The sequence below is a fragment of the Indicator indicator genome, chromosome 18 (genome assembly GCF_027791375.1).
Source record: "Indicator indicator isolate 239-I01 chromosome 18, UM_Iind_1.1, whole genome shotgun sequence".
Classification (NCBI taxonomy): domain Eukaryota; kingdom Metazoa; phylum Chordata; class Aves; order Piciformes; family Indicatoridae; genus Indicator; species Indicator indicator.
Window position 1 is genome coordinate 4,828,579 of NC_072027.1, and position 141,602 is coordinate 4,970,180.

At 45.1% G+C, this 141,602-nt stretch overlaps 3 protein-coding genes and 1 non-coding gene across 9 annotated transcripts; 3 read left to right on the forward strand and 1 right to left on the reverse strand.

The window, feature by feature from the left end:
• The first annotated feature begins 16,611 nt into the window (after positions 1-16,611).
• GALNT10 (polypeptide N-acetylgalactosaminyltransferase 10) lies at positions 16,612-96,566 on the forward strand. Of its 4 annotated transcripts, XM_054389142.1 has the most exons (16): positions 16,612-16,715; positions 22,304-22,332; positions 34,166-34,180; positions 34,718-34,730; positions 49,034-49,051; positions 56,421-56,488; positions 57,341-57,479; positions 61,605-61,771; positions 79,048-79,233; positions 80,814-80,997; positions 81,897-82,014; positions 90,545-90,652; positions 92,764-92,985; positions 93,705-93,821; positions 95,488-95,637; positions 96,399-96,566. In XM_054389142.1, the coding sequence occupies exons 1-16, from the start codon at positions 16,612-16,614 to the stop codon at positions 96,564-96,566; spliced, it is 1,806 nt and encodes a 601-aa protein (XP_054245117.1). The 4 variants fall into 4 exon arrangements, with proteins under 4 accessions (XP_054245117.1, XP_054245118.1, XP_054245114.1 ...); XM_054389143.1 differs by lacking the exons at positions 22,304-22,332; positions 34,166-34,180 and adding an exon at positions 20,305-20,331 and having other exon boundaries at positions 16,612-16,723; positions 34,709-34,730; XM_054389139.1 differs by lacking the exons at positions 22,304-22,332; positions 34,166-34,180; positions 34,718-34,730; positions 49,034-49,051 and having other exon boundaries at positions 16,612-16,788; positions 56,389-56,488.
• Positions 61,964-62,045, forward strand: TRNAL-AAG (transfer RNA leucine (anticodon AAG)). Its single transcript has one exon. It is a non-coding gene; the product is annotated as a tRNA-Leu (tRNA).
• Positions 96,567-107,241: 10,675 nt separating the features above from the next.
• Positions 107,242-113,378, forward strand: SAP30L (SAP30 like). Of its 3 annotated transcripts, XM_054389147.1 has the most exons (4): positions 107,242-107,427; positions 109,282-109,404; positions 111,097-111,195; positions 113,149-113,378. In XM_054389147.1, exons 1-4 carry the CDS (start codon positions 107,242-107,244, stop codon positions 113,275-113,277), a joined length of 537 nt encoding a protein of 178 aa, XP_054245122.1. In that variant the 3' UTR covers positions 113,278-113,378. The 3 variants fall into 3 exon arrangements, with proteins under 3 accessions (XP_054245122.1, XP_054245123.1, XP_054245124.1); XM_054389148.1 differs by lacking the exon at positions 109,282-109,404; XM_054389149.1 differs by lacking the exon at positions 109,282-109,404 and having other exon boundaries at positions 111,112-111,195.
• A 14,817-nt stretch (positions 113,379-128,195) lies between these two features.
• HAND1 (heart and neural crest derivatives expressed 1) lies at positions 128,196-129,349 on the reverse strand. The gene is made up of 2 exons (XM_054389282.1): positions 128,843-129,349; positions 128,196-128,297 (listed from the first exon to the last, which is right to left on the reverse strand). Exons 1-2 carry the CDS (start codon positions 129,347-129,349, stop codon positions 128,196-128,198), a joined length of 609 nt encoding a protein of 202 aa, XP_054245257.1.
• Positions 129,350-141,602: the final 12,253 nt, after the last annotated feature.

The window sequence follows — 141,602 nt, forward strand, 5'->3', positions numbered from 1 at the left end:
TAGGCAAAATAAAAGAGAAGCTGATGTAAGATTCAATTAATAAAGAATTAAAGGATAGAAATCTAATTAATGCCAGTCCATGTGCTTTATGGAAAATAATGTCTTGTCAAACAAAGCTGGTTGGTTTCATGAGGGGGTGTCAAGCTAGCTTAGTGGAGGTGACCATGTGCTGCACCAGCACATGCTTTGTGGGGCCCCAGCTCTGAACTGGAGGGTGTCCTGGTCCCCCAAAACTGATGCAATGCCCATTAGCAAAGGGATGAAATCTGGGCTCCAAGCAGGCAACACATTGCTGGGACATCACCCTGCACAGTCCCAGCTCACCTGGGCTCCTGGCCCCACTGACATCCTGTGGTTGTGGCATGGACATGGTGACACACAGAGCGATCTGACAGTCCATGAGCTCTTAAGAATTGGTGTTCCCTGTGTTGATTGAGACAGAAGACCCTCAGCAGCTGCCTCTCCCAGCAGGAGGTGTGCTTGCTCTCCCCTTTGACAATGTGTGAGCCAAAATGACCTCTGCTCAGCTCCTGCACTTTGCACAGCCACCCCACCAGCTTCCTTGACTGTTTTTCTTTTTCTCATGATTCCATGTTGTTTTCACTTCTTTTCTCCTCTTAGGTTTAATCAGCAGCAAATTGGAGTCAGATTTTGGAGGCAAACTAAATCCCACAGGTGCCTGTTGCAGGGGAAGGGGCTGCCTGCTTTTTGAGGCTTCCTCTGCACTCACAGGGGTGCACAGGAGGATTTGGGGGGCTGGAGGGGACTGCTCCCTCTCTGCATGCCAAGCTGATGTGCAAATGGTGCTGTCTGCAGGTGTGTAGGCTGTGACACTGGTGGCAGAGGACGTCTGTCAGCGAGCAGCAGTTGGGCACTGTGCTCTCTTTGCCACATGGGCACACTTACAGCTCTTTGCCAGGGACTGCACCTTTCTGGCATGCTGCACATCTCTCTGCTTCCAGTCCAAAGGAGGAACTGTCCTTACAGAAAACACAAAGATGGTGGTTCTGCTGGGCATCACCTTGTGGTGAAGCACTGGAGGGGGACTGTGAGAGCTGTTTGCAGGGCAGTACAGGCAGTCCCTTCGTCAATCAGAAAGGAATGGTAAGGACAGCTTTTGTTCAAGGCACATGATTGGAAGGGAAGCAGAAAGCATCACAGCAGTCCCAGCACATGTGGGAACACTCTGGTGCCATGAGCCCCTGCAAGGCCCCATCCCCACACAGCTGTCTCCTCCCTGAGGGACACGTCCCCAGGTGTGGAGCACAGAGGGACATCTGCATTGCTTGTCTCTGCGTGTTGGGGCTCGTCCTGTTTCAGCCTCATTGCGATTCCACGTCCTCGTGGTGTCTCCTGACACTGGATCATTTACAATGCCCAGGAGGCAAATACAATGACTCATTATTATTAGTTAATGAAGCATCCAAGCACTAAACCCACAGTCTGCAGAAGGGATAAAGAGCTCAGGCTGAATTCGATTTACCACGCATCTCACTGGCTCTTCTGGCAGCAATGGAGCTGCTGCCTGCTGCAGCCCCTTGGCCCCTTCCCCACCACTGCAGATACAGGCAGTAGCCAGCCACTGGCAGGGAGTGGGATTGGGAGCATCCACCCTGCTGCCAGAGACAGTGAGTGGTTCTGTCTGTCCCCACTGTGTCTCCCCACAGACCAGATGTCACTGGTAAGCCACCAATATCTCCCCTCCCTGACACAGTGCTGGCTTCAAAGCACCAGTCCCAGAGGACAAGGAACCCCAGGAGACAAGGGCCCCTGCTATGCACTTTCAGCCTGCACCTTGCAAGGGGGCTGGGGGCAGCAGAACCAAGGCACGGGAGGGCATGAAGGACACAGCACGTCCTTGGCTGGCAGCATGGATAACACAGAATCTCTCAGGCTACATCTCCCTCCCCAGAAGGATAAATATTTGATAACAAATAACTTTGAAGATAATCCACTTAATCCTTTGCCATGTCTCCAGGTTTCACTGTAATTAAAGTGTGATTAATTTTCTGAAGAAAAGCTAAAACCCCATGCCTTTTCTTGCCCCCTCTCCCCAGGGTGCAAGGGATGGGTTCAGCCCTGTGACATGGACAACGAGGTCCTGCCAAGCCTGCTGCTGGTGGCCAAACAAAGCCCAGATTTGGATCAGAACACATCCTGCACAGCTCAAATCACCAATCTTGGAGCAAGAGCATGAAAGACAGATGTGCTTCTGGCACTGAGAGTGGCTGACACAGGCATGCAGCCTCCAAGATATATGTCTCTGGACTGGGAAAGGGCTTTTCAACTCCTCAGCTCCTACCAGTCCTGTCCCAGCCCCTCCCCTTTAGCCATTATTCCCTGCACGAAGAAGCTGATGTCCCACTGGGGTCTGCAGAGCTGGTAGGGTACTCACTCCATGCTCTTCTGCATCTCCCAAGAGCTGATGCAGCTCCACACTGGAGGTTTCAGATGCTCAGCCCTTTAACCCCAACCTTCACTGAAGCAAAAATGTGTTGTAGTGGCTGTACTGGTGGTGGGAGCTGCTGGTGCAGGGCCAGCGTGGGCTGGGGAGCAGTGTGGAAGGGAGGTATGTGGGCTGTGCCCCACTGATGGAGCAGAATCACCTTTCTACTCCTCAAGTGCCAAGCCCAGGGTTGACTCAGCTGATCAAAAATAGAGAGTGAGGGGAGGTGTGAAAGCCAGAAAGAAAAAAAAATGGAGAAAAGGAAAGAAAATACAACCAACCTGACTAAGACAATCTGCACCCACTTCCCCCAAGGTCCTGGAGCCCAGGGAAGGGGGACTTGGCTCATGCTGGGGTATTTCAGAGCTGAGCAATAGCTTCAGGGAGCCACGCTGACACCTCCCCAATGACCCCAGATATAGCAGCTCTGACATGATGTCACATCATGGGAACATTAGTTTGCTCTGCCCACATCTCATGAGGGCATGAATCCTGGCTAAAATTAACTCCATGCCTTCACTGCACCAGTCCTAGCAGGGCTTTCCTTATTATCTGGCCCAGGATAGTTGTGTCTTCAGGTCAACCCTGTTAAGAGAAACTCTGGAGCTTTGTCATAGAGTAAAACTCCCCTGAGTACAGCAAGCGTGGGAGAGCAGCGAGGAGCCATCAGGTGGTTCAGCCCAGGCTCAGCTCTGAGGACACAAATGAAGCTGCATTATTCAGAATATTGGGTTTTGCTATTGAATCCCAATAGCTGCCCAGTGCTTTTGAAGCAGCAAACAGAGCAGACACCTCGGTGCACGTCAGGATGCTGCCCTGGAGCTGCTTCTGCAAGCAGGCACGTGTGCACGGGTGTGAAAATATGCTGAAGAGAAGGAGCCAGTTGGTGAAGGCTGCCAAATTGTCGATGGGAAAAGAGTTAACGCTGCTGGAGGATCAGTTATTCAACAGAGATGGCAGCTTCATTGCTGCAATCAAGGAGCTGTGTCAGCCCATGGCAGAGGGACTCTCTGCCCACACAGCCAGTGGGGTGTGTGCTGCTGGAAGTGGTCAGTGTGGTGCTCTGAGCTCTCAGAGCACAGAGGTTTTTCCAATAAAATACCACTAGCTTCTACATCAGAAGGTCCAAGTTTTCCATTCAATTATAATGATAAGGAATAAAACTCAGCACATTCCTGGTTTTGTTGTTTTTTGGTTTTTTTTCTCTTGTAGGTACTCAGCACAGTGCAGTCTGCAAGGTAAGTGAGCCCTGCTCTGCATACTTTGCTTTACTGTACCCCAAGGTAGCCCTGAGGAAGGGAAGAAACAGTTCCTTTCATAAGTCTCCTTCCCTTCCTTTTTCCTCCCCCTTTTCCTCCCATTGAATTCAGACTCTCAGGCAAAAAACAAAAAATCAAACAAACCATGATGATCACTGACTGAGCCCACACCCCTCACCTGACTGCAGCAAGGAGCTGGGTTTTTTGGAGCATCCTACTGGGCTTTCTGCACTTCTCTCTCCTCTTACGGCACCTGGATGAGACATACTGAAAAGACCAGGAGTAAGGGGGCTGAAATCACCATCTTGCCTCAAACAGCCCCTCCAAAAGCTGCCTGGCAGTGCAGGAACCTCTAAACCACCTGTCTCTGTATTCTGGCTGGTAGTGACATGCAGGGGACAGGCTGAGCATCCTCGCTGTCCCTTGAGCCCCCAGATGCCCCTAAGAGCTGTGCCCACACAGAAGCCAGTTGAGGTCCACCTGAGGCAATGCCAGAAGGCAAGGTTTGTATTTATTTCCCTTGAAAACACCTCCTTAACGGGCACTTAACATTATGCTTAAGTGACAAGAAATTGCACATCTTATTTAAGAGCAGGCACAAGGAACAGCGTAATTCCCTATAGACTAATGGTGCATTGCTCCTCACAGACAGCCAATTAAATATTTAATCAGCACAATAGCCAGTTAAGTATTGTATATGGGCATAAATACGACCCAATACATTTCCACGCCACATTAAGCTGAAGCTTGTAGACACTTGTCTCCCCGGCATCAGGCACGACAGCTCGGTCAATGCATCCTTCGAAAGCAGATTCAATTTATTTTCTGTCATATTAAGCAGGCATCATTTCTACCCTGTCCCAGCCAAGTATATTAACTCTTCAGCAGCACCCTCTGAATAATCTGCATCAAATTGTGGATTAGGGGAAGATTGTCACCTTCCTGGCAGCAGCTGCCTTTGAGCTGACTGCAAATTTCCATGAATAATTTCTCTCTGGGTCACATCCTGGAGCTGCAGCAGCAGCTGAAGGGCCGTTGCTCTCTGTGCTTTAGAAGAGGCAGAAGCTTCAGCAATTAAGAGACACGAGAGAGAGGAAAAGGGGAAAGAAAAAGCTTGTAGACACTTGTCTCCCTGGCATCAGGCACGACAGCTCGGTCAATGCATCCTTCGAAAGCAGATCCGATTTATTTTCTGTCATATTAAGCAGGCATCATTTCTACCCTGTCCCAGCCAAGTATATTAACTCTTCAGCAGCACCTTCTGAATAATCTGCATCAAATTGTGGATTAGGGGAAGACTGTCGCCTTCCTGGCAGCAGCTGCCTGTGAGCTGACTGCAAATTTCCATGAATAATTTCTCTCTGGGTCACATCCTGGAGCTGCAGCAGCAGCTGAAGGGCCGTTGCTCTCTACGCTTTAGCAGAAGCTTCAGCAATTAAGAGACACGAGAGAGAGGAAAAGGGGAAAGAAAAAGAATTCTGCTTATTTTCATTCAGTGGAGAGGGTTGAGGTTAAAAAGACATAAAAAATCAGGTTTTCAGACGGAGAGGGAGGGATGGGGCTTGTGGCACCCTCCTGAGACACACTGGAGCACTCAGATGGGGCTCTTGGTAGAGGCACAGCACAGGCTGTGGCTTTGGGGTTTCCTGAGGGCAAGTAAAGCCAGTCCTAGGGAAAGCAGTGAAGGATTCAGGCCCGGTGTGGTGTATAGAGAAACATTCTTTCCATTTTCCCACCACCTAGGAGATGTATTCATTCCACAAGGGTCTTCTTTCCAGCTTGTTTTCTATTCAGCTTTCTTTCAGCCTCCATTTCCCAAGCTCTCATCAGCTCGATTATAACTGTAAGAATAAATCTATTTATGGTGCATTGTTGCAAAATGAATCAATAAACCTGAAGCAAACACAAGGCCAAATCCTCAACAACCCAAGCAGGTGACTTTCTGTTGGCTGCAGCAGGTGCTGCCTCCCTGCAATTCTCAGGTAAGTGCTGTTTGCAGACATAAGGATCATTCCCAGTACAGAAAGTTAAGAAGGATGGATTATTGACAGCTGATTTTCTTTTCTGGCTTCTGGAAAACTTCAGGTAAGAGTCTCAGTTCTGCAAGCCATGGTGATCAGTGCTGGTAAAGTAACAAGAGAAATATGAGTCCCTGCTTGTGGAGATAAGCTAGTCTTGGAAAACGGATCTATGCTAGATTTCAAAACAAGCACAAAACACAGGGCATGCTGTGACACAGCTCCTAAACATGGCCAGAGGCTGAGCAAGATGCTGTGTACAGCATCTCCCCTCCTCATGTCCTGTCCAGGACTTTGCAAAGCACCAAGCTAGCAGAACGCTGGCAGAGGAACCAGGATGGAACACTAGGATGGAGCTTCCAAACATTAGGGACCATTTAGCTAGAGAGGCCCCAGGGGTAAGACCTGCAAAATGCCACTGTTAGAAGGCTTTCCAAGGTTTGTGAGTCCAGCTCTAGCTCACTCATTGCCGAGCTAGAAATTGTGAAAGGGGAGTGTGTAAAGAAAGATCAAACTATGGCCAGGCTCAGAGGGTTCATACCTTTCCAGTGAGCTGTGGTGATCAGTCAGGGCTGTGAAAAGGGGCTTCATAATCTCACAGTGTTTTAACCTGACATGTTATCCCATCCACAGTCAGGCTATGAGCACGCTTGTGTCAATTACCTCATCCCAGCTGAAGCACAGAAAGGCTTCAAGCCAGAAGAATGCCCTTGGTTCTGCACCCTTTGTCTTAATTACAACCTGGTATTCATCAAAGGTTAATTTGATCCTAGACATGGGGAGCAACAGAGCTGGGAATCTGCCCTCAAGTACCCTCAGCCACCCCCACTGGCTTCCTACTAGTAAGTTTCCTTCCATCAGAAAAAAACCCAAAACAAACAGGCAAGAGCTAAGGGTGCTTTCTACTTTTCTGTCTCTGCTGCTCTTAGTTCAACCTCTGCAACAGCTGCCAGGAGCCATAAATCATCAAGCACAGTCCTGGAGCTGGGGATCGCTGTCCTGTAAAACAAATATCTTCCAGATTTCATAGCACCTAATGCTGGTTACAAACTGTTGGTTGTCGAGTTCTTCCTCTTTCCTTCCATTTATTTCCCAGCCCTGCATCTCTGCTATTCCTCGTCTGCTATATATCTCCGATTTATTGTTATTTCTTTCCCCGCTTTGTTTTAATAACTCTTTTACTGTGAATTCTTGTAAAAACAGCTGCTCTAGCCAGTAAAAAAAAAATAAGAAAGAAAGAAAGAATATCTGGAAACAGATGCCCTGGCATTGCTTCAGCTGTAATCTGCTAGATTTATAATTCCTCTTCGGTTCAATATTGATTCAGAATAAAGCAACTCGAAACACACTGGCAGCTCGCAGATTTTGTAGTCTTCTTCTATCTTTCTTCTCTACCATGACATTTATTTTCTCTTCATCTGCACAACTAAAATAGGCAGAGGAACAAACCAATGCAAGTTGATGAGACAGCCAGGTGTCCGTGGAGCAGAGGGTTTATGTCTGCAGAAGCTCAAAGGAATGTTGTCAGCTCATTTTTTATTGTTTATGTTTCTTTCCTCATGCCCAGCATTATCTACCTCCTCTCAGCATCACCCTTTAAGTCACTCCCCTCCAGTTCAGGGACTTACAGGGTCCCCAAGGCTCACAGAGAGGGAATGACAGCACAGCAGCCCCAGGCCAGGGCATGGTACCTGCTATAGGATGCATTTGTGGCAGGGACCAGGCACTGGGGCTCCTTCTCAGCCCTTCTGACACTGAATGGCTACACAGGGCTTAGCGAGTCCCTTAACACCACACTGAAATGGAAACCCTGGCATTTCCCTTACATAAAATGTCTTGAGAGCCCTCAGAGAAGGAAAAGAGAAAGCTATTAGCACACTTCTTTCAGGTCTATAAAGAAAAGTCAGACACACACACATGGGTTCATGACATAAATTCATTAGGCTTGTTGCATAGTCTGTTAGACACAGTTGTGAGAGCAAGTGGCTCTGACACAGCTCTCTAGTAAGATATGCACTCCTCCTGCTCTGCATTCATCCATCTTCATGTATTTCTGGGAGGAAGGGGGAGCTGGACATGATGGTGGCTGGAGAAACAGCCCATATAAGTTCCCAGGACAGTCCATCCTTCTGCAGTCCCTGTGTAAGGAGCAGGGAAATGTGATTTCCTAGTTGAAAGTATCTCTTCTCCAGTGCTGGACACCATTACTGTATGCTCACAAGGTCCTGCTTTGTCAGCAGTGGGTAAAACACCCTCCAGAGGAAGGAAGGAAGGGTTGATCTCTCTGGCTCTGTGTTGGCAGGAGCGTGCAGTGCTGGGGCTCTGCCAAGAGCTGGCACGAACCCAAGGTGGCTCTTGAACCTTGGTAAATCACAGTAACTCTTCTCCCTTCTCAGACAGCCCAGCAGCAAAGCAAGGCACTGCTCTCTGAACTCTGGTTCATCCAGTTCCTCCTTTGCTCACTCTTCCAGGCAAACCCATTTGTCAGCTCCAGGCTGAAATCCAAGAGTCCCAGAACTAACCTTTTATTTTGTTTTTCCCAGTTTCCAACAAATTAAACAAGCAAACACCAAATTTGCAGCTGGGCATGCTGGGGCATAGCAGACCACAAACAAACACCTCCCTTTTGCCTCTTCTTTAGTAATAAGAGGCCCCTAGTAGCACTTCTCTGACCCTGACCCTCCATGACATTGACCACACAGCTCAGACCAAGGGACTTTTGTGTCTCTTGTTTCCCCTCTGCTGCTTCTCCATGATACAGACAGGGCTCAGCCTCAGGTGTCCCTGGAAGGATGAATTTTCCTGACTCCTCTGAAGCTTTTAGGTGGTTTTCCCAGGATGGAGAGTCTGGGGGAACCCCATGGGAAATGCTGTGTCTTGCAGTGCTATGTAGTGCAAGATGATGGTTATTAGCAGACTTGAAGAAGCTGCCAGTTATCTTTCATCCTGCTGTATCCCCTGGGAGTAAGTCAGACACCAGTGCACAGCACCTTCTTCAATAGGCTCAAGTCTTAACCATAGGGCTGCTGATCCTCAGCAACAGTTAACAGCAATGTGATAAACCAACCACAGCCTAGGCTGTCTCTGGTGTTTTGTCAGCCCTGCAGACTCACCTTCTAAGCAAAACAGGTACAGAAGACGTTCCAAAGGCAACATCATTCCTCCTCCCTTCCAACACCTACCCCAGCCCAACACTGATGCTTCCATGTCCTCTTCCCTGCAGGAGGAGCATTGGGAGCACAGGCATATCACCAGCACTAAGAGCTACTCACAGTGAGTTCTTCTGGTGGTCCCAGGTTAATCACCACCTCTCACGCACACACCAAATTCAGGTTGTTCTTCAGTGCTCCAGGATACTCGTGACCAGATGGGCTGCCTCACAGGGCAGGAGGAGAGGAAGAAGGAGGATGGGAGAGATGGACTGCAGACTGCAGAGGGAGGAGAAGGAAAGATGACTGGGGCCTTCAGGATGAAGGCAGCACTTTTTGCACTGAGCTCCAGCTGTGCACGTGCAAACATCTGGTCCAAGTGAGTCACTGTAGCATTTTCTGTAGTTGAAGATGGAAAAAACACCTCCAAAGGAGCATTTGCCTGTTAGAAATGCCTGTTGGGACAGGACCTTCCAGAGAGATGATTGCCTCTTCATTGACCTCCAGATAGTCTGTATGTACTTACATTTATTAGAGTCAGGGAATAATGAGGTTTTGGTCAAAGTGCAAGGGAGGGGAGCTGCACAATTCCTTACACAATGTCTTTGTGTGTCTCAGAGGCCAGAAGTGTTAGCAGACTGTGAAGCAATAGAAAGAATGAGTGCAACCCTAGGGGCACTGAGCCAAAGAAAGGAAATGGGAGGGTATCCAGACCTCTGGCTTTATGATGTGAGTTCATCTTGGAAAGATAAAAAGACTGAGGGAACACACCATGTGTCTAAAGAACTCCATCACTGACTGATGGTTACCTGGAGCTACACAACACTCTGGAAGTGTGAAGTGGAGGACAATGTCTTTGAGGCACAACAGAAGTGCTGACCTGCCCTGATATAATTCATCTCATGGGGCTGCACTGCAAGTTCCCAGTGGCACAGAGCTCTCAGCTCTCCCAGTGCTTCACCACAGGTCAGCACCACAACTCCAGTGGTGCATCTGACCTCCCAAACTCATCCTCTTGTCCCATTCTGCACAGTGTCTGCCTTGCTTTTCTGATTCTCAAAGTGTTTTTTTTTCTGCCTTTCTTTTTAGAGACATAAAATAAAGGACAAAGGACCTGGTTTCCTTCTGGCTCTTGAACACAAGAGTCCTTGGAGAGGACCTATTTTAAGAAAGGAGAACCTTCCCCCCACTGGAAAAGTGGCTGAGCAAGGGCAGGCTCAGCACTGTGCCCTCCAGTTGGGCACTTCAGACACCTGCTAGCAGCCACTTCAGCCACCAAATGCTTGTCCAGCAGTGGCAAAAATCACTGTCTGCAAGACATGCTCCAGCAGGACTCATGAGAAAGGTGGAGAGGTTTGTGCCTGCAGCGAAGTCCCTGCCACGCAAACCCTGTTCTAACTCACTGCTCAGGTGGCAGCAATGCCACCTTCTCCCTGGGGTGGGCACTCCATGGGCAAGAGACATGGCCACCTGCTGGGTGGTTCAGATTCCCTCCAAGGCTGAACATCTCACACTTTCAATCCATGTGGCTAAGGAAGCAGGAGATTCCCATGAAAAGAGCTGCCCAAGCTCCCCTTGCTGATGGCAGTCACTTTGTTTTCAGTAAGAAAAATCCCGAAGCTGATTTTATGCCAGATGCAGAAGGTAGGGCAGGATCCCATGGAGGCCATTTGGCACATTTCATTCTGTGTTTAGCCCTAGGCTAGTGCTTTACAGACGCATCTCACCTGGGAAGGCCCCGGTGTGTCTGCTCCAGCCCTGCCTGGCAGGTCATTCCTTGCTTTTTTTTTAATTCTCCACTTGGGAAGGTGCTTCTTGACATCTGTTCTGAATTTGATTCTGCTCTATTTATGTTTTATAGCCCTTGCTCCTCTCCCTTTGGTGGGGCTGAGTGCAATAACTCCAAATGATATTATCCGTATCACTTAAGTTTTTATGCACTTCACTTAAATTTGCTCATAACCACCTTTATTTTTCCCTTTCTCCTGGCTATCTTCAGCACTAGATATTTTAGTGCTGGGTTAAGCATCTTTATCCTTCTTTCCCCTTTCCATAAGGTTATTCTCAATGGTGTGAGCGGATTTTATCATGCTTAGCAAAATGACCTGTTAAAGGAGAGCTTGAACACATAAGTGTTCTTGATCCACTGCAGTGCCACCCTGAAGAAGACCTCACATCCAAATGATGCTCCTCTCACACCAGAGCGCATCCAGAGAGCTAGAAGGGCAGACCTCTCCTCTAGGTTCACCTCAGTGATGCACAGTGATACTCAGGGTCATAGGAAAGCTGCATACCTCCCTTGAAATCATCTGTATATTGCCCTTATTGATGCACTGGAGAATCCCTTCAAGTTCCTCCTTGCTAAAACCATTCAAGCCTGTGACGAGCACATTTCAAAACCCAGCACCTGTTCCAAGCACTAACGACTGCTGTGGGAAACAGGCAGAAAAGTGTGGCTGAAGGCTAAGATCTTCAAAGCTACCTTAATTATTAGAGCATGAGCTTCCAAATACCTTGAGGAGCACAGAAAATGTTGGCCTCAAAATTCACGGTGTGTTCAGAGAGGTGGGAGCCAGCGAGTTTTGAGGACATCTTGACTGCAGTCTGCCTGGCTGGCTCTGCTGGCCTTGGAATCTGTCCGATTCATTGCAGCAGCTCTGAATTCAGAGCAGAGGGAGCAGACAAGGCTCATTGCCCATTCCAGCCAGAAAGACTGCAACAACAGTTGCTGTTTTCTTTTCTTTTCTTTTTTTTTTTTTTTAAACAAGGTTACTTGAGTAGACAGCTAGGAATAGCTCTGCCTCCTCATCCTCAAACTGACCCCCACTGATAATTATGCACAAACTGTCAGGGCTGCTTTGAGTAAGCAATTCTAGAAGTAAAGCATTCTGATGTGGTTTTGTGCAAGGCTTTGCCTGGAGCAGTGGGGTCCTCACAGACCACCAAAGCCCAGAGGGGAGAGCAGCAACTGTTCAGTCCCTGCAAAGGGAAGCAAGGACTTTTTCTCCTCAGTCACTAATGGTCCTGCCAGTGGGACAGCCTAGCTCAGAGGTGGGCAATGCATTCAGGTTACTCCTGGGCAAGAGCACATTCCCATGCAAATCAAAACTCTGGATATGTTGGTGCATCCGTTTGCAATGTGGAATGCACCAAGCTCACATCCCTCCCTGCTTCACTCTCTGCTCCAGTGTTTATCCTCCCAGCAAGCCATCACCACCTCATCCTCCAGGACTGTGCTTTAACTTAGACATCAGCAATTTCCCCTGCCACAGGCTATCACTGAAATTACCCACCTGATTTAAGGCCAAGGGAGTTAAAAGACTGTTCCACTCCGAGAAACTCTTCCAATAGCTTGGTTTGCACCTCTCCGGGCTGCAGGCAGAACCAGCCACTCCCTTCCCTTTGCACCAGGCTGGAGGAGCAGCTGCAGGCGATGTCACCACTTCTCCATCCAAGACCCTGAGAATCCTACATGAGCATCCAGCTTCAGCCACCTTTTCCTGCCCCCCACTGCAGAGCTCTGTTTGTCCAAAGTAAATGCAGGCAGATTTCCCTGTTGACCATGGGGATTTTGCTTGCTCAGGTAGATCCACTGGGAATATCAGCATTTTTATTCTATTTACTTTTCTGCTAAAAAGCTGTGCATAGGCCTGTCCTATGCAGATAAACACCCCAGTCTGTCACACCACAGATAAGCTCCCTAACTTGCTTCCTAGCCAGGGGACAAGGATTCATGGATGGTGGTGCTGTCTCTCCATCCCTGGTAGAGGGATGAGGGTTGGATGCCCTCCTGCAGTGCCAGGGCTTGCAATTTCTTTTTAAAAGCCTGTAATCATCTCCACTTCTCTGAGCTATTCAAGAATTTGCATTGTTTCACAGCATCTCCAGCGCTGGCTGGAAGCAGACCCAGGTTTTAGGAGAGCCCAGGAGGATGGCTGTGGGGTGCCACGTTGGCAGGCAACCCCCACAGAGCAGCAGAGGAGGGTTGTGCTCCTGCCAACCAGTGAGTCGGTGCCTGAGCATTGCCTTTAATCAAAAGAAAAAGGGGAACAAATCAATCCTGTTCACATGAGATTTGAGCTGAACTTCAACCAATAACCACTGAAGTATAAAAAAATGCCATGGAAAAAAGAAAAACCACCCTGTTGTGACACAGCCATGACTGAGCTTCATCCATTTTTAATTTTTTTTCCTTTTCTTCTCCTGATTAAATTTTTCAGAAAACTTTTCAGAGATTTTTCAGAAAAGAGAAAGCATCACCGGCGTGCAAACATCTAGTCAAAATCCTACCCACAGGACAAGTGGAGGAGCTGACTTTCCCTGTGGGTGCAACCATATGATACAGGGCAGAGCATGACCATGGAGAACTGGACCAAGGTTTCCCACTCCATCCCCCATAGTGGCAGCATCTATCTGCAGCATCTGTGAACCCCAGAGGAAACCTTAACAGGCTCTTGGGTGGTATTTTGCTGCCCATTTCTCCCTTCCTATTAGAGGCAGATATGCCATCCCTCCATTAGTATTTTCTCCCTCTAATCCATGCCATTAAGCTGGCACAGCAGCAGGGGACATAGAAAGCCAGGTCTTGCCCCACTTCCAACTTAGGGTGGGAATGCCATAATCATTCAACTCTCTTGCAGGGATGGAAAGGACCAAGTACTTTTCATTGCCTACCCCTGCAGGAGTCCCAAGGTCAGAATCTGGCCCTGCACACAAGCCAGTCTTGGCCCTGAGGAGCTGCAGCCAGAGAAGACCAGAAGGCAGGAGAGCACTGATTCCCTACGTCTTTGCCATCTTATTTCCATGCTGTCATGCCATCTGCGGGCTTCATCCTGGGAACTCCGGTCTCATTCCCATTAGCACTTTGCAATGCACTCTTGCCCTTTGCTAGCATCCCCTGACCAAGTTCCTTGGGTCACCCCTGCTCCACATCCTTCATCAATGGCTTCATGATGCTGCTACCCATTTTTGCTGCACTCTGCCCTGCAGCATCTCAAGGCATGAGCTGCAAACTGGCAACCCAGCTCGCTAGCAAAGAGAGCTTTCAAACGGGGATTGAGCCGCTATTAATTTATCCTATATTTGTTTTGAAAAGATGCCTGGGGAAGGCACACCATTTCCCTTTCCAGTTACAGGCTTAACAGCCACAGGCTTTCTTCTTTCTCAGAAACATAAACCCATGTTTATTTTGCGTGTACCAAATTAATCCCCAAGGCCAGAATCAGAGCTCTGTCTCCACCAAAACACTTCAGGAGAAAGAAAAGAGAGAAGAATGCTGGACCTTTGGTAGAAGAAACACATCTGTTTCTCTGGGACTGAGGCATTTGCATGTGGTATAAATGATTTTATTTGCTAACCCAAACAGAAGTCACTGTCGTAAAGCGAGAAGAGCCAGAGCATCCATTTCCAGTGTGATCACTGAGGAGCAGCCAGACTCCAATTCCTGTGAGGTTCTTCAGAGGGTTTGATCAATCAGGATGCTGTCATGTACAAAACACTGATCTACCTGCAGCACCCATCAAATTCTGTTCCCAGTTAAAACTCGTGCAACTCTACTGAAGTCAATTTACGAGGCAAACATTTAATTTAGCAACCAGGCTCACGAGCCTAAATTTAAACATATGTCAAGCCAGCTAGTAGCTTTGTTTTAATTAACTCTCAAACTTCGTGGCTGTCATTTCTTTATATAAATGAGGATGTTCTGCCAAGGGCAGATTGTAATCCTATGTGCATACCTACGAAACCGCCTGCTATTTCACAACCACTTTTCGAGGAGCTCTTGCAGAGGCAAGGGGATGTGGATGTTATTCTAAGGGTCCATATGGCAGTACACTGGCACTGCAGTATTAAATCAGAGGTACTGTAGCTTTCCAGCCTAGATTCTCACAGTATCAGGTAATGTACATGTAGCTTTATTGTTGTACAATTTTACTAGCTATGCATTATTCAACAGTGGCCAAAGTCTCCGAGCTGCTGGAGGTGATTCAGTGATGATAAAGGGAATACATTTTGCTCTGAAGGCAGAAGCAAAGGGATTTCACAGGTCGGTACCTTCTCTGCCCGTGGAGGAACACTGGAAGCATTAACATTTCTAATAAAAAAATCAGCTGGCAACAAATTCTCATTGATAATTAAAATGAAAGTACAAGCTGCCTTACTATGTAGTTAGACTTAGGAACTGTAACCTGCTCCCTAAATTAAATTTTTTCCTTGATAACTCGGCTCTCCCGGCAGGCGTCGAAATCTGCTGGAAGATGCCATCTAGTGGGTTATGGAAGTTTATTTAAGTTTAACAGCACTTGCTGGTGTGGGTGGCAAGAACTGCGAATGCCGAGGCATGAAATGGTTTTCTGTTGTTGTTGTTGTTGTTGCTGTTCTAGGAAATAAAAAATTTCCCTGGGGGAGTTTACATTGGAAAAGACCTAATATTTGTTTTAGTGGTCCCCACAGCAGGGTAGTGCATGTCACAGCTTTGTTGTTGACATTAGCCAAGCTGCACGGCAGCACCGCTGGCAGGGCATCTCCCCAATCGCGAGGGCTATTTGCTCTTCATTTAAGAAATGAATCGACTCTTCATTCTTGGAAAAGCTGTTTTCTTCTTAAAAAACCCCACATCCTGTGCCTACATAAATGATCTAGTTCATGGTATAGTAGAAGTTACTTAATTTGTACCCAAATAAACAGCATTTCGGTTTAATAGGAGCCATTTATGGCTGGATTCAATGATCTTAAAAGGTTTTTTTCAACCTAATGATTCTGTGATTACCAGGGAATTGATCAGGCACAATCCTGCGTGTTGGTAAGGCTGGGTGATGGCCAACTTTATTTCTGTCCATGGAACACTGTCAACAGCAGCCTGTCCCAAACTGTCCCCCAAACTGTCCGTGGGGCAAAATGCAACTCTCTGGGAACCTGTACCACCCTGGGCAGAACCTGTAGCCATTTGAGCCGCACCTGCACACCTTGGTAGGAAATTGCAACCCTTAAGGAGCACCTGCAGCCCTTTGAGGAACACCTGTAACCCTTAGGGAGCACCTGTAGCCCTTTGAGAGCATCTGTACTCCTTGAAGAGAACCTGCACACCTTCATTCCCACAGGCTGCTCTACCTTCCCCTCAGAGCCAGTCTCTGGGTTCCATCGAACCCCGGGGGTCGATCCCTTCTCGCCGTTCCCCCTGGTGCTGACCCCTTGCACCCCTCACCCCAGCGCGTTCCATGCCTCGCAATTCACTATTTACGCAGGGCGAGCGTTGCCGAGCACCCGCTCACCACACAGCGCCCGGCCAGCCTCTGCTGCAGGGGCCGTCGCTTAATGGCCGCGGTTAACGCCGGCTGGCTGCTAATTGCGGAGCAATTAGCCACCGCGGATTTTCCCCACCGAGGGCCCGTTGCGAGCCCTCTCCGCGTCCGTTCCCGAGGCGCTCACCCATGCCGGTGCCGGGGCACCCCTGGGGAGCCGTTACTCGGGAGTCATTAGGTCAGCATCATTAGCAGGGAGCGGAGGAGCGCGGGGCGGGACGGAGGAGCTGCCGGAGTGAGGCGGGGCCACTTTCGGCGGCGGGGGGCGGGGCAGCCAGGGCCACGCCTCCCCCGCGCGCGGAGCGGAAGTGCCGGAGTTGCCGCCCGCCGCTGCCGCCGGGCGCGCGGGGGAAAGTTGGGCTCCCTGAGGGCGGCGGCGGGGGCGGCCGGGCCGCGCTCCCTCCTCCTTCTCCGTTCTTCTCCTCCCCGCCGGCGGCTCCGATGCGGCGGAAGCAGAAGCGGCTGCTCCAGGCAGTGGGGTTGGCGCTGGCCGCCCTCGTCTTCTTGCCCAACGTGGGGCTCTGGTCCCTTTACCGAGAGCGGCAGCTGGAGGGCGGTGGGGCGGCTGGCGGGGAGGGGGCCGCCGCCGCGGGGCCACCGGGGGCAGCGGCCGGCGAAGCGCCGGTGAGTGGCGGCGGGGAGCGGGGGTGAGAGCATGGGGTGTGTGTGCTGAGCGGTCCCCCGTGTGCATGGGGTGGGGAGGTGGGAGCTGCGGGGCGGGAGTTGGCCCCCGTGGGAACAACTGGCTTCGCATGAGCTGAGGGCAGAGGGGGTTGTGGTTCCCTTGTCACAAGAGGACCTCGGGGAGAGAAGCAGCAGTCGCCCCTTAGAGAGGAGGGAGAGAGGGAGAGGAGTGGAGGGGATGGGCTGCTGTGTCCCTAAGGAAGGAGCTGCTTTCCTGTAGCCTGTGTCTCGGTTGGGGGATAACGCGAGTACTTTCTCGGTAATTCTGAGATGGGAGGACCGGAGGAACTGCCTGCATTTTTTGGCTGGTAAGGGAATAAATCAAGGTCTTTGCTCCTTGCTCCAGGTAATAAGGAAGAGGGGCTTGTCCCATGCTTGCATGGAAAAGGACAGTAATTCTGTCTCCTATGCGTGCCCCTCTGTGCCCTTTCTCTTTTTCTGCCTTGGAAAGGTACAAGGAGAAACGTCACCCGTTTTCTCTGGGTCCCCGCAGAGCTTAAGGCATGGGCTAGCAGAAAGTACCAGGTAGAGCTTGAAGATTAGTCTGTGTATTGATCCTCCTTTGGGAAAAGAGGAGCAGATAATCCTCCCTGAGAGGGGCTGAGGATGCCTGATGCATACGTGGCCTGATGATATTGCAGTACATGACTGCATTCCTTCTTTGTCCCGCTGGTGTAGTAGTAAGTTTAACAGACAAACCATTCTGCTTAGTGTGTGAGACAGGAAGGCTAGATCACCCAAATTAGACGTTTGAAAGCTCAGTTTAGCTGCATTTACTTTTGGCTGTGTAATTGCTTTATCCCCTTCTGGATTTGGCTTTGTACCATTAAGAATGATTGGGACTTGAAAGCTTGAAATGTCTGTGTGTAACTATCTGTTCAACTGCCACTCTACAAGGCTCTGCTTGTTCAAAACCACTTAAAACTCTTAGTTGTCTAAATCTTTCCCTCCTTGGAGACTTGCCGCTATGACTGCACTGTAAAGGCTGGAGAAACCTACTGTGGCAATTTCTGCTCTGAGGGAGAGAAGGCTTTCAGAAAGAGGTGTAGTCAAACTGGGACCAAGCTCTTCCTTCCCAGAAGAAACATCTTTCAAATTCAAGCATTTAGTGCAAGTCTAGGTATAATCATGAGCATATCCTTGTAACGTCCCATGCTGGTAGGGAAAGGGATCAGTTCTTACCTGCCATAAAACATAAATTTGTAGCTGATTCTCAACCTTACACAGAAATCCCTCTGACACAGAGAATGATCATTATGTGCTTGGAGTTCTTGATGTTACTGACCTATGCTGGTATTTCTGCTGGATGCAGGGAATCTTATTTTGCATCACTGTAGTTCATTGTTTCACATGGCAAAATGAAGACCATTATAAAATTGCATGTCTTCCAGAGGTTATGAAGAGAAAGCTGGTAATTATTCTTAGAAGACTTCAAAGTTCCATGTTGGAAAAAGCTGCTAATTCTGATTAAATCTATAAGGGACAAAAACCACAATGACACTGGGGGTTTTGGGTAGCTATAAGCCAGGCAGTTCCTACAATGCACTACATCACTGCTGATTTCTGTGTATGTACAGTGTTCTGGATATTTAGATCTACTCTGTTGCCTGTCTTGTATAGAATGCTGACTCTGTTTTTCTTTATGTCTGTTTAAAGTATGGCAGCTGTCAGTAAATTGAGATCTGCTTTTGTTTTGATGATGTGTTGAGCTGGGCAGGAAGCGCCTGTGCAGCTCACAGGAGAATTTGCAATAAAACCTCTCTGCACTTGTGTAAATCACAGTTACTGGGTTTTAGGCTGAAGGCTTCATCTTCCAGTCTAATTATCAGGGAATTATGGGCTGCAGTGGGTCTATGAGTGAAAATATACATGTGTTAAATGCATTTTTTTTTTTTCAAGGATCAGGCTCTGAAATGATAGCTTTTGTACACTGAGCAAGGGAAAATGTGCCCTAAAGGACAACTGTCTCCTCTTGTAAAAATAGTTTCAGATGAAACAGAATAAAGACAAACCAAACAGTGGTGGTTTTGGTGTTTGTGTTTGGGTTGGGTTTTTGTTTGTGGGGTTTTGGTTTTTTTCACTGTTGTCACAGAGGTATCTCCCAGCTGACTGCAGAGAGGTTTTTTGAGCATCCCCAGATTCAGTGGTTCCAGCCTCTCTTCCTTGGTCCTGACAAGCATTCATAGGTTTTGTCCTTACTAATCAACTTCCAGCTTGTAAATGAGTGTGCTGTTTGCTCGTTCATGAAGCCATTCAGAAGAGCTGTCTTAATGCTAAAACTGTAGATGATAGGAGGCTGCATTGTAAAAAATTATATTCATAGCAGTTAGAAAAGATTTCCTTCTATTTCTGCCCTTAATTTGCCTGTTTTGCAGGCTAATCTTTGAACTGAGGACATTTTGGATGTGATACAGAATTGAGCTTTTCAATGAAATATCTGTCCAGGTTCATTCTTTCTCTTTAAATGGTGTCTGCTGTTTCAGGCAGTAGTTTTGTCTTTCAGAGTAGCAACAAGAGCAAGGAGAAGGTTTTAAGAAGCAGCTGAATTAAAGCTATGAAGCAGTTCCTAGGGCATAGAATTGTGGTGTTAAATATTTCAGGTTTAAAACCTGCTAGAAGTTTTTGTTGTCAGACTTTTGCTGCATGTTACCTTCCAAATGGCCATATATCAGCGTAGGCGATTTTGCCTTATTTAATCTTTTCAGTGCCTGAAACAAACATGTCAGAAAATTAAGCAATCAGGAGCTATGTAAATATATTCTAGGAAAGATTATGCTAAATGGTTCCTGCAGAAGTGTCTAGGCAGCTAATTGCTTCTGTATTTACATGTTTAGAGGAAACATTATGGTGGCTGAAAATAATGTATAGCTTTAATAAGGTGGATTAGGTCTATGGTCTTTCCTTCTGCCTTTGGGTTTGTTCTTCTGCAGCTCTGTTGGGTGCTTCAGGTTCCGTGGAGAGGTGATAGCCTTAAATCATCAAGGTCTTGGCCTCAAGGTCATGCTGCACATCTCTTTAGAAAAGCTGATGAATTGAGTTACTCTTCCCTGCAGCTGCATGCTCAGGAGTGTCCTTTATCAGTGCGTATGTACAGTTGCCCTGTAGATGATAAGAACTGGGAATTCTTTTTTTCATGGTATGTGTAACAGGTTGGGCTAGTGTCACACCTTTAAATAGGAACCATGGTATCAAGGTACTGAAGTGTTTCTTCTGACAGTGAGAGTATGAGCTCAGAAGCATCTTAGACTTCATGATTGTACCATTTTTCTCACCAATACACGTGTATTGGTGTGCTCATGTAATGCAGATTGACTTGTGTGTAGTTTTGTCTTTTTTTAACATAGCAAGTATCCAAAAAGTCAAAGCATATGATCTGTAGGTGGGGATAGGAAGAGGCAAGGGAAATGCGGCTATTCCTTTTGTCTGTTGAATCTCTGCTGTCTTCCTCAGAGCCTGCTGAGCATCCTCAGCCAAAATGTTTAATTGATGTGTAGTCCTGCACTACGTAAAACACAGATGAGTTAGTCTGGGGGCTTGTCATTTCTGCTTGGACTAATGCAAGTATTTATGGGACTTCTAATGCTCTGCAGAGATAACTGCACTCTGCCTGTGTGGTCAGGCTGGAGATGGCACTTGGCATGGTACCTGCTGTTAGGGAAATGTGGCATTTGAACTCAGAGGAGCTATGCTTGAATATCTCATTCTTTGAATTGCTGGCTAAAAGCACTGTAACACATTAGCTGCCTTTCACTGCAGGCATTTTTATCTGATACGATGCATGCTTTGTGGAGTCTCCCTATAGCTTGTAGCAGTAGTAATTTGTGCTCTATAAATTAACTCGCCAGCATGATGGAAGTGTATAAATCACATCGGTGATTGTGTGGTGCCCTCTGCTGCCAGCCTGCTGAACTGGGATGCACCTGCCTGCTGGTACGTTGTGAGTGAGAAACCAGCTGCACACTTCTGGTTGACAAATGGTTTGTGAGAATGGTCCTCTTGGAACGTCTGGGGTCGTAAACTTTGGCTTTAGTGAAATTAAGCTCCAAGCTTCCAGCTGATATTGCTGAAAATGTAGCCCTAATGGTGAACTGAGTGGGGAGCAGCACTGTGCTGCCTTCCAGACTGCTGCTGCTTATGTCCTCCTCAGCAGAGGAAGAAGATAGACTTTGCCATTCTGACCTGGGGGCAGCTATGAGGCTGTCAAGGATTGTCAGCTTCACATTACGGTTGGCAAAAGCTAATAAGGAAGAGGGTGGCTTAGCAGACTCTGCTGCCAAGACTGGGGAGGGGCTTGGGAAAAATGAGAGGAAAACCTCTCTGCTCTCTGACAGCCAGAGGGAAATACCAACAGCCAGAGGTAAACAACCAACTTGCAATACTTCCTAGGCAGATTTCTTTGGTAGTTACACTGGCCATGCCCTAGACCTTGATGCTGCTGCTGCTGCTGCTGAACTCTGGGGTCTGGTTCCTCGCAGACCTCTTGGAGACTGGAGTTTGCAGTTGTGTTTGCTGGTTACTTCTCAGCTGATATAAAAGCAAACTTTGAAAAGCTTGTTTTGGTAAGCATAGTGTAAAACAATGGGTATCTGTGGACTGGTGTGTAAGAGCTGTACAAGCCTGTTTAAGAGAGACTAATTTCCAGTATGGGCTACTCTAGCGTTGGTCACTTCAGCATACTTACGAAATGAGCAGGTTTTCCTGTACTAGGTAAGTGTGGATCACACTTCTGATTAGCTAAGTGAGCTGAAGTGAACGTGAAAGGGCTAAACCAGCTCACAGCAGTGAAGTACAAAGTAAAATTTGGAAAATATTAAGAAAGTGGAGCTTTTAGTGGTCTTCATTTAGTCTCATTGTTCCCTCTGGTGACCTTCACTGTAGCAGCAACACAGAGCTGAAATGAACAAATGGGCTGTATTTGAGGTCAATCAAAGGTTTATTATACTTGTAGTTCTTCAGGGGAGGTTATCTTTGTCGTGGAGCAGGTGCTTCTGTTATCAGACAAGTGGTTCTGTTTTGCCGTTCAAAGGTGCTCTGTGTGTAGTTTTTAATACCTGCAGTAGTTACCTTTCTTCAAGGAAGGAAGATCTCAGCAGGAAAACTTTGTCTCCTGACATCTAGACTGCTTTTTAGGTCACTAGTGAAAACCGTCATCATATAGTGGTCGCCAGAGCTGTGTTTTCTTGCATGAATATGGATGAAATCGTGAGAGACAAAGATTTAAGAGCATTTATGGTTACAAATTTCCCAGCAGACAACTGCCATGTCTTTTACTAAAGTGAACTTGAGAAATTATTGGAAAAATTCTTAGCACCAGTGAGGAGTTCTGGTGAAATTAGGCGGAAAAATGCTATCAACCAGATGTTCAGTTACATGATGATCATCTTCTGCTCCTTGTTTAAATACAGTTACAGGCATTGCTATGAAAAGAGAAAGGACTGCAGTTAACCTTCCTGGTCAAACCACCCACTTGCTGCTTCCGTTCGCAGTCTTTGCCAATACCAGGTGACACAGGCAGGTAGCCCTCAGCTTCCTTCTGGAAAGTAAAGAGGTGATAGCATGCATTAGAAGTTTGTAGGAGGTATTCCACAGTGTGCTTGAAATAGAACTAGAAGTGGGGGGGAAAGAACAAAAAGGTGCTGCAGAAATTTGTTTTGATCCAGCATGAAAGGTGCTGTTTTGACCTGCTCGCCTGGTATCCTGTTGATGTTTAGCAGAGCTGCCATTGGCAGGCTTTTGTGAAATGCACCTTAATTGGAGTGCACTGTGCTGAGTTTCATGGTTCTTCAGCATGGTGTGAATGCTTCTGTAAGCAAAGCTGCTGTGATAGTTACCATCAGAGGACAGTCTCTCTCTAGTGTCCACCATACCTCACGTTTTCCACTGTGTTAATTCTGTGGAATCACTTCTGTCGCTTTAAATTCTTTGGTAGTAGCATGGATAATGCATGATACTCTCTAGATATGGGGGGAGAGGTAGCTTCAGGGACTGTGCAAGCAGACATTAATGAGTATTTAAATAGTTGTTAAATGAAATGTTACTTCGGTCAGACTGAGGTAGTTTGGGTTAAAGCTGAACAGTTACTTTTGTTAACCTTGTATCTATCTGTTCCTCTTCTGGAATCAAGTCAAAATAGCCTTTCTGGCATAAAATTGTATGTAGTCTTCACCTGAGCTGATGTCCCTGGACAGAATGGTTTCAGTCAGTCCAAGTGCAGCTTGGCTATTCCTTCTAGAAACAGCTTGCTCTGGGATTCCTCTGCTTCTAGAGAGAAGTATAAAAGACATTATGACTTGACTTCAGGTCCTAGATTGTTCACAAAACTGATTGTTTGCAAAACTGATTGCTGCCAGTGGGGACTTTTAGCAGTTAACAGGAAGTATGAATCTGTTTATCAGATTTCACAGCCTCCTGAACAAATCCTGATGCTCAAGTCACTCTCAGGAATAGAACAGTGAGATGCTTTATTTCCAAATCTATGGATAATAGCCTCCCCTTTCTAATTTTAATTTTTGTGTTCCCCTTTTGGGCTGCCTTTCATCTTGTTTGTGATGAATAAACTTTCAAATTCTCTATTATCTCTTTAAGAGTCCACTAGCGATTTTTACCTTCAGATCTGGCATGCTGCTTATGACTTCCTGCAAGCCAGGGAGGTAGGATGTGTTACTGGTCCTGCTTTATTCACCATGAAGGCTGACCCCTCAGTGGTAGTAGTATCTTCTATCAGTGTAACTGACACTCGTGGTGGTGTTTCCTGCACTTTGTGTTAGCCTGGCTAGATGATGGATGACTAAGAAGGAAGGGAGTGTTTATGCAGCTTTGTTAAGAATATAAGTAGTACTGGATATCAAATTATGGCTGACTTGTCACACCGTGCCTCTTTTGTTAGATTTAAAGAGTCTGGCAAACGATTGGAGACAGCTACAGATAAGTAAATCGATATGGAGCACAATAAGTTGCCAGGCAGCCCTCCTTTTCAAATGCCTGGGTAGAAGTGACTTCTTCTGTGACTGAGACCTGCTGGCAACTCTGCATCCAAAGTCCTCTGCACCCTCTAAAAGATAAGAAATATGTCACTTGACATGTCTCCTTATTGTTCATAAACTTGCTAAGGCTTTAAATTGCAGCTTCAAAGAAGGGAGATCTACCATTTCTTGGTCCTTACGTTTGCTTTTCTTTCTACATAATTAGCTCTTTTCTCTGCCCTTTTGCAATTCCTCTATTTTCTCTAATCTTAGCTCCAGGGTTAAAAGGGAGCTCTCTAGAGCATATATCTATAATTAAGGCTTTTAAACCACAGTTACATTGGAGTATGAGCAGTGCTCTGGAGTAGCTGATACTCAAGGAAGAATCTTGCTTCAGTAGACAAGTTGGTGATGTTACTATAGCTGAGCTCTCTCCTGGCCCAGTCATGGAGTTCCCTCTGGTACTGCCTCATGTCTTCCCACCTTGACAAGTTAGCTTTCTAAGGGTGATGACCAATAATGGCTTATCTTCTGTAGCTGACAAGAATTAAAAAAAAAATATTCTGCCTGTCATTTTCTGGAGAACAGAGACTGCTAGGTATTGCACACATGAACATGTGCCACCAGTGTGAGTCAGGGATGAAATTCCTCACTTGGTCTGGGTGCTCTTGGGGGTCTTACAACTGCAGTGAACAAGAGCACACTTAGAGGCAATTACTAAACAATAGTTAATGGTTTCAAATTTGCACCCTATAAAACTTGGTTTCTATTACTATATCATTTGCTTTTCTCTACTACTGAGTCAAACTGAAATTCTAAGCAGTTTAATAATAAAGGTTTAAAATGGAAACCCTATTTTAAGTGAGTTGGTGTAACTCCTGTGGGTATTGTGATTCTTTCCTTGTCCAGAAATAGAAAGCAACGGAAGGGGAGGAGGATGGAGTCAGCAAAGGTTTGCCTGCATACTGCTGCCCAGCCTGCTTGAGAAGTTCACTCTTAATGTTTATTTGGTGTCTGTCTTTCAGTCTCATTTTTCATCTGCAATACTTTTTTCTTCCCAATTAGCACAAGTAGCAGAAAGCAGTTTCCAAAACCTGTCTTTCAAAGCAGTGAATGTTGGTATTCTTCCTTGTTAACTTGAGTGTTGCCTCTGCAGCAAGGTAACTTGACTTCTGCTCAGAGTATCTCCCCTCAACATTAATGTTTATTTCTCTCCTGTATGTGATGTGTAGCTGGTGTAGCTGATGTAGCAGTGACCTGACACCTTTCCCTGGTGTACCTTTCTGGGTGGATGCAGTTCACAAGGTGACTGCTAAAGTGAAATTTCCAAAAAACATTTCAGAATATTTTAAATGCACAGAAGCTGCAACTGTTTGCTGAAATAATGAGCAGCCAAGGGGTTAAACTTCAAACAAACGTTGAAGGGTGTTTTCCCAGGTACAAATATTTGAACTTCTGTCTTAAACTTGGATGAAGTGAACTCTCACTTCCTGCTTTGGAGCTATTTGGTCATAAAAAGAAAGGATTTGCACAATGATCAATATGACTGCTGCAAGAACTTTTTTGGATGCATAAAATCTTCCTTCTTGTTTGACTGCTCTCCCTTTCCAAAAATCTGATGAGAATGACATTTTAGACTTTGTTAGTCAAAGTCTTGTGATGTTTCAGGGCTCTACCAGATCTTCTCTGGAAACACTGTCAGCTGTCCCTCCTACACGCATCTTTGCTTCTGCCCTCCTGAACAAACGTTTTTATAAGATGAAGTTGTTATGAAAAGTTCTGCTCTGCTTGCTCTTTGAAGCCTGTAATCCATTGCTTGCAGTTGTGTGCAGGCTAAGGTGACTTTTCACAGAGAAGTCATCCTCCTCTCTATTTTTGCTTATGGTTATTCAGAAGATCTAACATTTAAACCCTCTAGTAGACAGTCTTGTTTTTCTTCCATGGAAGATCACGTAGGCTTGTCTGTATAAATTACCTTTACTTGTGTTCAAATTCATTTGGGAAATTACTTTTACCTAGTTCATGACACTAGCAAGGAGCCAATTTTTCTCCATGATGGAAAAGAGATTTTGGTGTGTTGTGTTTTGTTTTTTCTTGAGCTTACCTAACATTTCTCAGCCTTCAGATGAAATCCAAAGAGAAGATTTTCCCAGGGACTGGTAAGCAAGAGCTGTTGCTTAATAAATAAAACAGGTGAAACAGAGTTTGAGTGTTCTTCCTGCTTAGACCAAAGTTTTCAAGGATGTCTTAAAGTGTGATGTTCCTTTGAAAAATAAGAGTCTTGGTAACTTTGATCTAGAGTATGATACAAAAATAACCACATAACCAGGTCTGGCATCCCATAAGATTTTTTGTTTGTGTTCTCCTTTTTGTATTATTATTTTTAAAAGAGTTAGCAACTCCATCACTTCTGCTCAGACTGACTTTAATCTTAACTCTACTTCCTTGGAAGTGGTTCTGTTTAGAGAATGTATTTTCAGCTCATGCATGTGAAAGCAAGATGTATTCCTTCAGGAAAGAAAATCAGAACCCCAAAAGCTAGATAAATGCAGACAGAACGCTGTTGTAAAGGGCTTCACTTAGGCAAGTAAGATATTTTCTGTAACATTACAGAAGGTCGTTTAAATTTAGCCTGACTGTCAGTTCATGTTAGCCACTATGTAACAGGCTTATTCTGGATCTCAAAAAGAAGTGAACCCTGTGATTACCTTCTCTCTTCTCATTTATCTTCCAGGTGGCCTGTTGCCAGGGTTTAGTGTGTGATAGCCAAGTAATAAGGAATAACTCTTTTCTCCAACTCCTGTGTATGTTAGTTTTGCTGATCCACCAAATACACTCTGGACTGTCTCTTCCCTTTGATTCTTAGACTGCAGCTTACTGAGTTGGAAATACCTAAATCTCCTATTGATGTTTTGCTGTTGCATGCTGCCCAGCTGTGGGGGTTTTTTGTGGCCATTCTGGAGACTGATTCAAGGTGCTAATCTATCCTGAAAAAAAAATTCTCTTCAGAAAGCTAGCATCTGTTCACAGGTCTTGTTCAGAGCAGCAAAACTATATTGGTACAATTACAGTGTTTGGAATGAAGCTTCTCAAAATTATTTTGCTTGCCTGATTCTGAGAACATGGAATCAAGCTGCAAAAACATCTGCAGCGTTGGAAGACCTGGGATTTTGGCATAGAAGCTGGCAGAGGTGTATCTGGTTTTATGTACAAGACCAGAGGACTATCCAAGTTATCGTTGTTTCCATTTTCCTGCTGTTGCTGCTTGGTGCTTTTTGCAAGTGTGGTTCTATCCTTCTTTTACCCCAGGCTCTTTCTGATCACCAGATGTGGGTTGTGTGCTCCGTGAATCCCCGTTCGTGTGGCAGATTGGAAGAGTCAAACCTGCAGCGTGTGAATGTCCTTTATGCATTGTCCTTGATTTTTGATTGCTGCAGAGTCTCTGTGTATAAAAGAAAACAGGTTTTCTCTCACCAAATTTATATATTTCCTGCAAATGGGAACTTGGGCCAACTGATTACTGAAGAGGAGTCCTTGGCAAAGCAATTACAAGCTAACAAGAAAGAGCCTCAAACCTCAGTCTGTGCCAAGACCCTTTCTTTTCCTTAAGTTTTGGCCAAAGCTCTCATCAATGTAAACTAATACTGGTTACCATGGGTGAAAGGCCTGAGCTCAGGAAACAAGTGATGCCTTGTGGCATTCCAAGTGCTGATATTTTTATAATAAGAGGCTACTCATAGTAGAATGAGAAGCTGTGAACTGATGCACATGAGCAGAGAGCACTGGCATTGCCAATAGATTAGTTGGGAATTGTCAGTTGTGTAAATGAACTCAAACATTGGCTTAACCTGAAAATGTTAAGTGAAATGTAAAACTACATGTTTTCTTTCTGGATATTTGAAAACAATAACAAGTCATCTGAAGAGTTGTTTTTAAAAATTATTTCTAGAGGCTATGAGTTATCAAGCCTAATGCAGTGAAGTCTATTTTTATAGTCCTTGAAAACAAAACCTGACAGTCCATATTTGCCAGCACTTACATTGCTCTGGTGACAGTGCTTCTTTTTAAAGCATGCCAGAGGAAATGCTCTGTGTTGGAGCATATGTCAGTGATTAGTGGGGCCAGTGCTGCAGGATGAAGTGAGAGAAATATGATTCTGTGTAGCAAAAGCTGAACGGACAGAACATGAGAAATGTGGTGGTTTATGGTTTGGTTTTACAGTAGGACTGGAGGATGGTTATTTTTAGGGTTATCTGTGTGTAAATGACATGCTGCCTTCCAAACCAGTGGAAGTATTGCTGAGAGAGCCTGGTGCCTTTCTCTGTATGTTTCCCTTCAGTTAGGAAACTATTAGCCCTTTGAATCTATCATAGTTTATGCAGTAAAGGTATTTGCACACTCTGTTTATGCCAGAGTGAACTGAAAGCCCTGGGAAAGCCCTTTGTTACCCAGCTCTTGGTGTGGATTTAGGCTGAAGTGCATTTGAGGGGTCCAGTAGAGAGTGCTCCTCAGCAGCCAGCCCATCCCTGTGGGTCCAGGATTCTTGCTAGACAAGCCCCTTAAGTGCATTGCTCATGTTTTGCTTCTGAGTAGTTCTAGCCACCTCGTCCTCCTCCCTGCAGCCCAGCAGCTATTCCTGGGATTGACCATCTCTTGTCAACAGCATTGAGTTCAGACTCAAACTCTGCATGAGCCATGTGAGACTTCAGGTACTTGGCTTTGAAAGCCCTGGAGTGGAGGGGAAAGGGAGGTGGTGCCATGCTACTCTACCACAAGGATCCTTGACAGCTTCAATTCAAGAGCGGCAGTGCAGTAGCTACAGCACTCTGTTAACTTTGCTACCCTGCTTTTAACCCCCCCAAAAACAACACCCCAAACAAATAAGCCCTGATCCATGTAAGAGAAACAGCTCAGGCACAAAAGCATGTAAAGGGGTGTGAGTGTTTGATTCTTACACAATATAGAGGCCACCTTCTATGTAAGGGCTCTGTGTCCAAGACCTGGAGCAGACAGAGGTCAAAAGCCAGTTGTTACCCATCTGTTTTGTGTTTGATCCTGAAGGTCCCTACAGACCTTACTTAAGGATGTAGACCCCACTGTGGGAATCACAAAGCTGGAAGTTCTGCTGCAAGATGCATGGCATTGCAATATCCAAGTGTCTTGCAGATTTAGCCCTTGACTTCAGTCATCACTCCAGTGCTGTAAAAGATGGTCCCCTGCCTTAGCCCATTCTTTATATCCTGTCAGTTATGTTGGAGTATGCCAAAAATTTTGTGTTCAACGTAAGCGGGAGGAAAATGAAAATGTCCTGCTCCCTTTATCACAATTGATGTCTGTATTTGAACTTTGCCAGTATTTGCTTATGAAAATTGCTTGTTTTCCCCTCTGAAATCATTTTGTCAGAGTAGCTCAATACAGCTTGGATTAAGGGAGGGCACAAGAGATTAGAGAATCCCTGAAAACTAGAAAAAGAATGAATTAGGCTTCTGTATAGCATTACCTGGCTGATATCAAAATTAGACTGCTACTTTTTGTTGAGTAGACATTTGACTATTAATATTTAAAGAAATAAGGCAAGAAGACAATTTACTTTCAATTAAAACTAATTAAGTTGCAAAATAATTGTCTTGAACTCACTACAGCTGTGACTTACCTGTCTTGCCCTTTTGTGTAGATTTTTTCCTTCACTTTAAAGAATTTTTAAAGCTGTTTTAGGTCTGGGGTTTTATTTTTTTTTTTTTTTTTTTTTTGGTTGGTTGGTTGGTTTTTTGCTAGCCTGTAAACTTCTTGCTTTTGAGTAACTCTTGAGACAATTAGAAAAAAAGAATTAAATTCTTTGAGCCCTTCAGGGAAAAGCAATGGCTTCATGAGGATTGATTTGTGTTTCTATAGCATGCAGGATGCCCAGTCAGTAATCTACAAGGAGAAAGTAAAACACCCAAAGGAGGACTGCTTCCCATAAAGTAATATCATCTGAAAGTATATTTATCTTCCTTCTCTAAAGTTGCTCTATGGAAAATGCCTTAAAAATTAGATTGTTTGGTGGTACTTGTACTGAAAAAAAAGCAGCTAAGCAGCTTCTCAGCAGTGCAATAATTCGATTTTTCTACTGTCACAAGTACTGCACAGCTTTCTGAAAGGGACAGTTGGATTTTCACCAGTGACTGAATCCAGTGTCTTAAGATCTTGGGCGTTTTCAGTCTTCTGATGTGTGGTGTCTCTCTAGGTTTTGTAATTGCTTCACACTTAAATCTGTTGGGCCAGGTATGAGATTTCTGGATTTCCAGTTTCTTCTTCCTTTGTTTGTCAGAGCTGTGAAAGGTTCTGATTTTGAACCTTATTTTTCATCTGATTCTTTACGATTGCTACAGGTCTAAACATTTAAGAGGAGCACCAGCTTACCTCAGTTGTGAGTCACACCTTCACAATAACAGGATGTCTTCAGCATCACTGAGGCTGGATCCGTTAGTAATGGGTTCACGTGGGGTTTCGGCTCTATCTGCAGATACAGTCTTGGTTATTTTAGCAGAAATATGTGTACAAGTGGCTCTTTGAAAGGCTGTTGTTCCTGAGTAGCAAAGCAAAGGCAGTGGCTCTGGATAATCAGCAGTGAGGCACGGTGTTCATCCTTCCTCTTCTGATGGAAGGCTGTTGGAAAACTAGCTGTGTCTCTTGCTTGTGAAGTATTAGGACACGCAGTTATGTAGACTTGTTCATCGACTCCAGTGGTCTCCTCTGTTCAGGAGGTGGAAAAGAATACCAAAGAAAACTTTCTTTCATCCTATTTATAAACCTTGTCAGCTTAACATGAATGATTTTGGGCATGTGTTCAGTGCTGCTGGATTATGCAGTTAGGATCCTGTTCTGGCTGCAAGAGCAATGTGTAGCACATCACCATTGAGTGTGTGTGCAATCTGTTCTTGGTTCTGCACTGTGTGCAGTCAGCAAGAAGGGTCAAGAACTAAAAGAGATGAGTTTGTGCACCTGGATCTTGTTTGAAATCACAGGGTACAAAGCTTCTAAAGCCTCTAAAAACTCTCAGCAGCTCCTTAAAAGAAGCAGCTGTTTGGCACAGAAGACCCTGAAAGCTGCTTGGTTATGGAGTACTCTTAAAATTTAATGAAATATAATCCAACATTTTAATTGCATGTCTGGATTTATGAATTTAATGTCAACTTCAGCAATTATGCTTAGTACCTAATGGGGCTAAACTGTGTGAAAATGAATCTCCTCCAAAAACTCTAACCTTAAGTCATACTAATACTTGAAAAAGCAAGAAGGGAGAGGCAGCAGTTGGAAAGATATCCCCTGGTTTCTTGAAGCTCCTCAAGTTTTAAGTTACTTCTATGGTTCAGAGCAAACTTGACTTTAGCTTACATTATGAAAATTTCCTGCTTACTAGTCTGCAGAATATTTTGGACAACCTATATAGGAGATCTCCTACAGCCTATGTAGGAGATTACCATGATCTGTAGCAAAGTGGTGGATGTGTTAGCTCTCTTAAGCAAAAGAACTGCAGAGCTGCTTCACAAAGGGATTTATTGTACCACAACTAGTAGCCACAAATGCTGACTTGGGTCCCTGGAACACTGAATGTTTGAGATGTGGAGATGTGGTAGAGTTTGCAGCAGGAGTTAGTCTAGGGTTAGTTTAGCCACATCCCTGTCATGTAATCCTGTACCATCACTTCAGTCAGTGTCAATGTTTGTGGGTTTGCTGTTGGCAGCTTCTTACCAATGCTGCCTTTGAGAGGTGACAATAAAAGAACAGGAGGAATGCTGCTTTTATCCTCTAACTGCTGCACATGAGATTGTTTGCTGTTGAAAGGGTAGGCAAGGACAGTCATGTTATTCCTTGGATAGTCAAACTGTTACAGTTTGTCTCTTGCACTTCGAGTGTATAGCTGTGTGTCCAGTCTGAAATGGGTTGCTACTTCAGTGATTCTTGCTCTTCATGGTGGTTTCCATTCAAGCCCAGCATAGCATAGTGAGAGAATTGATGTAGTTCTTGCCAGTTGCATATTCACTGATCTTGGCAGAGTCACTGACTGCTCCCCTTTCCAACTGCATAGTGGGAATGAGACCGAATGCGCTTCTCTGACGCACTGGACTTCAAAAAGAGGAAATAAAATCCATTTCTTCACCTTGTCCTCAGTCAACGTGCCAAACCCAGCTGGTAGAATGGGCAGCATTAGGCAAAACACTTGGCACTCCCTGACTATAGTAAGGCTGGCAGTTTTGTTGCATGAGACAGCTGGCATCCTGTGGATCTGACACAGTGTTTGACATAACTATTAATCTGTGTTAATGGATTGCCTGAGTGGCCTTAATTTTTCATTGTGAAGTCAGCAAGGTGGATGTTTTAAGTCTGTGAAATGTGTGTTGCCAAGGCACCCACCCAGCTCAAAGGTGGGAACCACATTTTGGTGCAGCAGGTTAATGCACAGTTGATGCTGGAAGTGCTTGCACTAAAGCAGAGGCCTCGGAGGTGATGGATTGCACATCCTCTCCTGCTTTCATGAGTCAAAATAGCTCTGGTTTCTGTAGTGGTGTGCAGATTGAGATTGAAGGAAAGTATCTATTGTGCAATTAATTTTCTTTAGTGTATATATGACAGAAACTAAGTGTTAAGGTGTTTTGGTATCTTGCAATGCAAGGTACTATCTAGACAGAGTGGCATCATTTGGATGGGCAGCCTTCATAAAGAAAGAAAGGTGTCTCTGCTGTGGCTTTTGCTGCTCCATCGTTGAGTTTCTATTGCTAGAAGGAGACCTGTTGTACTTTGTGAAGGTTAGAGTTGAAAGAAGTTACAAACCAGCATTTCAGCAGGGTTTAATCTCCTCAAAATAGTCTCTTGGGAACTGCATGTACTTGATAGGCCTTTCAAGACATAAGCCTTCTCTAAAGAGTAAAGGAAAGTTCATTGGTATCCAGACAAAGACCCTTTGGCCACCTGGACTTAGATGTCTGCTCCTGGCTTGTGGGTGGTGCTGTCTGAGCTGTGGATATAAGGTGCTATGCAACATATTTTAGTAGGACTTAAGCTCCCCTGACCTAATTTCCTTACTTTTTTTTTACTGGAGCATGGATTACCAGTGGCTTGCTAGTGTAAAAGCAAGCAGCAGTTAATTCTTGTAAGTCAACTCCTATATGACTGCCATTTGGGTGATGCAATCTTTTTGGAGAAAAAGGAGCAAATTCCTCAAATGAAGATGATAACAGACAGGGATGGGTGATCCTGGTGCCAAATACTGACATGACAAGCAAACTGCATGTTAAGACTTGGATGGAGCTGGTCACTTCTAACTGCTGCTTTCCTTCTCTAAGTCAGGACTGATCTCAGCTTTTAGCCAGAGCAGGCTTCCTTGGAGGCCTTAACACATTCCACAGGATTCCAGATTGTTCTGAAAATGCTTTCTAAATGCTGTCTTAATTAAAGATTTCTTTAAGTTAGAATTAAGTTATTAAAATGTTCCAGGCATTTTGTAGAAGTCTTTGAAAGCTGACTGTACATTCCTTTCAAAGTTGATCTACTGCCTATTGTGGGTTACAAAGTAATATTGTGCTGCTTGTGGGCTAGATAAGTTCAAATAAATGTATGAAATCTTTTTTTTTTTCATTCTCTTTTCTTGCAGCTTGCCTTTTTTGTGAACTGACACTGTCATTGAGTCACTCTTCAGGATTTTGCAATTGTGCAGTTGTGGTTCCTTAACTGTAATAGATAAAAATGTCTAATGTTCCTGAGAGGGAACAAAATCTCTGGGTATGTCAGCCTAGATAGTGCTGCCTGAGACTTAACAGTCATCTAAAATGGTTTGGTTTGGTTTGGTTTGGTTTGCAGAACCTGCAGACACTTGGAAATGTTGGATGATCATACGTAATGGGTTTTGGACTTCACAGAAAAATTGTGTTATGTGGAGTTGTTGGCAGCTCACATCACTGTGGTGCTGCAAGTATTTCGTTCACTGCTTAGGTGATTTGAAGCTCACAAGTGTTTAAGAGATGTGTCTTTAAAGCCAGATTACACTATTCCATGTCTGTCCCTCCCAAGGTCTATGAGAAGAGGTTGTTCTCTGCCATCAAAGTAGTGCCTTAAACTCAAGTTGTGCAGTGAGTTTTGTAGATACTCCTACTGACATGGATTGAGTGCTGTTGTTTTGGGGGTCTAATTAGGGTTTTAGGATTTTAAAGGCACTCTACAACTAGCTATGTTCTGTGTGCCATAACTGAAAGGCTGGGTATTGGAGGGAAGTGTGTTTCTGTAACAATAAAGCAGAGCTTTTGTCTTAGAAGATGTGTTTGCAAGAGAGCTCTGTCTCTGTTCTCTTTCCAAATCCATGATCTGCATAGCTTATGTTCTGCCTTGTGTTTTGCAGGTAGTTTGGAGGAGGTAGTGGCTTCAGCAGAGCTGTCACCTTTTCCTGGTGAGAGCAGAGTTAACTTGTGCAGGAGATGATACTCAACCTCTCCTCTTCTCAGCCAGAGTCAGGAAACTTGGCTGCTTATTCAAAGATGAAGTCAGTGCAGGGATGCATTTCTGAGCTTACAGTTTGTCTTTGACATTTTGCTGCTCAGTTCTATAAAGTTGCATAAGATAAAGATAAAAAATATTAAAAAAAAACCCAGAACCTTGTCAGTTTATCTTGCTTCTGCTGGGACCCATGAGCAGCTGTGAAACTGCTTACCAAGTTGATGTTCAGGTTCTGACTGGAAATTGCAGGAGCACGTTGGCTTAGAACTCAGCTCCAAAACAAATGTGTGGTTATAGAGAGCACTATTATCATGTACATCATCCAAGATTTTTTTACACTAAGTGAAATGTCAATTGTTTTCTATTTGCTTTGTAATCTTCTGATGTATCAAAAGCCCTGTAATTACCTATCCTTATTAAAGCTTCTGCAGTAGGAATGGGTGAGTGTCTCTCTATTTGCTGTGCAATTACTGTTAAGTAATAGGAAAGCCTGGTAAGTGGTCAGTCAGCAAAAGCATTACTGGGAAACTACAGGGCTATTGAGCACTTAAAAGCTGAAGACAAATTTTGAAGTGTCTTTGTGTTCTGAAAGAAGGAGGGGAGGCAATTCTTAGGCACTTTGCACTGAGATCAGAGACTAAGCAGTGATGACAATAAGTGAGGGACATAATATGTGGGTCTGAGGAAAAAGAACATTTCTTTCCTAAAAGAACAAAGTATGACAGGGCTGTTTATCTCCTTGAAGTTTCCCAGGAGATATGAACCCTAAATATGTTGTGCTTGGCCTCTTCTATCATTGTACTAGATGATTTCTTTGTGAAACATCTTACCCAGAGAGGTCAGTTTTCTGGTACAAGCCTTGCTCCTCTTTTCCTGCTCTGTTCTTAAAAATGTTTTGCAGATTTGCCTTGTTTGTGAGAGGTGGCTCCTCCAGAGCAGCATAGATAAGAGGAGGTTTATTGCTGCTTGCATTAAAAAGACAAGGCAATAAGTAGGTATGTGACAGTTGCTTCTCTCTGAGCCACAAAATGACATGGTTAGACAACCATATTGGTTGGACTCTGATCTTGAAGGTCTTTTCCAACCAAAAGAGTTCTACCATATATTGGGGAAGGTTTACATAATTTTTGGACCATTTCTGAAGCACGTTGTATATTTATTCAGAGGATTTCCTCTGTGTTCACTCTCTGAGTTTGTTCTCTCACCCTGGATCTGGATTGTGGTCTGTCCTTGGGGATCGTGAAGCTCTTTGCTCATAGACCACAATAATTTGCTATTTGTTTTGAGATGGAAGCACTTGCATGCCTGTTGGTCAAGTTCCACTTGGTTTCAACCTTTCCATGCAGGAATGCCTGTTTGGGCCATAGGCATAGCTGAAATAGCTGCTTTTCCAGAATGCTTGCTTGAGTTGTCTGTGAAGCCAAAGCTGTGGGAGGTTTTTTAGACAGTAATTTAGCCTGAACAAATGCAAAGTTAGACAAAGCATGTTGAGCTGGTGGCAGCTGAAGGTATGTGTAGAAGCACTCCCTAAAGGAAGGGAGAGGCTTTCCAGAGTGCCCTGTCAGCAGCTGGTTGTACGCACAGCAATGAAACTTTGCCCCTATCGTATTGCTGGAGTGAGTCCACAGCTCTGTAAGTCTCAGCTATACCCTGTGAGGTTTGTATACCTTCTATCTTTGCTCAAAAACCTTTGGAACAGGAAAATGCTATCACTTTGTTTGAATGACTTTTGTTCACAGGGGAACGGAAGACCTGGGTCAACACCGAGTCCCTGGTTCAATTAAAGCTCTGCTGTCATTCACTTCATTTGAAGCATGAAGCCACTATTTATTTCAGGTAGAGATAAATTTTAAACCCAACAAACTGAATTACTCAGAAACAGATGTCATTGCGTGCACCTGTAATGCTGATTACCTGACAAAACAATTGCAGGAAACTTATTTCTGGGGTAGAAGTGAAGGGATGTATTCTGGGCGTGCACTTTATGATGCCTTCTGGAGGCTGACATCTTTTACTAGAAAGATTTTGGGTGTTTGACTGGTATAGTCAAAACCAGCTGGATTGTGGGAGTTTTAAGGGTGGGGTTTTTTTAAAAGCCTAATAAGTCCAATTAGTAGAATTCAGTTCATAGGAGTTTAAAAATTAATAGTAAGTTACCTTGTAAAATATAGATCACTTGAGACTGAACTAAGAGTAGGCATATGGGTTTGATTTTATGTTTCCCATCAAATGCTGGCACAGTACTGAGGCCAGACAACTTTTATTTTCCTGATGCATTAGAACCAGCTGCAGATGTTTTAGACATTATCGCTTCTAAAAGGGATTTGACAAATGTCTCCTGGAAGCCAGCAGCTCTGTAAATATTACATGCAGTGTATTCTGAGGAAATGCTGAAAATAAAGTTTCAGGAATTAAATGTTCAGTGTCTGAGTCAAGAAAACTTACTTTCTGCCCTTGCTGGGGGATTTGCTAGCTGAGAACATTCTTCTGTGAGGCAGACACAGATGTGAGTTGGGACACACTTAAGAGACTGGAACAAATACTGCCATAGATGGCCTTGCCTAGGATGTTATCTACTGGCCCTCTATTGCTAATACTGAAAGGTGGACACTTGCCTGAAAAGGTACTTCAAGATATATCTAAAGGCTGAACTGAAATTTGTAACAGGTATGCAGCTTTTTAGCATTGAGAGGGGGGGAAAAAAGATATGTTTTTATGTATGGAAACATTGTTTTGTGCATCAGTGGAAACAGCATGGCCCCCTGCTGCAGAAAGTACAGTGATATTTCAATTACTCTGTTCAGGATTAATGTAAAGAACTTTAAGAATCTTTTTGTGCTTTTTGTCTTTGCTGTAGAACTTTCAATTGAATACTCACCCAGAAGAGCATCTTCATACATACATGGGATACAAAATGCTGCTTGCCTGTTGAGATGTATGGCTTTGGGGTAGAAAAGGACTATGTGATTGTTGACATGGGAACTGCATCACATGTCCCTTATTTCCAGAATTCAGACAGCTTCATCCATCACTACATAAACCATTCACTCATTTCTCAGTACCCTGAGAGAAGCTGGAAAAATATCTGTGCTTCACTGTAGACATCTCATTAAAATGTGAATCAGTACTCAGCAACCCAAGCTCTCAGTCAGGTCAGTACAGGAGGAGAGAAAGGTGAGGCAGGAGCCATCCTGCAAGGACAGGCTGAGTGCATGAAGGCTGAATGCTCACAGTTAGGTAGTGGAAACATCCCCTTAGACAGGGCTGTGCCAAACAGGCAGTAGATGGGATAAGGATTGGGTATATGTTAGCAGTCCATCAAGTAATAGTTGTCCTAATTGTTTGAAGTTGTTGTGGGTTTTGCCAAAAATCTATAGAGAGTTTTAAAGGGAAATGAGGATTGCTTAAGTGTTACCAGCAACTTTTTGTGCGCTCATTTTATTCTAAATAAAAAGGTGTTTCAGAATAAGGGATATACCTTTATATATAAAAGGTTAACAATGCATCTAATTAGTACCACCCAGGGTAACCAAAGGGAATCTCCTGGCCTGTCTGTGTTACCCCTAAAGAGCCTACCTCCAGCTTCAGACCATTTTAAATCTAAGCCATCTTGTGCTCTTTGAAATCCCTGGAGTCTGCCTGGCACTGGGGAGCAATTCCAAGAGAAGATTAGAGATGGCAAGCATCAATGGGTAACTACTTGAGCAGGGACCTGCATGCTTTGCTTGAAGGGACATGGCAGAGTGCCCTGCAGCGGGGAGCCGAATCAAGCAAATGCAAGTCTAATGATTTGGATTTTGCTACTTCACATTAGTGTTTAAAACTGCTTAGATATAATCCTCCTAGCAAATCTCTCCCTGCTTTGAGGTGGTGAACATTCACTGCTGCACGCTGATTTTTTAAGTATGAACTAGTTATACTGAATTCTTGTGCAGCTGAACAAAGGCTCTCACTGACGCCTGGCAAAGAGAAGTTTTCATGTTTGATTCTGTTTGTACGGGAGCATAAAATGGTTCTTTGTATCAGTAAACATTCAGCCAAAGGTTTGGGTTTGATACTTGCCAGTTGTGCAGTGACTCTGGAAAACATGTACATCAAATACTTGTTGTGGGGTGTGTGGAGGGATGTGTAGTTCTATTGAGTTGCTGTAGAGCTGTTTTTTGCACGTGTTTTATTGGACTTGTTTTCTTGTCTTACAAATTACTGTTAAGAAAATTCACGGTGGAGGTTGCTGTTCATAAGAGGAATCTTTATGGTTGCTCAAGCAACAATAAAATGTTGGGGTTTGGTGAATTTTTTTTTCCCCTTCAGTCACCCAGGATATTTCCACTATCTCTAGAGCTTACTCTGGTTTCATGCCATGACTTCATCAAAAAAAAAAAAATCTCAGAAGATAATATGTACCCCTCAGCTACAGCTGTCTTAACATACTTATGCTCAGAGGTCCCTTCTCTCTACTGTGTATGGAGCCCAAAGCCCTCACATTTCTGATTAAAAGACAAGCCACATCCCATTTTCTGAAACATCAGTCAAAAGCAAGGCAGTATTTTATGCAGCACTTGGAAGATTGATCTGAGTATTTTGAAATCTGTAGTAGCTATGAACTTTGGCTTGCATCTTCTTACAGGGAAAGGAAAATGATCCCGCCTCTAATGGAAACTAGCAGAAAGTTGGCTTCTATTTAAGTCGAAGGAATTTGAGGTGGTTTCTTGTCCCTGTGGTTTAAGTGGAATATCTTGGCTTGTCCAAAACAACTGCTGCTTTTGGAAAATGCAGTTAAAAGAATTTTGGAGGTTAAAGTATTTGATTTTTCCCACATCACCACCATGTACTATAGTTTCTTCATACTTTCCCTTCTCGGATGAAATGCTTAGACTATATTGAGAGCTGCTGTGTAAATTGTTACAGACAGTTGTTACTGAGGATGGAGGATTAAGTGATGAAGGCTTTTAACTACATCAGTATTGGGGTTTGGGGAGGGGGGGTGTTATTTGGTATGCAGTGATCTTTCTGAAGCTTGCAAAGAAGATGACTTAAATAGAACAATGTTGCTCTGGAGTCATTTAATCAGGATCTTCCTTAACTGTCACTGAGATTAAAATGTTAACATAGGCTTGATGCAGATGCAGTTCTGAAAGCTAAAGTAAATGCCTTTTAAAGATTTTAGACAGAGAAAGTGGTTTAAATTGTAGCAACCAATTAGTTTCAATGTTTGGTGGTAACTTTCACATGTTGCATTTTCAGAAGGCAGTTGCCTTGTTTTTATAATTCCTTACAAATGTAGCTTGTGTCCCAATGATCTTGCATGTGCCCACTTCCAAAACTGGAGCTGTGTGTCTCTAATGGGTTTAGTTTGGGATTCAAATTCTTGGGGGGAAAAAAAAAGGCTTGCCACATGGAATCATGTTCCGTGATCTCGTGGGGAGAGACTGCTTACAGGTTTACATGTGGTTGACTTTGCTTTGGGCTAAAGAATCTGCCTACTTATTACAATTACTTTTGACAGATAGTGTGGTGCTTGGTTGGTTTTCTTTTCCCTGAATTTTCACAACCAGCCTTCCTCTTGCAGTTCCACTTGTGCTTAAAAAGCCATCTTTCATACCACAGCCTTTATCTCCCACATCTGTCCTTTACTTAAGACTAGCACTGCAGAGATGATGTTTTCCACAACAGGTTAGTTGATTGAATACTATGACAAATTATTACAGCTACTTGAAAGCAGTTGCTGCTGTCTTTGATTTTACAGTGCCAAGTTCCTCTGTCTTATGTAAGTGCCAAAACTCTCCAGCTCCCTTTTGTTGAGGTCATTATGTGTGACTCACCTGTAAATATGTCATCCCCATCTGTCCTCTCCTTTACAGAGAGGAGAACAGATGTTTCTACCTGTGCTTCAGGCACTTGCTGCAGGAGATGGTGACCAGGCTGTCAAAAGCAATCTTTATGGGCAGGCTGGTCTTTCACAAGGAGATGTGTTTACAGAGCATGAAATTAACATTTTTGCACAGAGGCAAATAATTGCTTACAATGGAGACTTTAGTAGCAGATTTGAAGCTTGAATGATTATTAGTAAGGTCAGGTGGAGCACATAGTGCTGTCCACCTCCTGAGCAAAGTCATTCAGAACTTTTTAGCCATTCATTTGTGCTGAAAGATTTTGAGATGTTGTGATGTTCATGCCTTGAGCTTGTCACTTTTGATAAAAGCTTGTAATAGGCTGTGTTGCTATATCTGGTATGGTTCCTTCAAAATCATTCTGGAATGGAAAACTGGGGGTTTGATCTGCAGAAAAAGGAGGGAACCCCCATTACCATTATCTTTGTCTTGAATTATTATCTGGTAGTACTCTAGTAATGGCAGGGTTGAGGGTTTATATCAAGTGTCTGTGAAACAGGCTGTTGTCATGAACAGAAGGGTTCTCTGTGAAAGCTTTCTGTGCTCAGGAGATGGGTCTAAAGGGCCAGGAGGTTTTGGGTAGCATTGGCTGCCCTAAGCTGCTCTGGTTAATGCCCTCATTCATTCAGGTCAGGCCTTTTTCTTGAGCAGTGATGAAAAACTGTTTCCAAAGAATGGATATTGGCAAAATTAATTAGATTGATTCTTCACTTATGACACAGATCAAGTCTTGAACTTCAGTATTCTATGGTAATAAGACCGGTTCATCATCACTAATTGCATCTCTTCATTCCCAGTTTCCTCAGCCTGCTTACTCCTTCAAGGTGACTTCCCCACTCAACAGATGCATGTGTCTAGCAGAACATTTAAAAACCACAGAGCCTGAAGCAGATGAAGTTTTTGTAAAAGAAATTATTCCTTTGCAGTTAACCACATCATGGAACGCAGTAAGCCTGACTGACCAAGTGTCCAGTCAAACTTCACAGGGCAGGTGGCTTTTCCTCTCTGCACACCACAGCTGTAAATGGTGTTTGAGGCTCAGAGCACTCCATTTTCAAGATGCCCGTGCTTTTTTGGGGAGTTGGAGGAAGTAACCAACATCACAAAGGCTGTTCTGGAAAGCTTTATAAAACACTGTGTGATACACACCCATGATCTTCCCATTGCTTTTCTGTAGGACATCATTCTGCAGAGGCGCTGGGACTTACAGCTTAGTTTTCGTTTTCATTTCGTTTCAAGAATGTTGGAAGAGACCTCAAAGATCGAGTCCAACCTGTCACCCTAAACCTTATGACTATCTAAACCATGGCACCAAGTGCCACGTCCAATCCCCTCTTGAACACCTTCAGGGATGGTTCACATTGTTAGTGACAGTTGTGGAAGTTAGTGTTAGTTGTGGCACTTCAGAGGTGCTGGGACTTCTAGCTTAGTTCATTGTTAGTTCTAATATAGTGTCCTCAGCTGTACTGAAAGGCAGTGAATGTGACTCTTAAAAGGAATATCCAAACATCACCTGACTACTCCCTGGAACAGCTGTCCTCATGTTCTGGGAACACCCAACATCTGGACTGTGGGCTATATCTCACTCCCTGCTCCCATTAAAAGAAGGCTTTAAAATAGTTTAAGCTATTTCTATACAAAACTGAACAGGGATTCACCTTCAGATTCCTGCAAAGAGGTGAAGTGGAGCTCAGTGTTGTAAGCTGTGTTTTGCCAGTGCTGTTTTTGCCATGAGGCATTAGACCATAAATTTTCAGAGGACACAAGAGAGATCATGCGCACAATGAATTGCTCGGATGCTCTGTAACAAGGCTTGCTAATAGCCTGCCCTCTTGGAAACAGTCCTAGCAATGTCAACTTTTATTGTTTTTCCTCTTTAATAAGACTTGGTAGAACAAACAGCAAAGCAAATCTTGAGGAGTTTGTCTCTGTCGTGCTTTGCTGTATTTTATGTACAACTGTGCGTTTTATTTCTTTATTGATTTTTTTGGGGGGTTTTGTCGATCCTTAAGCAGTATTATTTCAGTCTGAAGTGAGACTCATAAAAATAGTAGCTAGAACTTGTTTGAATCAAATTGGGTACTTCTTTATGCTGGTATGACAAGCTGCAGAAATCTCTGTTTCAGAGAATGTCCTGCTATGCAACATTTTTTTTCCTCAGTCCCATGGTGCTTCATTATAGCAAGGTTAGACTGTGCCATAGAGAAAAGAATTTATATTTTATCATAGGGCTAATTGCTATGCTCTTGTAATGACCCTGAAGGACACTAAAAGCTCCAAATAATTCAGTTTCTCTGGAATATAATCTCTCCTGTGCTAGTGGAGCTACAGCAGATCTAAGAAAACAGCAAATACTGTGGTATATGATCCCTACCAGATGCTCGTGAGACTGTTGGGCTGCCATAATCCTGTCCAGAAAGCAAAGTTTTTTGGAATTTGATGTTTTCAGTGTATTCTCTCTCAAGAAAGAGACCTCTTTTAAGGCCCTGTGGTAAAATCATGGACTCATAGAATTGTTTCAGTTGGAAGAGACAGCTAAGATCATTGAGTCTGACCTTCAACGTAAGACTGCCATGTCCAGAAGTGCTGTGTCAAGACTCCTCAAAGACCAATTGTTTCTTGATCCAAGATGGAACATACTAATTTCTCATATAGTTGAAAAGCCTCTTCCATAGCTCCATGTGTTGTGCTTTTAATTTAATGTCTTCCCATTTTCTTCTTTGCAGCAGCTTGGAAAAGTGAGGGCTAGTTGTAATGCCTGCCCTTCCTTTCTGCCCAGTCATCTCTGCTCTTGTCAGCACCCATTATTTTGCATTTTTTCTATCTGTGATGTTTATGCAACATATCTCAGGATGAATCTTGCATTTTCTCAAACATTAGGTGTCAGATTCATGCAGTCTGTGATGTGTCAGCACCCAGAAATGATGATAAACCAGCTGCTGAAAAGTTGCATCACAAGTCATGCGAGCCATGCATTTGTACAGTTAATGCCTTCTTTACTTTAAATTTTTGGATGAGTTCTCCTGTTGTCAGCACCACTGCTGAATGTTAATCCTGTTCTCTACTGAGCTGGCAACATCAGCAGATTTAACAAGTGTGCTTTTCATTCTGGTATTGAAATCAATAGATAATTTTACAGGGTCTGAAAAGAGATTCTGGCAAAGGTCATTTTGGCACACGACCTGAACGTTTGCATCAAAATGTGTAAGTTTGGATCAGATCTGAGTGAATTCCAATGTGGATATTAACAATAGCAGGGCTTGGGATACTGGGGGCTGCATCCCTGAGCCAAGTGATGCATCTTTCCTCTCTCCTGTTTGTCCAGTTGTCACCCAGAAAGAAGCTTCTTGTTTCTTACCGTTTCCTGACACTGCGGTGGTAGTGGCTGTTTGTCATACTTAAGGTGACATCCAAAGTGATTTTTAGGCATGTACAGTGTTTGGGTATCTGCTTCCCCAGCTCTGCTCTTCTTCAGTTCTCCAGTTGTGTTCATTATCTTTCAGTTACTGGAAATCTCATCTGCCTTCCACAAGTACCCTGAGGCTGTCAACCAGCCTCTTCTCAGGTCCAACCAATTTATTTGCCAGTTTCTATTTTTTTTCCTGTTGTACCCTAGCCAGGTTTAGCATGCCTACTTGCCACACTGGCACTATGAGCAATCAGGTAGTTTCTTGCCACATTGCGAGTTGCAGCTGCCCTTGCCAATGGTGAGCATCTCTAGGAGGGCCTGGTGCACCTATGCAGGATCTAGCCTCTAGATTCAGCATTTCAGTGTAGTCTCCTTGATCCTTTCCTGGCCTTGGGTGAGCCTCATTTCAGCCCAGGGTGGATACATGCAGATTTAAAAGCCTTGGGATGGTGCAGAGATGTGATGCCCATAATTTCATGATGTATTCAAAAGGGATAGTCAGACCTCTTAAGCAGCTTGCTGAGGAGAGAAGTTTTAAACCTGGGAAGTGTGAGCAGATGGCACATGCAGTACACGTGAGTGCTGCAGGGACTTCTGGCAATGCTTCCTTGTGGAGGGAGGAGTGGTGAAAGGGTGGTAGACACTCTCTTGCTGGGTATATATACTTGGTACTTCAACTTTTAACTGGTGAGAAGTCTCAATCCGTTACTGTAAATGCAGTTTATTTTTAAGGTGACCAGAACTTTCCATGGGATGAGCTTCCCCATGTGGTTCATGGTGGGGCTTTAGTCCTTAGCTCTGTGACGTGCATGTTCTGCAAGTCATCTTTGCAATACATCTGTCATGGCTTGGTTTCTTAAAAGAGGTTGAACATTGAAGTTGGGATTTTTGTGCTTGGCTTTTTGTTCCAAATGGGGTAATGCAGCTTGTGCCTGGTCTCAAGGGGTGACCTGTTCTTCCTGATGAGAACTGCTTGCGGGAGTACCATGGTGGCATGAGAGTCTTCTACAGCAACTGCCCAGCTGCTCTGCACCACAGTGTACCTCAGGACTTCTCCTCACAGTAATTCTCTTTCTGTACTAAGAGAATCTGGAGATGCAAGCAAAGCACAAGGACAGCAAATGAACTGACAACATAAAGGGGGGGATTGGTGGTAGCATGGCTCTGATTTCTTGAGTAACTGGGGTAACAGCAATGAGTCTGATTCTGAGGGAAGTGTGACTGATCCTGGTGTCGATCTATGTGTTTGCCATTGCTGGGTGCAGTGCATTATTTGTCTGAGCAGCAGTTAACTTCTGGGGAGGAAGAGGCACATTGAATATTACTTTTTAGTGCTGATGTTTTCAGTTGTAACATAACACTGTCAAGAAGCATCAAGTCTGCCAGGAAGTTGGTAGAGAATTCACTTTAAGATCTTTAAAACAGCTAAATGGAAAAGAGTGGTATTCTGTTGCTGGAAACCAGAAAAATATGGGCTTGCTGCATTGCTGCTAACAAGAAGCTGTGCTGAGACTGATGCTAACAGTATGAATCAGGATGCAAAGCAAAACGTGGGCTCCTTCAAAGCACTACCAGAAGAGTAAATATTTAGTAGAATACAATGATTGGGGGGGGGGGGGGCGGCAGGGGGAATGTGTGTGTTCCTAAACCAAAGCTCTCACAGTGGTTGTTACAGGTACTGTTGGTTTCCAAGTGACTGGAAGGCAAGGGAGCAATGTCAGCACTGAAGGTACTGCATGGAGAGTGTGGGAAATAAAAGAGAAAAATGCTTGTGATTTTCTTTGCTTTATTGGAGTTTGCTGGAACTATTTTGTTCAAGTGATGTTTAAGTGCTGCTGGTAGGTGATTTGACATCTTCTGGTTTTGGGTCTGATTCTTCAGCAATGATGTTGTCATTCTCACTCTGTGTGCCTCCTTTTGAATTTGTGATAGGAGGCATTTCTGTAATTTTATGTGTAACTCCTAATGATGGGTAAAGGCTTGAGAAAAAAGCTAAAATACAGACTTTCCCCCCAGTATCTTTCAAAATTCATTAGGGAAAAAGCAATTTCTAAGCTTGATATGCAGCTTGCTATGGGAAGCACTCCTATCTGCTGACATAAAACACAAATCTCAGTACCTTGCACACAACTAAATGGGAATTACAGTTCTTATTCCAGTTTTTGAGTCATATCTGTCACATAGCTGTAAATATTGGTGAGGTTTTTTACCTTTTTGGAGCATTTCAGAACAGTGATGTTAACCTTCCTGAAGCCAGTGTACCCTGCATGCTGATAAATCTTTGCCCCTCACCAGGGCATCAAGCTTCTGTTATGTGTCCTTGAATTAGTTTGGCATCAGCCCAATTTCTGTGAAGAAAGGTAAATACCTGTTGTAGGCTGTCAGCCATTGCAAAGCCTGCTGCAGCTCTCCAAGGCTTATGGATAACTCACAGTGCTCTGCCTGCCTTTTGGAGCAAAATCCAGATCGTTTCTATTGACTTTTATGAAGTAAAACTGTTGGCAAGCTTCCAGACTGCCTTGCTCATCTTACCTCAGTAAACACTTTATAATGCAATCTCTTGTCTTACTCTTGCCTTTCTCTATTCCAAAGTGCAAGGCATCCTGGTAGTATAGTTTCCATGTTGGTATGTTCCAAAATGGAGTGGTTTTCTCTTGATTTCTCTGTGTCTATGGAAAATATTTAAACTTCTCCTTTTGGGTGCCTAGCCAGGTGGGTTTTATCCTGCCCTCACATCCAGGATTTTTTGGAAGCGTTAGCAGCCATCTCTTTCTCTTTGTACTGATTATCCCAGCTTATACCAGGAGTTATACCATAAAGGTAGATTCCATTTTATGATAGCCACAAATTGACATAGTTCTTTCATCATTGCAACAGGTACAAATGCTGGGATTTTAAATATTATTTTTATTTAGTTCGGGGGTTTTTGTAAACTAAAAGTCAAATGTTCAGTCACACATCATCCAGGTCCCCCTTCATGCAGCACCAAGCCTGAATGTAATTGTGGATTGGTTGTCTGAGTGCTGTGAATTCCACTCTTGTGTAGTATTTGTGCATTGAGCACATAAAGGATGTTTGTTGTGGTGTGTCTTTAATGAGATTTCTGCTGGGACGATATGGTTTTGCTTCTCTGCTAGTATTCAGAATACTTGGAAGTTGTGTTTGTCTCAGCAGTCCGTGATTGGTTTACCATTCCTATAATCTGATCAGGAGTTTATAGCTCGAGTACAGGGAATTCATGGAAATGCTGGAATTAATAGGGTTTGTATTCTGCATTGTTATTCTTGCTGCAGATTATTCAAGTGGTTCTGCATATGCAGCTAAATCAGTGAATCTAACTGGTAAATCAGATTTCAGAAACAGTTCTCCAAAGTGTGTCCTTATAGGAAGCCTCTCCAGCCTGTGTGCCATTTGCTGCTGTTAAATGGAGCATGGCTATATCCAGACATCTGGAGGGTTCTGCTTCAGATGTCCTCTTCTCAAATTGATCTCCATGCCAGCTTGTTCACTCTTCCTTCTGCTTCTGACTTGCTGTGTTTAAGGCAGGTGCAGATAGGCACTTAATGCTGTGGAAAGCAAAGTGCAAACCTTAGGATTTCATACCCATAGCCTCTGCCAGGAGCTGGGGTCAGAAAACAGCACTTGGATACATGATGCAATGCTGCATGGATGCTATGTGTCTATTTTGTTTCCAGAAAGAATGTAAAGCAGAACGGGAAAGTGGGAGGGGTAGGAAGTTTCTAATCTCATTTGAAATGACAGGTCAGAGATTACTTTTGTCTACATCTTCACACTTCATATATTTGCTGCCAAAGCCCCTCCTGGCTCTTATACCTCAGGCAAGGTGACTGGATGGATTGTGTCTCCCATCTTGTCTGCAGGGTAGCCCAGGGAGTGATGTCTTGTTTGGGAATTCTATAATCTGTTGCTGTACCTTAGGCAAGGTCAAAGAAATGTGCTTACCACTGGAGGGGGAAAACAAGTTTTCTGCTGCAACTAAATGCCTGCAGGAGCTTATTCCACAGTTAGGAGCAGATCCCTGAGACACACTACTGTATGGGGAATGGAGCATTTCTGTAGATGGGAAGGGCTGTAAACGTTTTAGTGAGCAGAAAAGATGAGGAAGCTGTTGCAGGCAAATGATAACAGAGGGTTGTCTTCTGAAGTCTAAAGTAGGCCAGCTGGGTTTTTAACAACTGAGAGAAAACTGAGACTGAAACTGCTGTGCTGTCACAAGGTGTGCTAAAACCCTAGGGAAGAACTGGGAGCTTGGTGCTCTGTGATGACTTTGGAAAAGCACTGTGTGTTTGGAGGCCTGGATTGAATTAGTCAAACAGTAAGTATAGAACAGCAAACACTGCAAGACCATAATACCATTTCTAAAGGTGAATGAAGAACAAAATGTAAGGTGTTTGGTAGAGATAGAGGACCAAGCTGGATGTCCTATTGCTGTCCTCAGCAGAATTTAATGGGCTGATGAACCAGGGCTTTTTGCTAGATAAAATTTTGTTTGTGCTAAGGGGTTTTTAGCAATTGGGATTGAACCAAACTTAATTGAAGGAATTTAAGGGGGGAGGGGGTAGTAGTTTCAGTTCAAGCAAGTATTGTTCTAGCACTTGATAGAGAAAGCTTTCTGCACTAAAAAATAGAGAGTCAGCTGGAGTTAGGGGAATGCTTAAGCATTCCTGTCCAGCCCACCAAGGAGCCGTGTGCCTGGCATTCAGCAGGGAACATGTTTCTTTAATAGCTCTATGAGCAACGACCAAGTGTCCCTGGATGTCTTGCAGAAAAGGTTCTGATTTGCCTGGATGTGCTGGTTTGTTCATCTGGTTCTGTTGGAGCTGTGGTTGAATTAACTGACACGGGGTAAGAAGTGATCCAGGAGTGCCTGTGGTATTTGTGGCGCTCTTTGGTGAAGGAATCAGGCAGTTTTCGTACCCTAAGGGGTGGCTTTCTCAAAGAGAACAAATCTGAACATGGAGATTGCAGTGTTACAGGTGGGAAAGAGCAGCATGATAGCCACATGGTAGCATCATTGAGGAAACCCTGAGGTCTGGTTTGAACCTGTCACTTGGATTTGAGATGCAACACAGCTGTGAAGACGTGCTTGGCTTTTTTGTCTTTGATAGCACTTAATCATTCCACATGATGTGCTGCCATTTAGTCCTGCCTTGCCTTTTAATAGTTCCTGAAATGTTGAAGGTATGGATTATGTTAATGAAGCTTTTAAATTTTCAGTGGACTGAAATAGCTCCAAAAATTAACCTTTTGAAAACACTTGGGTAGATTGCATGACAGGCTTTTAGCAGTTTGCTTTTTCTAGCAGAATGCTGCCTCCTGTTCCAGTAAATGAAGAGCTTTGACTGACCAAAGTTATGTTCAGCTTCCTGACCTAGAACGAATGCCTCCAGCTGCTGGTGGAGATATTTTTCATTAGATCATCTGAGTGCTCAGCTGTTTTCATGCCAGTACAAAGGATGGAGGCTGTTTGTGCTGCATGGGTGTTGCATCAATTTCTTGTGCAACATACATTAATAAATATAAATAATATAAATGAAATAAGTTGATTTCTTCATGGTGCAATAAGACTTGATATCTGTGTGTTTGTGAAAGGATTACCTACATTTAACATGGGTGGTCTCATAGTCATTAAAACCTCAGCTTCCCACTCAATGGTGAGAAGGGAGGATTCTTCCTGTTATTTGCCAGACCTGGCTTCTTTCCTGTTTCCTGCCTTCTGAAACCCCTTGGGTGCTCTAGGTTTTGGAAGAATGGAGAGAATCTGCCTATAGATGTTTCTTATTTCTGCTTTGCCATGGCATGAATCATGACAATAAGGGTTACACCCAAAATGCATGCTCTTGAGTCTTCCACTGAGTCCACCTCAGGCTGCAGCTTCCTTTAATAGAGAAATGGTTTCTGTTTGCTCTCCCTTTCCCAGCTGTTTTTCTGGACTGTTTTGGCATCTTGTTGTAGGATATAAATGCAAGACACACTTGCTGTGGTGTTGGGATAAATAGAGAGACCTACAAGGAACAGATGTTTCTTGGGTCTGATCACAGCTCCCTGGTTTAAAGAAAAAAAAAAATCAGCAGAACAACTGAACAGGCTTTGAGATCCGTGCTGCGTTGTGATTAGTGTGTGCGCTTCAGCAGATCTTTTTCCTCTCCTGTAGGAAGCTCTTGGCTTCCGTCTCCCTCCACCCTTCTTTTATTCTGGCTGGAGATAGTCACATTAAACAGTGATTAAACAAAAAATTAAAATGCCATTTTTTGTGCATTTGGCGTTTGAACGCTGATCAATTGCTCTGGCGGCGTGTTAGGCACCAGCCTGGTAGACAGCAGAAGGAGCTTATTTACAGCAATCTGTCTAAATCCATTTTCAGTGTGTTGCTTAATATGCCTTTTTACTTCAATTCATTTTCAGTTTTTAAAAAAACAAAGGATGGAAACAGGCAGGAGATTAGTTTAAGATACTGCTGGAGAAGTAATCACTCCTTAGTGGTAAACAACTTCCAGTGCTTAAGGAAAAGAAAATGTGCTTGAGCTGAAATAGAACTTCTGGGCTTGCTGTGGGAGTTGACGGATAAAATTCAGCAGCTTGTGCACTTACATGGCTTGACTAGAGGATCATAATGAACCCTTCATGCTCTGAAATCTGCTTTTTGTGTGGCTGTTTACAGCTGACCACTTCAAAAACTAAGAGATTTTTTGCAAAATGAGAAGCCAAGGTAGAGCAAAGCAGAAAGCTGCAAAGGCTATAAAGCTTTGCTGACCTGTTTCATGGGGACAGAAATCCATGTCTGTAATGCTGGTTTATCCTAACCCTGCAGCACTGGTAACTGCCATGTTCAATGGTCACTGTTTTCCACAGCTAAAATGCAGATGAGCTCAGGGGTGTGTGCTGGTGGAGCTTGGACACCTGCTAAGGACTTAGAATTGATGAGGAATTAAAGTAAGAGTGAAATTTGAGATAAAATACAGCATTTTACATAAGACAAAGCTCCCTGCAAATGAGATGCTTGTTTAATAGTTGAAGCACAAGTCAGTCCTGGGAAAGTTGCTGTGTTTTGCAGATTGCTGAGATCTCACAGTCTAGAGCGTCTGTTGAAGGGGTATCATCAAGTTATGTAATTTGCATAATTGAGTCAAATCCCATGCAGCATCCCTGAAGGAAACCACTAAAAAAAGCAACACTCTGGTCCCTGTGTGCTGTGTCTGGATTTCTAGAGCTCAGACATCTTTGACAAAGAGAAAAAGAAGGCGGGGAGGGGAAAAGGGGAGCTTCCAAGATAACACCAATGTCAGCAACCTGCCTATTTTCCCAATGAGAGAGTCTTTGGGTGTGGATAAGCACATCTTCCCTCTGCCCATGATGGCATGGTGCCCACAACTTTATGCACTGCTTTACTAATAGTGATGACATGAGCATAAAAATTGCAGTTGAGAAGGGGGAAGGCAATGTTTTATCATTCACACTGGCTTTTTTTTTGGTAGCCTGCTGAAATTAAGTTGATCTTTAAACTGTGATTCTTAACAAGAAATGCAATGCTGATCAGCCTGCTGTAGCTACACCTTCCCTTCAGGGCTATGTGAGCGGTGGGTGCTGGCAAGGTCACTGAAGCAGAGACACTGACAGTCATTTTCTATCACTGGAAGTTACTTCAGAGTTAATGCTCAGACATTGTTGACAGAACTTGTCAGTGACTCACAGCAGACTTTTCAGATCTGTTGTTCTAATAGTGACCTGCAAAACCAACAGAAATATTCTATGTTTGCTTGCAGGGCATGCAGTTAGGAATATTCTGACCTCTTAACATTTACTTAAGCTGAATTAAATTTAATGGAGCATTTCTGAGTTGAATTGACTAACGTTAACTTCTTTGCCCAAGACCAAAAAAGCTCCAGAGTGCAGCATGCCTGTCATGACCGTCTGCAGCTATGTCTACCTTTGGAGATTTTAAAAGCCACTTAGGTGGTATGTCCTTCCCACAGAGATTAATGATGTGTTTATCTTGTGTGAATCTTGTTTGGCTTTAGTCATGCAGTGCAGTAACATCAGGAGCACTGCAGGCAGAGGAGCAGGTAATGAGTCACACTACCCCATCTTCGTTTTACTTTGTTGGTGCTGACATGAATAAATCAGTCCTTGTATGTCTCCGAGACTGAGACCTATACAGAGCCTGTTCCTCAGGATCAATAACTCTTGCTCCATGTGCCTCCAAAGTCCAGCACTACACTTCAGAAAGGTCTGAATAACTGATTCATGTACTTCTTGTTCAGTTCAAAATGTACAAATTACTGAAGTTTTTCTCTTGACATATGTGACCTTGGCAGGGTTCAGCTTAGCCAGCCTCAAAGATGCTTGTGTGCTTAAAGTTATTTGGGACTGAGAGAAGTAATACAGAAAATCTACTAGATTTTCTGCTGTCTAACTGCTCATTTGGGTTCTGTACATAATGCAGTGGCAGTGTCTGTGATTTCTTCTTTTCCTCAGCAGTGCAGGAGGATGGTGTGCTGCTGCCTGCTTGCACTTGCTGTTGCAGTGCTTAAATTTCTTGTGTCAGGTTATTGCTTGCTCTGAGGGTATTGTAATACACATTGATGACCTCTTTGAAGAATGGCTTGGAGCTGTGCAGAAAATTTACTTCCCTGTTCACATTATCCCATATTAAAGTGCACAAACAGAAAGGAAACTCTGGCCTAGAGCCTGGGGGTGCTCACCCTGAGCCACAGTGGCTGGAACTGCTTTTTAATGGCTTTTAGGTCACTGTTTGGCCTGATGAGCATTGGCTGCATTGGTGGTAAAGCTTTGTGATGGCCTGAGATGACCCTCCTGAAACTGCTGATAGCCCAGTGGTGTGGTTTTCCCCTGGAGGATGCTGGAGATGTTGGTGTGAATCCTTTAGGGTATACTTGGAACTTGCCTCCCATCTCCTGAGAGCTGTTGTGGAGGGCAGTTCCTGATCCATGTCATTAGTGTATTTTGAAGGCAGAGCAATCCACACAGCTACCTGCAGTGGTGCATAGGTATCTTCTAAGGGACACTTTCAGGCTAGAGTTCAGAGGGAAGGGGGATGTTTCTGCAATTTTAGTTTGTTGTTAGAGTTCCAAGAAGAGGTAGGATTTTAAAACACTCTTACCAGTGCCCTCTTAGGTGACTTGGATTTTGTTTTGCTGGTGGGTCTCTTTTTTTTTTTTTTTTTTTTTTTGTTGTTCTCCAGGGTACCTGATTTCTCTGGTTGCTTCACAGGGCCTTGGCAGAGAGTGGTTGGTTAGCTTGTGCACAGGGGGTGGTGTGAGGCTCAGACTTACACTGTGTGTTTCTCCTTCTAGACCTAGTCCCTAGATATTCACTCTCCTATTCAGCAGTGGGTGGGGAGAACTGCTGGTAGGAGGTTTACACGTGTCAAATCACTGCAAACAGCAACAGGGATATTGGCATTGTGAAAGATTCTCCTGGTGTGCTCATTCAGCCCAGAGTGCTATAAACAAGAGACAAAAGAAACTTAAAATATTGAGGTTTCAGACTTGCCAGTTGTTCCTGTGCCCAGTATGACACTTGTGCACAAGCCCAGCACTCAGAAATTTGGCAAAACTCTCCTGGCAAGGAGGTGTTTTGGTCTATGAGAGCTTTCCAGGACTTTTCCTGGCAGGGGAGTGTCCTGGAGAGGAAACTGTCCAGTGAGCAGTCCTGGCAAAGCAGAAGCAGAAATCTCACAGAACTGTAGCGTGCTCTGTGGATTGTTTAGTGGGGGTGATCAGAGGGGGGTGACATGCTTGGAAAATTGGAAACCACCGTGGTGGTCAGGGAAGTAGACTTACTGAACTGTTGCAGTAGCCCAGGATGGCTGCTTCAGGATGTGGAAAATTTGAGCCATTTTACACCAAAACCACTCAAGCTGCCAGTTCTTCTCTTTCTGTCACACAGCTCTCATCCAGAGCTGCTCACATCAGCTGGCACAAGTAACAAAAGTCAGGTAGAGTGCATAAATTATTCATGTGAAAGTTAGGCCAGACAAAGCCATGGATAGATGCCTATGTCTATGCCATGCCTGGCTCACCACATCTTGAGGAAATAGCTCAGACCACTTCTGCTTGCACCCAACATGTAAAACCAGTGGCAGCCTCCTGCGGTTTAGCAGACCATGAGGTTTCTGTCTGCTGCTGGCATGGGCTCTGTGATTGCCTTGCTGGCACCAGCCTCAGACTGACCCAGGGACTAGCTTCATGCTTCATTTTTCCCTAGAAGTGCTGTTATCAGATTGCCCTCCCAGTGCTCTCTTACGTGTCTTGTGCCTGGCTCACACATTCATCTTGACACTTAGTACCTTTTTCATTATCAGCAAGTAGAAATTTACATAAGAACAGTGGTGTTTAATGGGATGGCTAGAAACCCACAAGGCAGGTTAAGCAATTTAGTTTGATACTGATATCTGGAGAGTTCAGGAGTGGTCAGGAGCCCTTCCAGATAAGGGGAGAGTGGTTCATCACCACAGCTCTGCTGCTCTGAAGCTGCACTTGACCATCTTCTGTGTGATGGGAATTGGTGAGGCTTTTGCAGTGCCTCTTGTAAAACCTCTTTCCCTCAATAAATGTAGGCCTTCAACGTGTGCAGTCAGAAGTGAACTGAAGACATTGTATTGCTGCTGATCTTCATTTTATGTCCTGATAGGTGCTGAGTGAAATTCAGGGAGAACTGCCAGTTTCTGTATTTGAACAAGTAGGGATTTAGTAGAGTTCATGTGCTAAAGCAACAGTAATTAACAACATAAAAACAAGTTACTGCTTTTGATTCGTAGAACTTCTTCAGAATGAAAAATAACAAATAATGAAGATGAAGAAAATTAAGGAGCTGTGGATTAAATGAAATAAATCAAATACACCATCTAAATATAGCCCTCCTGGTTTTTTTTCATAAAGTGGACACTTTTCTTCTTGGTGTAGCTGTCCTTTCCTTCTACCCAGCCTGTCTTGTTTCCACCACTATTAATTGCATCCCATAGTGTGGTCCTTCTCTTCTTATGCTGCCCTGAGAGTTTCTTGCCCTCGATCTTCCTGCATCAGAAGTATTTTTTGGAGAATATCCTTGTTAGCTCCAGGTGGCACAAGTGGAAGTTCCTTAATAGTTGTCCACGTTACGAACTAGCTTTGTAAGTCTATCCTACTCTCCTTTAGTGAAAATAAAACTAAATTGCACGGAGCAGGATGGGGAATGTTCCACATACTGGTGTCAGTCAATTGAAATGTGTAGCTGAGTATCTGGTTTCATGGATGAAACTTGGCTTCTGCCAAGTGCATTACCATCTGCAAAATGTCGAGAAGCTGAGTGTAAATCATTTTATGATCTGTGAAAGGATAGAGATTGATTTAAAATCTCTTATGTGAGGGGAAAAAAAAAAACTTCTAATAGTTCACCACCCAGCTTTTAATCAGATCAATCTCCCTTTCTTTTAGGCCACTTTTTTACTCTTTGGCATGGTAATCCAAACAGCACAGCCCAACATACAGTTCCTTTGTTATACTACCCATAACAGAGCATGTGCCTGCACTGGACATCTTAGTTGAGACCTGTCTTCACTGATAGACACACAGGGCTCTCTTCCTGCTGACTGCTGTGGAGGAGGGGTGATTCAGTGGGGATTATCTGCAAATCCTTCACTCCAAGGTTCACCAGAGCTTCATCTGTCAGACTGCAGTGAGGTGAACTGCATCAGACTGAAGTCTGGTGCCTTGGAGTAAGAAAGATGTCCAAATGCCCTCTTTTCCCAAGACAAATCTAGGCATGAAAATGAGGAGTTTGTAATTCAACTAGTCAGGTAAATGACAACTGTGTCCCAAATGGCAAAGATGCCTGATAACCCTGCAAGGTTACTATGCCAACTGTTGCTTTTTGGTGGTTGTTTGGTTTGATTGACCCATTAGTGAGAACTTAAACCTCTAGCTGTCCAAGGAGGGAAGGTTCTTTTCTTTCTAGGAAGTTCTAGCCTGTGGATTTAGCTCTGCAGGTCATGAGAAATTAACAGACCTCTTTGTTTAAATGTTTTTGCAGTAATGATAGTAAAAACGGCTTGTATTTATATTCTACTAGCATATTACAACATAATTGAAAACTCATTCCTACAGATGTTATTCTTTTTTTCACCCTAAAACGTACTTATGTGGCTTTGGGGGATGCCAGTATTCGAGCTGCATCATGGGTTTAGTTCCCCACACCATAGTCTCTTTGATTCTGAATTCACCTCATCTTTCCTTTGCTAGCTTGTTTCCAAAGCACCCTTTACTTCTGAATTTCAGGAACAACATCATGAGGAGAGGAGCTCTAATTGGGTCCAGTGCAGGCTCATGCCTTGTGTAAAATTTACTTTTAAGCTGAACAGCAAGAGCCTTAATAAAGGACCTTTTAAGTCTTATTTAGATTTTATTCAGGTATAGTATTGTGCTCATTAATAACGATCCTACAGTAGATCTCCCATTACAGCTTTTTTGTTAATTAAATGGCATGTAAGATGTATTGGATGTTTTCAAAATGAAAATGGGAAATTTTAATAGATTCTCTGATTAAAAAGACTGGTCTGCATACATGATGGTACCCTGGAAAAAAAAAAAATCACTTAACAGCTATTGATAAAGTACTGTTCCAAGGCAAGCAAAATTTGCCTCCTCTTTCAGGCTAAAAACTATTTGCTTGTGATGGTCTTACTGTAAGGAAGATGTTTAATTGCCTCTTACAAGAAGGGGAAACTGTTAAGGAAATGTTTTGCGTGTGGTATATTTAATATATCCAATCCTTTATTTAAAAGGCATATGTGAGGCAAAAGAAAGACCCCTACTTGGGTGATGGACAAAGGAAAAAGGACTGGCACAACAAAGAAGCTATAAGGAGGGACTCTGAGCGTGTAGGTATGTAAGACTGCTATAAACGTGTCTGAATACAGATTGCAATTTAGTTTGGTTTTATTTGGTAAGCTGAACAGAATTTTCACCTTCAAGGTTAAGATGATGTTCTCGACATCATGCAACAGCTATTGTGTGTTAATCCTATTAAAAATCTTCTCCCTCAACTCCACAACAACCATTTATTACCATTTTGGTATTTTTAAGGTAGGTGCAGTATTGATTTTTTTATTTTTTTTTTTAAACTTACAAAAAAACCCCCACATGTGCCTGTACCTTTCCCCAAAATGGGAGATGCAGAAAGAAAGAAGAGGGGTAAGAAAAATGTTCTAGATGCTAACACTCATGCATTATTTCGTAGTCCTGGGTTTTGTCGTGCATCTCATAAAAAGGGCCCAGTTGGAACGTCACAGCTTTGCACTGGTAGGTCTGTGAGGGCTCTGCCTCCTCTGTGCAGGAGCTCAGGTTGTTAAATATACATATCCATCTGTGCTGAAAAAAGCAGCACTGATGAGGTGTTCAAACCATATGTATTCTTCCTGCAGTGTAACAGAAAACATTCTATAGATCCTCCACAGCACTGCCATAGCCCCTTCATCTGTTTCTGGTGTTTCAAGGAAGACTTCTCTCCTGTGGTTGGCACAGCTGAGTGGTTTGTAGCAAAACTGCTTATCAAATAAAATTGTTAGGTTGACACGGTTGACCCAGTGCTAAATATGACATTGAGCACAAAAATAATGAAGGAATTTTCTAAGGGCTGCAAGATGACTGCTATTCTCTTGATATATAGATTAGTTTCTGGTCAGTTAAGCACCAATTAGTAGTAATGATGCATGTTTACTTTCTGTCCTTCTCTAGGAAATGGAGAACAGGGAAAACCTTACCCAATGACTGATGCAGAGCGAGTGGACCAGGCATACAGGGAAAATGGTTTCAATATCTTTGTGAGTGATAAAATTTCTCTGAATCGTTCCCTTCCAGACATCAGACATCCCAAGTAAGTATGTTGTTTGCATTTCTTCCACTGAAAGCTTACAGGTCCCAAATTAGCACAGCTGCAGGAGCATGCTCTTTTTTGTGATGGGTTCTTGTGCCTTTGTTCATCAAATAAAATCCTTTCACAGGTGGGTTCTGCTGTCTCCTTCATAAAAGGCAGTGTATAGTAATTGCAATAGGAAATAAAGGAGACCAAATCTGGGGGAAAAAAATCCCCTTTTGATTCCAAAGGACTTAAAATTACCAAAAACTTGCAGCCCTGTGCAGAAAAGATCTTGAACTTAATTCAGAGATGGCTACTTCTTGCACCTCTCAAACCTGACAGTTGAGTTCCTGAGCCCACTGCTGTAGCCAACAGCTCTTAGCAAGTAATAAGGTGGAGTTATTTCTGTAGTGGAAACTGTTGTAAATGTCTGACACGGTAGACAAAGTGCCCTAGTTGTAGACAGGTGATGAATTTGTCATTTAACAATATGTCCAGTTCTTATGTTGGCCACTAGCTAGAAATGTCCATGAAATGCTCAGGAGCAGAACAAGACCCAAGTAGCTGCCCTCAGTTATGTATGAAGAGTGTTATCAGAAATCAGTCTCATTTATGGATTAGTTTCTAAGGCATCTTTCCCCATAAAAACCTCATCAGGGTTTACGAGTAGAAACTAGTTCCAACTGAAGGCTGGCTTTTGAGTTCATTTATTTTTCATTCCCTAGTCGTTCCCTTAGGATGGTGTCAACTGGATTTTGTGCAAGCCAGAAAGAGTTTTTTCATTAGCAAAAGTGCTTCAGTTAGGACTTAACCCTTGTTTGTACAACAGTGAGAGGTTTTTAAATGCTTTGTGCTGTTCTCAGTCTGAAAGCATTGTTAGACATTTGAATGGAAGCTTGTTTTGTGCCAAGCTGTTTTTGTCACAGCTTAATGAATCTGAATTCAAAATTTGCTTTATTCATAAGATATAATTTCTAGAAGTCAGGTTTCATAATTTGTTCGCTGCATATTTGAGAGATTACCTCTTCAGCTGTCACAGCAAACTAATCAAATGCTCTAGCTTGACACCCTTTCTCAATATATACTCATAAACCAAGAGTAGTGAGTGTAGCTCCATAAATATTTTAGGCATGCAGCTGAAATGTTTAAACATAGAGATAAATCAGGTAACCGAAGATGCTTGTTGATCAGCCCATACTCAAGTTCTAAGAAATACAGTTTGAGTTTCCTGATGTAAATTATGCCTGGCCTCCATTTACAGGGGCTGCCATAGGCTCTGAGAATTTAAACATCTAAACACTGCCAGTATTTTCTCCTCTGAGGATTTAATATATTACATCACATTCCCCATTGTTTCCCAAAGTTGCTGTTCTCCTATTTAGAGTTCTTTAAAATGCACAAATTCTACCTCCTGTCCCCAGCTAGAATTAGTAAGTGAAGTGTCTGGGTCACCAACAACTTCAGCTGTAAATAATGATGCTATTGCAGCTGGTTTGCTTGTTGCTTGACACATCCTTTCCCCCACTGCAGTGAGTTGTAATTATGGAGGCCTCAAGGAGAGGATAAGCAGGGTGTGTCTAATGGATGCTAGGATTAGCTGGGCAGGGAGTGGGGTTACCTGTAATGGAGATTTGCAGTAAAGGAATTCACAGCTGAAAAGGTCTGTTGTGCATTGCCTTTGCACATTAAAAGGATACCCTTGAAATTATACAGTTTGTGTTATTTGGGAGGTTCATGAGGGCAATTTATAATAGGGGCTGACATGAAGTTCATAAAGATCATTGTAGGTAAAGAAAAAAAGGGGAGCTGTAGTTCAGAGCATTTACTTTTCATAGCCTTTTACATACAGTAAGAGATAATAGAGACTGCTTGGAGGTGTGCCTGTGGACAGCAAGGAGAGTAAGGAGAAGGTGAACTGGGGAAAAAAGCAACATTGGTCCTGTCCTAAGCTTTGGGGCCACAGTTGGGATTCCTTTCAAAAGCTGGCCTGGATAGGGAAGAACAAAGAAGCAGACAATGTGTTTGCTCACTTCTGAGATGGTTTGTGTGGACCTTTATACACCAAATATTGTGTCACCTCTGCTTTCTGTTAACCGTGGGGATTGAGAGGCTGGGGGCAGGTGTGTACTGGACCTACCTGCTGCACACATAAAATTGTTTGCTTCAACAGTCATGTCTTCCCCTGCTAACGTTTCCTTTAAGTGCTTTTGGGGTTTCTAATATTAAATACTAATTTTGCAGGTGTTGTAAAGCAATTGTAGTTGTGGTAGCTGCAGGGAAACAATTTCTCTCTGTGTTTAATGGTTAAACTTAATAGCTAAAGTTTCCCATTTCTTAAAGTTACTCAGAAAATGAGAATTGTAGTTTAAGAAGAGTTAGAAGAGATCTGAGGGCTCTTGTTTCATATTGGAAACAGAATTGTAGCTAGTAGCTATCTCAGAAGGTCAAGATTGCAATGGCAAGAGCTGGATGAAAGCAGTCCATGCAGCTTTATTCTGCATCTTGCATCTGTGCATTGCAGCCGTAGCCTGCAGGCTCTTGGCAGCACCCCAAGACAATTCATTAGACCCAGAATAAGCTACTGTCCTTTCACACAGGCACCAGAGTAACTTCCTGTAACCACAGATTTATTGAGCTTCTATAGCATAGGTGCATCCTTCTCCAGTTCCTGGGAAAGATACCAGGAAAACGCTGCCACAGCCAGAGAATGTTTTGTTCCCATCAGCCCCTCCAGGGAACAGGGAAGGAATTGCTGCCTACATGCATGCTCTGCCTTGTGCACACAGTGAGAACCTTGCTGGTGTCTGGAAGAGAGACTTTGCAGATCAGCTCTGGCACAGGCTATGCGACAGGCCTGGTGATGTGGCACGGCAGGATGTGGACTGTGACCTCCCTCTCCTCATGGAGAGAGGGCAGCCTGCCCTGCTGGCAGCATCACTAATATATTCTAATTCCTCTGTTCATGTAGCCACCTCTGATTTGCACTGGACATGTGGAGTTCTAGGATCCTTACAAGATTTTTGTCTCCTAGGGAACACCTACAGGGTATTCTTTTACTGCTATTGTTTGCTGTATGGCTTTAGGTGTTTCCTGTTTAACAGGGTTCAAACTTTACTTTGGGCCACACCTACAGGAAAATAAACGCTGCACATATTGTTGCAGTTTGAGTTTTCTTCATGAAGTTGCTTTGAAAACACCCCTACAAGGCAAGAAATTAAGGAAATTAATGTTGTGGTAAAATACCCCCAAATTCAAGGTATCCATATGGGGTCTCTGCAGACCTAACTCTCCAACTTTATCCAAGTTCTTTGTGTTCAGAGCTCAGCTATCTTCACTTCTGTCTGCAGAACTGATCCCAGAGGTCAAACTAGACCTGTTGAAAAATGGGAAAGACAAGATAGGTTGTTTAGGAAAAGTATGATTCAAATAATTGTCCAGCATGACAAAGGAAACCTTTGGCAGAGGTTGGAGGTTGATCCATTACTGAGAGGTAGGATTCTTTGTTGAGCAGTTCTTACCATGCAATTATTTTGTCTCTTCTGTGTATTGTTCACAATGTCTTGAACTTCTGGGACTGTTTAGGTCAAGTGCTGTCACACAAAATCCTTACTTCCTCCACAAAATGTGGAGAAAAAAAATATGAAAAACTGAGTGACAAATGTGTGGTATGGGTGATTTGCTTCTCTGAAAACTGGGAATAAGTGAGCTACACCAAGGTACTCATTGTGCCTAGTAGAGATGCATTCAACTGCTCAAGCAACTTTGTAGAAATTCTTCTTCCTAGTGATATTTGAGGCATAAGGACAGGGAAAACAAATACTGTAGAGACTTCTGTATTTTAAGCTATAAGTGGAGTTTCTTTTAAAAGCAGATTCAGCACCTAATAGATACCTTTGACTTCCTGTGTTGCTGTCACTGGCCATTGACATCACATTAACTTCACATGGAAGTTTGATTTGGTTTTGCCAGTAGATTTAATGAGGTCAGCACTGACTTGATCAAGCCTGAAAATTGGTGGGGGTTTTTTAGGTACTTTGGATCAATTTGAGGAGTAAAGAATGAACAAAGTTACTTAATAGTAATTGATATGGAAGCTCTGATGTTTCTTGGCACCACCTTTTGACTTCCTTTGTCTGTGTCCAGCTGCAAGAATAAGCTGTACCTGGAGAAGCTTCCCAACACTAGTGTGATAATTCCCTTCCACAACGAAGGATGGTCCTCGCTCCTCCGGACAGTGCACAGTGTCCTGAACCGCTCCCCACCTGAGCTGGTAGCAGAAATAGTGCTGGTGGATGACTTCAGTGACAGAGGTATGATAATTTATGTGTAGCATCTCCACCGTATTTACCTTCCTCTGCTTAGCAACTTAAGGGATCAAAGAACTTCCAAATACATGCATAGTGACTTCAGGTTTTTTTACTTGCCAACAGCAGAGTGAGTGAACCTTCACAGAATGAGGTTTGGAAGGGCCCTCTGGAGGTCATCCAGACCAACCCAACAGCGGTAGTGTGGCCGAGCGGTCTAAGGCGCTGGATTAAGGCTCCAGTCTCTTCGGGGGCGTGGGTTCGAATCCCACCGCTGCCAGCTGGTGGCTGTCTTTTGTGCCCAGGGGTGTGGTTGAGGTCCCATCCCTGAAGATATTCAAGATCAGACTTGATATGGCCCTGGGCAGCCTGATCTAGTTGGAGGTCTCCTGGTGGGTTGGACAAGATGACCTTTGAGGACCCCTTCCAACCCACTGCAATCTGTGAATCTGTGAACCCCCCTTCCAGAGCAGGTTTACGTAGAGCAGGTTGCACAAGATGGCATCTAAGCAGATTTATTATTGCTCCAGAAAGAGTAAATTTTTGGCTCAAAAGGCCAAACAAACCAGAAGTCTAGCAAAACACTGATGTTCCACATTCAGTTTCTTCTGGTTGAGCTGCTGCTGATGTGAACTGTCCTGCTTTGTGGACAGCATAAAGAGACAAGGAAGCTGGTGTTAATATTCTGCTAAGGGGCTGTGTAACCCTTAACACTTAACCCCAGGGTTAAATATGTGATGCTTGGAATACACACCTCAAAACAAATAAAGGAGTAGTAGCTCATTCATGACGTTCTGCTTTTTGATTTTCTAGATACACAAAATGATAAAAGAAGCCTAGATAAAAGGTTTCCACCTCAGATTGCCCTTGATTTGGCTGACTTTTCTCCTGAATTTCGTGCTCCTGAAAAGTAAATCTGCAACATCAAAAACTTTGACTGCCCTCACTTGCCAACTTGCTTGCAGCTACACTCCTTGCTTTGAACTGCATTGCCAGGAGTAATCAGTTTGGATTGGGTTTAAGAGCTACCTGCAGAGACACGTAGTCGCTGGCATAACACAGCACCACAAATGAAACAACCACTTGTGATTGCAGCAGCAACATGTAGACATAGTTGCTGAATTTACTTATTCTGTAGCAGAAAAGAGAGGGGTCTTTTTCTCTGAACCATTTAAATACTGTGTGATATAAATTAAGCTAGGCTTTGTCTTGTAGTTTTCACTCTTGCTATGGTGGAAAAAGCAATCGAGTGGAGGAGGAACAAATGCCTCTATCACGTAGACATTGTATAGCTAGAAAGACCACATGGAAAGTCCTCTGAAGTAGCTGGTGTTTTCATGTGTTGAAGAGAGTACATGACTTTATAAGGGGTTGTGATCAGATCAAGCAACTCTATTTTCTCTTTTAAAAAATCCTAAGACTCTTTAGATTTATGAGCTACAGAGCTCAAGAGTCCTATTGCTGCAAGTACTCAGCTGAGGGAAAAGAGCACTACACAGATAGTACAGAATATACCTCCAAAATTCTGACACTTAGGAAGCTCCTAAGATGAGCTCAGAAACAGACTTGTGAGTATTTTAGTGTTTTGACCTACACTGACTTTCAATTAAGTCCTACCCAACAGCTATTGTGTTTGTTCTATAGTGTGTCTCTAGTTAGTTTGCAAGCAAGGCATGATGGCTTGAACAAATCAATGTTATATGAAATAAATATTTCTTTAGAGGATTTTCAGACTAAGCTGGGGAGGAAAAAAAAGAAAAAAACCACTCTTCTAACAAGGTCTCTTTATTGCTGCTCAGTGTAGAAGCAAATTAGACAAGCTCATGCTGTAACCACAGCTGAATTGTACAAACAAGTTTCTTTTGAGAGAAATGGAGGTAATGAAATCTGGTTTCCTGTGGATCTATTTTCCTTCTTCTCTAGCCGTGCCCTCCTGACCAGGCAAAAGAAAGCACTCCTGGCTCTCCCATTCCTGCTCCTTGTCAGTCTGTACACGTGCCATTCGTCCAGCTTGCTCTTGCTCTGTTCCACCTGCCTCTGATAAGATGCAGGCTCTTCTCCACCAGCCATCCATCTTTCATACAAAGGTTGTAAGAAGTAGCTGAGATTAACTTGTGCACAGCATCTATTTATAGATGGATATAAAAGAGTACTGGTGTTGGACAGCGAGCAAATTGTCCAGGGAAGAGAACAATACACAGCAAAGAGAGTTTTTTACCCATTGTTTTCCTGTTGGCTCAGTTGATCTGTTCACGTTGGGACAATTACTAATTGGGGTGAACCATTTTTCCTTTGCTGCTGTCAGTTCCGTATCTGTTCTGTAGCAGTCCCTGCTGGATGCTGCTCCTTTTCCTTAATTCCTTAATCATGCTGGGACTGCCTTCCACTCCCCTCCCTGGGTTTAAATAGATCCTTAGTCTTCAGGAGGCTTTTTAAGGCCTAAACACAGGATCTTGACTTGAAAGGCTGCTGGCTACAAATTTCTGTATTTAATCTCTCCATTGTATATCTTTAAAAGAAAAAATAAACCAGATAACACTTTAACCCAATACCCAAGAACTGATAATTTAACTTAGAATCATAGAATGGTCTGGGTTGGAAAGGACCTCCAAAGGTCATCTAGTCCAACCACCCCTCCAGCAAGCAGGGGCATCCTCAACTAGATCAGGTTGCCCAGAGCCCTGTTGAGTCTCACAGGGGTAGGGCCCCAGCCACTTCCCTGGGTAACCTGTTCCAGTGTTCTACTACCCTCATGGTAAAGAACTTGTTCCTAACATCCAATTTAAATCTACTCTTCTGTAGTTTGAAGCCATTGCCCCTCGTCCTATCACTACAGGCCTTTGTAAACACTCTCTCTCCATCCTTCTTGTAGGCCCCCTTCAGGTATTGGGAGGTCATTATTAGGTTTCCCCTGGCACCTTCTCTTCTGCAGGCTGAACAACCCCAGCTCCCTCAGCCTGTCTTTGTAGCAGAGGTGTTCCAACCCAATGAGCGTTTTCATGGCCCTCCTCTGGACCCACTCCATCAGGTCTATGTCCTACTTGTATTGAGGGCTGCAGACTTGGACACAACTTCCCACATTGTAGGTTTGAAAAGGGCACTTTCTTGGATTTGAATTGTTGGGTCCCTTCTCTGGTTATTGTTTCCCATTACTAAATTGAGCAGATGATGAAAACTCTGTGTCTGAGCTGATGGTCTGTGCCTCAGAACTGGTGAGCAGTAAGAAGAATGAGGAGCGATTATCTTTCTTTTCTTTGAAACTCGTGATCGGTCCTCTGCATTGTCTGCAAGGTGGAACACTGCCCTCCTGTTTCAAATGCTAGCCCACAAATTTGTAACAGCATCCTTTCTTCTGAAGTTACAGGATTTCTGCTGAATCTGTTGATAGTAGAGGTCACATCTGAGATCAGAGAGGCATAGTATGAAGAGTAAATGTCAGCTTCTTCCCCAAAGAGATCAGTAAAGAGTCGTCATAAACTCCAGTGCAAAGCAAAAGATGAGAAGGATAATTGCTCAGTAAAAATCCGTTATTGTTTTTATTGAGAGATTGTCCTGCCAAGATAAAATATCAGATATGTTCTGCTATACCTCATGATGGCCTTTCACTTGAGGGTTGTCTAAACAGACCTCCAGCACTTTAATAACTCTTTAAAAATGCTAACCTTCAAGAACTTGGAGACTGTATCCCTCTTGCTAGTGTTTGTTGTGTACTGACTTGTGCTGGAGTTAAACACACTGGGCTTTGCTGAGCTGCACTTAAGGTTCTGTTAGCACTGCTCTCTCATTCTGCACTGACTTCTGTAGGAAATCCATCAGCCACTTTCATCCCTGTGTCTCATACATGGAGAATCTTTGCTTCACATGAAGAGGACATTGGTAATAATAGAAATAGCAAGTATGGAAACCTGGCTGCTGCATACAACAGTGTTTCTTCTGACAGATGTTACTTTCATATGTGTTTTTGGTCTGTTTTCAAGCTTTGAGAGTAAGGATGCTTTGGTGTGACACAATGAAAAGGGTTGAGAAGTTGGCTAACAAAGTAATAGGAGAGTGAAGACAGATTTCTGGGCTAGTTGGTGGCTGCTGTGGTCTGCAGCATACCTGAGAGGCAGCTATGTTGCTTTGCATTATTGGAGCTCTTGAGCAGATGAATCATCATCTGGAAGTGTCAACAGCCATTTATTTCTTAATTTGTTTGAGAGAGACAATTCAGTGACCTTTAGCAATAAACATTTTTCAACCAAAAAAGGCTATCCTGATGAAATTGTACCAGAGAGCAGCGAAAGCTTTACAAGTCCTCCTTTTGGAATGTTTCCTTTACTTTATATTTGAAAAATTAAGACATGCTGGAACAGATTGCTGTCTGAATCATTATTTTTTTGCAGGCCTGTAGTATAATGCAAATGATCAAATATAGCCTTACTTCAAACAAATTTAGTGCAGGATTCCACATCAGCCCCAGTGCTGAGCGAGGCTGCCTGTTGGTTGCATCAGCCTAATGCAGTACTGTGGTCTGTGGTGTCACCTCCAGCTCTGGCACTTGAATCTTTCTGTGTGGGGATTCCCTTTTAGGTTGAGTTAACTTAAGAGAAGCTGCTTTCCAGCATGTGGTTCTCTCTGACAGTGGTGTAGTGAATAAGGCTACCATAATTTACATATTTTTCTCAACAAGGTTAGTTGGGATGTCTGTAATATAAGAACTTTCTTATGAATATAAGCATTTCCAAACAACTGTCAGGATTTCATGTGTAGAAGAATATAGATTACATTGAAAAGGGAGGCACCCATTCAGCAGACTTGGAGAGTAGGAATTAACCTGCTTGGTGGTGTTTGCCTCATCCTGCTAGTTAATGAGAACTGTTAAAGATCACAGATTCACCTCCTTGAATAAACAGCAGCTGTTTCAAGGTGATTCAGACTAAGGCCTTCCCTTCTGGATAAGCAAAAATCAGAATGCAATCCATGTGAGTTACAACTTCAGAGCTCCTGATGGTGAAAAAGCTTAGCTGTGGCAGTCCTGTGTGGGTTTGTGGCTTCACTTGTAATTTCTATAGATATTCTTTAGTTCTAATCTCAGCTAAATTAAGCCTTTTCATATGCTGGCTTGCAGGGTACTAATTATATCCCTGTGAGCTTGTTGTTACCAGAATGGCTCTAAGTAAACTAAAATGCTTTTTTCCATGTGCATCACTTTTCTCCTGGGGACTGTCAGATGTGAACTGTGTTTCCTTTTTTGATTATTTAATTACAATGCTGCTGAGTGGTAATTAGGTTCCATTACATCATAGAAATAGGAGGAGGAGAAGAGAAGTTGAAATTCAGGTCAGTTTGCAACACTGCAGGTTTTTGTGTTGGCATGGCATGTATTTGATGGTAGTTTGCTGTTGGTAGCAAGCAATGTCAGACAGGCAGTTCATGATTTTTCAGGATCTGTTTCAGTCCCTGGATCTGAATCTGGCAGTGAGAAATTGAGCTGCTTATCTCTAGATCATCATCTGGAACAAACTTGGCACTGTGTGTGTCGCAGCCCTTCCTTTAGTGTAAAACATGGGGAGTAGGACCTTTACCTTTTCACCCTGTGCAGCAATCAGAAATTTTAAATTATTCAAGACATTGTAAACCTGCTGTGTGCTGGAAGGCTGTGACTTAATTGCTGAGTGTCATTTAAAAGCAAAATCTTGCTGCATACTTGGGGCTAACCGAGCACAGAGAGGAAAGTGTACATGCCCCACAGGTGGCTCAGAAGAGCTTTGGGTATGGCTGAGCTGCTGGCTTGGCTTAACAGAAATCAGTGGTTGTGGCTAAGTGCTTACATTTGATATAAAAGTCACGTTTCAGCGTTCAGTTGTTTGCATGGTGACTGACAGCCTGCTCTTCCTCATGTTAAGACGACTTTTATATAAATGACAATGTTTTAGAACAAGCTTTGTCCCTTGTTGGAGTGAGAACTGCAGCAGCCGACAGCTCTAAAGCATGCGCTGGATGCAAAGTGCTGTGTTGATACAGTAATAAAGTTGAATGTGGCAGCACTGAAAATACTGCAGTCTCCAAACATCAGGATTGTTCTGGAAGCAGTTAACCTAGCTGGGCTTGGCTGCCTGATGGCTCTGTGTGCCTGCACGGTGGCAATGCAGGGAGACTAAACGTCCTTCTTGCAGTAACCACTCAAACTCTGCAACGTGTGGCTGGGAGGCAAGAGCAGTTTCAGCTGAAGTGTTTAAATGTATTTAACGCAATATGACAATGACATTTGCACAGTCAACCTTTTGGCTTCTAGATTAAGCACAGGATATTTTAGGTTGTGGTCAGCCAAAGGCATGCATATTTGCCTATAGCTGGTTTCTAGGACAAAATTTTGTGACAAGCAAGGTGTATGGCATCTCAATTTTCCCTTGGGGTTCATTAGGGAGCTTCTGCATTCCAGCTTTGTCTGTCTTCCAGGACTACCCTGTCCCTTGAGCCTTATTTTAATTTGTGAAAGTTATATCTATTTAAGAATCCCAAAAATATTTATTTGTTCAGTCACTTTAGAGTTCTTCCTCTTCCTTCCCCACTTTCACTCAGTTTTCTCGTTAGTTGTGTGTTTTCAGCAGGACATTGTGCCTTAAGAATTAGAGCTGCTGTGATGTTTGGGAGACAGCAAAGCATTATGAGCCCAGGCTCTGGCATGTGGCCACTGCTCATCTTTGAAAAGCAGCAAGTGGCTTTTACACCTTTTAATAAAGGAGGTCAAGAAATGTTTTCCTCCTCCACCACCACCACCCCCAAGCAGTGTTATCACAGCTCTTGGTTTTGACCAACATTTTCTCTCTTATTTGTCCTCTCACCTAGGGCTGGTCAGCTTCCCTTTGCTGTGCACTGTAGTGCTGTCTCCACACCATCCTGCAGCTTGCTTGAATGTTTGCTGGCAGGGGAGTCTCAGAGCCTATCCATTCACCAAGTGTCAGATGGAGCCACAGCCAAGCCTCCCTTTTTCCCCTTTAAAGATAAATCCCCGTGGCTTTTTAAATCTCTCTTTATACTGCAGCGCAAGTAGTTCTGGAGGCAGCCATATGGGATGATCTGAATGGAAAAACAAATGTGGGTGAGGCTGCTTGGCTGAACCATGTGCAGCATAATTTGGTCTGAAGGGCAGAAGTCACTGAGGATTGTACTGAAGGGAGAAGGCAAGGGGTGATTGATGTGTCATTTGGTGCAGCATCAGGTATGTAGCAAATACAGCTCTGTTCTATTAACCACATCTGCCAGGCCTTAATTGAAAGAAATCATGTTCTTAGTATCTGAAATAGAAAAGGGTTTAATACTTTGAATTCTTTTTCATCTTTAAATGGAACAGTGAAGGATTTATGCAGCTAAAGAGATTATCTTTTCATCTTTAGGCACATGCATTCTAAAAGTCGTTTTTTTCCCCTCTTAAATGCTCTAAAGTGCATCTGGTTAGTACATCTCTGAATATGGAGTGACTGTGCTTAGGACAAAGTGGTGGCAGGCTTTCTTTCTGAATTATGAATATGATTATCGTAAAGCTTTTTTTTTACCTTAACATAGGGAACTCTGCTTTTCCCCTAACCTACTCTTTATGTTGTTTTCAAGGTCTCTTCTAGAATTTGTAGCAGCTGGTGTCTCAAACAACTGATAAAAAGATTATTTTTGTAAATTATGTCACAGAATAAAGGGATTTTTTTTCCCCTTGCTTTTAGAACTCATTGCAGGATCACCTCAAGCTTGTTTAGATTTCCCATAAATAATGGCTTTCAGGTAACTGTCAGCGAGAGCTCCCCCTTGTATCCAAGAAGATTGGTTCTTGGGAGTGGAGAGATGTGGAAGTTTGAGAAAACAAATGCACTCTTTACGTTCATTAGAATCAAATTCGTTGTTGTGAAACATGCTCATTTTGGTATCTGTTTTTCATTAAGTCTTAGGCTCTTCAGGATGCTCAGCTTGTGGGTCTGGTCATTTGTCTGGTGGTTTAACACTACCAGGTGCATTGAGTCACAGAGGACAGTTCTCAGGCTACAGTCAAGGTCTAAACATTTCACTGTTAAAATGCTTCTGATGGAAGCTGACGACTGAGGTAGGAAGTGCCTTGGCTTTGAGTATCACTGATTCTGGTAGTGGCAGAAATACTACAAAGTGAAACAGACTTCCAAGTCATTTAAGTAGGTCATGACCTACAGCCTAGATGTGGTGGTTGTTTTCCAAACTCAGACGTGACTGCAGGTAGCACAGCAAAGCATTTACACTGGTGTAGAAGTGAGTTTGGTATAGAAGTGAGTTTGTGAACTCACCACTGCTTTGCTTGGTAGTGAGCACCAAATGGACAGCAGCAATGAAATCGGTCTGGTGCAGATGTCTGACTTTGGGTGATGAAAAGAATGATTTGTTGCTCTCCATTTCTGGCAGTGTCTCATGGGTGTGGGATACTTCAGGCAACCAGCAGGGACAGAGCTTGTTTTGGATCCCTAGTGAAATGTGGATGGGGTTCAGTTTTATGTTTTCCTTTTCTGAGTGTTCATTTTCATTGTGTCCAAACACCATTTCTCTACTTGTATACAACCTTAATAAAAGGATCTCTAAAACCTGCAGCATTGTTCATTAGGCAGTGCCTGGAGAGCATTAAAAACATTTTCTCTAGTGTTTTAAGGGACCTGAGGGCCCACTGTAGTTGTTTACTTCAGCTTCTTTTTGGTGACAGCCTAAATTAACTAACTCATTTTCATTATCTGGTATTTACTACTTTAAGATCAGTTGCTACAGCTGAAGGATTCTTCTAGAAAGGAGATGAGGTGGCTTTAAAAAGATCCAGTTTACTGTGACCTTTTTCTCAGATAATTATTGTGTAGTGAAGGATGTCTGGCAAAAGTAAAGTTTAACCTAAATAAATAAATAATTGAGCTGAGTTTCCATTACACCTCATTAAATAAATCTCCCTGCATTGCTTGCTCCTCAGAAACCCTATGCTTGCAGCTTCTATTAGTGGAATTCTGCAGGTAAACAGCTTTAATTTTATTTTTCCTCACCTTGAAGTCCATGTCCTCATCTGCTAGCAGTCAAAACTCCAGATATCTGCCAGCTGCAGTGCAAATCAGCATTTTAATGTTTTACAGCTGCTTCTGTATAGAAGTTAATTAGAAGTGTGATTCAAACACCCTCTGCCAGCACTCATATCTGATGTCTATTATTGGTAATCATGGTTTCTGCTACTTAAGCCTGCATTTTGGGTGGTATTGACAAAGCAGCTGTTCTTACGTAGGGACTTTGATAAAGGTGGAAACTTCTTCACTTGGAAAAAAAATTGGAAGGTAATGCTGCTGCAATTTAAAAATAGAAGTGGATGATCTAAACCACATTCCTGTTCTGTATAATTCTAATTGCAATGATCTTATCTTACTGAAGAAAAGCCTAATCATTCTCTCACTACTGCATCTATTCGTAAATGTTGTGAGGACCACTGCTGCCTATTACCCACAAGCTAAGTAAGTGATGATGTCTCTAGAGGAACAGGGTGGTTTTCCACACTGAACAGTGGAAACCAAGGCTCAAGATTTAAAAGGAGGATACCTTCTGCTGTTGGTCCTACCCTCTCCCCTCTGACATCCAGCTCAAATGAAACGTGTCAGTTGAAAACAGCATTGCCTGAGATGGTTTAGCTTTGGTATCAGCCCTGGATTTGTGCTTCAGGATTTAATGGATTTATTGGCCTCTCTGGCAGACGTGACTGACTTATTGTGATAGTTGCATTTCTTGCCAATAAAGTAAACAAGAGCATTTAGAACTGATGACAAAGAAGTCTAAAGGAAGAGTTAAGTGTGAGTTTGTAAAATACACTTCTGACATGCTGTTTGTTATCACAAGTCAAATGTGTCTGTATTTTTCCTGCAGCAGTATTGATGATTTTTTTTTCATTTGTCAATTCTTTGTTTTCTGATCTCTGACACAGAGTTTGCAAGACAAACAGGGTTGTGCTTTGTCATTTGTGTCTGTTAACACATAGGAGTTATTGTAGCAGTGAAGCATTCTCAGTTTTCCAATATTTCTGCAACATTGGCTGCAACACCGAAGCAAAGATTTTGTAGATCTATACTATTAATTTTAGGTTTGTTTTTCCTCACTTAGGCACTTGAGATCAAGGCCTTTGGACTCCAAAGGGATGCATTCCTATCAAATTAAAGCAACTTTCAAGTAGGTTACATCTTGGACCTAATGGCATCTTCTCTAACAAGACGAAAGTCTGGACTAGAATCTTCTGTTAGTTCTTGTGCTCTTTCTGGAATCTTTCCTGGTTTTGTTGATTTACACAGAGCAAATACTTTCAGGCCAGTAAGTTATATATACATGAACATTACTGATACAGGCAAAGTTGAATCTCAGAGGATTGGGTTGGGTTGGTTGGGTTTTTTTCCTTTTCCCAGCAAAACTCAGTGATTTTTAGGGCTTTAATCTTGCAGCTTTGATATGTTCCAAAATGTTTGAGCATTCACACTTCATCTGCTTGTATCTCCAAATAGTGGCAAGTTTTGTCTTATCACTTGTAGGCTTTAGGTTCATGTCATAATATCCTATGCAGTCCTTGGCTATCACCAGTGACTGACTGCTGGCCAGAAGCAGACTAACCCCTCTAGCACGTCTGTCTCTGTGCTCTGGACTCTGTGGATTGCAGAGGAGTCATGTTCAGTTGGCTTTGTTCTGTCCTGTGAGCAAACTTCTGAAATGCTTTTGCACCTCTGTTTGTCTCCCCAGTGCTCAGAAAGCAGTCAGTCATGTAGATTAAAGGCAATTAAAGACTGATCTCTCACGATTTTTAACTGTAGTAAGGAATGTTTAGTAGAAATTCACAGAGTCCTGAACCAGTGAGTGGTGCAAATATTAGCCTCAGGCTGCTGGAGGTGGTGATGCCACTGGCACAGTGGCTTGTCTTAATATTTTTCAGTGTTTTCACTTGCCCACACAGTGTTTATCAATTAAATGGAACAGTGTCAGTATTGAGCAGCAGCACAGACATTCCCTAGATGGAAAAACTGGATAATCAAAATCACTTAATTTGGCCTTAAGATGAGGGCACAGATTCCCCAGGTCGAAGGCAGTATTTGGGACAGCAATGCCCTTCCTGCTAGTCACCATGGATACATCAAACTTGAGCTGAATATTAAGTGTGCTGCAAGGAGTTCACTCCTGTTTCAGCAGCTGCAAAGGCCAAAAACTGTAGCTCTCTAGTTTGTATGTCAGCAGTCTCTCTGATGTTACAAGCAATCAACAAGAAAATGACTGAGAGTCACAAAATCACCTCTTTGCACCAAATGTAGTCAACAGAAGAGGAAGAAAACCTAAGTGGGTGCTTTAATCTTGATACATATTTAATGAAATGAGAAGAGAGAAGAGTAAACTAATGAGAATGACTGATTCCTCTGGGAAAGATGGGTGATAGCACATGGGGAAAAACAGATATTATGAGCTGGTCAGGGAGTCAGTGTGCAGGACCGAAGAACTAACTGATGCATGCACTGCAGGCTGGCTTCACTGCTCCTGCTGAACAAAAGGTGCTTAAACTTTACAGCATGAAGGAAGGATGAGTTAAATGGATTTTTCTCAATTCCCTCAGGAAGAAATGGTTGAAATAGACTTCCTTTACAAATGAAACTTTCCTGAGAGATTAAGAGGTTATGCTGTAGCTAAGTTGATTATTCCCTGTGTGTTTCCCTGCTTGGAAATGCAGCCTACTAAACTTTCCCTAGGGTCTGGGTGTATTTATATGCTAATGCCAGTAAATGTGAATTTTCTCATTTAAAGATTACACTTTTGTCTCTGTGTTCAGTACTGGTATCTCCTGAAGCCATAACTGAGCAGGGCTAGAATGTCTGCTGTAGGAAGCAATGAGCAAGTTCCCTTTAGAAATTCAGGAAGTAATTGATGATACAGGCAAGGCAGCAGAGGTTTATGCACTTAGGTTTATCGAAGCACACAGGACAGGTTCCCACAACTCATCTTTGCCCCAGCAACCTGCAGTCTGTTTTTTTCCTTAGACCTCATGCTTCCACTTTCATGCACTTCCTTATACCTACAATGGGAGCTTGGGTTAAAAACCCATAGAGAACCAAAAGATTTCCAGAAGCCTAACTCTGTTTATATTGTAGCAAAGATGAGAAGGGATGACTGCTCTATTAGCAAGTGCGGTGGTGCACTTTCAGCTGTTGTCCCTTGCACAGAAACCCTTCCCCCTGCCCCCCAGTTTTTGTTTCTAAAGATGTGCTGAGATCCAACATTGGTGCAGAATGGGCAGTGGAAAATGGGCCCCTCCTCTGGAGGAGTCTACCACAGAGCTGCCATAAGTAAAGCAACAGGTACTAATTCCCTTCCCAGGCCTTCTTAGTAAGAAGATTTGACTGGGAAAGCTGTGAGCAGCTTAATCACTTTGCTATTATTGAGACTGGGATTCATAGTACCATTTATTAAATCAGTTTATTATCCTCCCAAACAACTTTAGTGATAAGAGTGTGAAAACATTGAAAGGAAACTAGTGTAAGAGCTGCCTGTTTGGATAAACAGTTTTGCTGTTTAAAAGGATTACTCATCTGCACCAAAACAGGGAGAAAAGTTAATTTCAATAATGTAAAGCTTTCTATTTCAGGAAGGCTTGGCTTGCACATTGTGATGAATTCAGAAAGAAGTATAATTCATTCTTAAATTGTTAAACAGCATGTAAGGGCCAAGTAAAGCTGAATGGATTAATTTGTAATCTTAAACAAGTGTGTCTGCGTGTGGGAGGGTAGAGAGGGGAGACCAGGGTAACTGTAAACAAATGCCAGATGAACAGTTGCACTCCAGGTTTTGTTGGGTGCAAAGTTAGCCAAAATAACCTGCAGAGGAGGAAAACCAACCCTGTCTGCTTAAAAGGGAATTCTGCAGATCCTCCAGTCCTCTCCTTCTGTGCCATGTGCCATTCAGCAGAAGAGAGAAAGTTCTCTAAATTTCTGGAGTGCAATGGCTCTCCCATCTTCAGAATATCTTCAACTTTCTGAGTGTGAACTGAAGCAAACTCCTCTACAGGAGGCAGGATACTGTAGGACAGAGGCAACTTTGGTTTCACTGGTGGCATCTGAGTAATGCATGAAAGATATCTGCGAATGTTCCTGATTTCTGCAGTGCTGCTCATCCTGGATTGGTTGATGCTACTCTTAAGAGTACAGGAGTTACCTTCTGCTTGCACTTGAACAGTTGAGTCCTATGAACCCTGCCACTGCAATGCTATTTAAGCTCTTCTGGTTCTATAGATGCACGTTTAAGTTGCCTTGTTTCTCATGCATTTGCTTCTTTAAGCTGTAGACAATTAATTAAAAATCCTTGAGCTCCTCTGGCTTGTGCATACATCTGGTTTTGAAGTGGTAACATTTTTTAGGTGCCTGTTCACATGGCAGATGTGCAGTGGCTGGAATGAAAACCCAGACAGACATCAGAAATTCCTCCCTTGCAAAGTCCTTGCAGTTGGCCACAACATCAGCAGCATCTGAGGGCAGCTCTGCTTCGATGGGGAGCCCAGAAGGAAGAACTGCAGTAAGACCACCATGAGAAATTGACCTAAGGAAAACCAAGTAGTCTTACTTTGGAAAGCTTTTTTGGGACTGCCTGTGTTAAGCAGACCTGCTGCTGAAGTTTCTCTGCTATCTTCACACAGTTTTATTTACAGCTCAACATAAAGCAAGCAGGAGTTCTTGACTGGTGCTGTTAATGCATACACTGTATATCAAGTTTATTGCAGAGTCTGTTAGCATGCTACCAGCCTGGTTTTTAATCTGCAGATAATCTTATTCTCATTTATATGTTTGGGCTGTATTACTTTGCCCAACATTGGTGCAGCCATTGGAATCCATCCAGCTCACCTAACAACTTTCATTAAAGAAAATTGCCCTTGTAATAAAAATTACTCAGTGTGACAAGATTCCATAATACATTTTTTAAAGCCTCATAAAATTTTGTAGCAGTTAATGGCACTTGTTTGTTTGTCTTCTTTTTTTTTTTTTTAAGATTTTCTTTTAAAAGTAAAAATTGACTTAATTGTGACAATATTTGTAATAGAATAAAATAGTTTTTCTTCTGGGCCAGGCCTGGCAGCAAGGATAGCACAGGGATAAGGAAATGGAGGAACCTTTGTCTTTCCAAAGTACATTTTATTGTGCTTTGTATGTTTGTGAGGTGATATGAAAGTCTGTGACTCTTTAGTAAGGGAAAGTGGATCCAATAAGGTTTGCTCCCTTGCAGTTCACATTACACAAGTCTTAACCTTATAAAATAGAATGATCTGGCATGGATTTTTCTGCAGCTTACCTGAATATGATCCCTCCTGGCTACAAGGACAGTGCTTTGGTGTGTGTGTCCCCCCTGCATCACTGAGACCACGTGGGTGCTGGTGCAGTACCTGTAGCTTTGTCTTGCTTCTTCTAGCATCAGAGACATAAGAAGATTCCTAATATGAGAGACATTTCTTAGCAGTACAGCATAGAGCGGACTACTTGCTGCCAGTGTAAAATGCTCTGGTGGTTTTTTACTATGGAAACATAGTAATAAAAAGTCCAGCCCAGCATTTGGAAATTAAATGGGAAGTCAGTGAATTGGATTTCCTGCTGGCTCTTTGCAGAGTACTTGCCTGAGAAAATGTCTGTGCTCCTGTGTCTTCATTTTTACTGTAAAAATGGGGAAATCTCTCAGTTCTTAACTGCTTTTCATTAACAGAAATTAATCAACCTACCTTCCGTTGATTCAGATGAGCAGACATCATCACCACTACAAATATAGCCTAGTCCAGTGATATTTTGTTCACCTGCTGGTGTGTATCCTCTAGTGTGAGACCAGATCCAAAACCATGCTAGTGTCTCTTGGTAGCAGGCCTAACTGTCCCATGCTCCTACCCCTGGAGGAATTGGTTAGGCTGCCTTTGGGTGTCACCACAGATGAAATTGTACAGTAAACCAGGACAGTTCAGAAGGGCATGTGACACCAAAACATAAAGTGACCACCACATAGGTGGAAGACAAGCCTTTCACAGTCTCATTTTCCATTTTCTTATTTCTAACAAGATAAAGAGTTGTAGGAAATCTCTCTATATATTTTCCCATTGTTTTGGAGCTTTGGCTTTTTTAAGACTTTCCAGTGCTTTGTAGGTCCGGTTTAGATAATGTAAATACCACAGGGTCTGAACTTGATCTGTAGCTACTGTTAAGGGGAATCAGGCCCACAGCTCTTGCACAATGGTTACCTCCTTTATTCTAACAAGCACACACAACCACACTCACACTTAGCTTGTTATGGATACAATAGCTAAGGTATACCTTTTGGCTTGGGCTTAGCTGATTTATACTGGAAGTGAGGATTGTTTGTTCCCTTTTCTGATGAACCAATCTTTTGTGAGAAACCGGCAGTGGCAAGGAGTGAGCTGTGATGTTAAACAGTGGTGGTGGCTTTTGGTTGGCTATTTTGGCTTTTTGAGTTTACCCACTGTCTCAGGAGGAAGACAGCTGCACTAATACTATATCTAGTCTCTATGGAAGGCCCTTATTTTAAAAATCTGTAATTGAGTGGACAAAATTTCTGGTTGCTTGAGAGGCTTTATTCAGAAGAGACTTGAAAAGGATGAGAGAGAAGCATATTAAAGAGCAAGAAGTACTAAGGGCTCTATTGAGCAGGAAACCTATGTAGATACTGTGGCGCAATTAGACTTGTCAGGCAAAACACTAAAATCCATTTGTGAGGAAAAAAATCCTGGGAAATGTTAAATAAAGCTTTGAAAAGGGCAAAAGGCTCGCTAGGGATACCTCAATAGCAAAGAAGTTGATTTGGGTGATCTTTGAAGGAAAGCAGGTGATGTCAGCTTCAAAGAGAAGGTGCAGAACATGTATTAGTCACAGGGATTTTGCCCATTTTTTTTCTTCCACTAGCTAAACCTCTGAAGCAGAATTGCTGGGTCAGCAGCATGGGGGAGAGCTCATAACTTAGTGAAGTTTTCTATGCCCCTTTGCTCTTTTTAGAGAGCTGTTGCAGTACTCAGCTTCCACAGAGCCCTGCTCAGAGGCCCTTTCACAGTGTCTGCCTTTTCAGCCCCTGCCTTTCATGCCTGTTTTGAAAGCCTGGGAGGACTCAGCTGTACCAAATGGAGTGAACGTGTTCCCTATAGTCAAAGAAATCAACTTGTGAGGTTGTGTTTGAATGATTGACTCTACTCAAGTTTTGTTGTGTGAGATTTTAAGAGTAGTTAATTGCTTAGATTTGACAACCTAGCTTTTGCCCGATGAGGCATGTTTCCTTGTTGGGCTGCTGATGGCAGTGGACAGCATGGCGCATTCATGAGCGGGCCCTGGCACACTCTGAATGGGGTTTGCTGTCAAGACTTCAGATGCCTAAAGATCAACCCATCAGTGACTGGGCCAGTGTCAGCTCTTAGCCTATTTTTAGGTTTTCCTTTGGTGCTTCAGTCTTTGATGTAAAGACAGCTGTGTGCCCCTCACTCTTTGTGTAGACCAAGCTTTTTATTTCCACATCTAAACAAGCTGTCCGTTGTTTTGATCACTCAGTAATCTATTTCTGTGGCTCTCCTGTTTGAATTCTTGTTACTTGTGGTGACTGTTAAGTGTCTGTGCTAATTCAGATGTGGCTTCAGACCATATTCAGTAGCATAAATATTTCCATATTCAAGTGTAGATCTCTTCTCTGATGAGCGTTTAATGTAGCCATCCAGACACATACAGCAGCTCTGCTTTGCTGGCTTGGAAGGATGTCTGACTTGGCTTTTTGCTGGTTTTTATTTATGCATGAGTGGATGGTTATGTTGTGTGTTTTGAAGAAAAAAAAAAACAAACAGATACAACTTCAGTGCACTGAGTGCAGTTTACTTTTGCAAGTAAATTGGCCTGTGTCTCTGTTAAGCCACACTGGTTTTCTATAAAAGTATCTGAGAATCCCTGCTCTTGTAAAGTCCTCCCAGAGGTCTGCCAGCTGGCTTTTTATTCCTTTTCCTCTGCTTTCTTTCTCGTTTTGCACTTCTCCATCTTCTCCTAATTCCTCTATTTATTGATTTATTAATTGCTTCTAAGATGTTGGAACATCTTCAGAAGTCATGGTTAAGCAGTTATGTTTAAACTCTGGATTTAAAAGAAATTATTTGTGTTTCCTTCTACCTGGTATCACATTTAACTACTCGGGATGTACTTACAATGCCGTCTCCTGCTGGTGAAGAAGGGAGGTGCATTTTTAAGAAATTAGTTGTTACAGTGTTTGAATTTCTCATTTTCACATAGAACACCTGAAGAAACGCCTGGAAGATTATATGGCCCAGTTCCCAAATGTGAGAATCCTCCGAACCAAGAAGAGAGAAGGGCTGATAAGAACCCGAATGCTGGGCGCCTCGGTGGCCATAGGGGACGTCATCACCTTCTTGGATTCCCATTGCGAGGCCAATGTGAACTGGCTGCCACCTCTGTTAGGTAAGTGTGTGGAGGCTGAACTGCTGAAAAGCTGCCAGCAGATGTTGGTGTTGAGTTCATTTTACTTCCACCTACTGCCCCCCTCCCCTTATTCTGGGACAAAAGGAAGAAATGTCTTCAAAGGGAAAACGAAAGAGAAGCCAGCCACAGGACTCAGATGAATTGTTGGCAACCTGTAGCCTTTAAAACACTAATCTTTTTTTTCTCTTCTAGAGTCCTGCACCATATGATAAGGCTATCATATGATTTGCTTAATTAAAAGACAGAGATCATATTCTGTTTCTTTGCTAAATGAGTTGTCAACTAATTTACAGCTTGCTAGAGGAATGAAACTATTGTATGGTCATTCATTCCACAGCTTGTAGAGAGGAGTAGGAAAGATCTTTACATACAGTTTTTAAGTAGCTTTTAGTTGGTTTTTTTTGCCCCTATATAATTACATATAACTTCATAGTCTGCAAGCCTGTGGAATATACTTCTTCTGAATGACAGCTGCTTGTATGTATTTGCAGAACATTTGCAGTCCTTTCCTTTAAGGGGATGTCAGTTGTACTGTGCTGGTTCTTTTCAGTGATGACTAATTGAGAGGACAGTGCCTTCTGTTTCTGGTACCTGTGTGCCTCTGGCCAGTGCCAACCTCCTTTATGACCATATTGCAAGTGGCTGTCAAAGCTCTTGCTGATATGTGGCTTTGTCCAAAAAGCTGGCAACAATAAATCAACTGGAGATATCAGAACCCTAGTCAGATTTGTCAGCAGGACTCTTGGGTGGTAATACTGCTGATTTCACTACAGTTTGGATCTGGTAACAGCGTAGAACGTTTGCAGCTACTTGAGCCCTGGGGAGGGAGGACAGAATTAGCTTAAATGCCATTTCAATGAGAACACAGAGCATGCTTTAATTTTAAAACACAGAAAGAATTTCTATTAGACTTGTGCTGGAAGCTGAAACATCATTTGTCGCCTCTGCTCTGAAAGTTAACTTCCAACAAGAGACTGTCTCAGTAATAAAGTATTTAAGAAGTTCCAGATGTTTATGCAGAAATTAATCCTGTCTTGTATTATTTGGTTGGAAGAAAAGGTTGAGGGGAGGAGGTACTCTTGCATTTCTTGAGCCTGCTGAGAGTAGTTATGCCATTAGTCTGAATTGCTTCCTGCCAGGTTGTGGCACAGCAATTACAGCTGGGTGGTGCAGTGGGTTACTGCCCTGGCTTTGAATCTCAGCAGAAAGGGTTCACATTCTGGTTGCTCATTAAAATAAGGACTGTTCACCACATACAAGATTGTTTTAAAGCTGGTGGTTTGGGTATGTGTGGTTCTGTGGCTGTGTCTATTCTGCTTCTGGGTGGTAGTCACTGTAGCATGAATGCCTAGTGCTTTTATCCCAATAGTTGTAGCTTGAATGTCTCAGTTACTGCAGAAATACCAGATAAGTTGATATAAATTGGAGCAAAAGAGAATGAATGGGAAGAAAGCTACGTTGTTCTTGAACAGCTTCATCTTTTGATGCTCTTGTCTGCAGTTTCATGGTCAAAGGAACCAACTGGTGCAGGTTTTCTAACACATTTCTCCCATCTTCAGATCGCATTGCCCGAAACCGCAAGACTATCGTTTGTCCAATGATTGATGTTATTGATCATGACCACTTTGGGTATGAGACTCAGGCTGGAGACGCGATGCGAGGTGCATTTGACTGGGAGATGTATTACAAGAGGATCCCTATTCCTCCTGAGTTACAGAAACTTGATCCCAGCGATCCCTTTGAGTAAGTTACTGAACTGCAGCGTGCAAAGAGCTGGCTAACAAAGTGACACCCTGTTAGAGGGCTGATTTACACCTCAGTGGAGTCAAAGTCAGAGGCTGAGGTTGAGCTAGTTGCTTTTTAGCAGCTGTTTGCTTTGTTGATTTAAAAGAAATGCATTGTGTATAGCTGTGAACACTTTCCGTTGCTATTTTTTTGCCACCTTAATTCCCACAGAAGTTAACATTTCATTTAAAACTGTAATGTGTAACATTTAATGTGGTCATTTATTACCAAGATCTTTCCAACCTAACTTAGTATCCCTAATGCCCTGCCAAAAACAGCAAACCAATGGTGGCTTGTATGTCATTCCCAGGTGGGGGAACAAGGAAACTTAGCAGAATAATTACAGCAATTTTGATGATTGCAGTGCACTGCAGAAGTAAATCTGTGATCGAGTTGTGTTCTGCTTTGCTGTGCTTGCCAACATTGGGACGGTTCTGCTGTCCTTTATACTTCTGTAGCGTTCAAAAAAAACCCCAAACAAACCCAAATAAAACACTTCTGGGGTTAAGCTCAATGACTTGATCATAGTGCTGAGACAGAGCACCACATGTGCAGCGTATGGGTCTCTCTGGGAGAGGTTATGTCCTGTCATTTAGTCATGAACTCTTCTGCCTGTTTGGAGGAGAGGCATTGACTGGTTCTGAAGGGAGCCTAGTCTGATCCTCCTCATTTACAGGTGAAAAATTAGAAGATAATGGAAAACCAACTGTTTGATGCTCTGGCAGGGCTGCAAAGGCAGTGGGAACATTGGGTGGTGAAAAGAATATCTGTTAAATCTTGCTTTGTTTTTCAAATGTTTGGCTAGAGATGTGTATCTTTGAATGTGTTTGTAATATGGAGTCTGGTTTTTCCTTAAGGTCTCCTGTAATGGCTGGAGGACTGTTTGCAGTCGATAGAAAGTGGTTCTGGGAGCTGGGAGGGTATGATGCAGGTCTGGAGATATGGGGAGGAGAGCAGTATGAAATATCCTTTAAGGTGAGCTATGTTCTCTAGAAATTACTTTTGTTTTGAAAAGTAAGAACCGTTCTGAGGCACAGAATGTGAATGATCTTCCTTGTCCTTGCTTTTGCGTGTGACTAAAGGTGAAAGAGCTGGGAGTGGTAAGATAGCACATAGAAGAAGCAGCGATGATGTCACCAGGGTCAGTTTTGGAGCATGATTAGCTGGGTTATCCCCCATTCTGTGGTCACAGCCTCACATGCATGTTCTCTTCTCAGCAAGGGTAAGTCAGCTTGTGTGGAGCTCGCTCTGACTGCCGGGCTTCTTAGCGCTCACCCTGGCAAGACGATGAAATGCTCTCCTTCAGGGAATGAGGATTCAGGCTGCTCAGTGTTCACCCAGCTGAGTACCTCAATCCTGAGCTTGAGTTTCCAGAGAGGAGAGTAACTTACTGTCTGTAGTCAATCCATCTGACTCCTGGCTACAAGGAACTGAGACTATTAATTACTCAAAAACTGAAATAATAAAGCAGTTGCTGGCAATGACTTCAGATCATTATCTGCCTGGCTTGGGGACAGTTCAGTTATTTACTGTTTGGGCAAGCTATTCACTTGAGGACTTTAAAACAGGAATTAGCCAGCCAACCAAAAATGCATGTTGACCATGATGGGTCCCTGTGACCCACGGAGACCACTAGTACCTATGTGATCTTGGAATATGGCACTCTGAGATCCCTTCTAGGAAACCCACTGGAATGTCCCAGACCGCTGAAGGCAGGTGGCTAGTAATCTCTTCAGTGGGGGCACTCTTTCCATACCCTGGAGCAAACTGAGATTTCTATGTTAAACTTGTGTTGCTGTGTGGTGTCTTTTTCAGAGGCTGAATATAAAATCTTGTAGGCATCTGCAATCCACTGAATTAAACTAGCTGACCTCAGCATGGGGCTAGAAGATGGTAAGGATGGTAATGTAGTGCACTGGTTAGCTTCAGCAGCTAAACATCCTTGTGTCTCTCCTGACCAAGAAGTTGTGGCTGATCTCTTACAAAACAGATTCCTAAGTCTCTCTGCCTCTGTGCAATTCAGAAGTATCTCAAACTGTATTCAGCAAGCCACACAGATTACCCTGTAGTACTGTGCAGCAAGCAGTGGAAGGAAGGACAGTCTTCAAGACAATGTCTTTTCTTCCATTGTTCACCCAAACAAATGAATAAAGTCACATTGGAAGTCCCTTGTCCTCTGTAGTGGTCTCAGGAAGGGAGGGGCAGGAGGCACCCTTTTTGGAGATGTCCCTGCTGCTAGAGCCATTTGTTCTTTGTGTTGCACGTAATGAAACTGTGTAACGATGTCGTTCTCTGCAGGAGGGGCAGTGGCAATATTCAGCCCCTTTTCCTTGGCCCTTTTTGAAAATGCTGGTTTCCAAGAGTGATGACAGTGGCTGGGGAAGCCCTTTGTCTCTAATGCCACAGCAGACAGTCGCCCTGCTTGATCTGCAGGAAATCAGACTACTTCATTCATCTGTTTGCTTATCCCCTCTGAAACACACTGTGTTTTATTTCAGCCCAGAGATGGTAATTTATGGAGGGATAAATTTGCTTTAATTAATCTCTGCAAAGACCCCCTTTTTTCTTTCAGTGTGCGACAGAAAAATGAAGTTTTAGCTGAAAGAGGCTCAGTGTATTTTCAGAAATTAAGATAAATTGATACATTCATCTGTGGCTGATAGATTTAATAATTCTGCTGGAATTGCAAGAATAGAAGGTTTGTTCACAGAATTTATGAAGCTATGACATTTCCTGGCGAGCACACAGCTACAGTTTTACCTTTAGAAGCAGACTGAGATTTTGCAGTTAAAGGGGCACTGTCAAATAATTCAAAGCTCTGGGTTTAGATGTGGGGTACCTGCTTTCACATTATTTATTATCTAATGGGAATTCAGATTCTAAGAGTGCCAAATTTACAGCCCAGCTTTAACAAAGAATCCACTGCTGTGCCTGGGACTTGTGGGTGCAGGTACTCTGCTGTACTGCTGATCTTTGATCCATTGCATCAGATCTGGCCTTCTCAAGCCTCACTAGGAGTAGATTTCTTTTTTTTTGCCTTTATTTTTTTTTCGTTAAGGATATTCTTTTTTGCTCACATATGAACTGTGCTTTGCAGGGTTGTGTTTTGGGGTTGTTTTTTTTTTTTGCTTTTATTTTAAAATCCAGGGATCTGTTGCTGAGAAACTGGAAATAAACAAGTTTATTTAGGAGCCTCTTGCCTTTCTGTTTTGAGACTCTTATCTATTTCTGTCATCAGCTGGCTCTGCTTCCTTCTGAGAAGAATCTTTAAGGCTGAAGGCAAATCAGCAGAGAAACCATCAGTGTTTAGTACCTCAGAAAACATTTAGCCAGAGGATGGGTCAAAGTCTGTTAATAGAAGCTGTTCTCCTTGTATGAAATATGTACACCAAACATCACTAGGAAACAAAGCATGCTGGAGGGACAAAAAACTTTGGATTAACTTTAAATTAGAAACAAACTTTCTCTAACCCTAACTGATCATTTGTAGCTTTCTGTGTGTTCTCAATCCCTTAAAACAGAAATTTCTAGATTAGAAATGAAGGAGTTGATCTATTCCATATTCAAGCAGAAAACAACAACTTCTGTTGACTTGTGTGTATCCAGAATAGCTCAGTGCCTCTAACCCAACACTTCTACAGGTCAAGGGTCTGACTATCTCAGGTCAGCAACAGATGTGCCAGGAAGATTGCAGTCTTGAACTGGAGCTGCAGATGTTACACTTGTTCAAATGAGCCTCACTTTTCTCATGAGTGCTGCTTGCAGAAAGCTCCAGGCAAACTGCTCTGCTGATCCATCTCAGTGGATGACCAGATGCTGACCTTTGAGTACATTCTCATCTTTTGTTTAATCAGTGCACAACCATGTCTGTGTGGCACTTGTTGCCTTTCCTTCCTGCTGCCCATAAGTCTACAGCCATAGTTCTCTGCTCAGTGGACTTAATCGAGGTGGGCTTTTTGCTTTTTGGGGAGTCACTTCCACACCTCTCCGCTCTTAAAGTTTTTCTTGGTCTTTTGTATTTTTCTGTAATGATGTGAATAACATTGAGTACTTTTACCCAAGGTGACAGTGTGTCTTCCCTCTTCTAATTCTAAACACCACTTAACAGCTCTGATTTTCTGAATGCTTCTGCATACCCAACCATACCTGTGTTCTGCTGCCTGCATAACCACCGGAGCTGATAGTATTTAATTTGGAGTGGTATACACGAAGCATTTCAACTGCTCCTTTCTGCAAATGCTATTTTGCACAGCACTTATCTCTGCTCATTTTTATTTGCAATCATGTTGCCTCTTTTCCAGTACTTTTGTGGCTTCTATTCTGCTTGACTTACATAATCTTCACTGAAGTGCTTCACGCCTCTCTTCCATAAATACAGAGTCTCTGATTTTTTGGGTATGGGGAAAGGCAAGTGGAAAAAAGGATGTCTCTCACTTGTATAGGCATAAAGATAGGTGTGCTTTGTACCTCAGATCTTGGGTGGTACTTCAAGAGCAAAAACTAAGAATCTGGAATGTCCCTTGCTAGGTGATAGGTCACTTCAGTTTTAGAAAATGTTTGTCTTGTAACTTAGAGATTGTAAAGCCTTCACAAAATTCAAAGGGCTTAGTACAAACAAGCCACATCGATGGCTGCCCTGAAAAGAACCATTAAGGGAGAGGCAAAACACATGGGCAGTACTCATGGTTTTCACTCCTGTCTTCAGCAATGGGAAACATCCACTGCACTTCTTCTGGTGATTGTTGATTCTTTTGTTTTCCAAAATCCTTTTCCCAAAGCATCACCATGGATTGCTTCTCCTGGTTCCTATAGCATAAAACATGTTGCATGTTTTCCAACATATCCAATTGTTCCATAGCTTCTCTATGCATGCATCTGCTTTGCCCTGCATCACATTTCAGATTCACGTTTTGCCCCTGGCCTCCTGGCAGATGCATAGTTAGGGTGCAGCTGCCAAGGAGTCACTTCTGACAGCATTTCCAGTTGTATCACTGGAGTCAGTGCTGATTGTGAGCCTCCACTGCTTATTCCAGGCACATACACCACTTTCCAGCAGCTCACGTTTGCCCACACTGAAACAGGCCAGGCATTCTACTGCTTTTTTCTGTAGGTTGTTGGGTTTTGTTGGGGGTTTTTTGGTTGGTTGGTTGGTTTTGTTTTAGTTGGTTTGGGGTTTTTTTTGGGGGGAAGGGGTGTGGGTTTTTTTAAGCCAGCACATGCTGCTTAATTCTGAGGCTCTCAGCTGCAGTACAGGTTGACTTCTTCCTCCCTTCCTATGTGGTGATACAGACATCAGTTTCAGACCATTGACTTGATTTTTTTGGCTTACTCTGTATTTGGTTCAGGTTCCAGAGTAGCTCCTCACCAAGCAGCTTCAGGGAAATGGTCCCCTCCATAATCTGAAGCATGATTGTTAGAAACTGTTGTCATTACTGTAAAATGCTCCAGACAGTAAGGAGGGACCATGCTGGAGTATGTTGTACAAACACAGAGATCCCAGTGCCTTTTGAGCTACCTTAAACTTTTATAGTGCAGTAAGTCCCAGCTGCAGCAGCAGCTGATGCTTAAAATACAGAAAATTACTCTTTTCCTGAATTATTGGTTGCCCTTGCTCTCACCTTGTAATGCAGAGAACCCCCTTGCCTTATTGACTGTGTCCTCCCCACCTTCAATGTGTGCTCATTCAACCAGCCAGCTTCTCTGCATTGGTCCATCCCATGGTCTTTATTTCTCTTGTGGCTTGCAGAAGCAGCTTTCTTTTCAAGACCTGACTCTTTCCTTTGTGTGTTTTGTGTGTTTTTCCTCTCTTGGGAAGTATTGGCCCATCATGGGGCTGTCTCTGGAAACCATAAACCTTGTATACCCAGGTAATTTGTGTTCACACACCAACTGGAGTATTGTATTGAGTGCCTGAGAGGAGAGGTTCAGCTGTCTTACATGACATTGTTTTCTGCAGTAACAGAAGGGGAATTGGATCAGGATGACATTCCCATGTAGAGAATAGGTGGCATATTACCTTGTGCTTTCATAGCACATTAGCTGAGTCAAAGGCTCTTGAGTCACTTGATGAATATGGAGTTACAGCCCTCCAGGCCACTGAGAAGATGGGAGCAATGTCACTGGTGGTGTTATTTTACTTCCCTTGCATATGGTTTCACTATTAAGATGAGATTGTGGCCTTAGAAAATTCAGTTGCAGTATGCTCACTGATCTCAGCATAGCTAGGTTTTCTCTCCCTTCTAGTGGATCTGTCAGCTGCTGGATGCCTAGCTTAAAATGTAGATTGGGAAAATTGTGCCTGAGGAGGAAGAGCAATTTCCTATTGTCTCCTAATGAAATCTGATTAGATCGTTGTATAAAGCACTGCCTGCCTAACCAGCTTTAATTCTTGTTCTTAAGGCATTCTAGTAAGTGGCTGATTGAAATTAAGTGCGTCAAGTTCAGGCTCTGATGTTTGCTGTCATGTCAGCCAGGGAGGTTAGGCACCATCTCACCCTTCTGTAAAACAAGAAGAGGAGGAAACTCTCTCCTTTGGCCTGAGGAGAGCACAGAGGCAGTCGGTGTTGCCGTGAAGGGAAGAGTCTCTGCCCCACAGGCCAGCACTGCTGTCTCAGCTGTTTGACAGTGCTGCATTTTTAGCAGTGTAAGTTCTGGTGTGTCAAGCCTGTGAGCTGTACCCTCGTTTAAACCCAACCACATATCACTAACTAAGTGGAAGTGTTCTCTCAGCTAGCACACAGCTATTTTGGGTTTGCTTAACTTGCAGTTATTCCCTGACAGACCCTTGGATGTGATTCCTCTGACCTTTAACTCTCGCTTCCTAATGCTTTTCTTAGCTGTGTTTTACTGATACATGTCATGCTCTTTCCCTCTCCCCCTTCTTCCAGTTTTATAGATAAGGACTGGTAATTGTCTTTATGGAGGTTGTAATGAGTTCTGTCACCACACAAAGAAGCTCACTAATAAAATAAATCAAAGCAGCAATGAATGAATGGAAAGCATGCTTTTAAAATTAGATTTGTACCACGAGTGCCATACTGTCACTTGCAGCATGAGACAACGTTAAAAAGGCACTGAGTTGGCAAAGTACCTTGAAAGGGTCACTGAGCTCTGCTAGCAGGAATTAGGAAGATTTCCATTGCTCCATGCAGCCCTGGTAATTACACCATCACTTGGGAGTAAATATTTTAAAGTGTGATTAGCAGAAGAGCACGTCGAACTGATCTTGGATTTTCCTTGTTCCCTAACTCAGTTAAGGAGCTTTTCTTATCATATCATTACATGTGTTCATGTTGTGGCATCTTCTGTGCCTGGAGCCTTGTAGGAGCTCGGAGCTGTTGGCCCAACATAACATCAGTTCTGTCTAGCCTCCCCTACCCCCTGCCTCCCCAGTGTACCACTCAGTAGGTAAGCACTGCCTGTGTTCCTGCTTCACAAGAGCTGCAGTGCGAGGCCAGTGCTCTCCACTCTAGCTGCATGTTGTTTGCAGGGTTCTGTTTCTCACCTTGCTTTGGGCAGTGGTGTTTTCAGAGCACCTGTGTACTCCAGTGGCCTGACTGAAAGCTTTGCCTTAGAGATCAGGAGCCAGCAAGGTACCTTGTGGGCAGGCAGCCTGGTGTTTGCATTCAGGCTTGTATTGCACTGAAATGCAGCTGCTTGGGAACCAGCAGCACTTTGGGGATGCAGGGTGCAGTGCACAGGGTAAAGATACAGGTTGTTGAGGAGTGTCTGTGCAGCTGAGCTATAGACTTCTTCAACTGTTCCTGCAGCTTTTCATAGTTTCCCAGATCTGTTGCAGCTCTCACAGCCTTGCAAAAACCATTCTGTCCCAGAAACACAAAGCATTCCCAATTTTCTCAGCCTACCTGTTAATTTCCTAGCAGAGGAATCACACTGAGGCCCTCTGCAGCAAAAAGCACAAGCAGCTGTAGAATAAGAAACAATGCTAATTCCACTAGAAACTTCATGGAAGATGAGTGCTAGTTTCGTTTTTCATCTTCATCTTTTCTGTACCAGCCTCTCAAGGCACAGCAGGGACAAAAGGAATGACATTATCAGCTTTCCTCTTGTCTGTCTCACCATAAGGACGTTTAATTCAGTACCTTGAATTTTAGAAGTTGTCTGAGAAAAATCTTCCTCTAACTGAAAGCAACCAACGTCCATTAAGTTATACACAGTCAGCAAATGACTGTAATTATTAGGGCCAGCAGACAGAGCTGAAACTCCAGAGGACTTTAGTGTCAGAGCTAATAATTATGCAGCAGCCTTGGCCAAATATTTCTCTTCCGAGCTAAGTATTTAATATTGTCACTGTAGAATATTAATGAAATTGCCTGCTATGTGTGAAGCTGTTGACTAAGCTCATTGCACAGTGAACTGTGGTGGCTCAAATTAGCCACAGTGAATGGAGAGATCAAGAACACCACTGCATGAACCTGCAGCACCAGCAGACCTTCTTAAATACTGCTGTCTTCAGGGCATTAACATAAGATCTGGGGACAAAATGAAGGGCAAGACAGTGTCATGCTTCAGGAATTCAGAGAGTCGTTTGTTTTGCATACAAAAGGATAATTTAAGTATTGATTAGATGTCTCTGAGAAGGACACAGGAATATTTTTCTTATACCTAATGAAGTAGATTGGCTGATTGAGAAACATCTCCTTTGGTTTCACTTGGACAAAATTATTATCTCCATGCTATAAATAAGGAATAAAAGAAAGTTGTTGCGGAGTGTTAGCATAGAGTGAAATCTTCCCAGATTGGCAAAGAAACTTCTGGCTTAATCCAGACACTAACCTTAATCAAGGTAGCCTTCTTCAACAGTGTGTTCCAGTAACTTTGAGGGCTTTTTTTTTTTTTTCCTTTTTTTTAAAGCTATTTATGTTTCTACCAGGCAGGGATTTCTGCTTAATTGTGAGGCTGCAAAAGCAATGAGTGCATGTCAGTGATGAAACCATATGAGAGTGCTGATAACCACAGGGGAAAGTCGTGGTTTCTTCTGGTTCCTGGCACTTGAACAGGCTCATCAATTCCCTGGAGTGTTTTGCATAACACATGACTTACACTGCAGAGATGGCATGCCTTTTACAGCAGCATGACACAGCCTACACCAGGATCTTACATGGCAGTCCAGTTTAACTGTTGTGGTTACTACTGCTGTAATAACATAGATCAAGTTAAAGTGTGCTGTGTGCTCTTCTCTGGGTGCTTGGGGTGGTTTTTTTTCCTGTTCTTTTCTCTAAAGAATGCAAAACTGAAGTGTTCAGCCATTGGGCTTGATAGCACTTGTGTTAAGTCAAGGCTTGCTGCGTGGCTCTAAGCAGGTAGTTAGTTATAGGAGTGGAGGCTAAGGCAGGGAGGGGAGGGTATTTGGGAGAGTGTACTTTGAAGTCAAAAATCTGGGTTAAGCTTTTTCATGACTTGAAATTCTTCCTGATTTTTTTTTTTCTTTCATCATTTTTCTCCATATAACCAAGAGTGAATCCATATCTCTGCTGTTCCTCAGGTGTGGATGTGTGGAGGCCGCATGGAGGATATCCCTTGCTCCAGAGTTGGTCATATCTACAGAAAATATGTTCCATACAAGGTTCCAACAGGAGTCAGCCTGGCAAGAGTAAGTGGCAATGGCATTCCCCACCACAGATGTCTGGCTACCATGTGACCATGCTGTTGTCTCCTCTCTCCCCACAATGGGAAGCAAATGTAGCCTTTGCAGACCATAAATCGTGCTTGTACAGTGGTCAAACTGAGCAGTTTTTCCATGGTGGATGTGCAGCACAGTGGGAAGAGAGCCTAGAGGAGCTGCAGACTCAAGCAGACAGCTGCCATGATCCAGACATCAGCCATTGCTAGGTGTTGGAAAGGGACTTTGCAATCAGGCACTGGCCATGGAATTGCCAATAAAAACAAGATATGGGTTTATTTGTGTAGTACTTTAGTCATTTTATAGCTGTGCTCTCCGAGAGCAGCAGGCTTCAGCGTGGAGATTGTGTTCTGGTGATTGAAAGACCTCTCAACTTCAAGCATCACAGACCACCGAATGAGCAAGCTGTAATTTTCCACAATGGAATGTTCTGTGCCATCTTATTTCTTAATCTAGTGTAGCCCAAAGAGGAAAGAGCTTTTGCCTGTCTGGCACTAGGTTTCTCTAGTTAATTTCCAAATTGAGACGGGATCGCATTGCCCTCTGGTGGGAGAAAAAAAAAAATCATAGAAGCAGGAAGGCTGCAAAACTGAAGAACACAAAAGGGTACCCTGCTGTTCTGCAGTCTTGTGGCTTGTGGAGTGTTAAAACGTTTCCCTGTCTAATAGCATCACCGTAGTTATAGATTTGGATTTATTACTCAGCCCAGCAATGGCCTGTCAGGGGGATAGAGTGCTCTCCTGTCTGTGGCATCTCTTCAGGAAGGAGCTATATTTCTTTTGATTCAGTGTTTGGCTCTTGCATACTCCCACAGTGCTGGAAGGAGGTGGCAGACAGGTATAGGGAAGTCTGTGTCTTAGCTTCTGAGATCATACAGTCACCTTGAGATGAAAACCTGCTCTTGCTGTGTGCAGGCTGCTTTGGGGCAGGGTCAGCACACTGCTCATTCTTAATATCCTAACTTTTTGGGGAACAAATGACCACTACTGGAGCTGACCACCTTCATGCAAGGTAGGCAGGGTTATCAAAATCATGACTACACAGGTCACATTACTGTGTGGCACTAAGAATGTCCCTGATGCTGCCAGAGTCCAAGGTCCAACGGTCTCTTGAGTGTTGTGACAAGCAGGAGGGCAGGAGTCTCGAGAGGGTGGTGTCCATTGCTGCCTTGGAATTGCACAGTAGATGAAGCTTGACAGCTCTATGTGAAATCTGCTGCTGCCAGGAATTAAATAAACCCTTTGTTTCTGTTCTGAAAGGTCATCACCTGAAAGTTCCATATTCTTGCAGTATCTCAGAGTTTCTCTTGAAGAGCTTTTTACCCAAGGAAAGGGAAAAATAGGAGTAAAAAAGAATATTGGGAACTGAAGGTTTCCAGAAGGGAGTATAAATCTCATTCCTAGATAGGTATAAAAGATGCAATAAGAAGGATTTCAGAAAGCAGCTTTTTGTCAGGCACCTTTGAATGTCTTGTGGTATTTGCCAGCATCATTTTCTGACTAGCCTCTTTACAGAAGATAAAAAAAGGGGAAAAAAAACCCCAAGTTTTGATTAATGTTGTTTTGCTTAGCCAGAAGGAATGAGATATAATGGCCAAGTGCCAGGATTCTGTTTTGACCTCAACTGAAAATATCTTTCAAAAAGTCCCTTGAAACTAGAGAATGATAAAAATAATCTTCATCATCCCAAAGCTGGAGAGAAAGAGTGAATGTGAATAAAAATCCTTTCTGAGCAAAAACAGGAGAGCTGTTCTGAATGCTCATGGCAGTGGTTTGTTTGTGCAGAGTGTTCTCAGGTGTTCACATGATCACAGGATGTCAGGGGTTGGAAGGGACCTCCGAAGATCATTGAGTCCAACCCCCCTAGCAGAGCAGGGCCATAGAATCCAGCACAGGTCACACAGGAACACATCCAGATGGGTCTTGAAAGTCTCCAGAGAAGGAGACTCCACAATCCCTCTGGGGAGCTCTGTGACCCTCACAGCGAACAAGTTCCTCCTCATGTTGAGGTGGAACCTCCTGTGCTGTAGTTTGTCCCTTGTTTTCCCCTCTGCTTTTCACACTTGGCTGTTCCCCACACAGAACCTGAAGCGGGTGGCCGAGGTGTGGATGGATGAGTATGCAGAGTTCATTTACCAGCGCAGACCTGAGTACCGGCACCTTTCTGCCGGCGACGTCGCGGCTCAGAAGGAGCTCCGCAACAACCTCAACTGCAAGAGCTTCAAGTGGTTCATGAACGAGGTTGCCTGGGACTTGCCAAAGTTTTACCCACCGGTGGAACCTCCAGCAGCTGCCTGGGGAGAGGCAAGTTTGTGCTCTTAAAATCTGCGGTGGTTTGGTTTTGGAAGTTGCTTTACCTGTGTGCTCCGGTTTTGGTTTGCTGTGAGTAGGGTAGCAAGCGGGTGTTCACAGGTCCTGCTTGACGTGCTTCAAAGACCAGAACTCCTCAACCATTACATTGGCCTGATCAAAGAAAGGAGCTGGGCAGTTGTCCCTGGGAGTGCACAGCTACAAAGGCTCTAGAGACTTGGCTTGTTCTGCATGTTCTGTATTTAGCAGAAGATGCCAATGGGGAGCGCTAGGGAGAGGTGGCAGCTGAGCAACAGTAGAAATCTTGTATTTCCAAAGGGCTACACAGATGTGTTGAGCTACTCTGCTCCTTAGCTTTCCCATCTGAATGCCAGGGAAATCATTCTGTTTTTTGAAAGTCATCTGTGTTCTGGGAAAGAATCACCCCAGGAGTGAAGTCGCAGATTGTTACACATAGCAGCACAGCAGCCTCTGCAGTCACGTAGCTAATAGGTTTTGCTGTGTCCTGCAGGCTGTTGTGCAGCTGGTGATGGGGGCCCATTTTGAGTTCCTGTGCTTTCTTCTAGCTGTTTTCTTCCAGCTCAGATACACAGTTAAGTAAGGGATCTTAGAACTGTCTTCATACAAATACTGCCACTATCTGAGGCAGTTGAAGGCTTCTTTCTTGTGACTCGGTGAGAGCTGGAGATTCGGGAACTAATTTACTATTCCAGATACGCAATGTAGGAACTGGACTGTGTGTGGATACTAAGCATGGAGCCCTGGGATCCCCACTGAGGCTGGAAAACTGTGTGAAGGACAGAGGAGAGGCAGCATGGAACAATGTGCAGGTAACAGTCCCTCTGATAATCATCCCTCAAATAAATCTGAGGAGGGAGAAGTAACAAAAATAGATGTTTGAGAGGGAAAGCCATTACAGAACTCTGTCAGATGAACAGAGGGTGTCATGCACCCCAAGGCTTATGTGCTAATTATACTTAATGTGCTTGTGGTGGGATGTGGCTTGTGCTTGTGGCAGGGTCTGGAGCCTGGCAGATTGGGTGCAGAGGTTTTACCTCCACTTTGAAGTACCCTGGAGCGAACAAAAGAAAGCGTAAGAAAACAATATGCCAAAATAATAAACCAGTAACAAGGCAGCTGTAATATGTAACAAAGTGAATATTAACTTCAAAGGTTGTGCTGAAAGAAGTGATAGAGGAGCATCATGCATATTAATGAACCTGCAGGAGCATTCAATAACTGCTTACTATCATCCTTCTGACAGGAGGCAAATGCATTATAAACACCCAACCATTGCTGGAGAGAGATGAAACTGGCCAGGCTATAGATTCACCCTCTCAACATATAAGGTGCCAGAAATGACAGCTTTAATGTAACAGAAGGGAGGGAAATATTAGTTTGTCTAAACTGTAGCAGCTGAGCTGAGAAAGGATCAAGAAAACAATGCCTCTATTACAGAGCCATGCATAACTCTTCAGGGGGAATGGCTTCAGTAGGAGGAGATGGAGAGTCATTGCATATCAATTTTGATGCATGAAAACCAGGAACAAACCAAATTTGCTCAGGCACAGTCCAAGCCTAAGCTTGTGTTATGCAGCAGGATCTTGAACAATTAGGGGATTCAGTTTTGTGGTGATTAAAACATGTCACAAGCCAGGGCATGGTCATCAGGCTGCAGGTGCAGGTTGACCATGCTACTGTCTCAAGCCATTACCAAAAGCAAATGCCAGAGCATGTGTATGATGGTTCATGCTGTTCTCTTGTGGTCCATTGATTGTTCATCTGTGGTCCAACACAGTGGCTCAGGGATTTCCGGGCCACATGTGCTGGCACCTAACAGCCACAGCATTGCCAGGCACAATGCCTGCCTAGTTACTGAAGCTAAATCCCTGTCTCTGTGGTATCCCTTCTTTGAATTCACCTGAAAATGCTGTGAGATCAGTGCAGAAGAGAGCACCAGGAAGCATTGCCCTAGTGTTTGCCCTTCCAGTGCCCCTGTGGAGTGGGGCTGGGGAGCTGTGAGGTCCTAGTCACTTGTCCCAGAAGTCATGGGACAGACTTTTCTCAAGGTGACTGCAGGCTGCCTGTGCAGACCCAGGTGTTTACTGCCAGTGTTAACTCAGAGCTCCTGTAGCTCTCTGCCTTTTTTGCTGGCTGTGAAGTGCTGTAATTGGTCAGCTGCTCACTTAATCCATGATGTATGTCTGCATTGCAGAGACATTCAAGGCTGCTATTAGTACCCAGGCTAACTAGCATGGCTGTTTGCAGCAGCACCGTCTCATTTAGCATGCTGTGTGGCAGTCTGTGGGGTGGCTGTTACACATTCCCCTAGCCAGCAGTCCCAGTCCACAGAGGTGGAAGCAGTTTTTCTCTGGAAGATATTATCCTTTCCCTGAAGCCATCCCCACCCTGTGGGCACAGAAGGGAACATCATTCTGCTGGTGAAAGCACCATGCCCAGTACCAGCCATACCGAGGGTCCTCTTTGTCCTGACAGGTGTTCACATTCAGCTGGAGAGAAGACATCCGGCCTGGGGATCCTCAGCACACCAAGAAGTTTTGTTTTGATGCCATTTCCCACAGCAGCCCTGTGACCCTCTATGACTGTCATGGAATGAAGGGCAACCAGCTCTGGAGATACCGAAAAGTGAGTCTGTGTGTGTCTGTCCACACACGTGCGTTCCCATATGCTCATTGGAGGTGTCAAAATTGCCTGTAGGCACTTAAGTTGCCTTAAAATGTCACCACTCATCTTTTATTCCTCTGTTCACTGTAGCTGTGTAAAGAGAATCTGCAGACAGTCTGTTGCCATCATGCCATTAATCACTCTTAATTAGAGGGGACTCCCCTCTTCCACTGGTTGGAAGTGGTGAGGACTGCTTCTCCAGGACTTGCTAAGCAAAACACTGTCCTTGAAGTCATGTCCACAGCTGGCACTGAGGTTATGCAACACCTTTGCAAAACCTGTTTGCACAGAGGTGTGCTGTGTTTATTGAGTGGTTCTGAGCACAAGATAAGCAAAAGGTGATAAGGATTTATTTATCCTTCTACTAAGTAATGTTTTTGTAGGCAACAGGTAAGTAGATTCTTGACTAAACGTCCTTGCAGTGTGCAGGCATTGTGCTGTGGAGTGACTGTGGCAGGATATGAGGCTGTAGGTTGGAGAATTTGGCTTCAGACATAGCTTTAGAGCTTCCCAGTGCAGGTGTGAGGACTGGACTGGATGCTGTTGCAAGGGGTGAGAACGGACCCTGACACTCACCAACCACTTGAGTGCAGAACAACTTCTTCAGATACGTTCAAGTGACGAAAACAGCTTGCCATGGTGTTTAAGACTTCTTTCTGTTGGTATCAAAACAGCTTTGCCTTCTCTGCTTGGCAACCTGACATCAAATTTCTCTTCTCCAGGACAAGACCCTTTACCATCCAGTAAGCAGCAGCTGTATGGACTGCAGTGAGAGCGACCGAAAGATCTTTATGAATAGCTGCAATCCTTCATCTCCAACACAGCAGTGGATATTTGAACACACAAACTCAACTGTCTTGGAAAAATTTAACAGAAATATTGATCTTTAAATGACTGAGGGGGAGAAGAGGAAAAAAAAACATATATATTTTACAATTCTAGTTTTTACTGGGGAGGATTACAAAAAATTTTTTTAAGAATACTTTTTTTTAAAACAGTTAATGAAGGTAAAAGGGAGAATCTCAGGAGAAGGTTAACTAGCAGGCCAGTCTTTATTGTGAAGATGCTGCATCCTTCTCTTCTGGGGATGGTGAAATTTTAAAGGCTTTGTCAGAGCCACTTATGTGATGAGACTGGAACAGAAACTCTGTTTTTAGAGGAGTCTGAATGTGATTCAATCTCCTTTTTCTTTTTTTTTTTTTCTTTTATTTTGGTTGGTTGATTTGGTATTGGGGGATTTTGGGGTTGTTGGGTTTTGGTTTGGGTTTTTTTGGTTTGGTTTGTTTTTTTTATTGTGGGTTTTGTTTGGGGTTTTTTTACTGTTTTATTCCCCACCTGGGTCTGATGTTAAATGATTTTGTTATCCAGGACTCTCCAGGACTTTCTGTAGCTGCTATACCACCCACTGAAGCATTCCCACATAGGTGCTTTATCTTCCAAAGTCCATATAAGTAGAATCTTGAACACAAGTTGTAATCCTCCAATCTAAAAGAAGAAAAGGCCATCAAAATGTAAAGTGAAATGATTGGGGGTTTTTGCCCTGCCCTAAAATATATCTCAAACAGGTTGAGTAGTGTTACTTTCCAAGTCATAGCTCTGATAAAGGAACGAGTTCTAGTGGAAGTGCAGCCAAGTGTGGGTAATATCACTGTAGTTATTAGTGATGAGGAATCTGGGGTTCTGGTCCATTCCCTTTGCAGTCAGTTTGTCACTCACTGTTGAATCTTCAAGGTGAAAGATTAGCAGAGGGGTTTTATGTAGGTACAGTTCATACAGGTGAAGATTTTTGCTAAAAGCCTTTTGAATATCAGGTTCCAAATTTGCCTCTTCCTCAGAATCATTGTGATGCAGACACCTCTGCAGTTTCTCAGAACTAAATCTACTAGATGAAGGCAGCTTCCCTTTTGACTCTAGAGGTTCCAAGGCTAACTTAATTCACAGTTGGTGTGAGCAGATTAATACATGATAATTAAGTCAGGGCTGAGATTAGCCATTGGTCTTTATCCAGTTGTTCATCAGTGTGTAGCTCATTGCAGTCCTGTGGTCAGTAGTGTCCTAGGCTTGTGGGAATGTGCTGTTCATCTGTCCTCTTTTCCCAGCATCCACACAACTGTGCAGCTTGCTGTCACTGGAAATCTGTTTACTTAAGCAGAGATGTGGGATTGATGGACCCAGTTCACTGGTACCCTGTGCCTTCTGTGCTCAGTTAGCAGTGCAAGGTGTTACCCTTCTGGTTTGGCTGCAGGACCTGCCAGACACTGGCCCAGAGTTGTCTCATCCCAGCAACTGGAAAAAGGAACGACACCAAAGAGTGAATGCAGGACCATTGGTTTCAAGTCTTATCTGAAGCAAGTGTTTTAAAAAACCCAACCCACCCTGGTGTAAAACAAAGTTGCAAAACTGGATTTACTAATTCAGCCAACTCAGTCTTACAGCGAAGGCAGCAGTAGCATTTCCTGGTAGAAGCTGTGACTGAGAGTGTGTTAACCTTTCTCTAAGATGCACATGAAACAACAAAACTAGCCTTTTTTCTGGTAATTGCCCAGTTCCACTGTTTGTCCAGCTGCTCCTGAAGGAATGTTGCAACAGTAGGTAGTGTGCAGCCAGCTTGAGGACTGAAAGCTGAAGCACTTGGGGTAGGAGCAGGGCACCCCTCTGGGACTCTTGATAAGCATGGATAATGGAGCTTCCCTTCTCAGAGGGTCAGGAAGCTCTACTCTGAGGTTTCTTTCTTTCATGTGAAGTCAAGGAGATCTTTGCCTAGTGTCATGAAATGAGGCTGGCTCCCTCTGCAGAGCTCCAGAAGTGAAAAGCCCTTTGTAGTGTTGCCAGTTATAGGATGGTTGCCCGTGTTTCAGATGTCTTTGAGGCCATGTAGTACTGTGTCTGCCAGCTGGGAGCAAGCTAAGACACAACTATCTGCCTCCCTAGCTCTCCAAGTCTCATGTATTAACTATGAGGCTGGAAATCATTTCCACCTCTCATCCTTGCAGCTGGGGCCATGCCTGACCTATTCTGCCAGCTTACCTGGTGCATGCAGTCACAAAGCAAGGGAAACATGGGTATTGCATTAGAATTGGGACCAGGCTTGCTAAATGTGTTGGTGTCTTAACCTTTTGGGAGTGAAGAAAGTAGGAAAGCTCTAGGCTTTGCCTGTGACAGGTTTGCAGCAGTATTGCTGTGAAAGTGAGACCAGCATCAGAGCTGACATCTTAGGTTCTCAGTAACTACATCTGTCATGAGGATCCCTTCTCATTTCTGTGGCAGACAGAGCCACCTTCCAGTGCTTTGTGCCTGGCTGTTGCTTTCCTTAAGTTATTAATGCTCTCATTAGTCTGTTAGTGCTGACTGTGGATCACTGGATGGCCTGACTAGATGCCTGTATGAATGTTTTAATACCTGTGGAACAAGAAGCTGTTTGTCCATGAACAGCACTCATTTTTTTATAGCTGGGGCACAATCAGTGAGTTATATAAATGGACTGTAGGTCATTTTGCTTGCAGGTTGCAACTTTGTGTCTTAGAAGCTAATCCTCTCATTAGAAAACTGTTTTCTGCAATGCATGGCTTGCTTTGTACTTGGGCTCACCTTGTGCAGAGAATCCTGGCTGCTTGGCTTGCTGGATGCTTGCTTCAGAGAAAACTGCAGTAAGAACAGGTCTTTTACCACTTAGTGATTTTAATTTGGAGAGAAAGGACAGCTCCTAGCAGTTTGCACCAAAAGATTAGGTAATTGTTGAGGCAATTCCTGTTTGACAATCGACCACCAGTATGTGGAAACCAGAGCTCCAGTGTGAGCAGTCCTACTGTGTCCTTCTCAGTGGGGTTCATCTGATGTCTCTTCTGAAGGTGTGGGTGGGATCTGGTTGTGATAAGTGCCTCACAAATTCTGTACACTTCTGACTGGCTCGCTGGGCTTTGAGCTATTAATTTTTTCACATCAATCATATTTTCCAATACCCTAGAGGCTTTGCTGACTAACCAGAAGACTTACTGTAGCCAACCATCCACTGATTGAGAAATAGAAGCTGTATTTCATCAACTACATCTTTAACTGAGCCTTTGCTGGGCAATCTGGTTAATTATTCCAATTACTTTTCATTATTTGTAAGCAAGATTGCTAAAGCATGAATGCATAAGCAAATCTCCACATCTGCATGCAAGTCAAGACTGGAGATTAAATACCAGTGATTACCTAATGCAAAATAAATATTTTCATATTTTTTTCCCCAAAAGGATTCAAACACCCCTCTCTCTGTGGCTGCATAAATTCTGCTGCTTTTAAGTATCAGAATCCCAGACAACAGGGGGATCCCTGGGTGTGGTTTTTTGTCACATAATAATACTTTGATTTGCTCTTGAAGCTGCTGTTGATATTTACCGGTGCTAATCTCTAAGGCCTACAAACAGAGTGACAGGTTTGGGGCTCTTATGTGTGCAAGGTGTCTTTTCATGCCTGGGAAATTAACTTTCTTTTCCACACTGTAATAGAAGAAGAGTGAGCCTTACTGAAAGAGGAATACAGCATCATTAAAATAAAGATGTGCCTTTTTAAATGTAAATGTACAGCAAATGCTTAAACTTGAACCATTTCCTAGTGCCTTGCTGGACAAGAGAGAAGATGGGAAGGGGTTGGGAGATAAGGATATAAGAGAAAGCTTGACTTGTGCAGTGTTTGTGTTTGTGTGTGTTTTTTTAAAATGTCTGACTTTAAGTGCAAAATTTGTGTGAACTACAGTAATTCAGAAGCTCCTGGGTTTCCTCTGTTCAGTGACTATGATTAAGGACTCTGAGGGATTGTTATTCCTATTAGGAAGACTTGGAAAGGATGACAGCTCCCTCTGGGCACACTTAATAACCAAAGCTAGACCAGAGGATGTCTTGGCTCACCTCATGGTGAAGGCTCATGCATTTCACCAGCTTGCAAGATCCTGCAATTTATTTTCTAAGTATCCAGATCAGAAATAGCAAACAGCCCCAAAGCCACATCAAAAGTGAAGCAGAAGTGCTTCCAGAAAGGTGATACCTTCCATCCCTGGGAAACTTCTAAAGTGTGTGTTCAAATCTCTAATACAGAAGTAGCAAGAAAGCAGTTTCTCAGCTTAACTTTCCCCCTGCTTTGTTTTACAGCACAGAGCTTTGCTTTCCTCTGTTGGAGAGTTCCACTCAGGAAACTTCCCTCCTCCCTGCTGCACTGAGACATCAGTGTACTGAAAGTCAAACAGGTACCACCAGCAACAGGTACTGCAGGAACACAGGGCTCTCTAGCCACTCTGGGATCATTATAGTAGCTATGCTGGCTTACAGCACTGAGGAGAGAGATCACCTGGAAGTCAGACTGGGCAATCATCTGAGTGCTGTGTAAAAAGGGAAAACCTTCCTTTTTAAATTGTCTTTCAGGATATGGACACATGAATAGTTTTGACTGGAGAGAACAGGCAGCCTCTAGCATCAGCCTGTCACACTTTCAGTCAAAAGAGCCCTGGTAAAGCTATGTCTGAAACAGTCTGGCTTTGCTAGCACAAAGGATTCAGGCATTGCTTGCATCATGCCCATCTGCTGTGCTTCATGTTGCTACTCACCTGTATTTCTAACCACTTTCAACAGAGGAGCCTGGTGGTGCCCAAGCTGGTCCTTATCTGACAAGAGGCAATCTAGGTTTCCATTTTAACAATCATTTAGCATGCAAAGCTTCTTAAATATTGAGCAAACTCTTGCAACATGGTGAGTAGCTTGAAGTTAATGTCAGTCTGTGGGGGTAAGGTTAAAAGGTCTTTCACAGGATACATAGCGAAAGGGAAGCTGGACTGGGAATCAGGAACACTGCATCCTGCTCCCAGTCTAGCAGTAGCCTGTTGCTTGATCTTAAGCAAGGGAAGTCTGTGTGCTGCCACTTCCCAGCCTGTGTAAGATTTATCTTTAAGTGCTTTATTTTCTGAGTGTTGAGTCCATATTTTAAAAGAAGCTGCAAGTCCTCACCTGATTCAGGTGGAGAGGAAAAGAGAGATGCAGTGGGTGGAGAATGGGAAAGCTGAGATCTGAAATTTCCATCAGCATTCAACACGCAGTTGTCAATTCGTTTCATATTCCTCATTAACAAGATTGTTTTATTCATATTAAAAATGCAAAGTGTAACAGAAATGTAACTCCCACTCTGATTGCTCCTTTGCAGTGTCACACTTTAGCTTGGAGATCTCTGTATGAAACTAAGCAATGACAGATTATGGAAATCCTAATCAAAAAACCTGTGTCTGGTTTTTAACCCTGCCTCTGCTAGCTGAGCATGCTCCTTTACTCACTGCATTTGTGCTTTCTTGATGCTTCTGTATGACCCAAAAGGCTCCAATGCTTCCAGCAGATGTGAGGCATTTGGGAGTTTTATATAAAGCCACTGGATCTGTGTGGTCTTAAATCTACTGGTTCAACTCCAGGAAAAAAAAAAAAAGTCCTAATCCAAATTAGTGAGCAAGAAACTATGAACTTGAGCCACAAAGTTCAGATAAAAACTGATCAAGCTAACAGAGTGAAACTTTAGCCTGTAGGATAACAATAACAAATAGCTTTAGCCTCTAGGGTGGAGAAGGGAATTGGTTTCAAAATGCATTCTCCAGGATCTCGGTGATAAGGTCTAAGTTTGTCTATTCCTTGTACTGCATGCATTTATCTGTAAAACTGGATGGTGCCTCTTGAATTAGTGTATATTTATTTTGTGCATATTAGGACCAACAGCCTAATATCTGGGGGGTGGTAAAGGACTTGTAGCACTTTAATGTAGTAGCTTTCATAAATTGGGACTCATTGATAGAACACCTAGTGTTTTTAAAGTTGAATGGACTTCCTTTTATAATATATTTAAAATAAATTTTTAATGTGTTTTCTGAAAAAAATGTGTATGCAGACTGACTCTCTCTGCCTGCTTTGCTCCAGTGATTGATTCCTTCCTCTCTGCTTAGGAGAGCAAGTTTAGTTACTGGTCTGATGGTTCCCCAACGCAGGCTTCTCACCATGTCAGGCACTGCTCTCCTCCAGTTCCCTTGGGAAACACCTTTCTCAGCTGCCCTTTGTACAGGGTAGAAGTTCATGCAGGGAGGCACCCCATGCCCAAGGGTGCAGTCCTGGAGGGACCATTACCATGGTGGATGGATGCTCCTGAGGCATAGTAGCCATGGATCAGCAGGTAGGGTGCACTGGGAAGCACAGAGGAGCAAAGACAGCTGCACACTTGACTGTGACCTCCTGCACCAACCTGTCACCTCACTGAGTGCATGGGGAGAAACCACAAGTGAACTGCAGCAAAGGGGAGGTGACACTAGGAGTGGTGGAGGATGGGTCCTGGGGTGAAATTCAGCCAAAGCAGGGAGAAGGAAAGGTGTTCAATTCAGTGTGCTTGCTTTTTACTCAATACCCAAAGCAGTGATTAGGAGTTTGACCAAATAAGTAAAAATTCCCCCAGTTCATAGCATTGCAGATGAGATTGCTGAGCTGACTGCCTCATGGTCAAGCTACAATTGGCCTTCCACAGCAAAGAGCTTTTGAGTGTATCTGGCTGCTGCTCTGTGGGGTTGAGTCCTTCAGAAACAGGGCTAGGGTGGGACTCTCAAGCACTCTTGTCCCCCTGACCAAATACTGCAATGCTGTCATGCCTGGATGGTGACTCTTCCCAGTCTTTGAAGCATGGACTTTGCTTTCCTTTCAGGAGCTGAGCCTTGCAGATGAGACCCTCAAAGCTGACACATGGGCAGCAAGCCACCATTCCTGAGACACTTCTCATGCCCAGCCTGCCACCAGCCAGGAGTTCAACACCAAAAGCTGTTCTCAAAGGCAGTTTGTGTGTTCACTGTGAGATGTGTAGCCATGAGAACAGAGCAATCACCTAAGCCTGTTTGTGTGTCTTGTCTGAGCTACCTTTTCCTGCAGTTTGGGGGAGCTCAGCATCACACAGCTTTTACCCAGCTTTGAGCAGGATAAAGTTGTCAATGCCCTTACTCTGCACATCTGCCTTGAGAGCAGCCACTGGTAGATCTGTCCTACATCTTGGTCTTCAGGGGAGGGTTTTGAACAACTCTCTGCCCTCTTTGTGTTCTAAACTTTGAGTGGGGAAAGCAATCTTCCAGCACAAGAGAAGGTAAGTTTACTGGCATTGCTCGTGGCCCTGTCCCTGGGACCTTCTGCACTTTTTACTGTCACCAGTTCTTCTGGGGGCCTTCCCAACACTTCTTTTTACTGAACTCTATGGAGTGAAAAACAGTGAAGTAAGCAGATAGGAGACAAAAATTGCATGTGTGAAAGTCTGCTTGTGAAAATCAGTGCTTGTGAAGGAAAGGCTCTTTCCTGGAGGACCTGGATAAATGCAAGGCATGATCCTAAGGAAAGACTGTGCCATGGTTCTTGGCCATGGGAACATTTCCCAGGGGAAGTATGTGCCAAAAGCTGTGACAGTTTAAGCATTTTAGCAAGTTCAGTATGTGCCACCCTTGAAAAATGCTGAGGAGAGTGGGAGTGTGGAGGAAGGTGCTAGGGCAGTGCTTCCATTGGACTTCAAGGTACAGAAAATGGAAACAGTCTGACTAAAAGTATATTAAAAAAAATAGGTTTCTTCTCAGGCCATCTTTGGCAGCACAGAGCTTTTGGAGAGCAGTATTTCTGTCCCAAGAACCCTGAATGGCTCCATTAAAACAGGAAGTTCCAGATGACAGCTACCTTGCAGACTTGTCTTTGGAGGGTAGTGCGCTCCAGCTAAGATTTACAGGCCTGTGCAGGTTCCCCTAATTTGATTAGAGGGCTGGCTTGGATGGGCAGGCTATTACAGCTTCAAAGGCACTAAAGCTGCCTAGGTGCTGATGGGTTTATGAAACATTGTTTCTCACTTCATTGCAGCTCCCACAAAGAATTATTAGATCAGGTTAGTGATAGATACCTAATAAAGAATGTCTCTGTGAGGCAGTTTATTTCACAGCAAGCGAGTTCCAGGCTAGCAGACTGTGAAATCTTGAGGTTCCCATGAGGATAAATATGCTGAAATAAACTGCAATTACATGAACACCTCCCTGCACCTTTTTTTTTTTTTTTTTTTATTTTTTGAAGGACTGAAAAAAAAGGTGTTAGCCTGAGCTGGAGGAACTTAGCACTGAATTAGCAAATAGACAGCAGCAACCACAGACAGTGTGGTTTGTTGTTTGTTTGGGGTTTTTTTTCCTCTTAGTCGATGTTGCAAAACAACTTTAAAATCTTTCCATTTGAATGAGATGAAAACGTGCAGCCAAAGATGAAATACAACCTGATGGGAAGTATCAACCTGTTCTGGCTTTGGTGATGCCTGTTTCCCCAGCACCTCCCAGCCCTGCTTGAAGGAGTCCAGGGAGCACCTGCAGAACATCTTCCTCATGGGGACAGAAGGAAGTCCTGTCTGTTATGATCATGTTCCCTTTCATCTACTTCCCTGCTGCTATTCTCATCTGTCCATACAGTGTGTTTTCAGCTTCCTGAGTGTCAATAGTCCTGCATGATTTCCTCAGCCTGCCATTAGATTGTGATCTGTAATGTTAAGAAAGCTTGCTGTCGGGAGCTCCAAGATCACTGTCAGCCTTCTGGTGTTTTCCCTCTCTCAAACCCAAGGGAATATACGTGTGGTTTTTTTTCCAGGAGGCTATTGCTTCTGGCAGGCAGTTCCCAGGCAATCTGGCCAGGGGCTTCTATAAACGGTGGTATCTTGCTTCTTTAAATCGCTTTGGCTCTTTGCTAACTGCTTGTTGGCCGGCGGGTGAAGTCTCACTCATTTCCCCCACCCTCCCCCTGGGGTGGCCGGCTCCTGGAAGCGGCATGCTCAGGAGAGTGCACTGTGGTTCCTCAAAAGTCACACCACTCACACGGACAAACGGGAATTGCTAATTGCCGGAAGGCAACAGCAATAAAAGCTAAGACAAGAGGCAGAACTGCTAAGGAAGAGTATTTAGTCCCTACCCTCCAGATTTATGAGACGTGTTTGCTGTTGGAAGAACTGCCTGAAAAATACAGATTTTTAGCGTTTCTCGGTCTTGCGGGGAGCAGGCAGAACAGACAGGCTGCAAGGTGCCTGTGGAGGAAGCAGAGCTGATGACCGCGGGCTTTGAGGAGTCTCTTTATTGCAAAGGTATTTTGTGTGTGTGAGTCAGCACAGCTCATCCCGTGCTCACGCACGTTGTTCCACGTGCGGGATTGCAGACTTTGAAGTAATTTTAGTCCACAGAACCGTTTGTGGTTGGTTGGTTGTTGTTTTTTTTTTTCTTTTTCTGTTTGTGCAGAAAGTCTTTTCTCCAGGAAGATTAAATCCTTTTCCATTTACAGCTGCCCACGCAGCTGACAATAGCATATGCTGTCTGGTATTGCAGAGGTCACCACATTTCCAGAAGTAACATCTTTTTTTTTTTTTTTCCCCTGAAGATGAAAGAAATGCAAAGTCGCAAATCAGATTGCTTTGAAAAAATACTTTCCCAAGTCTAATATTTTTCACTATCCCCATGTAACTAGGAAGGGGATGGGGGGGGGGGAATTAATTCATTAATGATGTTTCATGCAGGCACTCTTACATGAGATCAGGAGCCGCATAAAGGCTGAGGTAGCCAAGTACAGCCGTATGTGGAGTATGTCGACATGAGTTTTGTGTAAGGGACTGGGCGAGCGCTGTAGCTTTCAGCTGTTACTCGAGCGATGCCGGTTCGGCTTTGGTCGGTTGGAGAAACCCAGGTTAGGAGCCCGCGGCTGAGGCGGGCGAGTGCCGTGGCTGGAGGCTTGTGTTGGGCCAGGCGGGCGTCTGTGGAGTAGTCGGAGCCCGGGGATCGCTCCCCACCTCCTCCCCGTGGGACAAGGCCGTGCGGCCGCTCCGGGACGAAGAAAGACGCCGCGTTTCTGCAGCCTCCTCAGGGGCAGAGGGGCAGTGAGCAGCCGGGTGGTGAAGAAGCGGCCGGCGGGGACATCTGCGGGGAAGCCAAGCCCGCGTCTCCCGCCGCTCCGTCAGCGGTCAAGGCGGAGGAGCACTGCGGTGCCCTGGCAACGACGCGCAACCCCCCGCCCTCTCGCGCCTCTCTCCCGGCGACCTTCCGGCTGGCGGACGAACGCGGAGGCGGGCCGTGGCCGGGCGGTGGCTGCAGACAGGCAGCGCCTATCCCCAATAGGCGCGCGGAGCGGCGGCACCGCGCCCCGCCCCTCGAGCCGCACCGCCCAACCAGCACCCCGTCTGTTAGGCGGGGGGGCGGGATTTCCGCTGCCGGGGAGGCGGTTTTGTGTGTGTGTGAGTGGTGCGTGCGGGGTCCCGGCTTCCCCGCAGGTGGCGGCGCTTGGGGGGCCCGGGCCGGCGTCCGCGGCCACCGCTGAGGGGTGGCGGCGGGCGGCCCTCCCGGCGGCGCGGCCCTTTCTGCCGGCACTGAGTGGGATTTCCCCCCCGTGAGGGGGCCCCTGCGAGACTGGGGGGGCCCCCGCGGGGGTGGCGGGGTCCCCCCGAGAGCGCGGGGTGGCTCGGCGGCGGCGGCGACAGCGGTAGTTTCCGCGGTTCTCGGCTCCCCGGGCACGGTGAGGGGCGGGCAGGTGGGCGATGAATGGTTTCAGCACCGAGGAGGACAGCCGGGATGGGCCTCCCGCAGCCCCCTTTTACGGCCAGAGCTGCTGCCTCATCGACGACGGGGACCGCTGCGTGCGCCCCGCCGGCAACGCGTCCTTTAGTAAGAGGATCCAGAAGAGCATTTCACAGAAGAAGCTGAAGCTGGACATCGACAAAAGTGTGAGTCGTGGCCTCCGCCGGTCTTGCCCGCCGCCGCCGAGCCCCCCCGAGGAGCCGGCCGGGCGCGCCTTGCCGTCCCCAACCCGGCACCGCACTGCGGTCCCTCCCGGGAGGCCGCGCTCCGGCGCCGCGGGTGGGCAGGCAGCGGAAAGTTGCTTCTCCGCCCGGCAAGTTGAGCTTTGTGGCTGCCCTTGAGGGCTTCGCTGAACCCCTGCGGGCTGTAAGGAGAGGGGGTACGAGGGGCGAAGGTCTGTGTTGCCAGCTCGGTTCCTCTGGACCGCGTTTTCCCATCCTCAGCGTTACTACGCTACGGTAGGAGAAGAACGTGCTGGGTAAAGATGCGGCTTTCCTCATGGCACTGACGATTTGCTGAGGCGTGATGAAGCAGCACTAAACCGGTGGTTTTTGGAGGAAAGCTCTCGTGCTGTAGGGAGCATATGATGTTCAGGGGGAGCAATGGAGCGAACTGTCTTTGCTTTGGTGGCAATTGTGCTATTTTAATTTCACTTTCGTATTGCAAACCGTAGATGAAAGCAACGACAGGATTCCTGTTGCAGTGAGACGCCACTGATGTTACTTCTCTAAGTAGTAAGAATGTGTGTTGTAGTGAAGGAGACTACCGTTGTATCTAAAGGAAAGGACAAGGTGTGCCATCTCGTAGCAGAGCACTCATGTGCCTGCTTGCTGGTCGGCACAGAACAGCCCCATTTGCTGCTGACCGCTTAATGACATCAAGTGACATCTGTCAGCTCTGGATAGAAACGGGTCGTTTGTCGAGTAGAGAAATAGGTAGAGGGGAGGCAGCCCGTCAAGATGATAGATTACAGAAGGAATTTCTCAGAAGTGACTTAGTTACCTGATCTTTGAAGATTAAAACTTGAAAAACAAGATGAAGTTTTGAGTTGATCTGTTTGGCAGCTTCCCCAGTTGGTTAGGTCGGTCCCTTTTGCACAGCTGAAATACATCATGTCACAGGAAGAGAGTGACTCAATTCAAAATAAAATCTTACTCTTAAGAATTGGGATATTTCTCCTGGTTGTAGTCCTCAGCAGATTTGTCTGCTGCTGTAGCTGTTTCTTTCATTACAGAGATGATTCTTCATTGACAGATGTAAGGCTTTAGAAATAAAAAGAGGAAATCAGATTCATGAATTCAAATTGAAGGCAAAACATGAAGTAGGGTACATAAAGAGATTTCTATTATAGGTACCAAATAATTATTATAGGTACCAAATATTTTTTTTTTTTAGTCACTTGTTGTATACATGCTGATTCTACTGGGATACTGCTTGTTAAGAAGGGGGTTCCATGGCAGGATAAGCTACAGGAAAGAGAGATTTGTTTTCTTTTTGTTTGCTTGTTTCAGTTGAGCTAATTAGACAGCATTTATTTGATTTACACTTTTAAACACTTGCATTAATAATCTTCCAATGGTCTGTACTACTCAAACCCAAAAGTTCACAAGAGTGCAACAGAGTAGTATTTTTATTAGTTACCTGGTAGTAAGTCCTGAAGCAAATGCCCTTCCTCCAGACAATTACTTTGTTTTTTTTTTCCTGACCTATGATTGCAGCCATAAAAAAGAAATATATTATCAGCAGAGGTTCAGGTTCAGATAGAGCTCTCAAGTCCTTCATTTTCCTTGCCTTTAGTCTTTGTAATGTAAATTATCTCTAACTCCAGCGTCTGCTATCAGGCCTGGGGTTTAAGATTAGAAATTCCTTAATGTCATGAGGCAGTCAGTCATGCCAGTCATGAGGGATGCACTCTTGATACTGATGTCTAAGTGGCTGCTGTTGAATGCTGCTTCTACAGCACCTGTTTTGATTGCTTTTTCACCACTTCTGGTTCTTAGGTGAGACATCTGTACATTTGTGATTTTCACAAAAACTTCATTCAAAGTGTCCGAAACAAAAGAAAGAGGAAGACGAGTGATGACGGAGGTGACTCTCCTGAGCATGAAACGGACGTCCCGGAGGTTAGTAGGTGCCAAGTGGGTGCAGGTGGTTTTACCAATTTTGAGCATCTTGCAGTTTCACTTGGATGTTTTCATGTATCAGAAAATATACACATTTTAAACTGCAGTGCCAGTGAAACTGCTAGAGGGTTGCTCTCACTTTGCAGGAAGTCTTTTTTTTTTTTTTTCTGATGTGTAATAATCTTAATTTTCGTCTTTGTTCCTACATGAGTTCTTTGCCCATCAAAAATGTTATACTTTACATAAAAAGAAGTATGGTGGAGTAACGATTTCATGTATTTACTGCTTCCAGAAAGCTGTTAAAACAATATTTGATATTAATTCTTTTTTTTTTCTTTTTTTTTTTAATAAAAATGAGATTTCTTTTAGATTTTTTTTTTAAGTAAAAATAAGATTTTAGAGGTCTCAATATGGTTCTTCATTACCTAGCATGCATCATTTTGCAAATATAGCAGAGAATTCAGTAGGTCACTCTCTGTCTGTTTGGTTATTTGATATCCAGGGATATTAAGCCTCTCCAGACCTTTACATAGATGGTATTTTTGGAGCTATTTAAAACCAGCTTCCAACAATTCGTGACCTCTTTTTATTTTCAGGCAATAGGCCTGAGGGAGGTTTTCTGTGTTACAGAACTCTAGAATAATCTCCTCTCTGTGCCAGTGTGGGTTGTATTTGCTTTGGTGATGTTTCTGGTACTGTTGACATTGCAAAAAGTTGTGCAGAGGTGATACTCGTGGAGGAGCTGAGTTCTGGCCACGTCAGCAGAGCCCTCTGCTGGAAATGCCACCCGTGCTGGCAAAAAAGCATTTTATTTCTGGGAAAAAGAAAAAAAAAAAACATGAATCATTTTGCTAGCAGAGCTGTGTCTACAAACATCCTGTGTGGAGGTGTTGAAAGAGCAGCAAGTTTTCTATTTTGGGGGGGTTTAGGATGCATGATCTTCAGTTGTAGCTGTTTGTGTTTGCCTTCTACAAGGTTCTCCATCAAAACTTTCCCATAGAGTCTTTACATTAGTTGCCAGGTGAAGACCCAGCTGGCATCTAACCATGTTGGTGCTGTAGAGCATGCAGGGTGTTTGGTGGTGGAGAACTGAGGGGTGCACTTCACCTAACTGATCAGGGAACTCTGCAGTGTGTCATGCTTAATGTAATTTTCTGCTTGGTTTTCAGCAGATTCCTTTTGTCTTTGAAGCGTGGCATTTCCCACATGATCTTCATCTTCCTTCCTGTACTCTCCCCCCGACACCCCTTGCTTTTGAACTGTGCAGTTCCCGTTTAAGTTTCTGAATTTAATTTCTTCTCAGTACTCTGTTTTATGTCAGAAGCCATTTGTTCGGTGCTTGCTAAATTGATATTTCATGTGTGAGCTTTTTAAACCTTTGGGGAACAAAAGGTTCCCCTTTGCTTGGAGGTTGCAAAGGTATAATTGAGAGCAGAAATTGGCCAGCAATTCTGTTGACAGCATGCGAACCAGAACAAAATTTTCTATTTCCCTGGGGCTATTTGGGTTCCTTTAGTATTAAAAACCACAAAATAGACTTAGATTTGTCAGTAAGGCAAACCGGTGTGGTGCTGAATGCAGGCAAAGAGCAGTCCTGTTGAGGAAGAAGTCGTTACTTTTATATAACTCTACTTTTCTGCCTAATAGAAGCTAAAGGTAGTGCTCATCCTGTCTTCTCTGCATCACTTCCAGGTTGACTTGTTCCAGCTCCAAGTGAACACCCTGCGACGCTACAAGCGACATTACAAGTTGCAGACAAGGCCTGGACTCAACAAGGCTCAGCTAGCAGAAGTAAGTGACAACAGAAGTAGTCTCATCTCTGTTATTAAAAAGGTTTTAATCTCCTCTGCTGAAGTGCACATTTCTCAGACACTAATACCTGTCAGGACTTTCTTGCTAACAGGTACCACGTGCGCTGCAAATGGTTTCAGGGGATGATGCCAACAGAAAGCCGTGTGCTTGCTTTCACCTGAGACAGCCATGGAAGACAGGGAAGCTGGCTCTTGCAAGCATGTTTTAGTAACTTGCTTTATTTCCATTCCCTCCTTGTTCACAGTCACAATCTGTTACTTTTAGGGAGCAGAAACAGAACCTGGTTTCCCATGGCCCGGGTGTAAGCTGAAGATGCCTGTTCAGCTGGAACTCAGACTTACACACAGCTAGTCACCTCAAGTGCCCCTGTTAGTTTTTCTTTCCTTACTTGAACTGGCTGGAATTGCTTATTATTAAAGGCAGAATCATTGACCATGACTTCAGATTCCTTGTTTCCCTCCCTTGTCCTGATGTCTTGTTATTCTTTATTAAGTCAATGAAAGCTGTTTCCTTAAGGGCCTCCAGTGCTGCTTTCTCACCATATGGGGTACTTGTTAAGAACTTTCTCTCTCTTTGTTATTTGGGCTAGTTCTGCTTGTTGTGCATCTGCTCTGCTTTCTTTCCTGGCTTGATCTAAAGGCATTTTGCGGGAAAAGTCTTCTCTAAACTTGAAAAAAAATGTAGCAGTTAGTGAATGATAACGAGGTTGATTTTGTAAGCTGAGTCTTTCACAACCGTCTGCCCAAAACTCTCTGTTCTGCTTTTGCTTTAAAGAACAAAAACTGGCAGACCAACAAAGACAGCAAGACACTGTTTTGCTGTCTTTGAAAGTCAAATAGGGAATAAACATACAGAACATAGAGCATGTGCAATGTAGTGCATGTAAGAGTGAGTTGAACCAAGCAGGGTGGGTGTATGTCCTCATTAGTAGTTCTGATTTCTCTTATTCTAACTAACTGGTTCATAGTCTCTCAACTACCTCCTGCCATGAAGGACTTAGACAATTTGCCATGAATGTGCCCAGGAGGAAAAAAAACAAACAAATTGAAAAACTACTATGCAAGCAGAAAATAAAGGGAGCCTAACTTAAAGTTGTCACACACTTCCCAGATTTCCTGTGAAGTCTGAGCAGCTTTGACCCTACGCTGGATCCTCGTCCAGCTCCCATGCTTGCATCACTGCTGCCTGAGGCTCTTAGACTCCTGCTGCTACCCCACCGTAAGGAAAACTCAAACTTCCATAAACCTTCTTGGAGTGACTTGTTGCTGAGCCTGCATCAAAATCCAGTTCTGGAGCTGTGTTGGGTACCAAAAAAAGAACTTCTTCTATTTGAGAAGCAGATCTCATCCAGCTCCAACATGTTTTCTACATCTTGAGGAGAAAGCAGCTAATGGTTCAGGGCTTACATTAGTGTTAGAGAGGGGTAGCCCTAACCAAATCCTAACCTCCCCACTGCAAATCCTCTGCTGTTCGTTTCAGTGAAAACTTACACAGGGCATTTTCCTCTGGACTCTTAAAACTTTGCTACATCTGGTTCACACAGCAAAGTGTTTTGAGTATTTTTGACACTCCTTTTAAAACACTGAGATGCAGGGAAAACTTGCTCTCCAAATAATCTCGGCATGAAATGTGTCGCTTAGGAGAGGCTCTGCTGCTTTGGCAGGAGGATGTTCTGGCTTCCAAATTCCGCTTGTAGGTTGGCTGCAAATACTGCTGACACAGCAAGACTCTGCTGTGTTCAGACACTCATTCCAGCTGTAAAGAGAGAGAGGTAAATGAGGACTGACAGTTTGAATTGGTGCATGTTTGACTAAAAGTCTGTGACGCTCAGTGGCCGTAAAATCGTTTTTGGGAAGTGAAGAGAAGCCCTGTGCTGATTATGTCTACTTTTTAATTGCAGAATTTCTGTCTCTTTGCATGTTGTCCTTCTAGACTGTCAGTCGTCACTTCAGGAATATTCCTGTGAACGAGAAGGAGACACTTGCATATTTCATCTACATGGTAAAGAACAACAAGAGCAGGCTGGACCAGAAATCAGAAGGTAGCAAGCAACTAGAATGAAGATTAACAGGAGCTGGAATAAGAGACCTTGAAGGAACAGACGGTACTGTGTATTTTAGGTATACAAAAAACTGTTGGAGTATGTTGTACATTTTTTTTTATAAATGCAGTAAGTCTAGATGACAGGAAAAAAAAAAAAAAAAACAAATCAAAACAAAACACAGACATTCTTATCAGGAGTATCTGCAAACATGTGCCCAGCATGTTTCTGAAGACTTCTTCCTCTCATTTCAAAGTTGCTTTGAAATAAAGAAATGAGGATAATGAGGAAGCCAAGTAAACCTGTAGGACTGTGGAGTTTGTCAACTCAGTGTTTTAAACCATTTCTGGAAATCTGCATCTCAGTGCAATTCAGATCACAGATGGAATTTTATCACCAAGTTCAGACTGCATCCCCAGCCACCATGCAGTTTGTCCTGGCACAGGACTGGAATAGCGGCAGAGATAAAATCCATTATCGAGCTGCACGGGTCGGAAATTTGTCTGAAGCTTGCTCCCCACCTACACTTCCTCTGTCTTGCCTTGAGTCAGTGCTTCAAGTCCCAAACTTCTACAAATGCTCCAGCTCACCAAATCTATTCCAGTGAACACTACTTGACTAATCTGTTTCTTTAAACATTTTTTTCTTCCCACTCCATTCTGACGTGGACACCAAACAACTGTCTGCAATCTCTTTTTTTCTAGTTTCTTTTATTTAAGAACTCACAAGTTAATTGTCTGTAAGCATTTAAAAACTTCTACATTTCCTCAGAATGTGGTATTAAGGCAAGTACAGCTTCTTTGCTGGCTTTGATCTTGTTGGTAGGAATGCTTGTTTAATTCATTTACATGTATTTCCCTTTTGTTCAGGGGCTCAGTGATGGCAGGTGACACAGTGGCTTAAGACATCTGCCTCAGTCTCTGTGTCATATCAGGTAGGGGTCACAAGTGACATGAATTTCATGCTGAAGCTTTTCTTTAGCAGCTGTCACAAAACTGCTGTGTGGATTAGTGGGCTTGTCTCCGTGTAGTATAAAGCAGACTTTTGGGGTGCAGCACCATAACTGGGGTAATGAACTGACTGGAGCATGATGCATTCCATCTGTGGACACAAAGGATTGAAGCACTTGCCTTTGGTGAGCATTGTGTGTTCTTCCCTAGGAGCTGTGTGAGTGAAGGATGGCATGCTGGTGCTCTTCAGCTGGGCGCTGTAGGAGGAGATTGCTCTGACTTTGTTATTTAAAGCCAAGGTGTCCTTACATATAGCACAGAGGTTATTTTGGCAAAAGGAGCTTATGAAAGTGGTGGTGGTGACTGACTGTTCTCCAGTGACCTCAAATTCTGTTCAGGGGGATCTCATCATTTAAAGCACCACTCTTGTTTCTTTGCTTTCCTAACCAGTGTCTCCATTCTATTACAAGATGCCACGACTCCACATAGAGAGTATATTCTCAACAAGCCTTAAGCAGCGAACAGAACAGTAGAAAACTTTGGCTAGCATTTTGTCAGTGGCAGGTTTTAATATTCCAAAACTGGATGAAGCTTTGGTGAAGAGCTAAATACACAGGTCACAATCCCAGCTTAGTGCTGCATCATGTTTTGTAAGGCTTGAAGGGTTCACAAAGTGAAGCTCTTGTTGAAGCTCTCCCAGGGCTTCTTTAAAAATCAAGTCGCAATTCAAAGCAAGTTCTTCCCATCAGCTCTGGAGTGTTTGCTAATACTCCAAAAAACCATGTTCAACAAACTTTAACGTGTCCAAGTCTTGTGTCAGAGGTAGAATTACTCTATTATGGTACACATCCCATTTGTGAAGTTTGGGGAGTGTGATTGTTTCAGCATTTCCTTGTTCAATTCAGTATGGATTTTAAGAACATCAGATGAGAAGGGAGTGAGGAGAGAATGTCTTGTGTCAATATTTCATGAATGTTTAAAAATTTCCTGATTCTGCTGTTCCTTTCCTTATTGGAAGGGTGGAGTAATTCTCACATCAGTCAACGTGATCTGGCTTCTCTCATTCAGGACAGACAGCTAAAAGGGTACATTCTTTGACTGCATGTTGATCTTCAAAGTGCTCATGTAATCAGAGGATATTACCTAGGGAAAATGAGTTTCTGAATTGAGAGGGTTATGCCTCCTTGTAACTTCTAGACCAAAACTGTAAAAATGTAGTTTGTTTTGGGGTTATTTTGTTATTGTTGTTGTACTTTGTTTTATTTCTAAGAGTAAATAAATCTGTTGGGGTGTTTTAGCAGCCAGCAGCAAAATCATTCTTTTCAAGAAAATATGGTGGCAGGTTCCATCTGTTCAGGTGTATTCACTGGAATGCTTTTGTGCAGAGGTGGTATCCAGGAAAATTATTTTTTCTTTCTTTTTTTTTTTTTCCTTTTTTGTTTTCTGAAAATAGCGAATGGATGTGGAATGTGATCCTTGTTGGTTTCACTCTTGGAGCAATTATACTTTTGTGAAGAAAATGATGAAGAGATGATGACGAAGAGATGTTTACCAGCCATTAGCAGTAGTTTATAAGGTGGAAAGCTTGGAGGCAAGACACCAAAGAAGCAGAAGAATCTTTGGCTGTCAGACCCCATGGCCTTATAAACCCTTGCAAATGCCTTATTACCTTGCTAGAGCAAAACGCCTTGAGCAAAAGAAAGCTGATGTCTTGCTGGAAGGGTCAGCCACTCGATGGCTGCCGTGCTAGAAACCGAAACCACACGTCAGTTCAGTAGCAATATCCATGTTCAGGGTGCCTGTGATTCTTGAAAAGCATTTAGTGTCTACTAACCAGAAAAACGCAACAATGCAATCGTCCTTCTGTATGACACCATTCTGTCTGTCGGAGTCCTTATGCTGCATGCCAATTAAAACAAGGAGAAAAAAAAAAACACACAAGGAGAAAAAGAAAAAGACTTTTCCAACTTCTCATTTTAAACTTCAAACTAAATGTGTTTGAACCTCACACTTGTGAAGCCATGAGGTGGGACATTTTCTCAGCACTTTTAGGTGGGACTTGTTGGAAAGGTGGAAGACCCAAATCGCTTTGGCCGCTATGAGAAGGTTATTGTTATTTTGGTTTGTTTGGGTTTTTTTTTTTCCTTTGCTTTTCACAGATGGGCCTTAAATTCTGTCTAGCTTTGAACCATGGAGCACAAGCCTTGGGGGCATGGAGGATGACCAGATGTCATCTTCCATTTATAAATAGTGGAAGCTTATTTCTTACAAGCCTGTATAGGTGACATTCACCCTGGGGCAGAGGAATCCTCTTTGAAGCCCTCCAGCCATTATATAGCCTAATTCAATTACATAGCTTAACTCAATTGCCACTGAAGAGTTGCATTAACTTCATTAGACTTCTGACTAGATCCAAAGCCATTAGTATGAAATGCAAATAATGTGGAAACATCTCTTGCAGACACTTAATTTCATCCTCTGTTCACTTTAAGGGAAGAAGAAGAAATCATTGCTGGTAGTTATCAGCTTGAGCTCAGCTCAAGGGAGGTGGAAGCATGTGAAGGCTTGAGTCAGTGGCAATCTGATGGCTGGAAAGTGTAAATATATCAAAGGAGGCTGTGTTACAAGTGCAGGGGTGTAACATTTCTGCATTTCCAAGAGTGGTGTGTATCAGCCTGAAGTAAACAGGTGCATTACAAGCTAATGTTTCTTTTGCCAGGCACTTTAGACGCTCAGCCTGAGAAGAGCAGAGCAGTCTGGTTTGTACCACTTGTCCCCAGTACTCTGTTGTCCCAGTTTTCCTTAGAAATGTGGCTGTAAACCACTAGATACCCTGGTGTGTAAGACTTGACCAAAACATACCAAGTCTGGTGTTTAAAATTAGTCTTGAGTGCGAGCTGGATTCAGAGAGGCTTTGAAAACAAGTCCACAGTAAGTGTGAGTTTTCAAGTGGGTCATGATGGCACAGAGAAGACAAAACAGGGCATGGCCCACAGAGAGACTGAACAAATCAGGCTTCCACAGTCAGCAGCGTGGAGGAAGATTTGTTCTGTGTTAGCTCTTGTAATGGATGTTTTATGAGAGGGGAGGAAGGGGGGAGCTGTGCACTTTACATCTTTTGGTTGAGCCAAATGTAAATACCAATGGGAGATCTTCAGCAGTAACTGCAGTTGGAGGGGAGCGAAATGGTCTGCTGAGGGACTGTTTATTTAAGTTCACAGATCGTTATACTTCCCTAGAGCACTAGAGTCACTTTGCAAGAGTGGTAATACAAGGTAGCTTTCCATACAGGAGGAGTCCTTGTATTGCCCAGAGTATTGACTGAAGAGTCCCAAAGGTGAAGGAATGTTATTGATGCCTCACTCCTCTTGTCACTGATGCTCTTTAGCCAACTCTAGCTTGTGGAGTTAGGGAATTTTCATTTTCCACTTTCAAAGTGCAAATGAACTGTTAGGATGTAAGAATCTACTTGCACTTTTTACAGCTATCCCTGGTTTTGCAGTTTTGACTTGCCTGTGAACACATCTGTTTGGAATGAATTGAATGGATGAAGAACGTGTGTAGGGAGGTGTCCTGCCTTAAACCTGAACTTCCCTTGCAAGCAACTCTGCAGACCGTCCTGCACATCAGCAGGCTCCAGGAGCCTCTTAGCTGAGCCTGAACAGGGCTGGGTTTACTCCTGTCCTAGCTGCAGCTCTGCTCTGGAGTGCAGGGAATGGGAATGGCAGGTAACTTGTGGAATGGCTTGGAGTCTTTTAGCGGGCTTACTGGGAGAGAAAAACTGTGTTCCCTCTTCTGTTTCTGGCCTCCATGTGTTGTGCTGATCTTATGCCAAATGTTTTGGACACCTTGTATTTTTAACCCTGTAATATAGCTGTGTATTGGTAAAGCAACTTAGTAACTTATAGAAAAAACTGTAGAACTCATTTCTCTGAGGTGTAGGAAATGTCTCCTGCTTCCACTGTGTATGAGACTTTAACTCTGTACTGTCTGACAAAGATAAAAAGTTGAATTTCACTTTAATAAATGATCTATCGAGCAACAAAGCCTACATTCCCTTTTATTTGCCTTTCTGCCCTTAGCACTTTTGGCTCCAGAGCTAATGGAATTCTGCTTTGCACGGACTTTTTGTGCCAGGCTCCTCTGATTCACTGTCATTTCCCACCCACCTCCCCAGGGCTAAAGATACTGCAGCCAGGGAGCAGAGAACAGTGCTGCTGACTGGGATGTGTCAAGCCTGAAGCAGAGAAGTCAGGTGATGAGATGTTTTGTGACAAACTCCTGTGGGCTGCACAGATGCAAATCATGGAGTCTTTTGAATGTAACAAAAAAGATGACTCACAATAAAGCTGGAGGTTGTTGGAGAGCCATGTGACCTTGCATTTTGGGGAGCATTGGGCTTTGCTGTGATGAGGGTTTTTTAATGTCTCTCACAGGCTCTGGATCATGGACAGTCACTTGAGTGCAGCATCTCAGCTGATTTCATGTTTCCTAGTGAAACTTCTTTGTGTCTAGTTCAGCCTTGTGCTTCTGCTCCCCTCTGAAGCACACCCTTGGCTACATTTCATGCGTGATTTTCAGCACCTGTTGTCCAGAGTGGAAGCTGCATGCCCAACTGGCAAGGTGGATGTTACTCCAGAGTGCTGCTGACATGAGGCATGCCAGTGTTCAACAGCAAAGCTCGAGATCCTTTTCATGTAGGATCTCTGTTCCTCCTGACCATCAACCTTACAGGCAAAGATGTCTCACTTGTTTTTGCTGAAGTGAGGAAACTGAGGTTTGAATACATGTTCTGAACCCTGTCATGGCATTTCCTAAGGCTCTGCTGGCAGTGTCTGAGGCATGTTTTAGCCCTAGTTTCTAGCCAGGAGAGAGGTTGTAGTGAAGCTTTTCAGACACTTGGGCACTTACAGAGGAGGGTGATAGGATGTTGAAAGCTTTACACTAAAAATACCTGACTTGAATTTATTGCTGTCAAATTCAATCAGACTGGTGATGTGCAGTAAAGGTTTCCACAGATACTTTTTTCCTGAAACAATCCCGCACCATCTATATCTTTATTCCTTGTTACTGTCCTACAACCAAGTGACTTGTCTCCTCAGTTCATGGCAACAGCTAAAATGCTTTCTGGGAACAGGGTATAGCAGCTTGTCTTGCTGCTGCATGGAGACTTCCAGCCATGCAGAATGTGCCTATTTGTACTGCCAGTGGTGCAGGAGACACTTGGTCCCTCCTGCCCTACACCCCAGGCTTTTGGTAGCAAGGGAGTAGGTAGGGACTGCAGAGGAGAGACCTGAGAGAGCTGAATGTATTGGTTCTCCACTCTGCTGTGAGAAACAATCCATGGTCAGTAGGTATGTTTGACTCATGTTCTCTCAGCTGGCCTTGATGTCTTGAATTGCTGGGGGAGACTGAGCTGGCAAGTCAGGAATAGATCCATGTCCTCAGGGCCTGCATTTGTGGATGTGCCTGAAGGCTTTTGCAAAGTACCAGGACCTTTTTGTGCAAGGCAGCATTTTGGTATGCTACAAGAGTGCTGTCCCTCTCTCAGGGAGCTCTCACTTGAAGGTAAGATCAGAGGTGAACACAAATGGATGCCACTGAAGAAGGAGCAAGTGTAGATCACTTTACAGGGCATCACCTGTGTGTGTTGTCAAGCTTTTTTAGGGAGGCATCAGAGAAAGACCTTCGGGGGAGGACAAGGGCAGCATACCCCAGTGGAAGGGGAAAAGCCATGTCATTCCCAAACTGGGGAGTGGGCTCTTCTGCCAGCACTGCAAGGTCTCCTGCCCAGGAGGGAGAGGCAGAATGTCTGAGGAACAGCTGTATGCAGCAACCTGTTGTGCAAGTGCTGGTTTTATCATGAGAGGATAGACTGGAAACTGCAGGGACAGAAATAACTCTGCTGGTTGATCTGTGATTGGCACAGACTAATGAATAACGCTGTTTAATCTGATGTTTGCTTCATGCCAGGAAACCAACAGGAGATTTCAAGCTCAAAACCAAGGAGGAGTCAGTTCGGTCTTTTTAATGTAGTCACGCTGAGAAACTAAGGCCCCAGCAGACTGAGCTGATGGCCCTGACTCGCACATCCCTCTCCGGGCTCCCCGCTGCCATGCGAGGGCAGTGTTCGCTCATCAACCCGAGCCGTGGGTGCTCCCCAGCTGCCCCTCGGAACCCAGGGCGGCTGGAGCGGGACCGGAGCCGCTCTCCTGTCCTAGAGATAGCTTCTTGGGTAGGAGCTGGCTGTACTTGTCACATACCGGAACCGGCATAATTCTCAGCGGGATGTGCAGATCATAAAAATGGTTTGTTTGGGGTTGTTGGGTTTTTTTTTCCTCCCTGGTTGGACGTTGAAATTGAACACGTCCGATTCCCTGCGTGAGACGTCCCGCGGCCGCCTCGCAACGCTGATGGAAACCAGGCTCAGCTTCTCTGCTCCCCAGCTGAAAGGGCAGCACGGAACACTGGGGGAAAATGTGAATGTGCGTTTAATGATTTTAATTTTCCGTGTTTGAGGAGACTGAGTGTACAAGGGAGGGCTTTAGGGCTTGCTTTGCCTTTTTTTCTGTCGGTTTTTGGGTTTTTTTCTATTTCCCCTGTATCCAGTACAGGATGACTGTACGGCTCTGCCAGCACCCAGTCTCCTTTTGCCTGGAGCTGAAGCTGACTTCACCTCTCTTATCCTTACAGGCAGTTTTGGCTTCTTCCACAAATGCCTCCAATTCCCCTAATGTGCTTTGACTTCACTGTTTTTGCAACTTCGTCCAAGGTCTAGTCCCAAGATCTATTAGCTGTTGCAGGAAGTACTCCATGATCACTGTGGCATTCTCAGCAGGGAGCACCAAGGCACCTGTGGGGAAGAGCAGAGGCTTTGAGACAGGGGAGGGAAGAGCGGTGTCAGGTAGCTGAGATGGCTCCACAGCTTCACCTAGCTCATGTATGGGCTGCCAGGAACCAGAAAGCACAGTAATGGACACCACATCAGCAAGCTCACTAACTCAGGTTGTGGTCACAAAGCAGAAAGGAGACCCTCAAGTGCAAGAGGTGTTTGAGCACTGCATATATCCCTTCCTGGACTTGGTGCCTGTGCTGGCAAGTCCATCTTGAGAAAAAGTGGTGGGTCCTGGAACCAGCTCATTTATAGCTCAATTTGGTGTCTAGGTTTTTACCAGCTCTGCTGAGCAAACAGCAGGCCAGCAGCCATGGTCTGGCAGGCAGCCCTGAGCAATCTGATCTCCTATTTAGTGGCTTTCTGTCCAAATTGCAGGCCCGTCATTGGGCTAGGATGAGAAAAGTAGGAGCCACATCCAACTTCTCTTTATGGAGATGTGGAGGACATAGCTCAGCACCTTCCCAGCTCCACCCAGACACAGGGGGCAGCTGGGATCCCTGTAGGTGTCCTGAAACAGGACTATTCAGCTCTTCTCTGTCTAGTCTGCCCTGGAAGGATATTTCTACCCTACAGGTTGATGTTCTCATTGCTCCATACCCACCTTCCCAACAGAACTGGGTTGTTTAATTTTCTACTGGAATTTCCACTGGTTTACTGGCCATAACTTCTGACCACCATGTAAAAAGCAGAGCCCTTGGTGCTCTGCTGATGGCCTTGACCCACCTCAGTCCTTTGTGTCTGTTTTCCCAGGGATCAAAAGGAGGTTGAAAGCTCTTCATTGGTGCAGTGATAGCACTGGGTACAGACAGGACTTTGCTTATTAGAATAGCACTAACTACAGTGCCAGGGAGCTTCTGTCCCTCACCAGGCTATTCCTTGTCCTCCTTCCTTTTCCTGATCTTGTTTTCCCCACTCTTCCCTGCTGCTCCTCTGCTCCAAGTCCTCAATACACTCCCCAAAGCAGGCCAGCAAAGGTATCTCCACAAAAGCCTTCCCACCTCTTTTTGCCATGTTCCTAGAAATAGGAACTTAAAAGGGCATTGGGTGTTGAACTGCATGGGTTTAGCCCTAAGGAGCTGGCTTGGTGCCTGGATAGGTAAATTGCTGAACAGAGCAGCCCAGGCCTGAGTTTGAGTCAAGCTGATGATCTTCGGTGTAATGCCTGCTCTTCCATTCTCCATCATACACTGGACCAAAGCAATAGAAGCTCAATAGTGAAGGTGAGCAGAGGGGGGAGTTTCAGGGTTCACACAAACTTTGTGCAGTAGATCAGACTTGGGACTTCTTCCAGCTTCTCAGTTTGGGAAGGAGCTCCTGGCTGAGGCAATTAAACCAGCCTGCTCTGGCCCTCAAGTCTTCCCTGGCTGCTCCTGCAGGTCAGTTACAGGCCATGAGAATTTTGTCAAGGTAGCTGCAGTCTAAGGGGGGAAAAAAAAATCCTTTTTCCTCTCAATTCCTCACCTTTCAGGCACTGGTGACGCCATAAATTCCCCCACTTCTCTGGTTACTGTAAAGTCTTTCAGGGTGGTCAGGACCTGAATTCCTCACACAAAAGAGCAAGCAGGGAAAAAGGAAACTTTGCAGCCAAGGACCTTCCCTGCCTCAGAGATCCAGCACAAGGAACCAGTGAGGCTCCAAGAGTGTGCCCTGGCCGTGCAGTCCCTCAGCTCGAGCCTGTTGGGTAACTGCCTGCCTCGCTCTCCTTCTCCCAGCCTGCTCTTTCCACTTGTGCTCCAGAAGATCCGTCTGTCTACTTGGCCCCTCAGCTTTACAGGCTCCTGGGGCTGCTGCAGCTCCAGGTTTGCTGTTGCAAAGGCCTTGTGAGAGAACTAAATTCTCACTTCTCCCAACACCCCACTCTGGGGAAAGAGCCCTCATGGAGTGAAGCAACAGAGGCTGGCTTTGAGTGGTAGGGACACGGGGTGGAGGGTGTTTGTCTGTTGTTTGAAGAATGATCTTGGGAAGGCTGGCAGAGGGATACAGTGATCTTGGTCTTCTCCCAGCACAGGCATCTGCATGGAGAAATACACACTGGGTAGAGCTCAGTTCTAGCAGACCCCAGCAGGGACAACCATAGGGGTGAAAACCCAGAGAGTTTGGATGTGTTTAATAAAACAAAACAAAGGAAAAACTGTTGCAGCTTTCATCTGCTTTGTGGCTACAGAGCCTTCCCATGCTTGGACATTCGTTTTTACAGCTATGGACTGGAAATGATTCTTCTCTTTAGAGGGGTCTCAGAATCACATGACTCCAGAATCATGGGGATTTGAGGAAGAACTGTTGCATGTCATGAACTTTGCTGCTGAGGGGGCCTCCTCTATTGGACAGAAAACCTTCCCACCTGAGCAGGACTTCCAGGAGACAGTCTGACTTGGGAGTCAGCAACTGGGCTGAGAGGCTCCGAGTGTTAGGAGAGGATCAAAAAGCTCCCTTGGTAGTAAATCTTTCACCTGCCATGTTACTCACTGGGGCTTGTGGCCATTCCTCTGAGGTCAGCCCTGGGTCAGGATTTCTCCTGTCTCTTTAGCCCCCAAACCTGGAGATTTTTGTCTTATCTTTGACGCCATCTTGACACTGAAAACAAATTATGGCCCAATTACCCTTTCTGCGAGGGGCTGGGACTACCTTAAATAGCCAGAACTACCAGGAGCTTCCTTAAGAGTGGGTAACTATAGTGGGGTGCAGGGTGGGGGGAGGGATGGGGGGAAGGACTCAAGGGGATCCCTGGCATGGGGCTGCCTTTGTCCCACTACCTGGCATGGCAGTAGGGGACATTCCATCCAGCCCCATCCCATCCTGTCCAGCTCACTCTGTCCCAGCCATGCTGCACCCTGGGGCTCCAGAGAGGCCAGAGCAGAGATGGGGCTCAGTGCTGCTCCTGCCTGTGAGGGTTCCCCTTGCCCATGCTTCCCCAGCCCTGTGTCACTGGCTGGGGCCAGGCCAGAGAGGCCTCATGACAGGAGACAGCAGCCCTGGCCCTGGCCATGACCTTCAGGGCGACCTTGAGTGAGTCCCTGCTGGGGCTGGGGGCTGGCTGTGCCTCTTGTCCCAAGCAAGGACATTTTGGCACTCACCCCAAAGAAAGGCACAGAACAGCATCATGGCTGAGCTGCTGTAACAACTGCCCTGAAACTTCAAACAGTCCTTTTGCTTCCAGTGATGATCAAACACTCTCCTCAGCCCTGTCCCTCAGCAGATCTTGCCCGGAGCTGTGATGTCCACCTTAAACCAGCAGCAGTTTTGGGTGTGCTGGGCTGTGTCCCAGTCCACAGACTGGACCATGCCCATCTGAGGGTGCTGCCTGAACCTCCTTTCCCAGGGAAGGTGGTTGTTGGGTGTGTGTGGTGCCAGGTCCTTACCAGGATCCAGCCCAGGGAGCAAGGAAGTGGAGCTGCATAGAAGTATCAGATGCACCCCTGGCCTTTCAAGGTGTGGTCCAGGTATCCGCCACTGCAGGGTGAGTGGGTGGCTGGGTGTTTCTTACTCCTTTTCTTCTTCTTTCCCCCCCCCCATTTTTTGTCAGATGGTATTTTATTTGGCTCCATACTGTCTACCGAGCTGTCCAGTGTAACCCTTCCCTTGCTGCTTCTCAGATAAGAATAGGCTCCCCTGAGATCAGATAAACAGGCCCATAAATACCTACAACAACAACAAGCAGGGTCTGAGCTTGGCAGAAAGGGGGGGGGGTGGGGGGGGTGGGTGTGAAATGCAAAAAACCAACCAAACAAAAAAAAGGCACAAAAGGAGCCATTTCTTTGCAGTCCAAACCCTAGGAGTGCAGAGCACAGGGTGGAAAGCACCCAACAGCCCCTCTGTCCCCTTGGCCAGGCAGAGAGGCCAAGCAGCGTTGCCGAGTCCCCTCCATGTCCCTGCTGGCTGGATTCCAGCGGCTGGGACACTGCACGTATGATGTTGCCCCGGGGCCAAGGGATCCCTGCATGTGCGTGCTTCTGCCTGGACAACCGCCGGCTCAGGTCTGCGTGCCCGGAGCATGCTGCTTCCCAACGGAACCAAGTTCATGGCAGGGTCGAGCCGTAGGCGTGTGCCGTGCCAGTTCCCCTGGCCGATGAGCTAGACTCTCAGATGGCCAAAAAGTCAAAGCTAGTGGCCATCCCGTTCTTCTTCCGTCCAGGTTCGGTGCAGCCAGCACCGGGAGCCCTGCAGCTGCCTGCTCGGACACCTCTCCCAGGTCTGCTGCCTGAAGAAGAGAGGCTGTCCCTGCTCAGGGCTCCCCCTCCTGCTGTGGGTGAATGAGGTAACCCCATCCTAGGCTGGCCCCGGTGCTGAGCTCAACATCAACACCTCTTCCCGGCCCGGGAGCCTGAGCGGTGGGAGGTGGGGAGGGAGCTCACTGCTTGCAAATCCACCCCCGGCAAAGCCTGCGTTTTGGGAAGCAGCACAGCCCCAGGGTACAGGAAATGTTTCGTGTCGGGTTTTCTATCACCCACTCTCCCGAAATGCTGAGCCAGTCTCACAGGAAAATCCCCTTGCAATGAAACCTTTTGCAGATACGGAACCAGATAGCCTTTTTTCTTGGAAAATCGTGAAAGAGTAAGGGAGGCTGGCACGGGACAGACCTTACCCAGAAGTTTTCATCCAGCCGGTACCACCACCAGAAACTTGTGGTAAGAAAAACAACAATCCAGTGGGTGCAGGCAGAACGTTGCCCGACTGCACAGGGTGTCCCCTTCCCAGAAGAAAATCTGTAAAACCCCATGGAAAAACCCATCAGAGGGTTTTGGTAGGGTAGTGGAGAATCCCCAGGCTGCAAACGATGTTCCAGAGACAGCCTGGTGTGCTGGGACCGAGGACCCCGACTCCTGGGCAGCATTGCTCCTGCCTTACCCGAGTCCCTATTTAACCCTTTCTCTCACCTAATGCCGAGGGACAGCCCCGGCCGGTATTGTACGGATACAGGAATATGGTCTGGCATGTTTGAGCAGGATTGAGGCTGGGCACTCTTACAGGGTGCTGGGTTACAGTGTTAGTGATGGCTTGTGAGCTTTTCTGTAAAAGCACAGCCCTTTAAGGGACTGTGAAATTCAGCCACAAAATAGGATGTTTGGGGCCGATTTTCTTTACATTTTCTTTTTTTTCTTTTTGTTTTGTTTTGTTTCATTTCGGTTTATTTTGGTTTAGTTTGTTTTAGTTTGTTTTGGTTTAGTTTGTTTTGGTTAGTTTTGGTTTAGTTTGTTTTGGTTTGGCTTTTTTTTCCTTGCACGTGTTTAGGTTTACAAATGGCCTCTTCTAACTTCAGTCATGGACCTGGTGCTGTGCTAAACTTTTCACAGCCTGAAGAAAGCCACAGTGCTGCTCAGGCAATCCATTTCCATCTCAGCCTCGTTCAAACAGAGCAGAAAACAGCTCAGGAGCAGGGTAAGTGGCCGTGCGGTGGCTCCAGAGTGATTCTGCGAGGTTTAACCATGCTGGCTCTTCCCCCAGTGTCTGTGTGTCCATCCATCTGTATTGGTACACACACAGAGAGCAGTTATAAAACCCAAACTGCTTGCCCACAGGAGAGCTGGTGTGTTTTTGATGTGTGCAGCTGCACACACACAGGTTGATCATTGTGTCAGCGATTTACAGATGTCACAGCATTGCTCCTACAAGGTATTCTAGTAGCAAGCAAAATGTTGGGTTTAAAATAGCAAATTTAATACTCCCAGCTGAGCCCTCAGATCAGCCCTACGACAACATATGTCTCTTCCCCATGCTGGTGTTCGTTGCCCCAAGCAGCCAGCCGAGCATCAGAGTTTATCCTGGTGTCTCTGGGAACGGCGGCATGGCCAGTCTGGGAAGGCAGGATCAGGCCCTGAGCCCCCACACAGGTCTTGGAAGCTGCCACAGTTACAGAACTGCATGTGCCCAGAATAAAAGAAGAAGGAATCATATTTAATTATTAAGGATTATTAAGGAATTATGCCCAAAATGTGACAGAGGTGATTTTGGTCTGCCTGAGCATTGGTGTGTCTGAAGCTGGTGGTATCCTTTGTGTTCAAAGAGCAAGGAAGGAATGTTGTTCCTTCAAAACGCAGCTGAGGCAGTGCCTAAGAGGAGATTCCTGTGAGAAGGTGCTGATGGTGCCAGAGCTGTGAAGCAGAGCCAAGCCCTGAGTCTCTGCGTGGCAGCAATAAACTGGGACTCCACAGCTCTGTGATGCTGGTGCCACCCAGCCACTGGGAAGGCCTGATTCTGCCATCCTTCCCTGAGTCAAAACCAGTCTGGTCCCTCTAGCTGGTCCCCTGGGTCAGGAGGAAAAGGGATGTAGGGCAGGGGCAGACTTTGTGCCCTGCAGGTACACCCTAGCAGCACCCTGACAGCTCCTGAGGTGAGCAAGCACAGCATAAAGAAGTCCTGAAGGATCCCATGGAATTGCCCAAGCCACATGGGAGGGAATTCCCTGTCATGGATCAGCCCCACAGCAGGACACTGACTTAAGGGAAGTCCTTAATCGCACAGAACCCCTTGCCCAGACACAGCAGCAGTATCTCTGGAGCGGGGGAAAGCAGAGGGGTTGGGCCCAAGGCTGCTTGCTTAAAGTTTAAATTTTATTTAATTTTTTTTTTAATTATTCCCTTTTAAATACGTGGTGTGGCGTGCCCGGTCCCTCGGGAAGTGGTCATGCAGATCTGAGGTAGAAATCCCGGCATAGGAGTGTTCCCAAATGAACCTCTAGGTAGTTTCATCACAGCCACACATCGGTCAAGCAGCGGACAAGGATGGGGACAGGGACGGGGAGTGTGGGGAGCTCCTATTTACAAGAGCAAACGAATCAAACCGTTTCAGCCCGGCCCGGGAGGGCAGGAGGCACAGATCGCTTCTGACAGCGGGAAGGAGCAATGATTACTGCAAACGGGGGAAGGGGCAAAGGGGCGAAATGGCCCGGCCGGCCCGCGCTGCCGACAGGGCGGGCAGAATCCGGCCGCGCAGGGCCTTTCTCTTCTCTCCCGCGGGGCATCCGTCTCGGCGGGGGGGGAACCGGGCCGGGTACCCGCATCCTGCGGGGATGGGCTCCGGGGGCCGGACCGGGCTCTCTCCGACATTGCACATGGAAGGGCTAGCGGGGATCGCCGTCGGGGCGACCGGGAAGCCCTCAGGGGTTCAGTTCCAGAGCCCAGACCTGCTGAGGCCAGCCCGTCCGGCCCTTCAGCTTCTTCTCGCCGTGGCCCAAAGGCTGCGAGTAGACTTCGGGCTGCTGCGGGAGAAGAGACGGGGAGAGGGGTGGGGGGAAAAAGGAGCGGTCAGGAGTGGAGGTCCCAGGACGTCGCCCGCACCTTGCGCCCGCAGCGGGACTCGGCTCCATGACGTTTTGATCAGTCCGAACATAGAGAGGGGTTTTGAGGTCCCCACCACTCGCCCGCTGTAGCAAGGGGTGAAGCGGCTGTCCCTGCTCCGAAAAGCACCCGCGCCCGCTCGTCCCGGGAAAGCGGCCAGGACAGGGAAAGGACGAAGGGGTGGGAGGCTATGCCGCGGACGGGCCCGGGATTTATCCCTCGGGGAAAGCGTTCTGGAGCCCGTGCTACCTGTCGGGAAAATTTCTCCGGTGAGGTGTCCCCCACGTGTGAGCTTTTAAAATTATTTTTAAGGTGGGAAAAAAAAAATAAAAGGCCCCAGCAGGGGCGGGAAAGATGTTTGGGTTTTGTTGGTGGTGGTAGTTTTTTTTTCCTCAGCCCAAGGAGTTGCCCCTCCCGCTCCCGGCCCGGAGAGAACGGGGCAGCGGGGGCCCGGCCCGTCTCTTACCGTCTCTCTTTTCCTCTTGTTCTCTCTGCCTTCAGCCTTCTTGATCTCAGCTTTAAAGCCCTCAGTATCTCCGGGCTGGCTGTCTTTGGCCAGTACCTCCATTAGGTAGGCGATGTAGCTGGTGGCCAGGCGCAGGGTCTTGATCTTGGAGAGTTTGGTGTCGGCGGGCACGTTGGGGATGCACTCGCGAAGCTCGGCGAAAGCGCTGTTGATGCTCTCCGTCCTCCGTCGCTCTTTTTTGGGTCCTCCGACCCCTTTTCGCCGACCTAGGCGGCCGCTGAGAGCCTCCAGCCGTCCCTGTCCGGCTGGGCCGTATTCGGCGGGGCCGTAGCTAGGGCTTTGCCCGGCGAGCTCGGGGGTCACCTCGGCAGGATTGAGCACCCAGCTGGGGAAATAGGCGCGGTCCTGGTGGCACCGCGCGGCCGGCCCGAAGAGGAAGGGGTCGTGCAGCATGTGGTGATGATGGTGGTGATGGTGGTGGTGCTGGTAGCCCCCCACCAGGTTCATGGTCGGCCCCGCTGACCCTAGGGGCCGCGCTCAGCAGCTCTCCATAGCCGTCCGGGAAGAGCTCCCCGCTGGGCGAGTACGGCGAGCAGCGGCGGTGGTGTGGGGCTGCGATGGTGGTGGCTGGTTTTGGGGCTTGGGGGCTGTTGTTTTGTTGGGTTCCGCTGGTTTGGTTTTTTTTAACCCCTTCTGGAGCCTCCAATCCTGCCTTTATATAGGGCTGGGAGCCCCCCCCGCCGCGGAGCCAATGGGCAGGGGAGGATGCTCGGGGGCCCCGGGGGGAGCGGGGCGGCAGAGGGGGCGTGCGCCGCGCTGGGGACTCGGTTTATTTGGGCTCACACCTCCGCTCCTCGCTCTCGCCTCCCGCTTGCTCCGTGCTCGCAGAAGTGACCCGAGGGGGGACCCCAGCCCCCGCCCCGTCGTTCGTCGCTCCCCTCCGCTTCCCTGTTCGCCGATCGGGGGTGTCCGCGCTCCCCGCGGGGGCCAAGGGGCGGCAGTGTATGCGGGGGAGTCGCGGGTGTTTGGAGCCCCGACGGCCGTGACGTGTGGGCGCTGCGAGACTGCCGTAACCCGGGAGCTTCTGCTGCCCGAAAGCCGGAGTCGCTGGTGGGGGCAGAGCTCGGTCCCTTCCCCTCAGTGGTCGGGCTGAGCCCTGTGGGAGTGGGACCGGCCGGGCAGCGCTGGGTGCTCAGTGCGGCGACTGGAGCCAGGACATGAACAGTGTCTACCGAGGGAGGTGGGTGATGGGGGAGAGGAGGAGGAGAAGGCAGCAAAGTGGGGAACAGGCCTGTCACGCCCCAGGCTGGGCAATGAGGGGACAGTGGTGATGGCACAGGGGCTCCCTGTGCAATGGAGCATGTTGTCCATATGTGCTCGGTGCACAGAATCATGTTACACAAAGTCGTTGTGCCCACCGTGTGCTCTGCACCTCCAGGCAGGCTGCACGCGTGTGCAGCACACACCCAGGCTGCATGGCCACACGCTGCGTGTGCAGTTACACCACATGTTGCGTGTGCAGCTACACCATATGTTGTGTGTGCAGTTACACCACATGTTGCATGTGCAGTTACACCACGTGTTGCGTGTGCAGCTACACCACATGTTGCGTGTGCAGCTACACCATATGTTGTGTGTGCAGTTACACCACATGTTGCATGTGCAGCTACACCACATGTTGCGTGTGCAGCTACACCACATGTTGCATGTGCAGTTACACCACATGTTGCGTGTGCAGCTACACCACACGTGCTCCTCATACAAATGCAGTGGACACTTTGCCACAGCTGCAGAGGTGCTGCACACTCTGCACAGCTACCTGTGCTGTGCACACACGCAACAAAAGCGTTGCACTCATGCACTGAACTGCACCTATGTGTTACATACACACACCAGCATCACACACATGCTATGCACGACATGTGTATATAAATTGCATACATATATGTAAAATACACATAAAATACATCAGGGTACACATGCCATTGCATGTGTAGTGTGTAAGCACATGTGTACACTGCACATCTGTGCACAGACACTGCACACACGTAAGTATATTAAAATGCTATTATATACACACACAAACCTATTTATAATGGGGCAGTGAGGACATGCCCTGTGTTTCCCAAACTGGCCACAAAAGGGCTGGCAGGGTCCCATTCGGTTTGGGGGTCTTGTACTTCACCGCACCTCCCAAACCTGAGCCCGGCATGAAGCTCTACAATTGGCAGGGTGTTCCACTCCCTTCTGCACCCACAGGAGGCAGATCCCCGGGGCAACGGCTCCCAGTTTCTTGGGGCCGACCCCTGCTCTTGCTGCAGTTACTGCCAGTGAGGACAGCCTGGGCACGGCGGTGGCGATCACAGCGTGGCGGGGCAGGAAGGGGCTTTGGGCCCAAGGTATGTTAGCGATTAACGGCGCTTTGCAGCGATTCATCTTGCAGCGGAGGGTGGAAACGTTGGAGGGTTGTTTGCAGGCGCTTGTATTAATCATCCGGGCTAACACACCATTAACGTCCTCCTGCATTTTAAAGATGACAAATTTTATTTGACTTCTCTCAATCACGGTTCCCGGGCGGATTCGGGAGCCACTTAAATGCCTCGGATTTTCCATCGTTAGTTGTTACAAGGCGAGTTGCAAAGGCAGGAGGCCGGGGGGGCCAGGGCAGGGTGCAAGGGGGTCTCGGGTTCTGCTGGGCCCCGTCAGTCAGGGCAGGGGGCGGCTGGATCTGCCCAGCTTGGCTCCCCCCTGCTTTGTTCTTAGCTGCTGGAAAGCACCCCCCCTTCCCCACCCCCTTTAAACAAGCACCCTGCAAACATTTGCTAGTGATTACTCTCCCGTTAGAGCCAGGCCTTCAGTAGGGCGTTGTGTCCCCCATTTCCTCCAAAACACTCATGGCTGGGTGGGATCTCTGAGTCCAGCTTCGAGCCAGTGGGGGCCAGAGCCTGGACTACCCAGGAGAGGTTCAGGGGTCTTGCTTCATGCCTTGCCTCCCTCCTTCACTCTTGTACCAACAGGGCATTACCTGCAGTGCCCGGCTCTCCTTACAAACCAGTCAGACTCCCCCACAGAGCCTGTCCCCAGACTTATAAAACCTTTGATCCACCAAACTGCCAGGCCAAGGTCTGTGCCACCCAACTCCAACCCTGGAAAACACCCCCTGAAAACATCTCCCTCCCAAAAAATACCTCTTCTATCCCTATAGCCCTGCATTGCACAGTCCACTCACAGCCACATCCAGCTAAGAGCCGACGCCTCAAGCCCTGCACCAGAGCCGCCTCCGTCCAGCCTCTAACCATTAAGCCAGGTAAGCCCAGCCCAAGCCTAGGCATTATCTTACTTTCTTCCCCCCCCACCACAGGAGGTCCCTGGACCCTGTGCAGTTTGGAAGTGCTCAGCTGAGCAAATAGTGGGACCAGCAGGCTGATTTTCCTTTGGAAAATCGTTCTAATCTTTCGTGTTTTAATAAAATAATAAAACCAGAGCCTTTTCACGCCGACACCTTCTAAATCAAACCAGACTGCCTTTGTCGTGGGGTCCAAATGTAGCACTTCTCAAACTTTTGGTGAGTTTCTTTAATTTCGCGTCTCCCCACTCACATGGGGGGGGCGGGGGGGGGGAACACCAAGCGATTCAGATTAGGCAATTTATGGCTGGCATGGCAGGAGGAACCACGTTTTTCTCCACCTGTTTTCCTTCAAATTCTTCCCAGAGAAATATTTTTTGCCTTCATGGCTGGGCAATGATGAAGAGGGGGTAAGGTTATGCCAGGTTCCACAGCCCCCAGCATCCCAGCTCCAGCAGGAGCTGCCGAGCTCCACACCCAACCCCTGCCCTGGGATGGGAGCTGTTGATTTGGCCCTGGCCCCTCGGCCACCTCCTTATCAGTGCCCAGTGAGCAGCAGCCCAGGGTGTCCTGTGACTTTGACGCCAGCTCTGCTCCCCCCCTCTGGCTCCCTTATCTAAATAGGAGCGTAAATCAGGGCCTTGGCAGATGCCCTGGCAGGACAGGGACTCCATAAAAAGGGGCTCTGCTCCAGCTCTGTTTACATTGCAGCCCCGTAAAAATATTCCTCTTGTCTTCCCTGCTAGCGTTTCCCTAGTGCATCCCTGCACCCTCCTGCGCCTGCATCCCTCCTGCCCCGGGCTCCACCACAGCCTTGGGCTGCAGCCAGGATGGTCCCAGCTATGACACCCAATGGCCCCTCCCTGTGTCCCCTGTTAGGTTATGCCCCAAGGTACCTCTGCACCCAGACGCTGCCTTTGAGGCTGCCCTATGACAGTTGCCATAGGCATAGAGTGAGGCTAAGCCAGCCCCCTGGGGCAGCTGCGTTGTGTCTAAAGGTGCCCCTGGGTATTTATAGCACTTGCCCAAAATAATGCAATAATAATCACTCAGCACCTCCCTGACAGTTCTGCTCCTGGAGGCCTGGGGAGCATGGTTACAAAAAGCCCTGGGAAACTGAGGCACAACCAGAATCTGCTTCAGGGAGAGGTGTGTGGGGCTGGCTACCTGTGTATCACTGCTCGGGGTGGGGTGGGGGGGGATTATTTTCCTCCCAGTGATGTAAAGAGGGAAAAAAACTGCAGAAATGAATGAAATCAAGTTGTTGGCAATGAACCTAGCCCTGGGGTCATGGCCAAGGCTGGGATGCAAGTGCCACAGCTGTGCAAGATCATTCAGGGCAGCTCTGCTTCCCGAGAGGGTTTGTTGCATGGGTCTTGCTGCACCAATGCAGGTTTTGCAGGGGCAAGAGGAGTGCTGGGATGCAGGGGAGCTCACATGTACCAGTGCTCCTGTGCACTGCCCAAATCCCCCAAAACTGCAGCATCATGCTGCTTGATCCTACAACATCACACAAGCAGCCCCAGGCGAGGTTCAAGCTGTCAAAGCCCCACTGGAGGAGCAAGAGGAACTGGGAGTGAACTGGGTACCCACGGCGGCTGTGCCATGCTGAACCCAGTGCTCCTGTTCTCAGCAGCAATCTGTGGCATCTCCTCTGTACACACACCTCCCATGCTGCCCCTCCAGCGAAATAAAGGATGGTTGCAACCCTTGCCTCTCAAGAAATACAATCTATTTATGGCCAAGCAGCCACTGCCCTGACTGGATAAATCAAAAGGAAAACAAAGCTTTATGGAAAAAAGATTATTAAATTTTCCATGTGCTCCTGACGGGATGCGCCAGGCACTCGCTGTTTATTTATATATTTTTTTGGGTCCTCTCTCCTTTAAATGACATCGTGTTTACGAAAGCTTTTGTGTCATCAGAGCAAAGTCACAGCTCAGCTTCCTCTCCTGTGTATTTTATGTAGATGGATGTGTCTGGGAGGAGCACTCAAACTAAACAGAGCAGTGGTTTATAGGAAAATGTATTTATTTGAAAAAATCGTAACTCACAATTTGGGCCAAGCTGGGCTCCACGTTTATTGCCGCTAATGGGGTGTGGCGGCCGTAAATTAACCTGGAAAATTGCTGCAGCCCTATCAACAAGGGCTCCTTGTGCTGACGGGGCAGAGCGGGGCAAGCCGCTCCCCAAAGACTCCTCGTGTCAGTTTGCAATTAGATTTGGATGCAAACAATAGGCAAAGGGAAAGTAAGTGGCAGCCTTGCAGCTCTCCACTGGAACCGGCACCAAAATCGTTACTCCAAGCTGGGGTGGGTGCCCCTGAGTCTTACTCAAGACAGTGCTGGTCTCCCATCTGATTGCCAGGGATAGCAGTGGAAGAAGGCTTTACCTGCCAGCAAGGGAATTTCTCTTTATGTTGCATTTGGAGATGAGAGAAAAAATGAGTCTGTGAACTCTGACTGGAATCCCAGGTGACCCACATGCAGGGAGTGCTGGTCCACTTGCTGCCCAGCTGACCTCTTGTAATCCAGAAGGAACTGCTGGACTGAAGCAAGAGTGATGCTTCTGCCCTAAAGCCTCTTCTTTCCCCACTCAAATTCCCTGATGAGACCAACACTGACCCCCAAAACCCTGAGGCCAGTTGCTGACCCCAAGGCAGGAGATGACACCATCATGCCCCACCTTGCCTCCAGTCCTCTGGTTTGGGTGCTGACCCACGCTGGCACCTTTGCACTGGTGGGGAGAAGAGCTCCTGGCTGATGCAGGTCTGTGACGAAAACCAGTGCCTTCCCCTCCTCTGTCCACTTTCCACTCCTGAAGCAAATTTACAAGGGCTCTAAAATGTCCTGCTCCAGGGCATCAGCCAACTGCTAATGGCTGGGGATTGGGAAAGACATTTCCTCTGTGCGAGAAGGATTGCATAAGCGCTTATTAAGGCAGCTCCTGGCGTCTTCGTCTAAAGCATCTGGTTTGGGGCATGGCTGGAGACAAACTGCTGGAGCAGGATGGGGTAGAGCTGGGCTTGCTGCTTCCAGCTTTCCCTTCATCTGGTACAGGTTCAGGTCATCTCACGTGTGCTGGTGGTGAAAAGGGAGGTGGGTCATGACATGAGATGTGTCTTTCTCCCCCTCCCTCTGTTCTCACAGAATCATAGAATGCTAGGGGCTGGAAGGAACCTCCAGAGATCATGGAGTCCAACAACTCTGCAAAGCAGGACCTCTTAAGGCAGGTTGCACAGGAATGTGTCCAAGGAGGTTTTGAAGATCTCTAGAGAAGGAGACTCCATTGTCCATCTCATCCTGATGATGCCACCATGAGGACTTGCCTTCACACATTTTACTCTCTTGGTTTTAGTTTTGCAATGTGCGGTATAAGGAGGCACACTTTTTGCTCAGGACCCTTCCCATCCCAGGTACCACAATGCCCCATGTACACGAGGGATTTCCCCATCCCTGGCCATGCTGCCATCCCACCTTCCTTGACAGAGAGGCTTCCCTCCTGCCCCATTGGCACTGTGCCTGGTGCAGGGTCTGGCCTGGCTTGTTAGCTGGGCTCCTGTCCTGCACCATGTTTGCCTGCCATTGCAGGTAATTGGCCTCGTGGTGGGAGAAGGCTGGTGGCAGTGGTGCAGGCCATCAGAATGTATGGGGACGCCCTAACAGGGCTCTGCTGTGCCACAGGCTCAGAGCGATGCAGTAGCACCAGGGAGCAGCTGGAGCCAGGGAGCAGCCCACATTTCCCTGTCGTGGGACCATATCCCTGTATCAACACTTCCCACCCTTCCTCTCTGTGCAGATCCACCCTGGGGTTTTTAAATAAATTTGTCTGTGAGTTTTCCAGGGCAGTTCCAATTCTCGTCGCACAGTGCCTTGTGCCAGGTCTGGTTCTGCTTTCCCAGTTCTGCCAGAGTAGGAGGATAAGGACAATTGGTGATATCTTAACATCCTCATTATCCTCAGCTCTCTCAAAATCCAAGGGTTCTTCTCTCCCCAGGTGCAGGAGTTACTGCTCCCCTCCCAGGGGAGCAGAGGAGCTGTTTGTCCCCTGTTTTCCCCCAGAAGGTCCATGCAGCCCCTGGGCTGGCCATCAGGTTACAGCCAGAGCCACAGAATGGATTTTTCAAGGCTGGGTTTCTTTTCTGCAGCATGAGGTGGTTTTAAAAATTAACAAGCATCTGTTAAGAGGTTGAGTTTTTTGGGTTTTGGTGTTTGTTTTTTTTCTTGCAACTGAAAATTATTGGGGGGCTGAGGGTTTTAAATAATTTTAGTGCTTTTTTCCACCCTTTCCCCCCATTTTATAAATGGGAGGTGACAGAAGCAGGAAGGCAGCCGGCATCAGATCAGAGCTGCAACTATTTTCCTTTTTAGGATGCAAGTTTTGGGGGCTGGAGATGATGTAGAGCTGGGGGTCAGTTATTTGTGTTGTTTCCTTAGGTTTTGCTTTACAGACCTCTAAATTAACCCAGAGAGAAGAAGGGGAAACCTGGAGCCCCATAAGGCATCTGTTTCTTTAGTTAAAAACACCATTTTCACACAGAAAATTGTGGCTGACTGCAAGCTGTATCCAACCCTCTGCCTCATTTGCCAGAGCCTCTTTTGCTGGAGCCCCCATCTGCTGGCTCTGGAATGTGCTCCTGAAATACACAATCCCAAATACAATGCAGAGCCACCAGCCCCACGCTGGGCTGGGGGGCACCCTCTGATACCTGCCACCCTCTGATACCTGCCACACTCTGTCCTTTTATGCAGCAGTGATGTGTTCCTAGTGTGGGTGCTTTGGTCCTAAAAAACATCTTTTTGATGAAATGTATTTTGGTTTTGGGTTTGGTTTTAGTTTTATGAAAGCTGCCTCAGTTTCACTCCCCGTTATCCAGGCAGATCCTGGATTTGGGGTTCAGGGTGACACTTTGCCTCTCCAGGGCTTGCTATCCTCTGTGCAGGTGCTTTCAGGGCACCCATGGGCATGGGGGTTGGTGGGGATGTTTTTGAGAAGTAAAGTTCAGATGCATCGGGTGTCCTATTGTCCATGTGATCCACTCTGGACATCGCCCTGCTTTACTTTCAGAGTGTCACAAAATGGGGATGTGATGTGAAAAGAGCATCCAGACCTGCAGAAAGAATAATGACTTTATTTATTGTATGTCAATAAATGACTCCTCCTAACATGCTCTGGAGAAAAAAAAAAAAAAACAAACAGCAAAACTGTTTGAAATGGATCTTATTGGAAGGAAAAAACCTGTCTCCTGTAAAAATGCCGATCCCTCCCTAATTCTCAAAACTGAAACAAAATAGTTTGCTTTGAGCTGAAGACATTTCAGCTCTTGGCTCCTTGTTTCCCAAGAAGAGCAGTGAACATAAAGGAAAAACAAGCCTTCCCCATTAAAACACACTTAAGTGAAACTCCAGTTTTCTCTTAAACTTTGCTTGGAAACATTTGGAGCAGCTTCGTGTGAACCAGTTCTGCCCTTTGAGAAGCCATTAAAACAAAAGCAGCCCAACCCAAAATAGCCATTTCTGCAAGAAGCATCTTGTTTGGGCAAAAAAAAAGGTTTGTTTTGCACCGTAAATCCAAAGCCTCTCAGGGAAGCTTTATGAAATCCACCTGCTGGTGCTGGAGCAGCTGTGGGGATGCTTTGCAGGACATGACCAAAGCTGGTGGATGCTGGTGAGGTGACACCCACGACCAGTGTTTCACTGCTGGTTGTTCCAGCCAGTGGAGTATCTCCTACTTCAGCACAATGTATTTTCCAAGCAGGATGAATGCTTGCACAGTGCAAATTTGACATATTTAGTAGCAGCATTTGGTCCTGCTCTGAGCTTGCCCCAGTGCTCCCGTGAGCTGGGGATGCTCACCTCAGGACAAGCAAAAACCCTTCCCCAAGGAGGTGTCAAGGCTCTTCATAACGTCCTTTTCTTCCACTGACTCCGTGTTACACCCAAAGCACAGAAAAAAAAAATCATGGTAAATTCTAAGGCAGAAATAGACACAGCAGCAAGCCTGATGTGATACTTACATGTATGCATATGAAAACCTATGTGTGTGTGGTGTGTGTATGTATATGGTGCTGCTTTTCCTGATGGTGCCATTGAACTGCAATCGAGACACAAACATTTCTATCCCAGGGTTTCCAGAGTGAATTTTTGATGTGCAGCTGCCCCTCATTTTCAGCAAGCCCAGCCCAGTGAGACTTTGCTGGAGTGCCCAGCCCGACACCCGTGCAGCTAGGCAAAAATTATTACTCATGGATTTGTGCAAACCTGCCAGTTTATAAGGGGAACTGGGATCTCTCTGGACAAGCACTCCTCCTTGCTGTCTCAGCCTCACCCACTCTGTGGCACTAGGATGGGAGAATCTTTGCAGCTGGGTGACAGCAAGCACTGTCTTGCCATGTCCTCACCATGCTGAGAGATGCTGCACCCTCCTTGCTTTCCTCAGGAGGTGACAAGCAGAGAAGGGGTCACAGTGCTGTGAAACTGCAGTTTTAGAGGGTGGTTGTTGTTTTCATGAACTTAAATGGCAAGAAACATCTTGCCTGAAGATGACAGGCTTAATTTGCCGTGTCATTAACCAGAGCCGAAACTCTAGCTGGGCTGGGTCTCCTGTGTGCAGCACTCTTGCTTCCCGCACTGCAGCTGATCTTTCTCTGATTCTGGCAGATAAAGGCCTTTGTGGACGCATTCTCTTCACTCAGACCTTGTTTTTCTTCATGTGGATGTTATTATGTAGTGTGTGGGATGAAGAAGGTGTTTCTTCCTTCCCACACACATCCACAGTGGGTGAATGTCTCCCCATAATGCTCTGGCTCCCTAGCACGCTTGTGCTGCCCCATGTATTTGCAGAGAGTTCAAACAAGCCTAAAGCATGATCCCCAGGAAGCATTCCTTCTATCCAAGAGAACAACTCCTGTTTCTGAGCTGGCCACAGCCTGGAAATCTCATGGAAATATACCCCAGGATCTGACCCAGGGGTGAGGCTGGTGTCAACTGCAGATGGGCAGTGGGACCAAGAAGACCCACAAAAGCCCCATAACCACCCATCTCTTGGTCCTGGCTGCAGCTGCAAACCACATTCCCAGTCAAAATCAGCTGCTGAGACCCAAACATGCCAGATATGGAGAGCAGCCCCCAGCTGGGTGAGCTGGGCTGCAGCGTTTGGCCATGTCAGTGGCTCTGTTGGGATTGCAGACACCATCACTTCAACACAAACCATGCTTTTTATTGAACAGAGCTGCTCTGGGCTCTGAGCAGCCCCTGCACCGGTGAGCAGAGAGCTGGAGGTGCAGTGGAGCCGCGTGTGCTGCCTGCCTGCGCCAGGCTCAGAGCACAGTAGGAAAAAATACCGCAATAGGCAAAGCATCTCCCATTTGCCCCTAAGCTCCAGCTCTTCCTGTGCTGATAACGAGCCCAGTAAATCTCCCTACAGCAGTGAGACATTTTTTGTCCCTCTCTCTTGCCCTCTCAGCGGTGCCTTGTCAGAGAGGGCTGTTTGTGCGAGCTGTGGTGGGGCTGCCCTGCTCGCCTCTCTGCAGGGAAATGCCCTAAAGCATGGCAGCCCCCTGAGAATCCTAGCCGGTTCTGGAGGCCCCTAAGCCCTGCCCTGTGGTGCGGGAAGGAATCTGGGTGCAGGCAGGGGCTGTCTCCTCTCTAATTGCCCCCCTGGAGCCCTGTGGCTGAGCCACTTGCTGATACCGCAGCTGGTGCCGGGCTGACTCAGGCGAGATGCAGACTGATACAGCCCTTCTGCCCTGCACTGGTGCAGGCCAGGAGAGTGGGAGGAAAATTCAGAGTATACATGTCCAAAGCCTCCCTCATCTTAGTGCTTCAGCTGAGATAGGGAGCTTGGGCAATAAGAAGGCTCCCTTCAGTAGGCTGGTGTTCAGCCCTGGACCATACGAACTCAAGTCACCTACTAGATGTGGCTCATGGCTTGTGGCTGGATGGCTAGGACTGACCTGGGGGAGGCTGAGCCTGCTCAAACCCAGGTGGTGTTCCTGCTCTAAAAACGCAGCTCTGTGTGTCCTTGGCAGCAGGATGGGGTTCTCTTAATTTAGGAGTCAAGGTGGGACCACAGGGCTATTGATTTCCCATGCAGGAGATGGCTGCAACACCACCTCCCAGTTCCCCTCTCAGGGGTGACAAAGAGCCATGGTGATGAAGGTGCCCACCATACTGCTGTCCTCTCCACACAGCCAGGCCCCTGCTCCCAAATCACCTATAACAAACACCACCATGCCATGGCTGAGCTGCTGCCCTGCTGGGGCCTTCCTCCCTCCTGTACCAGCAAACGCTGTTGGTTTTCCTCTTCCTCTCCCAAATCCATCATAAATTTCTCATTGCTGACTCCACTAGTGCCATGTTCCCAATAAATCTTGCATGCTGATGGCATCTGTCAGTGTCACTGTCTGGGGCTGGAATGTGTCACCCTGCTCTAGAGGAGTCATTTATTTAGCTGGAGCAGAGCATTTCAGGACAAAGCGCTGGGTTAGATCACGGTGGGACAGTTTTCCTGCGGTGGCAAGCACCAATCCATCTCACGCAGCAGGAGGAAAGAGTTGCTGCTGGATTCTTTCCTATTTATTTTTCCTAAACAGAGGGCTGAGGAGTGCAAGAGTCGCCTACCAGCAGGATTCTGCACTTTGCTGGAGTGTCCTAAGGAAAGGAAGTTTGCTTAAAATGTCTCCAAAGCCCATGAGTCTGGAGCAGTCTGTTTTTATCACCCTCCTTGTCCTGCCTCGCTGTTTCTGTAAGGACTCTTGAGATGCCCAGCTGGCAGCAAGGGTAGCCCCATGGCTGGGTGTACTTCGGGGACCCTGCTGTGTGGTGGCAAGGGTTGGAGTTGGTAGTGTCTGGGATGTCCAGAGTGGTGGAGGAAGCATGAACAACTGCATCCCAGCATGGCCTGTCCTTCAACACAGGCAGGCTAGCACAGTTTGTGACAGCATGGTGACAATGGGGAGCAGTCAGCTTTGGTGTCCCCATGCCCACACCACACACAATAGGTCCCTAAAGCAGAGGAGGGGCTCTCTTGTAGGTATTAGAAGTGATAATGAGGCATTCAGGAGGAAAACATAAAAAGGAATTATTAGGCGCCTGCTCTCGTTACCTGTGTAAGTGTGCAGCTGCATGCAGGGACCCTGGGTGTTGGGAAGGACTCCGACCTGGCTGTGTCATCCCCCATCCCTGCCTGATGAGAGCTTATCCCTGCAGCACACACAACAGGGATGTGTGTTTGGGGATGTGTGTGGAGTGATGGAGATGAGGAGCTGAAGGGATGGTTGGTCACTGCAAAGAGAGACCCTTCCTGGACCATCTGTGCAGCAGGAGGAAGTCAGCCTTGTCTGCCTCCTTTTGGGATACCCACACTTTGGTGGTACCATGCCACTGGTAACAGGTCTCCTGTTGCTTTTCCCCA

Bases quoted from the DNA above. Each gene is read 5' to 3' on its own strand.
- SAP30L (XM_054389147.1), top strand. From the start codon at position 107,242: ATGAATGGTTTCAGCACCGAGGAGGACAGCCGGGATGGGCCTCCCGCA. The intron at 107,428-109,281 runs GTGAGTCGTGGC...TCTGGTTCTTAG, and splicing joins AGCTGGACATCGACAAAAGT to GTGAGACATCTGTACATTTG. The intron at 109,405-111,096 runs GTTAGTAGGTGC...CATCACTTCCAG, and splicing joins ATGAAACGGACGTCCCGGAG to GTTGACTTGTTCCAGCTCCA.
- HAND1 (XM_054389282.1), bottom strand. From the start codon at position 129,349: ATGAACCTGGTGGGGGGCTACCAGCACCACCACCATCACCACCATCAT. The intron at 128,298-128,842 runs GTAAGAGACGGG...CTTCTCCCGCAG, and splicing joins ACAAGAGGAAAAGAGAGACG to CAGCCCGAAGTCTACTCGCA.
- GALNT10 (XM_054389139.1), top strand. From the start codon at position 16,612: ATGCGGCGGAAGCAGAAGCGGCTGCTCCAGGCAGTGGGGTTGGCGCTG. The intron at 79,234-80,813 runs GTAAGTGTGTGG...TCCCATCTTCAG, and splicing joins CTGGCTGCCACCTCTGTTAG to ATCGCATTGCCCGAAACCGC. The intron at 90,653-92,763 runs GTAAGTGGCAAT...TTCCCCACACAG, and splicing joins CAGGAGTCAGCCTGGCAAGA to AACCTGAAGCGGGTGGCCGA.